This window comes from Pelecanus crispus, chromosome 5 (assembly GCF_030463565.1).
Source record: "Pelecanus crispus isolate bPelCri1 chromosome 5, bPelCri1.pri, whole genome shotgun sequence".
Taxonomy (NCBI): domain Eukaryota; kingdom Metazoa; phylum Chordata; class Aves; order Pelecaniformes; family Pelecanidae; genus Pelecanus; species Pelecanus crispus.
Window position 1 is genome coordinate 21487649 of NC_134647.1, and position 144179 is coordinate 21631827.

At 36.3% G+C, this 144179-nt stretch overlaps 1 protein-coding gene across 10 annotated transcripts; it reads right to left on the reverse strand.

The window, feature by feature from the left end:
* Positions 1 to 43443: 43443 nt before the first annotated feature.
* On the reverse strand, positions 43444 to 104169 carry LOC104029146 (sodium channel protein type 2 subunit alpha). Of its 10 annotated transcripts, none has more exons than XM_075710730.1 (26): positions 103903 to 104169; positions 100149 to 100267; positions 99162 to 99251; positions 97526 to 97654; positions 96735 to 96826; positions 95610 to 95882; positions 95227 to 95290; positions 94219 to 94360; positions 93867 to 94067; positions 90593 to 90892; positions 86007 to 86354; positions 84037 to 84169; positions 81432 to 81670; positions 78337 to 78510; positions 76693 to 77049; positions 74165 to 74650; positions 63865 to 63985; positions 63125 to 63279; positions 61939 to 62112; positions 55651 to 55773; positions 53413 to 53694; positions 50158 to 50211; positions 48754 to 48891; positions 46925 to 47029; positions 45538 to 45808; positions 43444 to 44636 (listed from the first exon to the last, which is right to left on the reverse strand). In XM_075710730.1, exons 1-26 carry the CDS (start codon positions 104167 to 104169, stop codon positions 43444 to 43446), a joined length of 6030 nt encoding a protein of 2009 aa, XP_075566845.1. The 10 variants fall into 10 exon arrangements, with proteins under 10 accessions (XP_075566845.1, XP_075566849.1, XP_075566842.1 ...); XM_075710734.1 differs by having other exon boundaries at positions 48754 to 48887; positions 50154 to 50211; positions 86139 to 86354; positions 93861 to 94067; XM_075710727.1 differs by having other exon boundaries at positions 93861 to 94067.
* Positions 104170 to 144179: the final 40010 nt, after the last annotated feature.

A 144179-nucleotide genomic window follows, 5' to 3' on the forward strand; every position in this document is an offset into this window, starting at 1 on the left:
CCAGGTGCGGGGAGGAGTGGCGGGGCCGCGGGCGGGAGGGCGCCGCCTCGGGGCTGTGAGGCGGCGGCTTGGGGGGCCCTGGCGGGGGCCCCTCCTCCGCTCGGTCCTTCCCTTGAAACCTGCCAGAAAGTAAGCGCTTCTGCCTTGTATTTATGGGACCCCCAGTTTACAAAATACTTGCTTATCCTGAATGCACGAGGAAGGCTCTCTCTGTAGGGTGTTTAGCCTGGAGAAGAGGAGGCTGAGGGGAGACCTTATGGCTCTCTACAACTACCTGAAAGGAGGTTGTAGTGAGGTGGGTGTTGGGCTCTTCTCCCATGTAGTTAGCGATAGGAGGAGAGAGAATGGGCTTAAGCTGCGCCAGGGGAGGTTTAGGTTGGAAATTAGGAAAAATGTCTTTACGGAAAGGGTGGTCAAGCATTGGAACAGGCTGCCCAGAGAGGTGGTGGAGTCACCATCCCTGGAAGCGTTCAAAAAACGGGTAGATGTGGCACTTGGGGACATGGTTTAGTCTAGTCTACCCTTGATTGGTTTAGAGTAGACTTGGTGGTGTAGGTTAATGGTTGGACTGGATGATCTTAAAGGTCTTTTCCAACCTAAACGATTCTATGATTCTATGAAAACCAGCTTCAATGTCATAGTTACTTATTTATTGTTGCTTTTCAATATCGATGTTATTTATGAGTCCTTGCTACCACAGTCATTGTTTGCTCTCCTCAGGGAGGGCAAGCTACTGTAGAGAGTGCTAAGTCAGCAAAACGGGAATAAGTCAGGTAAAGAACATACTGGGGTTACAGTGAAAGTATAGGAAGAGGCTGACCTAAATGAAAGATGCAAAATTACAGTGCTGAAAGTTTAGAGTCTGTAGATACCTCTCATATCTTGAGTTGAGACCAGGCAGTCTCCAGCAGAAACATGCTTTGTGAACATAGAACAAGCCACACAAAGAAACATACATATTAAACAAATACATGTAGGAAGTAGTAAGCAATAATAAAAAATTGGAGACAGTCATTAATTTTGTGAAGTATTACTGGATGTAAAATTTAGGGCCTGCAAGAGTCAAAAAATAACTTTGGGAACTTATTCCAATTACTGGAGGACCCTGTCAATAGAATGTGGACCCCAAATTTTCAACAAGATTAAATCTCTATGGGGAAAAAACCCTGAGAGACGACAACTAAATAGCAGAAGAAAATAGAGCATGCTAATTTCTTTTCTATAGTCTTAAGAACTCTTACATTTGATAATACTTTGCTAGGGTAAACTGCAGTGGTTAAAGGAGTGCGTATGCTGTGCCTCAGTAATTTTGTCCTGAAAGATCTATGATGCATATGATTTAATATGGAGAACAAAGTGCACATAAAGAGCATATATGACATTTTTGTTCAATAGCTTAAGCACATTAGTTTCAGCTCTTTTCAAAAAAAAAAATCTCTAATCAACTCCATGACAAGCTACAAGCTGACATGTATTCTTGTGTGACCAGTCAGATGACATGACTCAACTAATTTTAGAGACCTAAGGTGCAGAGAAAGTTCCTGTGAATTAGTAGCAACTTTTTTTTCCCTTGGACTGTACAAAGAATTCTATGTAAAAACAGGGAATGAAGCTGTTTTAAAGGAGAGCGTAATAAAGCATATAGTAGGTTTTCATAGCAGTATTTTACCAGACTCTGTATGTTTGAGTACTGTAGCAACTTCCTCACAAAGCCTTTTTATCAAACGCCCACATGCTTCACAATAGCCCCTCTGAGTTCTGCAATTTTGTTTTAATTCCAGTTTGGAGTGTGCATTTGTTACCTCAGAAAATAATTTCTGTTTTGTGCAAATCCTTTCTCCTGTATGTCCTTGTTATTAATCAGATACATTCTTCAGGCATTTATTTGACGCAAATTAAGTCAAGCTCCCGCTATGCAGCTCTTAATATGAGGGGGCCGGTGCCTGAATGTGACACCCACTTAAATGGGAGTCCTAGAATTTTACTTGTATCAGTCATACTGGCACGATGTCCGAGCAGTGTTTGTAAACTTAACACCCTTAATTCAGTATACTAGCAGTGAATTAGGGAAGGGAACTGGCACTTCCCAAAAGATTGTGTACAGGGTCTTTTTCCTGTGCTACGAGAGTAGTCTTTGATCACTTGGATTGCTCTGTGCTCCTTGCTGTGCTTTGGGATGTGGTTACTGTATGAAAAGCTTAATACTGGTTTTATTCTTAGCAATGAGACTAGTAGTACATTGTGAATAAAATTACAGGGTGCACTGAAAGTCCATAATCCAGTGTTTGCATTATGTTCTTTGGGAGCTTGCTGCAGGACAGCTTGTACAATTGTTTACTCCTATGGTTGTGGTGGAGGGCCAAGCTCTGAAGGATGCCAACATAGTTAAACCACAGGGGTATTATAAACCACAGGGCAATTATAAAAGAATTATATAAAAGAATTGTAAAAGAAGGCATCTCCCAAAAAGAAGGACACAAAGGAAGTTGTGTCCAAAAAGGAAACAGAAAGGATCATAAATCTTCGTGAAATGTGGAAACACATTAAGGCAGGCTAAAACGAGTTAGAGCAGCAACCAACAAAAAGGAATCAGTATTAGTAACTTCAGTGTTTATGAGCAGAAATCCTGCAAGAGAATCCTGGGGATCCACAGAGAATCAAGGTTGGGTGGGAAGAGCAGTCATGATAAAACCAGAACAGAGAAAGTAAGGAACTTTTTTTGTTCACTCGAGAGTATCTTGGGAAGAATTCTACAGGAGAACTCTTCCTATATGGAGGACCAGACAGAGAATATGCCTTAAACTGAATTGTCAATAGAGTGAACAGAAAAGATAAGCAATAATGATTTGGGATGATCACATGTATTAATCTTGGAATCCTAAATTAATTTGTAGCTGGGGAAAGGGGAGTGCTAAGTTTTTGGTTAATATCGGTGGTACTAAGTGGTATCAGAAAATGGCAAATGTGACATAAATATGACTGCCTAAAAGGACTCCAGGAATGATCCAGGAAACGACATGCCAATGTGCCTGACATCTCCACTGGGCAAAGTAGTAGAACTATAATATATAATAATCCTATACTATATATATAAACTCCTATAATAAAGAGTAGGATGAGATGACACTGAGCTGTTGTTGGCAGAGCTTTGTGGAGAAGCCTGCAGTGTTAAAGCTTTCGCTTTGCTAATATTACTGCTTGAGAACTAAATTTCTAAATGCCAATAAAAACACTGTCTTTCACAGGCATTAAATATATTAAAGCAAACAAGGCATTAAAAACACAGGCAAGCTCTTTGTTTACTCCAAGGATGTGGTCTAGATCATCTGGAAGCATATGAAATAAAAGATGTAAGGAAGATTACTCACAAAGCAGGCCTAGAAAAAGAAAAGCCATGTGATGCAAATTGACAGACATAAGAAAGATTTCATTTCCTTTTACCTCTTTCTTTAAGTGAATGAATAAAATGGGAAAAAATGACCATTTTTTTGTTTGGTATGATTGTTATAATCACATGACACTTTAATGTCAGACTTGTTAGTCCTTCCTGAAAAGGCCAGTAACCTTTTACTTTTTAATAGTGTCTTTGTCCATGAGGCAAACATATTAAAAAAGAACTACTGTTTTCAACAGTAAATTAATTTAGCTGTAAGATACCAAATAGTCTGTCAGTAAGAGTGATTATGGACCACTTTTTAAAAAGATTTTGCTGAGAAATGAGCCTTTATGATGTTACAGAGCAAGATGGAATGAAAACTGCCCAGCTTAATCAGGCACCCCTGCAAGAATAGTCAGGACTGGAGGGGAATGCAAGCTCCTAATGTTACAGCTGGAAGCAGTCTGCTTGTGTTGCTTAGTTGATGAGCTTAATAAACACCAAGCACCTGGTCTCCACAAGGAGTATATACAGAGTTAGAGAAACTACTTAAAAGAATGATGGTTTGAGGAAAATGTTTGTTTACACTCTAGATGACAAATATACTATTTATTTAATACACTATTTAATATTCTATTTATTTAATTTAAATCTCACACAGACCCAGCTAAATAGGAGAATTTGAAGCTTTACATATAACTTTTTCTTATGGTACGTTTGAAATGTAAACTTATAATTTCTCTCCAACTCATTAATTCATGGGATCTGTATCTGGGAAAATCAAAACCAAAATTCTTCTGGTTCAAAATAGCCCCAATGAAGTGCAGAGGGCAGGCATGCTGGTGTGGGAGAGCTGTACTAAGAACTCCTGACTGTGAACTGGAAGTGCCTTGCTGTGTTACACCCTGTAACTTTACAGCTAAACTGTATGAGCCCAAAAAGAAATAGTTATCTGCTTTCCTAGATGTTTCATTCACCTTTCTTGGAACTTGAACTTCTTTTTCCCCTTTGTGTACTTTTGACTCCTAGTAGTTCTACTGTTGATTATTTACTATAATTGAGAAGGTAAATAAGAGAATAAATGGCTGCTTCATATTCAGATGACTCTAAGTGAACAGCACTGTGCTTGTACTTAGCTAAGGGTTTAGGATTGAAGTTAGTATCACACTTTCCCCTGCTGGACCACCTACTCTGGGGAAAAAGAGAAGCTGAAAACAGAAGCCAGTTATGTCTGATTGTTTACCTGGGTATGAGTTAGAATTTGAGTAAGGAGAAGCTATAAGAATTAGTATTTCCTTGAAGTGTTGCTGTAGCAGGTCTGGAGATTTCCTTTTGTGCTGCTTGACCAGATTTGAAAGGGTAGGAGAAAGCAGGTCAAATGTGGCCCATCACCACTTGAAAAAAATCTTTCATCCTCAGTCTGAATAGATCTGACTTTCTTACAAATCATAACAATAGTAGTGAATTGTTATGTGTCTCATATTGCACATTCAGTAAGCAACCTATGATACACACTGTACATTATAATTCCTGTGAATATTATCAGGACAGCAATCTCTACCATCTAGGAAAAAAATAATTCTGAGATTAACGGCTTACAGTAACATAAACGTGTATGAAGAAGAACAGAGATTGTTATAAAATAAAACGGTAAGATCCAGAATAAGAGGAAGAAGATAGTAGATACTAAAAGCCAAAGCTGCTAATGGAGAAGCAGGGTAAGCCAGCCTACTTAACCAAAGGCTGTAGCCAAATACCATTGTCTCCATTTAGGCAACACTGAAGAGGCACGGATTGACATAACTGAGTAAGCTGGTTTTATTATGGTGACAGCTTCAGGCAGCTACCTAAATTGGTTCTTACATGTCTTCATGAATTAACGTTGCTTTAATATTTTTTCCTGACAACTAGTCAACTTTCCCCACCAGCTACCAGCATAAAAATTTATCTGCTGAATATGAGGCATATTGAGATAGTTTGTTTATACTTTTTTGTAGACCTTGATGAAGACACTGAAAAGTCTTGCCTTGGCTTTTGAGAGACCAAAACCTTTGCAGAAGAAACTGCAGAAGTCTTCTCAAGATCATTCCTTTCCTACAAACCTGGCTGGTTTGTGGAAAACAATGCCTGTTTCCATTTGCTTCCAGCTCCAGATAAAGCTGATAGTTTTGATGTTAAATAGCAAGTAAAATGGAAGGAAAAAAATCTAAACTGATTGACACTTTGCCTCACCAGTTTGTCTTTGCAGAATGTAACTCATCAATCTCAAGACTCTTCCAAATGGTTCCCAACGTCATCCCAATTTATCAAGTCCTCAGGGATACAGACAGACCCTGTTTCTCTCTTATGCCTTGCTTACTGCTACCCAACTATACAGTTTGTTCTTCCACATTCCTGGCACCAGGCTCACTGAAAGCTGGCACACTTACTCTGGGGGATAGGAGGAGAGGGGAAGATTTTTTTCATGCTTTCTCTTCCTCCAGATATTTTCTGCATTCCTGTAAGCAAAATGTGATAGGTTTTAGGCATTTTTTGAGAACTTCTGTTTGTGAAAATTTCACAATCAGTTCACAGTTCAAAGTACCCTTTTTTAAGGTGTTTTTTTTTTCCCCCCACTTGCAGATTTTATATGAAGTTCTATATTAGAACTGTAGATATATATCAAACTTTCCTATAACCCAACAGCCCTAGTAAATAAAGTTTGCAAACTTTGTACTGCTAAATCAGTGCCCTCAACGCCCTCCTTCACATGTTCAGGATCATAGCGTAGGAATATGGAAAACAAGTTTCTTGTAGACTAGGCAATATTTTTAATCTTTCTCACAATTTACAGATATCTATGTACCCAACACTCAGACGGAGAGGTAATTAGCTAGGTGCAACGATTGCTGAAAAAGAATTAAAACTACATTAGTAACATTATTTTATCTTTACGTAGGCACATAACAATGTTTGAGACACATAACAATTGCATAACAATTGCTTCTCCATTAGCAGCTTTGGCTTTTAGTATCTACTATCTTCTTCCTCTTATTCTGGATCTTACCATTTTACCATTACCAATAGCAGCTAAATGGGTGTTGTCATGAGGAGTTGAACTCTGGGATCTTCAGACTTTTTATTTAAATTTCTCTTCTGACTACTGGATGGTAGACATAAAAAAAAAATACTACAGAATAATTTTAGATTAAAGAATATAGACATAATAAAGACAAGTAGGAGACCTGGAGGCAAGAGAGTAAGGTGCAAGTGACTGATAACATGCTAGCCCGCAGCCAGCCTGAAGGCATTCAGTGTTCAGAGAATGAAAGGTAAGGGCAGAGAGACGTTTGGTGGGCTTATCTTTATGTATAAAGCGTGTTTTTGTGAAGCGTGCTAAATTTCTTCGCTATGTGCATAGTTTTGATTTATGCTGAGTGTAATGGCATTGTGGTTACCAGTTGGTTAGCTTAATTGCTTCAAATTCTCTTTTGGAACTGTAGCGGAAGCTGGTGATACTGCAAGTGCTGGTATTCTGCTGGATGTTAGTGTTTCGCTGATGACATGAAGCCATGTGCAATCCTAGAGCTTTTACTATCATATTTCTCCAGTGCCTTAACAGATCCTATACAGAAATAAAACCAGTTGCTTTGATTACTTACTTGCTTTTGTTTTCAAATTCTCAAAATTGGTGTTACTGTATTAATTTCTGTTACTAGTGCTTGCTGTTTTGGCCCTGCTTTTCTGTACTTTAATCCTTGAATGTTTTCAGAACGAATACTAATCAATGGCATGATTCCCTTGCTTTTTAGGGAGTACCTCTTCTGTGTTTTCTGAGGTGGATGGGGAACTAAATGTATACTTGTAGTAGCTTAAAAAATGCTACCTTTAATATGATAAGCTATTTAGAAAACTAAGGTCAATTTACTCAGTATTTTTCTTCTAGTTAAGAACAGAATATACTCTGAGTATAAAAAGATCCTTTTTCCTCATATTTTGATATGCATATCCCTTGTATCCCTAATACACAATATTAATTCTTTCCTGAAGTTCTTTGCCAATGTTTTTAATTCTTTGCAGAACTGCATGGTTCTTGCTGAGGTATATGCTCACACAGGTCACGGCTGAGCAATATGGTGATGAACTCGCCCAGCACGGGTTAAGGAGCGCAGCTTTTTGCTGGGCCTTGGCGTTATGCATCACCGCAATCCTCCAGGCTTCCGCGGCGAATTCCCATTGAAAGGCGCTGCGTTGTTAAGATGCAGTGTTAAAAGCCAGTTGTTCGGAAACTACGTGCTTTGTCCTGTAGGCACTAGGGGGCAATATTGGACTTCTTTTAGTTGTGTACTGCAAAGCGCTGAAGAACCCCTATAGGCTGTCGACCTGCGTAGCTTAATGTAGGTGGTACCTGATAAGCACTGAAATCAGTGTCACGATTCTCACTTCAGTTACTGCTTATACAGGCCCTAGGGGAAAAGTTTTCTACAAACACATTGGCAATTGAAAACAAATGGTGAAAACAGCGCCCGAACTCAGAATCTATCGTGGGCATTTTGACATGCTCGAAAAGATTTGTCAGGGATGGAAAATAAAATCAACTGATACTGTTCCAATTCTTTTTCTCAAAAGAGAGTGTCATATTATAAAAACATGACAGAAATTAAGTACAGTAAGTGATAATTGTGTCAGAGATTAGTCAAGCTCCTTCTGTCTTTTGTTGGCTTGTTCATAACAATCTTAGTAACTTGGCATTCCTTATAACTGTTTGTCCGTTTATGATCATTTTCAAACTCATGTTTCTCTTCGTTTCTATGCAGAGGGTGAGGAGATAAGATGTTGCAAATCTGATGAAGGTTGGTGCTCAAATCAAGCTACGTAAGTATTTAAGATGTTTACAGTGTAAAATATTACAGGCAATAAACAGATTATAGTTTATTTATGATGTACCAAGTGACTGAACATTTTTGCTATGTACCAAGTGACTGAACATTTTTGCTATGCTTTTGGAAAGTGTGAACTCCCCATAGGTTTGTGCTTGTTTGTTATTTTAAAATCTGATTTATGGATAGAATATTAATGATGAAAACTTGGACAAAGTGAAGTCAATGGTGTAACTCCTAAGTTCTGTATGGTATTGTATGAATATAGCGTAAGAGCTAATGAATTACATATACCTGTAGGATGTAATGGATTATTTTATTACGCTTCGTGTGTGGTTTTGTTACTTGTATGTCTGACGGAATTGTTTGTATGTGTAAAGTCCTGTAGTAGGTTCTACAGTAATGCAGGTGTGGAGAGGGGGTTAGTAAGTGAAAGACTGTTGTGTTTTGAGAAGGAGTAGAAGAACAGGTAGTTTTTGTTTTGCCAAAAGGGCTCGCAAGGGGAAGGAGGAAAGAGGGAGAAAACTAGAAATGAAGAGTGGGAAGTGATTATTTTAAAATGGTAGGACAAAAATAAGTAGGAGGCAATTGGGCTTGTCAAATGCTGTTTTGCTAATGACTTCCCTGCCATTTAGTTTCTCTTTTGATTGTGTTTGCAGCCTCTCAGGTTTTTCTTTCAGAAGTATTTTCTGATTTGCCACTCATAACGGTTTATGTTAGTTAGGTGATTAAGTGCTTCCCAATCACCATTCAATTTGTAATCATATCTGATTGCTCATTTTAACCCTAAATGAATACATTTCATTGTGAAAGGCAGCCAAGAAGTTTTTGGCAACAGTTCTTGATTTTATTTTAGAGTGAGGTTGAAGAGCTACATGCAAATATGGTTTCCTTATTTTTTCATTATTATAAAGAAAGAGAAGTGAAGAAAGAGGAAGGGTCTCAAGAGGAAAGGAAAAAAAAAGTCTAGCAGATTTCCAATGTGTTGTCAGTATGTCCATTTAAAGTTCAGTGAAACAGTAAATCTTTTTTAAAGTATCTACTTGATATGATCCAAGGGATTTGGTTAACATACAGAGAGCAATATTTAGTCAGATATACCCCTACTGCTGTGTAGGGGCTCCATATAATCAAATACAGAGATTTTCCATTAGCAGTATGATGTGGATGTGCCTTACAAATATTTTTTCTGTGTCAAAGCATAAATGACAGATGGTATCAGTGACACCTTAGTTCTGTCTCCTGCTTCAAAATAGACTTGCTGTCAATTAATTCAGACTAGGAGTGAATTAAATTTGGTTATCCATTTTTTTTTGGTTAGTTAATACTTAGTGTTTTCAGCATTTCTAACTTGTTAGTTTGTTAACATTTGGCAGAATGAATCCTGACCCATGACTGGGACTCCCATTAAGGTAGTATGATGAATAACATCAAATCAAAAAGTTGCGTTCAGCATTCCATTTAATTAGCATCATGGAACAGCAGTAAGAATATATAGCAATATTTTCCAAAACACTGAAAGAATTAGGAATGAGAAAGATTATATTTTCAGAAAGGTATCCCTGATTTCGGCATAATCTTCTCTTACGATGTTGAACATATGCAGTATGCTTTCTCTGTGCATATTGCTAAAATGAGGATAATTAAATTTTCCATTTTACAGAACTATTGTGAAGAAAATTCCATTAATATTTTCCTCAGATATTAATGTGATAGATACTATAGAAAATGCTTCAAGAAAACAACCACCACAGAAAAGTCTTAGTTTTATTTTAATTTGAAAAAAAGAAGTGTATTTTCAGTAAGAAGTTAAAGAATAAATTCCCTTATAGCAGTGAGCTGAATTTATTTTGCTTTTGATCCATTTGGAGAGTGACTTATGTAGGAAGAAATCTGAGAGAAGTTAGAAGTTGCTAATGTGGAGCCTGCATGAAGTTGCTAAAAAGGAAAGCTATGTAGGAAGAGCCTATAATTTTCATTCCTATCTTTGGACTTGGATTAATGCCCAGAATAGTGACAAATACAACGTCACTGGGGAAAGACTAAGAATCATCTCCATTGGCAATAACAACCAACTAAAGGAATGGATAACTGCATACAATTATAACAATAAAGTATTTGCTAACAAAACCAATCTTTTTCTATTTTCAGTACAGATAACTGACAAGAGAGACTTTTTTTAACACTCAAAGTAGTATTTTCAATGGGGGGAAGAAAAGGAAATGTTGATAACTGTGTGTGCAACGGTGTGAATAAGTGCATGATATATATACACATACCTATTTTCAACAGACAAATTCAGCTGAAGGTATTACAAAATATCGTCTCCGTCCCAAGGCCAAAACCATACTTCCTCTAGGCGAGTTATTGAAGAGGCACCTTTTTGAAGAGCTTGGCATACAAGGTGCATAATTTAGCTGAGAACACCTCTTTGATAGAAGTGGGGGTGGCATGTAATGTGGTAGTTGTATTTATTTAATGTCCCCTCTGTCATTTAATCTTTTTTGTTTTAAAAAAAAAAAAGTGCATACAGACACACTCTGGTTTACGTGTTGGGTACTTCCCCACACATTTTAGTCCCATATTGCTGTTATTGTTATCCCTTCAGAAGCCTGAATTTACCCTCTTCTCCTCAAGAAACACTGCCTTACCTGCTCCCCCATTGCTGCCTTCCTTCAGAAGACCTACAGAAAACCTCCTTGTGCTGTCTGAGTTGATAATATCCTTGGAGAAAATGGTTAATGGACTTTTCTGGCTGTCTTTGGAGCCTGAGGGGATAACAGTGGTCCCTGTAGTTCTCACCTCCCTTATGCAAAATTCAAATCGTTCTATCTGGTTTGGGGGTAAAGTATTTGTGACTGTAAGATGCAGTGGCTCTGACTGTCTTTTGCAAGTGTTTAGGAAAGTGAGTCTCTGGCAGAAGAATAACAAAAAGAGGGCCAAATGGAGTGAAATGGTAGTATTTTGTAATGAATAACTGCATAAATGATTTTTAAAGTTTTGAGGGTTGGTTTTGGTTTTTTTTTTTTTTAACATGGTTGTATATATGGAAAGGGGTCATACCAGCTAGAGCTGTGTATGGAACAAGTTGTTGCTATAGTACGGCATGAACAAAAGTTCCCCTTGTGTACTGAGATATTAGTTGTATAAAGTTTGGGGTTTCTGGCTTCCTTGTACTGCTTTGGAAGCATGGTTGGTCTAAAAGTAATGTAGACTTGTAAGAAGCCTGCTGCTAATACTGGCCAAAAAACATCCAGAAACAAGACGTGCGGTTTCAACAGTAGACACATTTTCCTTATCAAATGGAGAATTTACTTAGAAATGTCAGCTTCTAAGTATTCCTGCCACTGTAGTATTCTTTATGACTTTCCTCATTTCTGAACATTGTTACTGTCTTAGGAAAGGGATAAATTTATAGATGATAGAGGGTCTGTTCAGGTTGGGTCTATGTTGAAAGACCAGCTGACTTCAGTGAATCCAGTTCATGCTTAGTATAACAAAGGTAGTCTTCCAGTACCCCTTCCTTTATTATATGAAAGTATGATAATGCAAACATGTATCTAAAGTTAGACACATTATTTTTTTAAAGTCCTTGTGTATCCTGCACTTTTTTCCTAGTGAATACATGTGGTGGGTTGACCCTGGCTGGATGCCAAGTGCCCACCAAAGCCGCTCCTATCATTCCCCTTCTCAGCTGGACAGGGGAGAGACAATACAACAAAAAAGCTTGTGGGTTGAGATGAGGACAGGGAGATCACTCAGCAATTACTGTCACAGGCAAAACAGACTCGACTTAGGGAAAACCAGTTTAATTTATTACCAATCAAAACTGAGCAGCGTAATGAGAAATAAAACCAAATCTTAAAACACCATCCCCCCACCCCTCCCTTCTTCCTGGGCTCAGCTTCACTCCTGATTTTCTCTACCTCCTCCCCCCGAGCAGTGCAGGGGGACGAGGAATGGGGCTTGCAGTCAGTTCATCACACGTTGTCTCTGCTGCTCCTTCCTTCTCAGGGGAGGACTTCTCACACTCTTCCCCTGCTCCACCATGGGGTCCCACCCACGGGAGACAGTCCTCCACAAACTTCTCCAACGTGGGTCCTTTCCATGGGCTACAGTTCTTCACGAACTGCTCCAGCGTGGGTCCCCCGCTGGGTCACAAGTCCTGCCAGAAAACCTGCTCCAGCGTGGGCTCCTCTCTCCACAGGTCCTGCCAGGAGCCTGTTCCAACGCAGGCTTCCCATGGGGTCACAGCCTCCTTTGGGCATCCACCTGCTCTGGCATGGGGTCCTCCACAGTCTGCAGGTGGATATCTGCTCCACTGTAGACCTCCATGGGCTACAGGGGCACAGCCTGCCTCACCATGGTCTTCACCACGGGCTGCAGGGGAATCTCTACTCCAGTGCCTGGAGCACCTCTTCCCCCACCTTCTTCACTGACCTTGGTGTCTGCAGAGTCGTTCCTCTCACATATTCTCACTTCTCACTCCAGCTGCAGTTTGTGTCCCATCAGTTTTGGTTTTTTTTTTTCTTTTCCCCTTCTTAAATATGTTATCCCAGAGATGCTACCACCATTGCTGGTTGACTTGGCCTTGGCCAGTGGCAGGTCTGTCTTGGAGCCAGCTGGCATTGGCTCTGTCAGGCATAGGGGAAGCTTCTAGCAGCTGCTAACAGAAGCCACCCCTGTAGCCGCCCCCCCAATACCAAAACCTTGCCATGCAAATCCAATACAATATAAAATTTGATTGTGACTATTGAAACAATTTCATTTTCTATAAAGAATTTCACAATCTCACCTCTTCTATTTGGGGCACTCCCAACTGTGCGCATGGAGTAAAATTGAGGAAAATATAGTAAATAATTTGAGTAAAATAAGTAAATATGAAGTGTTAAAATAAAAAGCAGCATTTATGTTTACAGGAATAATTTTCACTATGTGATTATATATTTGAGGCAATTTAACATATCTGCCAGGCTTTTACATATAAAAAGGCAGTATTCTTTAAGGCAAAACCAGAGATATATATGTATATGTATGTTTTTATACTAGAACCAAGGCTTAATAGGTACCTGGCTTAGTACTAGCTGGCAGAGAGATCTACTTTTGGGCTGGAAGACTGCAGCAGCTCAAACTAGTGACATTGCTGGGGAGGTAAAGACATGTTTTAAATATTAACTGGTATGAAATATCTTGTTGAAGCCTGTTGTTGACACACATCCTTCAACAACAACAAGAGTCTGTTTGCAAGCAGAAATAGGAACATGTGATGATAGAGCTGAGCAAAATACAGTTCTCCATATTATATGCGGTTGCTAAGGATATAGACCTATCAGTGATATCTCATTTTAGGAGTTCAGAGAATGAATAATAGGTCTATGACTAACTATTAATGATATGGAGTGAAAAAGAAGCACTGTTGGGTAACAGAAGGTAGAATCATTTTACTATATGCAGCGATGAACATTACCTTGCACAAACAGTACAGCCTTGAAGTAGGGTGGGTGGAGGTGCAGCTGGGTGGGAAGCAGAAAAGAGGATTGAGAGCATATGATTTATGGGTGAGAAATACAATCCTGTAAATAAATTTTAATGTTAGAAATTTAACACTAGAGATGCTGCAGACTGGGCTTTGAGTTTCCAGATGCTCCCTGCTTTCAGTTTTGGATTAATAACATTGTTATTTCCACAGCAACCATTAGTGACATTGCAGAAAGGACTGCAGCTAGAGTTTCCATTGTTAGATATAGTTATGGATTACTGCTGTCATAGTTCTAACTATTTAAGATGATCCTCCATCAATTACTTTCTTGTCCTCACTACATGTTTTTACTAACATAACATATGCAAATAAACATGTACTCTGTATAACTGAAAACTAGCTAAACAACCTTGCCCAGGCTTTCCAAATGTTGATTTCCTGGCATAGCAGTAGAGATATCATATTATTTAAGTGCTTTTAAAGATTATTTTAAGATTACTGGTGCTACCTTAAAAACATAAGCAGAACTGATTATAAAATTGGAAATGTCCGCATGATCCAGGTAATGGCTGGCAGGTTATTGGTACAGTTCACTGGATTTGGTTCAGAAGTGCACTAATGTGGTCACAGTCATTATAGACAGGATAAGTACAGATCACACACATTGCTATGAAGGAGTTGAATATCTTGATTCCTGTTACAGCCAAGCGATGGAATTGCATAATGAGTTAGAGCAGGTTATTTCCACTTAAAATCAAAATTTTTTTTCATTATTATTCTAGGAATAATTATTACTGCACCATAATATGATATTAAAAGCTTGTCTGACTGCTTTCTCTTCTGTCAGTTATTTGCAAAGTAAATATTTAGTAGTCCTGATATACAGTGCCAGTTTAGAAAAGAATACTTGCAGGTGTGTTAAATCCATTTTTCTTGCTGAATCCTCCAGCAGCAGCAAATTAAGGCCAAGGAGTTCCTTCCCATACATGCAACTGCTATGTCTCTCCTTTCCCATTGCGCATCTCTGTATTGATGAAACCGCATACTATTGAAACAAGTCTTCTTGAGCTATTGCATTACCACACTAGCTCACAAGAGTGCAGTATAGGGGCAGGCTGGAAGGATGTTGCAGCCAAGAATTGAAACCATAACTGATATAGTAAGTCTAATTTTAGGTGGAAGAGCCTCAACAGTTTCTTTACAAATAATGAGAAACAGACTTAAAACTATCTCAGTAGGTATTATACATGAGGAATGTTCTTTTCAGTGTTAGTTTTTTATCTGTCTCTAATATGTATTTGTATACATCTTTTTAAAAAAAAAAAAAAAGTTACTTAATTCCTTTTATCTTCTCAAATTGTAAGACATTTCAGTCACAATTTCCATAGATATTTTCCAGCTATCTGGGTGTTTTAATACATTCCACTGCATTACATTATTTTTTTTAATTGATGTTTAGTAATGTAAGTGAATATTTATTTTACTGAAGATGAACATAATCTACAAAGCAAATATCTAACATGATACATTGTAAAGACACTTTCTTGTGGGCTTTGTTTGGAATACCTGTTTTTGAGAATTTTATTTCCTTTAAAATAACAGCAGCTTTTGTATGTACAGCATTTTAAGGTGTTAAGTCATTTAATGCAGTACTGCAACACGTCTAGTACATTCATAGATATAAATACTTCGAGTGGGCAGAGAATAACACCCAGCTAGATATATGTACAAAATGCATGCTACAGTATCGATCACATCACTTAACATCTATAAATAGCAAGGAATAAATTTAAACAATATGAACCTAGTTATTGGGCGACCTTGACTCCAGAAATACAGCTCACACACTACTTTTCTCCTGCTGATTGCATACGTTGGACTCACCTAAATGAAATCCTCCATGCATTGAGCTAGATGAAGGACCTTTTGAGTAGTATTGATAGCAGAACTTGATAGCAGGACTCTGCTTACTATTGTAGAAGCTCACCTAGTGTAATTCAGTTTCTGAGTTTGGTCCTTCCTGAGCCACTTGACAGCACTTACGGCATGGAGGATTTAAAAAATACATATTTTTACAAGGATATTTCTTGGCTTGTTACTTTTTCTCCCTCACATCCCCAACCTGAAGGACCAGTGAGTGGTGTTGGTAATTGTTTTTTGGTTGGTTTGGGTTTTTTGGTTGTTTGTTTGGGGGGGGTTGGGGTTTTTTTTGGTTTCGGGGTTTTTTTTCAAACTGAGCTTACCTTCAGATCTGTTTGGTCTAAAGGGCACTCGATGGAGTTAAAACTCTAGTGACATAGACCTTGATGGTGTTGGAGCACCTGAGCTTACCTGCAGAAAATCCTGATACCAGAAATGTGCTATCAATAACTTCAAGTATTCCTATGGATAATGGTCTTTTTAAAATATATCAGTGACTGTGCATGAACTAAATGAACTAAAATGTGGGATTACAAATAGTAAGACTCTTTGGTGTCATGGCAAGGGTCCCGTTGCCTATAGAGTTGGAATTCAAGCATGCTTTACTAGCAGTTTTAAGTGGAAAAAGTGGTTCGTGACAGAATTTAACAGGATCTTTGCTTTCAGAAGAAAAGTGTCCTACAATATTGGCTTCCTGTTGTGATACTAATATCAAAAAGAAAATCCAGGATAACCTCCTTATATAATACAAGGCCAATAATGGTAAGAAGAGTTATAATGTTTTAGCTTTTATATGCTGCCCAACATTTGAGATGTTTGTTTTCAAACACTTTTACTCCGCTTCCAGATCTGTACGTGTTTATGGAGACCTAGTTCTGTCAAAAGGAAAATGGTGATAAAATATGCATAGTATTGTTAATAGCACAAAAATAACACAGTATGGAAACATCTTTAGAAATTAGTGCCGCAGATTGAGGACACAGTGACTTAAACCTGTCCTTAGATAGTCTCTATTTTAAATCCATGTGCTCTTAGGTTTTGTAGTACTCATTTCTGCTCCATTTTTCTGCAGAAAGTTCTTTTGGCTGCAGATGGTCAAATAGAAAAACTGTACTCACAAGTTATTTAACTCACAAGTTATTTAATTGATAGCATGTGTATTATTATTTATGGAATTTGTTGAACCCAGAAAAAAATATAAGTAAGTAATTTGAAGCAAATAAACCAAAGTTCTTATGTTAGTTGCTGAGGAATAACTTAGAGCACAAAGTTCAGTTGGAGGCAAGTCACTAATTGGTGCGTACCCAAGGGACTGATACTGTGACCAGTACTGTTCAGCCTCTTTGTTAATAACCTGGTGATGGGGCAGGGTGCATCCTCAGCAAATTTGCAGACAATACAGAAATGATGAGGAGTTACTACACAGTACTATACACCAAGTGATTGTGCTGCCATTCGGATTGGCCTGGACAGGCTGGAGAACTGGGCAGAGAGGAATCTCATGATTTTTACAAAGGACAGTGCCAAGTCCTGCCAATACATGCTGGGGGCCAAGTGGCTAAAAGCAGCTCTGCAGAGTGGGGTTTTGGGGTCCTGGCGGAAAACAAGTTGAACATGAGCCAGCAAAGTGCCCTCACAGCAAAGAAAGCCAACAGCATTCTGGGCTGCATTAGGAAGAGCACTGCCAGCAGGTTGAGGCAGGTGATCCTTTTCCTCTGTATTCAGCATTGGTGAGGTTATATCTGGAGTACCATGTGCACTTCTGGGCTCCCCAGTATGAGAAATATGTGGACTTCCTGGAGTGAGTCCATAGAGGGACCACAAAGATCATCAAGGGATTGGAGCATCTGTCATATGGAGAGAGGCTGAGAGAACTGGGGCTTTCAGTCTGAAGAAGAGAAGGCTCAGCAGGGATCTTGTTATGTGTATAAGTACCTGCTGGGAGAGAATGAAGGAGAATGAGCTAGATTCTTGTCAGCAGTGCCTACTGATGGGAGAAGTGGTGACGGGCACAAATTAAAACACTTGAAATTCCCTGTGAACAAAAGAAAAACTTTTTTACTGTGAGGGTAGTCACTGGAATGGGTTGCCTGGAGAGGTTTTGGAGTCTCCATCTGCGGAGATACTCAAAAGCTGTCTTGACATGGTCCTGCACAACCTGGTCTGGGTGACCCTGCTTGTGCAAGGGGGTTGGACTAGATGATCTCAAGAGGTCCCTTCGAACCTAAACAATCCGTACAGATCCATGAAAGAAATTTTCCAGTTTCAGCTTTCATAGGTCCAGTCTGTCAGCAGTTGATAGAAATATTCATCTGGCACTGAGGTGTGACAGGAAAGACAAAGAATGGCCTAATGAAATGTTTGCACAACACGATTTTCACTTAATATAAGTAGCTTTGATGGAAACATTTACAGACCGTCTGAGATATTCAATGCACTGAGAAATTAAAAACTGAGAATTATACTAGTCATAACAGCTAGGTGGCTTCTGTAACATGGTTTCTTTGCTTTCAAGCCTATAGGTCTCAGGTTGTCTCTTTTTCAGATTTTAAAGGCCAATTCTTAGAGATAGGTAAAAACATACAGTAAACGTAATTTTGTTAAATGTTTTTGTTCATCAGCACCAACTTAGTGAGATAAGTTTTTATGGTGTATGAAAATTTTTATCTAAAACCTGATTTTTACCATTATATTTATTAAAAATGCTTTTATTCTTTTTGCTAGGCTTTTCTGCCTAATTGTAAATATGTACAAAGTGTCAGTTTTCTGCTATAGTAGATAGAAATTTTCTGCCCTTGTAATCTACTGCCAGTGGTGCAGCTACTGGCAGTAGATAATGTTTTAAGCGTTTGCATCAGTGAGCACATTTTACAGGCACTTTGAGCTATCCTATCATGCATTTGAAGGAAACATTGTGTCTCTTTTGACCACAAATTGAATTTACTTGCAGGTCTCCGTTTTATAAAATATAAAAAGATGTTTGGTTTCTGCCAAATTCAGTTTTGTGTTTTAAAGTCTCTCTTCTTAAGATAAACTGAAAGGCATTTTGAATCAGGAAAATCCCTCTTGCTTTCCTGTCAAAAAATGAGGAGAAATACGGGAGATGAAATGGGGGGGGGGCGGGAGAACAGGGAGGGAGCTGGAGGATAGTTTTTACAGCATATTATGGTTTTTACTTAAAAACAAAGACGTCAACTTAGTTTATGCAAGCATCTGAAAACAATAATTTATATGCCGCGGAACGTCCACCTCTGCAGACACAGAGAAGGTCCTACATGTATCAAGTTCTCTGCGTACGTTGGTGTAGCCAGGTCTTTAGTCTACTGGGATCAACGTTCTTGTTGATTCTAGTTTCTAAATTTGCCAGCAGTGATTAGCAAGACTTTCAGAAACTAGAAACTTAGTGGACTGCTGAGCAATAAATTCATGTTCAGAATTTTGATCAATATGGAATTCAACTAGACTCAAATCTTTAAACTATTCTATAATCTTAGTAAGATTTCACTCATCTAGTTTACTCTTCAATAGTTGTGTCCCACTGCAGTACTGTTAATTCTGAAATGTGTAGTGAATGAATCTTTCAGTTTCACCAGGAATAGTCTGTGTTCACAAACAGGTAGAATTCAAATCTGGAAGTTGGTGGGAATCAAACACTGCTTTTGTTTCACAAGATAATTTTGTCTTCCCCCACCCCCTTTTTTTTCTCATTAAATTATTCAAACCAACTGTTTTCTACTGTCCCATTAGGTGCTGCATCATGAATAGTGTTCTGGCAGGTCCAGTGCTGAGTGCCATTCACCTTCTTCTCCCATTAAAACTGACAAGGAACAGATATATTGAGAAAGGAGGGGTTTAAGGATATATAGAAGTGATGCAGCTCAAGGTGTGCTTCAGCAGAGTAAGTTAATTTTGTTTTATTTTCAGAGGCTATCACTAATGACTTCTGTTTTTACAGAGACTTTTTTAACTGTGCAAGCAGCACTTGTTCAGGTCTAAGAAACAGAAAAAAGGGAATGTTAGCCTGGAGAGGAGGAAGTGGGCACGTTGGAATTCTGTGAATTCCGGGAATATGTTAAAATTTAGGCACTGATTTTTGTCTTGTGTTAGGATGCTGCAGAATATTTTGGGTTTTTACCTATCCTTGTCAGACAAATCTGTATGCAAAATGGTGGGGTTTGTTTATGAAGATTTATTCTTTGAAAAAACCCAATGTATTGTTTTGAGCATTGATTCATTTTTCACTGTAAAAAGGCCTAGCTGCCCTTTCAGTAGGCCACCAGACAGAGCATGCTTCCTGTGGGTACTGATATGTATGTAAAATCTTAAAATGGCTGGCTGTATATTCATGTAAAAAAAAAAAAAAACAACCCAAACAGAGGGAAAAGGCACTTACCCTGGAGGAGGTCAAGTATATAAGCAGTCAAAAAATTTCATGAAGAAACTGTTGCCCTTTTTACTATTGAGTTCATTTAAATGCATTCAGTGAATAGATCTTGTGAACCTATTTACAGTGGGTAAGCATCCTTCTTTTAGGAAACAGAATTTAGATATAACAGATATAACACTGGTGTCAGTGTAGCTTTGTTCTATTTGCTGCACTAGAATAACTAACTAGAAAGTTAAGGGCATACCAGGACATTACAAATTGTAAGGACTTTTCAACATTTAATTGTATTAATTTCTTTCCTTGTTAGTTCAATTATTTTGTAGATGATGTCATATGAAAACATTTCAGATAGGTTATTGTTTAAGTATGTAATTTAACTAAATGTTTTCTTGCTATAAATTACTATATTTTTTTTCCTGATACATACTAAGGTATTCTATAACACCAAGTCAGTCAGACTCTTCGCATATTTTCCCTGTAGTGCTAAACCATGGATGATTAGATGGAGAAATCCTTCAAATTTTCTTTGTAGTTCTCCATCTCAGCATAGAGTATTATTTATTCCAGCTCCTTCATGATAGCAAAGGAGAATATACTTCTAATAAGGTTATAATACTATTACAGCTCACTTAGGAGCTTTTACTCAGATCTTGCAAAACTTGAATCTTTTTGTAAATGTTTTCCGCGGGTCCATTTTCCCATACACCATATTTACAACAGTCTGCATCTAACGCAGCTGAGGTTCAGATATATCACTGTGACTCAAGGACATACCTTGACAAATGTATTGCATCATGTGTGTATCTAAAGTGGTTTTCAAGGGAAACTTATAAAAAATACTCTTTTCTGCTGAATGAAAATCAATAAACGATAAGACCAAAAGCCCTGGACAGATAAACAAGTCTTCCTTTCAAGACTTCTCTCTTTTGGGAGCAGTAGAGGTAATTTTTAGCTGTATCCTCCATCTGTTCGTTTAGTTGATACCCTTTCAGAAATGTTCTGTAGATCATTAAAAATAAATATATACCCAGTGTTTTACCGCTCTGATGCTGGTGTTATCTATATTGTGCACTCTGTTTTACTGTTATTTTTTTAATCCCTTTACCAGTGTGCTTTGCCTAACACTAATTTCTGTGTTTATAAATCTGAGGCATCCTTCCTATTTTGAATAATTCCTGTCCTACAGACTTCAAAAAGAAATGCTTAATCACTTTCCTTTTTAAATGTTCCCTATCTATTTACTGATTTCTACATTGTTGTCCAGGAAACTGGGTGAGAGGCAGGCAAGTTTTCAGCATCACTCTTATTATCACTGAAAATATGCTGATAAGACTTATTTCCATTCTCTATTATAATTATCTGAAGAAATTTTTTTCTTCTCTCTCAGAAATTTTGGAAGCTAGTAGGTGATTTAAATCCTTAATAGTGAATAGCAGAAGGGTATTTGAAATGGGTCATATTTGAATTGCTTCTTTTGCAACTTCTGGTTCTTGAATTAGGGAAAAAAAAATTCTGTTTGAAGTATCATTTAAAGGCACAAGAAATGTTTGATCAATGTTGATACAATAAAGAATTATTTGTATAGTCTAATTTCTCATTTATATGGTAAAAATAAATTACTTGGAGATTTGGACTCCAGTGAAATAATATTTTGTTTCTGCTTCTTAGGGTATTTTTCTTCTTTATCAGGTTGATTACAGGTACCAGTCAAATCTAAAATACTGGCATTAGAATTAGTTCCTATGTACTTTGAAATTATTCAGCAAAAATATTACAGTACGAAGCACCCTGGAGGCTAGGGAACATGACCACATAGTTATGCAGCCTTACAGGTACTTAGTGTTTACTTCTACATATAAATTTCCCAGCTTAGCATTTTTAAAGAAGTACATGACATCAACATGGAAAAAAAAAGTGTGAGCTGTTTCTGAAAGAGAGGCAACAGCAAAAAAGCAGTGGACAGAGCTCAAAGATAAAAGTATAGCTGGTAGTGGTAGAGGGCAAAGAAGGGAGAACACAGACCTAAATATCCTGTCAGCTTTTACCTTTATAATGTGTCCTAATAATTTAGAAAAAATACAATCATGATGCAAAACTTAGGTTTTTTTCTTCAATATTAAAACACAATCACAATTTAGTGAGTTTTTAGTAAGCAGCAACTAAACAAATGGTTTTCCATGTTTTTGTGTGCCACGTAATGTAGTCTAGTGGTGTCAGAAGTTTATGGGTCTATGTCTTAGAGCGGTTAGTGATTGCTTTCCCCCCTTCTTAGAGCAGTAGTGGTCTGTTTTTATTCTGCTAACCTTCTAAGCCTGTCCTCTCTCTCTCTCCATATCCTGTAGGGCTTGTAAGGTTCCAGTCCTAGGAAGATTTATTTGTGTAATGCTATATAAAAGCAAGTTTTTTGTGTGTTGTACAGTTGAGCAACCTCAAGATTAACTTGCTTAAAATTTATGGATCTGCCAAGCATCATTAAAATTTATAACATATGCTTTTTTTATAGCTAGATAGAACTTTTGGATCTGACACACTCCTTAAGTTACTTAAGTCAGTTTGCTTTAAAAAGGTGCATTTCCTTTTGGAAATTCTGTGTTTAAAATTCTTTAGCTTACAGAATTTAACTGCTTGTCACTTAAATAAAATTAGACCTCTTTTTTAGCTTTTTTATGGAGCAAGATCTGTTCACCTCCGTATAAGTGTTTTTTCAGTACCTGAAGAAATCTTTGCAAAATCTTTTGCTTTCCTTGATAAGTAGCGTCTGTATGTGAAATTAATATGTATTGTACAATTTGTGATGCCTTTTTTTCTCAGGACCTTCTAATTTTTTGTCAAACTGAGTTTTGCAATGTATATTTTTAATACACGTGCTTAACTTTTATACTCTGAAAATGAAACTACTAGTAGTGTTGACTCCATGTGGTGTCTCCAGACTGTAGCAGAAAGTGAGTGTTCACCTGCTAAAATTCCCAGCTCTAACGTAAAGAGAATAAGGAGAAAATAAAAGGATCATGTCAGCAATCTGTCAGCTAACCCAGTAAACAGGGATGGAAATGTCAGCAGCTTCTCTGCCAGGAGGGATGAATCACTAGTCTGTCTGTCTGGGGAGAATCAGGATGGAGCGAACTGGCTTGCCAGACCATCTGCCCAGAGGTGCTGCCCTACAAGGGAAGCAGTCTGCTGGCTAATAGCCAGGATGCTAACCTGTAATTTTTTCTCAGATGGTGCCATAAGCAAATGAATTATGTAAGAGAATGGGGGAATGGTAGAAAGAAGAAATCCAAACATGCCACACTGAAGCAATTCTTCAGTAACAAGAAGTATGTGATTTAAAGAAATATCTTTTAAGATATAAAGCTGTACTATTGGTGAAAAGGACATTGGAATCAGGCAGCTTGAATTCCAATGTATGTAATTTCAGGTGGTGATAATACAGGGAATCCAAGGGGAAGTCTGTATGATTTTTTTAAAACTTCTAATTCTTGTTATTTCCTATTTCTTGAAGGGGTTTTGATTGTAGTCTTTTACCTAGTATTCTAGTAACAATTCTGATAATTCCTCCTCATGAGATTAAAAGAAGGTATATAAAATCATACTTAAATAAAAGAGGTGATTTTAGAGAGCTGTAGCTCGAACTTTTTGTATGCAAGTATTATACAAGAATTCCAAGATTCTGTATTAGGCTTTGCATCTATTACTAGATTGTGATATTGAAGAGAATAGTGTGCAAACCGTATTATCTCCTAACACTTTACATCTTAAAAATGTAAAATGCCTCTCTTTTGCATGTAAGAATATGCAGATGATAATCACATTGCTCCAGTATTCAGTTGGATAAAGTAGTTAACGCGTGAAATACTGTTGTCACTGTTCATTATTTAAGATCTAAAATTGTTCCTTGACTCTTCTTTTTTTTTTTTTTTCTGATAACTTTCAGTTTGTCAACTTTTTTCCTTTTCTGTTCTTCTCAAGTGAGTATGCCAGAATGTGATGCAAGACCATGTTCCAGTCTGTGATAAAGATGCCTATGTTACTGTTGGCGAAAACCAGCCACATAGGATCTGAATGGGAATGCTCCCTTGTATTAATAGCATCTCATTTATATTTACCTTTGGATACCTGTAATTTACATAGATATAATAAATTTCAGACCCTATACAGATTTTTTTTTATAGTACTGATATTTTTTTTTGTCTCAATGTCATATAAGCCTATTAAAAGGCTTCTGCAAGGCATTTGATGTCTACACAGTTACTTTGATCAAATAAACCTGTATTCAGAAAAAAGTGGTGTTTGACAAGCCTTAGTTCTCCTAAATCTGTTCTGATGCTCATCAGTTAGTCTAGCATCTCTAATTCTAAACTGATTGCAGTCTTTACCTTCCGTTCTATGATTTTACCCAGGATCAGTGTTGAAGTAAGCAGCATATATTTACATGACTGTTCTCTTTCATCCTTTCAAAAACACTTTATATTAGTACGAGAAAAAGGTCAAAGGAGGTTTCAATTAAAAATAAAGAAGTCAGGACAATTCAAGAGTGAGTTTAAGAGAAATATAAGGATCAGAAAGTACATAAATCTACAGTGAAGAAATACCACTACTGACTTTTCTGCACTAATGGCAGCCTCAGCCTCTATTCTTACATGTTCTTTTAATGCACCCGTGATCAGATATTTATATAGTCAGATAATTTATTTGTATATCAAATAATCTTTGAGCTTTTAAATGTAAATTCACAAAGAATGGCAACATATACTTAATTTTAGAGGAGATTTAATTTCCTGTGACCACTCTATTTCCAATCCTTCATCTTTAATTTATCAGTTATTTCCTTTATGAATGCCATAGTCTATGGAAGCAGAAATCTTAAGCGTTCATAGTATCGTACACTTGTCTATAGGATGCCAGATTTTGTCATCAGGATAGTTTGTATGCCTTACATAAAAAAGTAGTTTCATGGGAAAACTCTAAAACACTTGTTTATGTAGATGTTAAAGTGCATTTGTGTAAGTGGTGACATTTGGACTCTTAATGCAGAATGAAGTAAAGAAAATATGTAAGTCTTGGCCAAAGGTCTGAAGTTCTGCAGAGGAGCTGGTAACAGAATATAGTCCTTTTGATTTCAGCATTTGTGCTTTAACTAAAAAGCCATACGTTGAAGCAGTGACAGGGATGGAGCTGAATTTATTCATAATACTTTGTTAGTATAGCATACAGTAAGTTCTGGGACCTTTGTCTTCCAGAACATTTTTCAGGACACTGAGAGGTATAAATTACTTGGGCTCTTTAGCTTCCATGAAAAATGGGTGCTGTAATGCCCCTTGGTCCTTTGACAGTTTTTCCTGTGTTTCCCTATGTTTGCCTGGTTTACAAGCTCTTTGGAACAGAAATTATTTTGGTTTGTGTATCACTTTTCAGCTTGTAATAACTAACACGTTCAATAAATAACAGTAAATCAATCCTGAAATGCATAGTTAAATAATAACAGATGCAAATGCAAGGAAAAAAAAATTTACAAATAGAAGAAAACAGGAGTAAGTTTGCCTGTGTAAATACTTACTGATGTTTAAGAGTCACCTTTCATGTGAAGTGTTTCTCTGTTGCAAGTTGAGTGCCTGGATTTTTAATTAATTGCATACAAAAATACACAGGTCGCTTTGTTCATCAGCTCAGAGCTTATTTCTTACTTGAAGAATGTTCGGTGGGTTTTCACTTCCTTTACATGGTTTGTGATTTGAACGGAATTACCCATCTAAGTCTCCTGAAATGTTTACCCCTACTGTTCTTGTGTATTTCTGCATATGTTTTAGTATCTGTCTGTGATTTGGTTTATTCTCAAAGAATATCACTGTTAATTATCCTCTGTTATTTTGAATTATGATGTGACTTTGTATTGAATATTAGTTAATACATAACTGTTTTTTCACAGAAATTCAAGGAAAATAAGAGTTTGTTCTTTCACACTTGTTTAAATTTTAATTGCCTTTTCAAGTAACAAACAAGCTTCAAGCTAAGACTTGCAGATGTTGAAAACTAGGTCATCTTGTTTATGCACAAACTCTGCTTGCTGTACTGCAGAGTGATGGTCTATAAAAACAAATTAGAAGGATTTTCCTAGGATCAGGCAAATCAATAAGAATGTTAGAGTATCCCTGTTGCATCCTGCCATGATCTAACCATTGTTTTTTTATTAGTTATTCGCCTATTATAAGTTCATTTTTTACTTACTTTGATTTACTTTAACTGTCAGACTCTGGATGAGTAATTTTTAAGGAGATTCTTCACTGAAAATGTAATCCATGGAATCAAAATAAGACTGGTATTTAACCAGGACTGATCCAGTGCTTTCCATAATTTGCTCTCCTTTCTAGGGAAACTTTACACAGGACTGGTCACGTGAAGAGAACAGGATCATGCCTGATTACATAGTCATACCATCTTTTTAACCATGAGTTTTCATTTGAAATGTGGTGACATAAAGCTGTTTCCTTCCTTCACCTCATGTTAGTCATATCATATCCCCTGTAAGCCATTCAGTTTGCTGAATTGATGCATAAACAGGCCAATAGTTCTTGTCTTTACTGCAAAACCTTATTATTTAACCGTTAGTCAGAAGTATGAGGGTAAGTGGCAAAATACTGACATAGCTACTGGTTGTATGGAGACTAAACATGAAAATGATGTTTAGTGTCATGGTGGCAGTTTATACTTAGCTTGTACTGGTTTTTAGACTTGAGCTGTCATTTGTTGAGAGTAAAAATTTCAGGATCACTTGTGGTAAACTAGGGTAAACACTCAAAAGGCATGTGGAGATTTTTGAGAATTTTGCTCCCCCCATCTATGCTGCCTGTTCACAGCCAGTATCATCAGTGACTTGATTCTAGTGAGTTAAAATGCAACCTGGTTTCCTAATGAAGACCTACTTGCCGTTCAGTTTTATTTTCTTTTTCTGAATCTGTTGCCTCTTTATGGCAGTAATAAGCAAGATATTAAGAAAACTTTATCAGATTCCAGTGCTTTTTACGTCAGCTTGGTAAATAGCACAAGAATAGTGCTTCATTTACCCCTGCTAGTTTCCAGTCTTGTTCAGAATAAAAATGCAAAGTTTCATGAGAACTGGAAGAGAGAAAATAGTTACTGTTTTGTTAGTCTTAAGTTTTCCATATTATTTATTTCATACTGTGTAAATGAGTGGAGTGCTCATGCTAAAATCTATATCAGTGCCAACCTAAGAGACTGTTTCTCTGTGACACATCTTTCTTTTGCATTTGTCACTTTTTATTACTAAGAAATAGTTTAGAAATAGATATATTAGAATTTTACTGCAGTGCTTGGTAGGTTGAGCGTATTGTCCACATGAAAGGCTTATTATCTCTTTCCGTTTCCCTGCCTCCTCCAGTTCTGCCCACTATGTTCCCATCTGCTTCTATATTAGAAACACATGAATATATGTAAATAGATGATCTTGTACAATTTGTGATTTATTTAGTGATTCCTTCACTTTCGGATAGTGGTGGGGGGTACTCAAAACATTAGCACTTTAAACTCAGTGGGGTGATAAAACAGAAATGGAGGAAGTTGGCTTTGTTATTTAGAAAATTGCTTTGCTTGGAAAATTTATTTTATTATTTAAGATTAAATTTGCAAAAATGACTAGGCTAGGCTGATAGTGTTCTGTTTTTCACTGGATAACTGGGTTTTTAACAGAACCTTTTGTTTATGGCAAATGGCTAGCTCCTTGAAAACTAAATAACTAAAAACTGAAAAAGGTCCTGTTTTCATCTGAAACTTTCAGTGTTTCAATGTGAGCAATATTGTAGTAAGTAAATAATTAGCATTTTTTTATGCCACTGCTTTCACTTTTCTTTGTACACTGGGTTCTTCAACTTCACTACACAGTCTGCTATGCATACTGAATCTTATTCTCCCTTCTTTCCCCCACTTCACCATGAGGGAAGAAATATTTCCTAGTTATTTTATTCATCACTCCTTTACGGATCAAGACATATTACAAAGAAAAGCTTAAAGCTTGAGGCAAAGAGCACGTTCAATAGCAGCCATGTGACTCAACTGTCCAAGGATTAAAACAGAATTTAACCCTTGCTAGCATTTTATCAAAGTTTTAACCTGTGATGTCTTTTATTCATTTATGCACAAATCTCCGTTGCATCACTTGAGTAACTATGCAATGCAGTCTGTACAAATGCCATAAAGTAATTGGATAGGATGTGTAAAGTGGGGCAATAATCTCTTCATCTCATTGTCTCATTCTGAAGTATTGAAACAGCTACACAGAATTTGTTGATAATACTGACTGCATATGTCTTACCTACCAGATGCTAGATTGGACTTGTAGGTACAGGTAATATCTTTTCTTGGAACAATTAGTACAGTTGGCAAAGTGGCATTTGGTCACAGAAGCGCCTTTTCTGGATCTGAAATAGAAACAACACACTTCAAAATTAAATACCATTGAGAATAACTGGTCTCTGGTTATATGAGAAAGGAGATAGCTGGTTCCTATGTAGTGTGCAGTGGGGAGGGAGGGTATAAGCAGGGAAGAGAGGTGCCAAGGTGATCATTTACTTGGGGAGAATGATAGGTAAATTATAGCCCGTGGGACAAGAACATGTTTCAATCAGAGTCAGTAGAGAAGCCAGAAATAACTTAGCTTGACCTTCAAATTCTGTTTCTGGAATTTGAATTTGGAAGGCAAGGGAAACAAACAGAACAACACAACTTAGTGGATGATTTACCTAAGTTCACTTGATTTGCAGTCTCAGTAAATGTAATATATGTGAGCAGCACTGAGGCAACAATACTACTTTAGTGCAATTTTAAAGGCATTTTCCTCAGAGGAGGTTTGCAGTTGTTCAAGTTGATCTGAAACATCTTTTCATGTACTGTGTGTTAATTTTTTGCAATTTTTTTTTGTTTTTTTACTGTTCCAGCAGAAATATTCGTGATGGTATTTGTCCTCTTATAATACAGTTGACTTGCTCTAAAGACTATGAATCCTGAGTATGTGTATCACACACCCCCTGAAGTCCTTTGAAATCAAAGTAGTTAATAGTTAATGACACTGTTCATGCATTGTACTGTAATTCTTACCGATTATTCTATTTGCAGAATAGCTGGTTTTGGGACTAAAACTAGCTAACTGCATGAACTGCCTTGGTTTTTCCTTTCCAGCTGTAGTGGTGGTATTTAGTCTTTTTCTCAGATATTCATGACGTATTGTAAAAGGCATTAAATTAGAAAAGTCATTTACAGTGTTCTGTTTTGATACTACTGTTCAGATTTTACTAGTGTTGTTACACTGGCTTGTTCATGGCTGATTTTGTTTCAAAATTTTTTTGGCATCAGTTTCAAAACTTTTCTCCTATTAAAAAAAATTTTTTTTTTTTTTTTTATAAATAGTTTGCCGATTCTGTGTGCCAGATGTTGTCAAGCACATTGTCTCTAGAATATGTCTACAATATTTAAGAAAAGTGTTTGGGAGGAGGATCTGGGGTTTTTTGTTTGTTTGTTTGTTTTTTATAGCTCGTCAGTATTGGAACTTACTGAAACTGCAGTATCTCTTGATCAGAATGCATCTATGAGGTACACGGTATGACTCCGTGATTTGTATAGCACTGGCTCAATAACATTTGCAGAAGAAAAACACGTAGTGTACTGAAGATAGTGCCTAGCTATTTTGGAGGTTATTTCTCTTCTTTTGATTCATACAAAACTGAACTCCCTACCTGTTTGCCATGGCAACTATCTCTTGATAAACCTGTTGCCTTATCTGTATGAGTCACTCTTGACAGGTGTGATCTGACTTGTCCTAAATGGTGTAGAAACATCCTTACGCTCTCTGATGGGTATGAGGCGTGCTCACATGTAGGTGGCAAGGAGAACAGAATCCCTACATTCAGGTTACAGATTCAGATATAATGTCTGTTTTGACCATGGGAAGACATATATAATCTCTAGTACCCATAAATGAGACATTGTTGTCACCTTTGTCTGTGTAACACTGGTGAATCCTTGGATATGAAATTCTCTGAAGTGCATTTTGTATATGTATATATAATACATGCACATAATAAGGAAATACAAAGTTATAGATAACTGAAGAGATTGATTTCATTTGATATTCAGTGTCATTGTGTGAAGCATTTTTAGACTATATTTATATTCAGATATCACACCAAAATCAGTGTAGGATGCCATGACTGGTACAGAGATATCGTAAGAATTTTTATTCAAAATCACATCCCATATCTAGAATTTGGATTTGCAAACAATACTTCATTTTAAAGTGAACTGAACCAAAGTCTTGGCAATAATTACCCTGAAAGATTAGTAGCTCAAAATCCAAGTCTTCGTTTTGTGGCAGACTTCCATTTCTGATGATAATTAACTGAAATTAAGCAGTGCCCCGTGATGTAACTGATATAACACTCATAAGGTGTAGCAGAAACAATCCAGGTGGATTGTACAAACAAATTACAAAATTGCGCATTTTTTTGCTGTATCTATGCCATATCTGAATTTGTGTATCTCTTACATAACTTTATTTTTAAAAGTGGAAAAAGACACATTCGTCATTGACCTGATGGGTATCATAATTTTTTGCAGGGGTAAGGCAGAATTTTGACTCAATGGGCTACCACGCTAGTCTGCCATGAAAATATTTGATGTCATCATTAAATCAAGCATATTATTATATTGGCCTATCCTGCCCCCTCCTCCAAATCAGCTACACTGGAGGTGAGAGGTGACCCAGAAGAGAGGTCTTTTGATCTTCTTTTCCCTGTGACATAGTTTTTGCACCCAACCAGATTCGTTCAAGGGCTCAAAAACAGCAGCATATGTGCAATCTCTTCTTGTCTGTCTACTGCTAGGATTGTTATCATTGTCTGGGTAAACAGCCAAAAGCTCTGTAGACCTTTTTTCTCAAACTGAAAACGCATCCCAAATGTTCATTACAAAATTTTTCTTTTTTAATAGTTTTTTTTTGTTTGGAGGCATGTAATAAACTATTGAGCCATGCTTTCTGTTGCTGTTTCTTCAACCTTTTTCTCACTTTCTTGAGGAAGCTGGCTATTTTGCTTTAGATAGCCCATGAAGATTCCAGGTTTCTAACCCAAGAATGAAGCTAATTCCTCAATGCTGCTTAAGAAAAAGGTGAATCTTTTCCATAGTACTTATACAAGTGACATACATCATGGCTCTAACAGTGGCAGTTTAAAATGCTATTCGCCTGTATTTTGAGTCCATTTTATTGTTTTTATTAAAACACCCTAGCTACTTTTTGCTAAGACATACCCATAGTTTTGACCTAATTGTTCAAAAAGTGAAATGTATTCTACACATGACATCTCCATACTAGATAGAGTATTACTCCTATATGGTAGAAATACTCCTTTGAAAGCACCACAGAAGACATAGCTTTGCAAATAGTCATTATGATCAGAGATGAGGAAAAGTGTCTTAATGAAGGATTATACTGAAATAAATTTTCTGTATGTAAAGTAGAATCAATGTTTTACTGTTAATTTTATAAAGAGTTTCTACAAGTCATGACTAGAGAGAGTTTTTCAGTAGAATGAAAACAAATAATAATGCATGTGAAGTGTGATAGCAGTTTGGGACTTCCTGCCAGGGACCAAGATTTCATGACACTATTGAAATCAGTCACCAATTAAACTACCATTTCAGTGCCATTAAAAAATAATCCAGTCACCAAGCCAGGAAACATGAAATTATTACTCTACCCTTAATTGGTTTAGTGGTGGACTTGGTAGTGTTAGGTTAATGGTTGGACTGGATGATCTTAAAGGTCTTTTCCAACCTAAGCAATTCTATGATAATGTCATTTCATCACATTGTTTTGTACCAATGTAACAACATTCCACAGAGGAAGAAAAGAAGGGCTGTTTGCATTTTAGAGCAATATTTAAGCACATTTGAGAATTTATTTTTTAATTGGATGGTCATAATTTGCTGACAGTTATATATATGGGCAAAGCCTTTTGATGGATGCCATTTGGACTTTACCTTTGATGCTTGCCCTATGCCACATCCAATTTAACTGGCAACCAAAGCAGTAACGAAGTTGTTACTCAGCAACTCACAAAAGTGTACTTTACAACTTGTGTTAAGATCAAATGCAGTAGTAGTTCCAGGTGGATTTAATTTATTAATAGATAAGTTTATCAGCCAAAAACAAAGCCCAAGTTTTGTTGTACAGCTAGATAAAATTCACTGCTAGGTTTTGATTCCATTTCACATTGAAGAGATGGCAAGTTTTCTTGACTGATCTTTCTTCCTGTGTTTGGAAGAAGGAGTCTGACTGATTTTTTTTTTTTCTCTCTTTTTTGAATTACACTAATTTATGATGTTGTTAAGTCATCATTTATAACTCTTGTGTTGATTTTTCAGAGTGACCAAGAGTCTAGCCTAGAGTGTCTGCCCAACTGGAATTAGTACTGTTTCTTGGGCAATACTGCTCTGTGGTTACTTCTTTAGGACATACAATACTCATAGTATATGTCTTACCTACCAGATGGTAGATTGTATTTGTATCTCCAATTTTTCATTCAGAAATCTTTTACTGTCTTATGCAGTTAATGCACAAATACAAGATCCTAATTTGTAATAAATTGTATAGTAGATATTAAAAAACAGTGTATTGTGGTATATACCCACAAGATGGCAGATTAACTTTAGCATATGTGACCTTCAGCATTTGCTGAAGTTTGGTTTTAGACATGAAGCCTTAATGTTTTATTGATGCCAGAAAGCCTCTGCCTGCCTGTTAAATGGGTATATGTTGGAAAGAGAGTGACTACAGGCAGAGTGCAAAGCACGTCCCCTTTGTGCAGTGGTAAGGATTAGTTAAAATTGAACCAGTAACATATCTGAGACCACTGAACCACTCTTTTCATTCTTCCTAACTTCATCAAAACTCTGTCTTCTCGGCTAATCATTTGAAAGATAAAATGTTCACTGTTTACAAATGATGTAGTAAAGGATGGAAGAATGTCTTGCGCCCTGTCTTCCACACTGAAAGAAGTCATCCACAGTGATGGGAAAGCCAGCACATGTGAATGGATCCATAGGAGCTCTAGGTGTCCAGTAGCTCCTGCCCATTTACAAAAATAGAGGTCCAACCCAATTCAGCAGCACAACCTCTGGAAAATCTACGTATGGTCTCTGATGGTAAATCTAAACCACAAGACACAGAATTCTGCAGCTTGCCTTTTAGTTCTTGCCCTCCAGTCACCCATTTCAGGGAACCTGTTGAACACTGAAAATCCCTATCAGCCTGCATTTCTTTCCGGTGGAAACCCAGTGCACTGGGACAAGAGAGGACACTCACTGTGTCTTGCCCAGTGTAAGGTCAAGCTAAGGTAGGGGCATGCACCCACATCAGAGAGCTGTGAGGTGCTGCCTAATTCCACAATGTACACATAACCTATGGGATAAAAAGTAGTTCCCATTCTGTTTAGTCTGTCTACTGTCTGTGCCAGGATGCATTTCGCCTGCTTATTTCATTATTTATGCTGTTTACTTCTTCCCTTCACTGAGTAGTACCACAACAGTAGTTTAGCCAGTTTATGTGTGATTTTTGGCCAGCTGATGCTTAAAGTCTCATAAACTGGCAAAATGCTGGACACTGTTAACTGCAGGCAAACAGTATATAGTAATCCGCGTGTGTTTCCCCTGGAATAAAAGCAATGTGTAGTAACAATTGCAGCCCATTGTAAAATCCATTTCTGTAACATCTGCAGTTTAGACTTTTGGACATAAAGCATCCCTTTTATGATTTTATGCTCAGAATTGCATTTTGAAGAATGTGAAATGTCCATTTGTGTAAATTTTCAAGCCACTGCTTGTTTTATTGATTCATTTTCATAAGCCTTTATTAATAAATCTGGAACTTTCTTCAGATTTTATACTTTGAAAACTATTTTCGTTTTCTTTGGTTTCTGTTAGGATCAGGTTATTTGGAAATGTGCTGTATGCATTCAGCAGCAGCAAAACAAAGCTTTGTATTCTGGCTCATCGCCTCGGTTGCAGGGGCAGACAGGTGGTGATGTCCTGTCACCATGACTACATACAGCCCTTAGGGAAGGCTCCTGTAAGATGATAGGAATTCCTGAATGGGGGAAGGGCATCAAGATATACTCCTTCTAGCTGTGGGTTCTTTTGTATGGGTTGCACTTGATTATATGCCTACCCTGTCACACGCTGGTGTGGTCCCTGAAATGCAGGTATCTGAAAGAAAACATCACTGCAGACAGTACGACAGGGGCAGCTCACATTTACCATTTAAAGTCTTTACATGGATTAGAAAGGCAAAAGGTCGAGTACAGTCAGACTGCCTGAGCTTCTGCATTGTATTGACTGTAGGTTTTCCCAGAGTTAGGCACTTCAGAATGAAAGGTATACCTGTGCTGAGGTGAAAGCAGGTTGATATGGCAGCTGTTTAGGGCATTGGTCTGAATGGGAAGGGAGGGCTCTGTGTTTGTGACCACATCTAGTGACAGAAAATCGACAAGCCATGGTGGGAAATGTTAATGAGAGTAAATGGAAAAAGTCCTTCAGCTTTGTCTTCCCTCAATATGTCTCAGCAATTTGGGTAAGAGGAATTAAGAAGCTGGACTGTGCCTAGCACACCCAGACCACCAGCTTTCGCTTGTGAAAGAGGTTTAATAGCATTTTCAGTGATTAAATGTGGTTTAACCTTGTTGATGTCGTAGCTGAAAAATGGGATTGCATCATCTTTGGCTTCGGATTCGAGTGGCTCAAAAAGTGCCACCTAGTGAATTGCCAGTATTTTCCCTCTACATGCTTTTTTGTGGCCTGACCTGGCGCAGCCTTGTTTAAACTTCTGAGATCTGCCAAGACCACAGCTGGAGTTGGTGTTCCTGCAGGATACTTGTTTTTCAGTTCCACTCCTCCTTTGCAGCAATGCAGGTAAACATCTCTGCTACTGGAGGAGGCAATGTGTTTTACTGAGGAGAAAAACTTGAGAGGGGTGTGAGAGAGTTAAATAACATAAACGGAAAAACACTAAAGGACAGTCAGACTTGAAGGGACAGAACAAGCTAAATGAAAGCTGGCCTTGTAGTTCAGAAGGGATTTTTTTGTTCTTTACATGAGTGAAATTTTACTTTAAGGACCACACAGCTGTCATTCTGTATGTCTGCATGTAATACCTGGTGAAGAGAAATTGTGGAAAAGAGTTTGTAATCTGCAATGTTACTAATATTATTCAGTGTTGGAGGTTTACACAGACAACAGAAAGGTCTCCCTGATTCAAATTTAACGTGGCCTGACAAAAAGAAGTAAAGTATAGTGCAAGAGGACAGCAAAGATGGGGAAGAAACCCTGCCTCTTGAATGGGGAATTAATTAGAGAGAACTGGCTAAGTGGAAGAAAAGACTCCAGCTAGTACTTCCTTGAAGTGTGAGTGAATGAGAGTTACCACTTGGATCTTAGTTTGCCAAGGGAAGAGGCTCTGTGTATGTTTTCAGTGCTGTGGAGGTGTGCGGGAGCAGTGGTGAGCTGCAGAGAACGATTGTTGTCCTTTGTACTCCATCTTCAGGTGCAGCAGTTCCTTCAGTCTGCTGTTTGCTTCTAATAATTTGGGAACAGAAAGCAGCAGTGACCTAGAAAATACAGAAATGTCATTTTATTGTAAAATATTTACGATCTCTAGCTTCAGCTAGACAAATTCTGCAGAATGATGAATTGGGAGAAGCCATGCTGGTAAACTGCATTGTCTTCCAAAATTATCAGTTATATATTTTAATCTGAAGTGCAAGCAGGAGCATTCTTGTATATACATATAATCTGTAAAATAGAAGTAGAATGGTTAGAACAAGAAATACAGGCTTGCAAAATCGCTTTGAAAATTTACTAGCCCAGCCATCAAATTGTCGTGTCTGCTCCATTGACAATTAAATAGCATAATTCACCTAGCTAAAAAACATAACTTGTTCTGGGCAAGTATTCTGAGACTAATAAAACAATGGGGGGCTTTGTATTTTAGTTACCTACTAAGTTTTAGGACTTGTGCTTGCATGTCAATCATGAAGACATACAAGGGGTCAACACCAGAGTTCTGATGAACTCAGATCACGGTATGCAAAAGGCTATAATCATGCTGGGTCCGGGAACTGAGAATTCCCCTATAAGGCTGTCCACTGGATGCTAAGTACCCCTTAAGGTTTTTTTGCACCCAGTATATATATCCATGTATATGGCCAGCAAGTGGGGTGTTGCTTCATGTCCCCATTTAGAACTCTTGAAATTCTCTTCCTGTGCATCAGAAACCCAGAGGACATAGGATGCACGTAATTTCAATACCACTGCTGCCTTTCCACATTTCCTATTGCACAACTTGGATGAACCAGATAATTTGTTCTCATTCTTAGGACGAAAAGGAAAAAAATGAAAAAAAAAAAAAAGTGTGCTCAATGGAGCAGTTACAGGTTTTTATGTCTAAAACATAGAATTGCAAATGCACATGTAAAATAAGCATTTAAAAATATAGACTGGGTTAAAATACTGCTTTATGAAACTAAGACAACAGTAAAATAAAAATCATTGCTTGTCCTCATTTCTGCACAAACTCTGCAACACATGAATTAAGGATGTGCCTGGTGCAGATGGGAGATGTTAGTAACATCCTTTCTACACAGCGCACATTCATGGAGAAGCATATGCTCTGCCAGTTTTGTCCCTTGTCGCTTTCAGAGTTTGAAAAGAATGTGCTGTTCCCTGGTGCCTCGAGTTGCAGTAGCAAAATCCCGTCCAAAGAATAAATGATACCTATGATATGTATCCCACATGTTAGGATCCAACTATGCCAATTAAAGCTGCCATCCCTTTTTTCTTCTCTATCTTTTTGTGCTTATGTATTTCATGTAATGTTTCTTCGTTGAGAGAGAATTTATGCAGCTTTCCTGTTGCATACTTTCACATGCTTCTCAGATCTTTCTCTGCTTATTTGCATGAAGAGGTAGGATAAGGCCTTTGGTATTCAGCAGAGACAAAAAGCTGTTATTTTTTCTGGGTCAATCAATTCCCTTCCTTAGATCAGAGCTGGGATCTCTGAAGTATATACCAGAACTGAGCTTCCTGCAGAGTCGTAAAATTAGACCCATCACTGTCATCCCCCTGTAATAGCAACAAGAGAAAAAATGTGAAGAAGTGTAAATTTTAGTGACTGTTGAACTCAAGTCAATCAGTTCCAGTTCCCTGGGAAAGAAACTCATAATACTTACATACATAACACTTACAGTGTTTGTATGACAATTAAAAAAACCTGTGCATGTTATCTTTGAATATAGCTGTTATTATATTGCATGTTATTAAACTGCTTCTTTGGATTTGCTGGATTTGATACCACTACATTAGACTGAGGGAAAAAACAGCATGACCCACTTTGATTTAGGATGGCCGATTTCACTCATTAAGACTGTACTTTGCTTGTACTTTGCTGTAAGCACATACCTGGGGCTATGCCTTCTGAAAGCAAACCCAACATTTCTACATTAAGAGACTGGTGGGGCAGAGAGTTTGTGATCGATGTACAGGCTGTAAGGGTTTTAGAATAAAGAGTAAATAACCCTCTGATACTGAAATTCTCATGAGAGGCTTATAGGTTTATAAAAAAACAGGAATGCTATGTAAGGTCTGGTAAATGCTTTCTGTATTTTTTATATATGTTTCCTATAAGAATGAAGAATACCTTTTAGGGCTGATACCATTTTCCCCCTTACCCCGTAACGTAGGTTATGAGAAAAAACATTAAGTGGCTTTTATTATACAGGAAATGTACTTGAAGTGTAGAATGTGTGGGAACGGATGCCTGCTTTACTGCTATAAATTGTTCATGATATGTCTTTTCTTATATGCATCAAGCATAGCACTTGCTGCAGAGGTGCATGTGATTTGTCTTCTCTCCTGAGAGATGGTAATTGGCTTCAGTTTACTTAGGCTACTGCAGTACAATTTATTTTCTTAGCTTAGCTGAGGCTCTTGTTGCAGCATGTTTTCTTCTATGAGGGTGAAGTATTTAATTTGTAAAGTGGTGGAGCATGCGTTGCATTACAAAGACAAAGCACATCCCTGCCCTGTGGTGTTTAGTGGAAACAGATCACAGCACTCCACCATCCCCCCCTTACCATATCCTGTCTTGTTATTAAATTGTACATTAACTAATCGTGATCTTTTAGAAAACACCCATTGTAACTAGCTCACTAATTTGAACACATGACTAATGAACTGTTGTCGCTATTTGCTTTGTCTATTTATAATGAATTATTTCTGTGGTTTTCAGCCTCAATCACATGGTGTTATTTCTCTTTTCTGAGTCTTACCTCTGTCTGGATAACCATATGTTCTTCAAACAGGCAAGAAATAGAAAATAATGAAAACTTATTTTAAGTATAAGGTTTTGTTGTTAGTTCAGTGATCTTTCTTCCTGCTCAGATTTCTTTATGGTTTTTCAAATGTACCTATCTAGATGAAGAACTAAAGAGAAGAACATAAAAATCACAACAAATGGCACTTCAAGAGATTCAACCTCTTCAATGTAAAAAATACTCACACAATTGTAACAATTCATGTAGCAATAACAAAGATGTAACATGTAAGTGGTATACTGGAGACGAACCTTCTTGAGGGCTTCCTTGATTTTATTAATTACCATCATAATTTTACCTTCTAAATGATTTTTTTCCCCCCCAGTAAAGTACAGTATGCAATTCATAATGGACTAAGAAGTGCTGAGTGCTCACAGTTTCCTTTAATGGATTAATAAATTTCACAGTAAATATGTTTGACTACTGGGGATCCTAACTTGGCATAATGGCAGTCCCGATTATTATTATTGTGGCCAGTCTGCTCCTTCTTGGAGGAAATGGGGTTTTTTTGCCACCACACACTGAGCTTTCCTCCTTTAGTAATATTACTTCAGTGCTGAATTAGCTTCAGTTAATTCTGCAAGCTCATTACTCTTTTATGACTGTGCACGTTAGTATTGCTGCATTAGCTCATGTGAAGCACTAGGACTTCTGGGAACGCTTGGGAACAGCATTAAACTGTGCTGCCCTATGAATTAATTTGCAATGTACTGAATAAGAATATGTCTCCTTTCTGAGCATCCATGTGGAAATTTTTTAATCTAAAAACTCATTAAATAAAAGCAGTGAGTAATGAACGTATACTATGAGAGTGACCTAGCTTTACTTGTCAGCATTACTAATACTCTTGTTTCGGCAATATGTGACAGGTAAGAGGTTTAATACATAGTGGAAGGCATTTTGTCTGTGGTTGTGTACATTGAAAATTCACCTGTTCGTGGACATGGATCAGTATAGTCATAAAACGAGGATTTTAGTAGCCAATAAAGGATCCTCCTTTGCTGACTGGAAGCTATGGAGAGGGACTACAAGCACAATGTGGTAGGAATATAAAACCATGCTTGACTGGGATAACCATCACTACTGTTTTGCCTAGTAGCATGTAGGGAGTTCTTTCAAGTGGCATTTCTGTTCAAATGCTCTGGAAGCATAGGACAGGAGTGTGTAACGTGTGATTTAAGTTGCACAAACTCTGTGGAAAAAGGACTAAGTAGAAGGGAAGAGGAAGTTCACAGAAGCAGAAAAGGGTAATCCGGAGGACATACGTGCCCTCAAAGCAGTGAGCCTATTTCCAGTCCAGGTTAAACCACGGCCCTCAGCCATTCCTGCTGGTCCAGGCCAAAAGCATTGTCAATGTTTTTCCACATACAGTGCTTGGTAATGAAGATGGGTACAGTAATCTTACTTTTACAGAGTACTGTGAGAGACTCCAGGTTCCTGAAAATGAATGATGGGCTCTCATTCCTCATCAGAACACTTGTCAACCTGTTCACAGAGCAGAAGTTCTGCAGATTTTAGGTGCTGTTTTGAACAGGTAATGTGAATAGGTATGAGTAAAACACAATTGTTAGATGTGGTCAGGGACCAAAGAAGCAGAAGAGCTCCAAAACACTCTGGAAGTAAACTGAATCATTTATGAGGTTAGATAAGGTAGTCAGAGGAGTGGTGGAATAAAATAATGTACAAAACTTTGACTTCAAGGATTTACATGTTGACATTAACACAATGTGATTAGAGGATTCTCTGATTCAGGCCTGGGGGCCAGGTACTTGTAAGGATGCCCAGACAACTGTGGAAGGCCATGTCTTGAGCTTTAACCCCATATTCTAAGAGGGCTGGGGGCCAGCTCCAAGCACTAATGGTATGAGCAGGCTAGACAATTTTGTGTGCTCTTGGTAAGGCCTTTTTTCTGGTGTTAAGTAAAGCCATTCCTGTAAGCAAATATGGCTTCCCTATTGCATGGTATACTGGCTCAGAGACTCTGCTGCAGTGATTGCTGATGCTCATCATATTAGAGATCTTAACAGACTGTAGTGTTAGAATATTCCATCAGTTATTTCACGGCTATCCAAGCAACTTAATATTTGGCCAAAATATGGCTAGTATGGCATAATATCCACAGATGAAGAAAACACTGAAAACATGCCAGTGAGCAAACTCCATGAATATTCTACTTACTGTCAATTTTGGAATATAATATTTTAAATTAAAGAAGATGATACTGTGTTTCAATGTACTATATCTTTCTGCCCTTGAACAGCATGAAGATATCCATTAGAAGTTACTGTGTAACATCCGGATATTATGACTATGAACACTACTTAACACATCTGAATTTTAGTGCAGTCCCTCTCTTGTGAGATCAGGTGAAATGGTATTTATTACCTTTGAGAATTACTGGAATAAAAAGAATCACTGTACAATTAAAAACAGCATCTATCTGTTTGCGATGAGCCCTTTGGCTGAATGTTATACAGGACGAAACAGAGGAACTTGGAGAGTTTGTTTGCATATTTAAGACTCGTAAAGCATGGTCAGCTTTGGTAGCAGCAATGTGATAAACTAAAACAATACCTTAGATACTGAGCAGTGCCTTTATGGTTCGGAAGGGCTCTTGAGGGTTGACAGAAAGGCTGTTGGGGCAGAATGTGTAGATGTCCTGTGTTATCCCAGACAGTATGCTAGTGACAAAGAAGTAGAAATCAATGGGGTGTGGTCAAAGTTCTCAGATTTTTTCTTTAAATTGTTTTACATTTAAAAAAGTTAAAATGTGAAGAATAAGGTATTTAGCTCTAGTGATAAAGAAAGCATTCTTTATTTGTAGCAAAGCCAGTTTTTATCTTGCTTTAACCAAGAGAAGGACAGACAAAGAAAAATAAATACAATAAAAAATGAAATCTTTATTTTTTGGCTCATTTGTAATATTGTTTACGTTGTTTATGATAATAACAATTTCCTGCATGCATTTCACCAACACATTACAAGTCAAAAGCATTTGTAAAAGAAAGATTCTACATTTAATGTTAGCTTGTGTATGAAACACAAAATGTCCTGATGTCCTTGATTATACAAATGTGCCATTTTGTTCTTGGGAAATATTGTGGATCCTATTTGTACAAGTCTAGTGCAGCGTGATTCAAAAAGAATAAGAACAGGCTATGTAAACAGACACTGCAAGATAGCAAGGATTTCATGAACAGTGAGACTATCTTGGAACTTCTGATGCAAACAGCGCTAGAAATTCGCACATTCCCCTAACACTTTCCTTGCTATGCCCTGTTACCAGATATAACTATTTGGAAACAAGCTGAGTTCCAGATTTACACAATTTACTTCACATTGAAATATATGCAAATATAATATTAAAACAAGATAGTCTACAAATACTCACTTTTTTTCTCATAGTGTGATGATGCCAGTTTGAAATTACTGTGGTTAGAAAGTCAGCCAAGTGAATGAGGAAAGAAAGATAAGAAACAGTGATCTAAACTTGAAGACACTTTTCTTATATACAAAACTGTTGCCAAATGGTGTTTCTTTACATTATTTATATATGCTAACCACATTTCCAACAGGTTAAACAGTTTGCAATATGGCCTGTACAGTCTGATTCTATACCATATAGTAGCCACTTCAAATTTAAAATGCAAAACTAAAGAAGCTCATAAACAGCTGCAAACTATTGCTTAATGATTTGAAAGAATGAGGTCTGGTTGGACAATTTGATTCACTTCACCACTGACACATGGCTTCCTATAGTGGAGACTGTGGACAGTGGAAGGAGCAAGGTACAGCAGCAAAACATTGACATGCATCAGTGATACTCTCCAAACTATCTATAATGACACAGAATACAGCATGTCCTGTTGAGCTCTTGCAAATTACCCATACTGTGGTACATATCTGATGCAATTCAATATGGCAAAGCCATTTAATTCTATGCTCAAATATACACAACAGTATACCGTTAATATTTACATGGAAAAGGGCATTTTATTGATTCATTGATGTTGGCCATAATGAGGGAAGACAGTAACTAAAGAACAGTCTAGGAAAAAATTTGAGCTGTTTGAAAAAAAAAAAGAAAACAAAAGAACTCCCTGGTATATTTTGGTGAAGCTATTTTTCCAGTGCAGAAACTGCACAGTATTTTTTAAGCTGTGAATATTTTAACAAAAGCAAGAACTTGTTCATGTTTAGTGATTTGCATAAAAATAAGTCATTGCAGATTCCTGTAAATTAGAGGGGATTTTCCAGGCACGTTGATCTGGATGCAGCCATACAAGTAGTTAGAATGCCTCAAATTTAAGAGCAACCCTGAAACACGGAAGTTCTTAAAATGTTTAGCTTTGTGCAATGTCGTATTTTCATTTACGCATGATTGACAAGCGCAGCATGCCTAGTCAAATCACTTCTATCTGTACATTATAGAGAATCTGAGAGTAGAACACCTGGTCCTCATACATCTTTCCCCAACATAAAACCTATTACAAAAATAGTCACATATAATAGTAAACAACCTGTGAATTAAAAAATGATAAATACACTAATACTGATTTTGTAAAAATATGACAAATGTAGCAGTTGCATTACAAACAGTGAAGAGGATTACTGTTCTACGTGTTTTGCAGTATGTGAAACACAAAAAAGTATCACTTTGCACTCATTTCATGCTCCGTGTTCTCTGTGGAGCCACTTTTTCCCCCATTCTTAGCAGTGTCAGCTGTAGTGAAAACAGTAACCTCTTGTCAAGTTTGTTACCCTGATTCACAGAGTCACAGTTTGATGATGAAGGTTCACTGTTTTGTTATAGGCACTGACATTAAGTATATATATAAGGAATATATACGCACACACACGCGCGCGCACACACACACACGCATATATATGTGTAAAAACTGTCGGTTTGGCATAAACCTCCTGCAGGAGTCCAGTTGATGCTTCATTCTCAAAGACTGTAAACAAGTTGTTCCACAAGCAGAATTCTTAGATCTTTATTTTTTATTTTCCCTGACATCTTTACCTTTGTAGTTCTTTTCTGCTTTATCTTTTTCATATTTTTCTTTGTCTGGCTTTGTTACACTGTCATAAGAAGGTGGGGAAGTTGTAGAGGAACTCTCATCTGTTTTTTCTGGAGTGGAGTTCCCATTTAGTTTATCAATAATTATCTCTTTTATAACTGGTCCATCTCCTTCTTTGTTTTTATTTTTGTTATATATACTAGACACCTTTTTAACTTTTTGCCTTAAAAGGTAATGCCTGTAAGCACGCTGAATAATGACAGCAGATACTTCCTCCTGTTTTCGTTTTAATGTGGTTGTAATTGGTTCATAGGAGACTTTAGAAGGATTGGCTGCCATAAACCGATCTTCCATCTGTATTCTGAGGGCGTCCATCTCCCCACTTTCCCCCAAAACACGCTTTGTGAAAGCAAACAAGATGTCAAGGCAGTGAATTCGGTCACCGCTTACCATGGGCAGATCCATTGCAATAAGCTGGACTTTGTTTGGTTTTGCTATAAGAAGAGGAGGATCTAATGAAGCTGCAAAATCTGATAGCTTACTGTATTCTATGAATTGTGTTGCATCGGGATCAAACTTCTCCCAGACTTCATAGAACATCTCAAAGTCATCCTCACTCAAGGGTTCAGCGCTTTCTTCAGTAGCAACACTGAAGTTCTCCAAAATCACAGCAATGTACATGTTCACCACTACCAGAAATGATATGATAATGTAGCTGACAAAGAAGAAAATCCCAACGGAAGGGTTGCCGCAGTCGCCTTTCACGGAGCTCCCCGGATGATCTTTGTTGGGGTCACAGTCTGGCTCCCCACTGTTAAGAATCGGGGCCAGCAAACCATCCCAGCCAGCAGATGTGGTAATTTGAAATAGGCAGATCATGCTGTTGCCAAACGTTTCAAAGTTGAACATGTCATCGATCCCAACTTCCCTCTTAACATAGGCAAAGTTGGACATGCCAAATATCGCATAGATAAACATGACCAGGAACAGCAGCAGACCAATGTTGAACAAAGCAGGAAGAGACATCATCAAAGCAAAAAGCAGAGTGCGGATTCCCTTAGCGCCTTTAATGAGACGCAGGATTCGACCGATTCTGGCAAGTCGGATGACTCGAAACAGTGTGGGGGACACAAAATATTTCTCAATCATCTCAGCTAAGAACATACCTGTTGAAAAGAAAGTGAATATTTAAAATACAATTTTATTAATTCATTACCTATAGAAACATTTATTTATTGCTGTTTCCAAAACAATCAGTATAGGGTGTCTATGTTATAACAAAACATCATACAAGTTATTACACTTTACTGAAATCTGTTATTAAGGTGGAAGCACCTTCCTTATGTTGAAATGTTATCTAGGAGAAGCGAAATAAGTAAAAGAAAGAAGACTGCTTGTGTCAAGGTAGCTAGTGTCTGTCTAAGCTTTCAGTTATTCCTAAGGCAGCCTGGAAAGAGAAGTTTCTGTCTTAGATCTAATTAGTTCTTGAAGCTGCCTATTACCACTGTCTTTTATAAGAACTATATTGGCTTAATTTCTGCAAATTAGTGATTTTTTTTACCTGAGGATCTACACTGTATCAGCACAGCTTCTCTCAGGTGTATCACTCTGTAAGACTTAAGTTTTGTCACACAATTAATTTGCACCTTGGAGAGTCATTAGCTTTGATTTGACAGAAATTTAAATATTCACCAAGACCTTAGTTAGCAAAAGCAATTAAAAATCTCATCCCCTTCACATACTTTCCCTTTTTAGTCCTGAAAACAAATTTGTGGTTAGTTCGCATATACCACTAGACATTCCTTTTTATATTTGTACATGTTAATCTAATGTGCCAAATAGTTCCTTTACATCTTTTGATGTGGAAGATGACAGTGAATGTAATGGGAGAAATAAAAATCTTACATGCAACATTTCATAAATTGTATGCTATAAAGTATGAAGATCTGAATCAACATCTAAGTCATATAGGAAACAGAAAATTTCATATTCAGTATCACAACATTCTTGAAACAAATGTTCTCTTTTCCTTCCACTAGTTCTTTCTTGAAAGGGAATTGCTCTTACCTACTATGGAGAGAATCACAACCACAAAATCAAAAATATTCCAGCCTATAGTGAAGTAGTAATGGCGAAGTGAAATCAATTTCAGGACACATTCTCCAGTGAAAAGGATAATGAACACCAGGTTAATCCGGGATAAAATTGTTTCCATTTCTTTACTCTGGTCATCTGTTTCTACCATCATTGTGACCATGTTAAGGCAGATAAGTATCATGATGCTGATGTCAAATACTTGTTTGGTTACAAAATCAAAGACCATGCCTTGGAATTTGTTCTGCAAAAACCAAAATGGAATACAGTTTATACTCTGAAAACATTCGTCTTTACAAATGCCAAATGGGAAAGCAAGTCTTTCCAAGATTGAGGAGTGCTGAGCAAGATCCATTGACAATACATCTGTTAATACACACCAAACCCATGCTGGTTTGTGTCTCATCCTGTTAGAGCAGATCAAGAAGTGTACCACTGTTGGCTGAAGGGACGGGAAGGGAAACAATGCAGTAACAATAGTAATAACATTGACAATTGGTATTATTGGTGTAAAAAAGGTGGTATACCTTGATACCCAGCAAGAGTACTAGCCAAATAGAAATTAATTTTCTTATCTTTATTCTTAGCTGGTTTCAGAATGCTAACACCCAGAGATGTCTCTCTCTTCCTTAAACTAACTGTGCATAGTGAGGTCGTTGGACCGCTGAAGTTGCATGTCTCAAACACACCATGACTGCAATATCCTAGTTTTCCTTTAGTACCTAGCTAAATGTTTATTGCCATATGTCTCTCCTTAGAAAGACTATTTTTAACCACTCGGTGCATAAGGTGCAACAGGTATTTTATTTTTTCCAAACACTGTAGGAGTTCAGTAAATAACAGAGTAGTTTCTTATCTTAGAGACAAATTTATCCTAGTTTATGCTTTACTCTCTAGGTCATTCTTTTATCCTGTAAGGTTATCTGCATCTGTCTTTCTCTTTCACATCAGGTGACCACTGCCCCCTTCTGTCTTCAGCAGCAAGGGCCAGTGCATCCCCATTTCCTACAAATTCTCTGGGAGGAGAAAAAACAGAAAATGAAGTTTATCCGTGGGTAACAAGAACCAATAAATGATCCAATCAACTGTACTTTTCTAGGACTTAGGGAATTATGAAATTTATCGTATTAACCTTATTAAAATCCTACAGTTCATACTTCAGCGTGTATGTTTTTAAGTGAAGCATGAACGATCTAGTCAGCTGAATTAAAACAAAAAAGGGGGGACAAATTCTACCTTTACAAGAAAATAAATGGAAAAAATATTTTCTTTCCAGACATATAACCTTCTCTTGTTGGCTAAAATCATATTCCCAAATGAGTGTTTAATATTAGGGGTATTAAAATCAAATCACTCTTACCACTGGCCTTGGTATAGGTTTCTGTGGCTTTTTGGATCCCAGTTTTTTCATTGCATTGTAATATTTCTTCTGTTCTTCTGTCATAAATATATCCTGACCTCCAAAGTAAAGAAATAATATCAAAACTAATTACTATCACGTCCACACATACAACACACTACAGTATGTCTCTCTGTAATATAATATTACATTTATATTTGATTTATATAACAAAAGTTATTTTTTTCGGTATTTATAGTGTGGATGCTCATATGCATTCCTAACACACAAAAGTCCCCCTTACTGGTGCCTTGTCAGGCTGATGGTTGATTTTTTCCAATGTCTGCATGCTCACTTTTGCTGGTATGGCTAAAATGGGTCTTACTATACTGATGCTGTTAAATACCTTGCTGATTAAGATATGTTTAGTGCATAGGAGCCTGGCTGGTGCCTTACATGTCCTAAGTTCTAGATAGACTTTTAGGATTACAGCTAGTCAGGTCTAAAAGTGGGGTAACTTTGAGGGACAAGTTGTGTCAAGGGTGAGTGTTTGGGTCTAATCTGAGGGTTTTAATGACAGCAAAAAAAAATCACCTTTGAGATAAACTTAAGAAAAGTAATCCAAATCATGCCATAGCAAATTATTAATTAAAACACCACTGGAACCTTGACTAACTCAGATTAGCCTTTGTTTGCAGATGCAAATGCTGCCAGTCAGATGTGCAACTGGCTGACTGAATTTCAGTATAAAGTAAATTGTGCTTATTGATGAGTCTGAACTACATCAGATGGAAACACAATGTCAAAATCACTGTCCACTAAACTGGATATTGAAGCCCAAAGCATGGCGTAAGTGATAGAAACCCTGAGGAAGTAGCCCTGGACATGTTTGTGGCTCTTTTAAGAAGCTAAAGAATATTTTCACAAGGAAAAATTTCTGTAGTACACAATTGACTTTTACCATAGATTCTTTTGGTACTGCTGCTTTTTATTTGGTGATCGGATAAAACCAAATCATATGAAACTGCTTTTTCATAGCATACAAAGATTTAGAATGATCCTGAGGTTCTAGTTCTTTTTGGAAGTTGAAGGCTAAGAATTGTGAGGCTTGAAAATATTTTAAATGTGATTATTTGTATTTTTAAAGTTATTTTAAATAAAACCGTATGCATTATCAATATAATTATTTTACACTTACTTCTATGTCAAATGTATACAGAAGAAAAATCCTTCTTTTTATACCTTTATTATTGCTAATAGATAATAGATTGTATTTGTGTCTAACAAGTTCATCTCATTTCTCACAAAAGTGTTAGAAAAATAGAGCTCTCTTGTACACATTTTTACTTGTATCTTTAAGCCTGTTCATGTGAGGTCTGTTGGACTTACTGTTAACCCACTGTTTAACTAGTTTGCAGAACTATTATCTACTGTATGAACACAGTGCTATATTGTATCTTCATTAAGTGTCAACAGTTTATAAAATTAATTAAAATTAATTTATCTTAATTCTTTAAAGTCTATTTAAAAGGAAACTCTTCCATGGCAGACAATATTACATCTAATCAAAAGAATAATGCACATTCCCTTTTTGCATCTTCATTTTGGCTCTTACACAATTTGCAAATTATTATGAACCGACTCATCATTTCTCCCTCTTTGCTTATCAAAATGCTGAAATGCAAAGGTCATATCACATCCACAGATTTAACACAGATTATGTTAAAAAGAGAGACATTTTTATTCAAGCACTTGAAATAACTTTTGATTTTTATTAGCTTACATAAATAAGTTATTAGTTCATTATAGCTAATAATATATAGCATTGTGGAAACATTTTAAATACTTATCTTCTTTTTTTGTTGGTTGAAGTTGTCTATAATGACACCAATGAAAAGGTTCAAGGTAAAGAATGATCCAAATATGATAAAGATGACAAAATAAAGATACATATACAAGTTGTCCTCATACTTAGGTTGATCTTCTACCTAAAAAATATTACAAATTTTATTAGCCATGAGAATACTAGGTGTAAAAACCAATGAATACAATTTATGAATAGGTATATGCTATCTCAGCTAGAAAAGCTATAAATTGCACTCAGTTATTAAAAAGACCCAACATGTCCGTTCCAATCAGTATTTGGAGAACTAGAAGCTGACTGAAGGATTACTCATGGAATTTTAAAGTAAATGTGCACACAGATATGTTTAGGTATGTACATATACACAAAGTTCCTCGTATAGAAGGAAGAAGCAATGTGGGACTGAGAGCAGTCATTAGTACTTAAACTTTTAACAGCAGAAATTTAAATATTTTATATTGTGTTCAGTATATTTTCGTACAACAAAATCGATCAATTTTACTATCGCCCATATCTCCCTGGAACTCTTTTGGTCTTACATGAGTGTTCTTACATCCAGCTAAGAACAGATGCTTTCAATAAACTTCTACTGAGTATGTGTTTTGTGAAACCCATTTAATTGAGGCACATTTCTAAGGAGGATTTTGTTAATGTCTCAATTCTTCCAGATTCCACATCTCAATGCCTGCACCTCTACTGCACAATGTGCTAGAGTGTAGAAATGCTGAAGTTCATGAAACAGGATATATTACTCTGGGAGACAAATATCACTGTGTGGTGATGGATATCACTAATGTGACTATAACCTAGGTTGTATAGAACTAGTTCAGGCATCTGTATTGCACTTTTTTGTGTAATGTAAACATAGTTTTAGGTTTGTAGCCAAGATAAAATTCTAATCCCTAGAAAACTTAACAGATGATCTTCAACCTTAAAATCTAATTTCACTTAAATAACTAGATAACATAAGTGCTCAACCCAAAGAAACAACGAAATGCAGTTACAAATTATAAAACAAAATTAATATATTCAATAAGTTATAATTACCTTACATAATCTTAAATTAATTCATACTCATGATTACCAAAGGAAGTGGTTAAAAATCCTCTCTTCGTTTTTTTCATTAATATTAGCTTTTCCAAAAAAAGTCCAGTTAAGTTAATTTAACTTATTTGGCTAAACGGAAGAAAGTGGAATTAATTCTTTCCAATACAAATTCTAAGATTCATGAAGTTACATAAAAATTCCTTTCTAAACTAAATGTATCTGGAAAAAACATGTATTTGGTGCTGATTATAATTCTTAATATTATTGTATGTGTAGCTGTTTAAATTCTATACTCTATATCAGAAAATAACCAGTAGATGGTCTTTGAAAGTCTTACACTTACATCTCGTGAATCAACAGCAGCATACATAATATCCATCCATCCTTTGAAAGTAGCCTAGAAATAAAATACAGTTGTTTATCTTCCCTATAAAAATTAATAATGTGGAAAATAACTAGGTCACAGCATTTGGACCTTAACTTTTAATAAAATCATATCTAAATTTATAAACCACATCTAATAACACAGGCATAATAAAATATTTTTCATAGTAATACTAGTTTTTTTGAGAAATTCTTTTTTAGGTATTTGAAAAAGTAAAAATCAGGCTCTGAAGGTCTCAGCAAGGGCACAGTGTGTTTGGAGCTGCAGATGCTTACTCTGCACATGAAGGAATGGTAGACTCAGATAGACATTAATGATGGACATGTTCAGGTAGAATCTACTAGAATCACTCGTGGTGACAGCCATTTTATCAAGTTTACAGCATGAATTGATGGAGTCAGCAATACAACTTCCAGACAGATACCAACATGCATCTGAATGTTTTTGCTATGGCTAAACCGTCATTGTATTTTTAGAAATGTTTTAATCCCACATAACTAAAAGGAATAGACTGTCTTCATAATCAAAATATACATTGGTTCTTGAGGGATAAGATTTACAGAAGACCAAGAAATGAACAGTTGAAAGAGCTGTGATTAATTTTTATAAAACTTTGGGCTGAGTTCCTATAGAGACTTTATTCTAGGTAGAATAAAGAGTAAAAAAGATCTGCCATCATTGCTCTAAGGAGGTGATTTTCCTGGACATGGAGTGTCAGCTTTCTGAGGAACACCAAAGGGTTGCTGTGACATGATAGCTGAAGGTGCCAGAGCCTGCTCACTAGCCAGATTTTCCAAGCTTATTCACAATAAAGAAAAAAACAAAGAGCTAAAAAGCCTGTGAAATGAACAGCTGAAGAGCATGTCTCCTGAGGAGATCCAGGAGAGGAACCATCCCAAGGAGGATATTTGCATCTGTGCTTGTCAAAAGTGAGCTTTGGTACTTTGGTCCAGCTGCTAGTTTTCACAGCAGAAAACTTGCACTCTGGGAGTGTTCATAGCCTCTTGAATCTTGCAGTGCAATACAGATTTACTAAGAAGGTATGCTTGGAGCCAGGCTTCATAGATCTTTCTGGCTTAGTTGACAATTGACAGTTATTTGGTGCACTTTGCATAGCACCATTAGAAGAGAAGCAGAGTTTGATAAGAGCAATAAATACAGAAGAGTGGAGGGATAATGTTAATGGAGACAATCAGCTGAAGAGGTGACATGATACATGCTCAAGGATCCCTTAATCTCTGCAGGAAAAGTAAAGGGCGAAAGGGAATATTTGAAAAGAAAAATAATGAAAAATCAGAACAAAAATAAATAGAGAAGAACGAAAGGTCCACAGTAGTGATGTAGTAATTAAAGAATGACACTGCCTGGATGGGTGACACGGATGACATTCAGACACAGCTTCAAGGGACTAGAAGTTTTCCCTATACATCTTCAGAGGCAAGTGTTGGTAATAAGATCATTCACTTTAATCTCTAGTACAAGGATAGCAATGAGATCTGAAGTCAGAGAATGAGAATCATCATTCAGTACTACTCCTCAGCACATGAGAGTCACATTGCCTTTAGAGACAATTTTAAGCCAGGTGGTTAATTTAGGAATCAAGGTCAGCTAGGGATACTGACCTGCTCCAGGACAGAAGGGACAAGCGTATCATTCTTAGATAACTTGGTGATACCAGAGCAGTAACAATCCCATGACATTTCTGACATCTTTTCATACAGTGAAGCTGTATGTCAAGTTATAGACAAGTGATTCTACAGAGCTCAATCATCTAAGCATAATTGCTTGCTTTCTTGCTTGTGTTTTGGGTCAGATATCAGCTATCAGAAGCTCCATTCTAAGCCAAGGAGCCTGTAAAGAGCTAAGGTCTTTACTTCTCTTGTCATAAGTAAAAAGTACACTCAGTACCTAGAACAAAGATGTTTCTGTATCACAGTGCATAGGAAAAGGACTTGAAGGGGAAATACAATTTACAGACGTTGTATAGGTAGCAGGAATTAATAGAATGAATATGCCATGTAATACAATAACATCTAATACTTCACAAGTATAATACTGCAAGTAACATAATATTTATTTAGTATATTATAATGACTCTTTAACAAGCATTAATGGAATATGATAGTTATAAATCATGAGTATTTTTTTGTGATAAAAGTATTTTATATTTTCCTATTTTACCCATAGTTTAATGTCTTTGTAGTTTCATGTACTTAATGAAATATATTTGTTTTAGTAGCAAGTGCTGTTTATCTGCAAACATCAACAGAAAGCGTTATATGATTAATCAGACCTAATACTCAATTAGGATCTGTCTATCAGTAACTATCCATATTCTTCCCAATGGGCAGCTCCTACTTCTCTCAGAGGATTTCAGAACTCTTACACAAGTATTATGATAATAAAGAATTGGCTCCAGGCTACATGAAACGCTGGGTGCCCCAATCTCAGATCTTGCATTATTTATGATTCCTTTCCCTAAACCCACTTCCAGGTCTGGAAAATCAAGCCCCTGTTAAACAAATATCTGCACTGGAGACACCAGGTTGACATATTTTTATTTTCACCATTTAACTTACAAACTGATTCCATAAATGAGTATAGACATGAAGAAAAATCCACTCTACCTTGACCAGGCTGTTGACAAAGATTATTTCACAGTGCCAAAAGTGCCTCGATTAATGGATTTTGACTGTGAAAGATGTTGCTGTGTATGTATAATGATACCTAGGAACAGATTACGTGGTAGGTATTGGCAGTAGTTGCTCACTTCAGACCAGACAGTCAGTTAGGATGTCTGCCCTCTTTTAAGCTGCTGTCTGCCCTCCTGTCTTACAAGATAACTGAGCTCATAAAGGAGAGGAGAGACCTTTTTAATAATTAGAGGGACCTCTGAGCCTTGTCCACCATGGCAAGACTCATGAAATGCATTCCTGAAGCTTATACTGTGCACCACTAAAAAGATTCTTGTACCTTTTTCACTTATTATTTTCACATTATTATCATCATCATGAGACTGTATTCCCTAGCCTTGGAATGGAAAGTTACTCTACTATCATTAATACAAAAATTACAGGTAACAGTGCAATAGAGTTGTGTAAGCTGTATATCATTGCTATGAAGAAATTATTCCACTACTCAACAGTCTTAACTTGCCCATTTTTCCTAGACTAATTTAAAAAAAGCAATAAGAAAATATATAAATTTACTTACTACTTGAAGCAGAGCAAGATATCCAGCTCCTACATTATCAAAGTTTACTTTCACATTTTTCCATCGGGCACTTTGATTGTTTTTTATGAGTTCCTCACACTGAGTATAATTGTTGACATCACTGACATCAAACATCTCACCAGTTGTGGTGTTGACACAGTGATAGAATTTGCCAGCAAACAGATTTACTCCCATGATGCTGAAGATGAGCCAGAATATAAGACAAACCAGCAATACATTCATGATAGATGGAATTGCTCCTACAAGGGCATTTACAACCACCTAGTGTACAAATTAGACAAAATAGCCACTTAGTTTATGAACAGAAAAATAAAAATACTTTAAAAATGTTAAAACAGTATTAGTATGGAATGGACAGTTAAAATATCACATTAAAAATTTAAGGGGGAAACATTATTTGAGGTTCAATAAAAACACTAATGAGATTGCAAAAAGCAAGAAATAAAATTATGTGGAAACCAAGACAATGCAAAAGTATGAAAAAAACTCCAAAAGCAAAAGAAAACCTGTTAGTAGCAAGATGGATTCTTAGAATTTGTGTGCTCTAGAGAAAAAGAGAGAAATAAATGTTAAATTCCAACAATATAAATCAAAACCTATAAATAGAAAATAAACCAGAAAAGATCAAAGAATGATGATGTGGAAGACTGAATAAAAATGTCTGCACATAAAACTATCATCACTAATGATTTTATTCTCAGAAACTTTATGTATATATTGGCACCAGTGTATTTTAGCATCTACATACAACATAACATAATTAAGCACATCTTATTTAGTTTTTATCAACAGCATCTGCTATAAGTCTTGGTTTTAAATTGCCTGGCTCACTACGGTTTCTCTTACACTTATCTGTTAGGGTTTTTTTAATTGGCTGCATTTAATACGATTGAGCTATTCTATCTAGGCAAGTGACAGTAAAAGATCAGATGAAATCCCTTGACAAAAATTTTCTTTCACTTATTGTGATTGAACTAAAAGAAAGCTACAGATATGCAGACGATAATTTTCTACCAAATCAGTAGAGACTGCAGTAGTTTTTTGTGTATGGTTTCGAAAATAGTAGTATTTTTCAATTCACTAATTTGACTGAAAGGAGTCTGAGATCAATGGAGATTTTGCCCATTTAGTAGATAGGGACTTGCAGTGCAAACCATGTAAAACATAGTGGTGATGATGATGTGCCACAGGACACTCTCCCCTACACTGGTTAGTGCAGCCACCTGTAGAATATCAGCAGCTTCAACCCAGACAGGAACCACACTATTTATTTGGAAGCTTAAGACCCAAGACCAAACTATAAATATGTATTGCAGCATCTGGCTTTTTTGAGGTGAAAGGTTAAGAGGAGTTTTCTCAGTAACGTTACCTTGTTAATTTTTTATGCATCGTTTTTTCCAGGAAACAGCATAGTCTGCATTTTCAGCAGACAGCTCATAATAGTTTGGTTTGGGGGTTTTGTTTGTCAGATTGGCAGAACATGAAAATAATAATTTACTCAAAAGGAAGGATTTAGCTGTGGAGGAGGAGAGGTAAGATGGCAGTAGATGCATTCACATGAAGTAAAGGACACTAGCTGAGAATATGATTTCTCGTCGCTCCCCTTCTATACTTCCAACCCCATCCTTATTTCACTATCTGTTCAGAGACCTTTTCCCTAATCCTACAGCATTTATTGTGGGATTTTTTTCTCCAGGCAGGTAGAGAGGGAGCCACAGGGAGCCTTTAGTTTCTCGTGTGTCACTGTTGTCAGCTTCTTTACCTTGTTTTGTTTTGTTTTGTTTTCTGGCTAATCCTGTTCCATCCTGAACCACTGGCAAACTAACAGAGAATAGAAGTTAGCTACAGAAATTTATAAAATGAAGTCCCTAGCTAAACTGGAGAAAAAACCCCCAACCCTCTGCTCTAAAATGTCTCATGTCCTTTTACTTTTCTATATAGGTCCACAATTCAATGGAAATTTTAACAGTCAGGGGGCTGGAATAACACAACTATGCAGCAGTGAGCAGGCAAATTTAATGAGCTCAAGGTGTAATATCAAGGTGTAATATCCAAGCTGTACACGCCTTGTGTATAAGGACATGCTGGAAGGCCTTTTTTCCACACATTTTTGCACACATTCCCATTCTAGAGTTCTTTGCAGAAGGCATGGGTGTCACACTTCTACATTAATTTTTGTACGCATACATTCATTCAGACTCATTCATTTTATCTCACCCTCATTCCTTCAAATCGTGACAAGGCTCTTAAAGGTCTTAAAGCTCTTAATGTCCGAAGCGATTTAATGGCACCAAGTTCAGAATAGCCCAAAGCATTGGCTATTAAACTAACCAATGAGACCTATAAATATACAGAAAAAATATTATTATAAAATTGTTCTACACTTTATTTAAAAAGAATACAGATTCAATCAACAGAAAGATCAACAGTGACAAATGGAAGAACACCATTCTTGCCTATAGTGACATTGGAGGCCCAATCCTACAATTTTCACAATTTGCCTCAAAAGGCAAAAGGTCATATGAATGCATGTTTGAAAAAGGAATATATGCTATTAAATGTCTGTTATGGCTGGGTAGGGTTTAACAGTTGGATGGAAGCACACTGTTGGTGAAGGGTAAGATTTTCAGAAATATTTAAAGACTAAATAGCCATATTTTCAGTAACTTCATTAAGGTTCAACCTTCCAAGCAATTTAAAATTCTGAATACATTAGGACAGTTTACTAACTATTGACAATATTATTAATATGTATAATCACTAATAATTTGCTAAATAATGTAGTGGTTAATTAGGTTTTGTTATAAATATTACTTCTAAGTCAAACACTCAATTCATAGCAACAATAGCCAGGGTATCTATGAAATATATATTGACAGAGGTGGTACTTTCTCACTTGCCTGACAACTGTCTCAATAGTCTTTTTTCTCTTCTAAGTTAAGATAGGATAGCTATTAACAGATGCTAGCATTATAACAGTAAGTGCTTTATTATCTACAATAGTAGTGAGCTCCTGACTCATGTTACCGCCATTTTATTATAAGCCAATCCACTCCCAGAAGGAGCAATTAATTTGCTTCTCAAATGGAACTGAATTTTAAACAGTGTTAATGTGAAATAATTTAATTTACTTACTTTGAGCAGTTTTGGAGAAAGGAGTGGGGAAATATCATACCTTACTCATATCTTATTCAGTTCTACCACCAAAAGCATAGAAGACACATAAATGAACATAGACATATTTCAGTCCTTGAAAAAAACCCTCAAATGTTCATTTCTGTACCTCAGTCTAGAGAGTTCTTCAAATAACTGGCTGTACAGAAATAGGCATTCACTGATAATGGTGGTAAGATTTTGCCCATTATATGAAAAAGTAGTTTCCTGTTAGTTGTATCCATAAAGAACAATTAGATGAATCACAAACACAAAAGTTACAAGATCATGTCTCAGAAGGACAATCTGAGAGCAGATAGAAATCAATTATTCATTACTCTGTTGCTATGTAAATGAATCTGACAGAAAATAGTATTTTAGTGAATTCATATCACTGTACCTTTCAACTGGATCACATGTCAGGATGTAATTCTTTTTATCAAAGGAAGGCTTATTTTGTTGCTGTAATGGCTAAGTTTGTAAAGGAACTTGCTGTGATTTATAAGCATATTTAGAAGAATGTCTTACTGATTTTCTGTAGTCTGTAACTGAAATCTGTTCACTTACCAGAGATAACATTAATGTTTCTGCCTTTACATTAATTATTGTCATTAACTGTTATTAATAATTGTCATTAATACAATTTATTTGTCCTTTGATTCTACAGTGAGAGAGTTCTTTTTTATCCTTAGCCACTCTTAATATATTACAGAGATAACAGGACATGGAATTCTCTCTATTTTTAATAAAATATTCATTGATTCACTCACATCAACAAGATACCCAGACATGACAATAAACTTTAGTGTAAAGACAGCATATTTTACAGATTAAAAATAAACTATGAAATGTGTATTAAAAAAAAAAAAGTCTCTCCCTGGGAGAGCAAGACATCTCTCTTAAAATTGAACTCACATTAATGGCTCCTTCATTTTATACTTTTCTTCCCAAACTAGCAGTATGCCTTAGCCATCTTTCACAAACAAGACTCCATACAAGCCAGTTACGTAGCTGTAGCTCCTGTAACTTCAGTGGCATTGTGTATATTGGCAGGTTTTAGGTTCTGATTGTAAATCATTCTCCGGCCTAGTTTTCACTTTCCATTTCAACCTATTTGCAGTTTTCTTACCATGGTGCTAGTGCTTTTACATCATAAACCTGAAGTTGTTTCAGAGAAATACTTCATCTGTTGTAAACAACATAACACAAACACAATTTCCTCTGAAGGACAGTTCAAATGAGAGACAAAGATCTGCTTGGAATTCTATGATACTAATTCTATTCTATGTACAAGGTAAGTACAGACAGCCGTTCTGCACTGCTTTGGTTTTCTCAGTCTTCTTAGCTTGGTCTTCTGTCATCTGTTCCACCTGTTTTGATGCTAGTAGGTGAGAAAATAAATGTCTCTGTACACTGATAAATAGATAAATTTCTTTCTTTTGGTACAGAAATGCATGCAGATGCAGTAATTTTAAGAAATGAAAGTGAGCTCAAAATGGTGGAAAGAATTTTTACATTCGTGTCCTAAAACTGGAGGGTTGTGTGTCCACATTTTTGTGTATGGATCTTCTAATGTAAACTATCTGTTGCAAAAAATGTTTTGAAACTTAGCAGTCACAATTAGCCCTACTCAAGATCTTCAGTCAGGGTTGTCATCCGAGCCAGACTGTTGGTCATACACCTCCACATTGACTTTATTTCTATTTAGGCCTGGATTTTTAGTCCATATGAATTCTGGGTTACTTGCTGAGGTGGCTAATTTATGTGATTTCATTCCAGGTCCTCAGTGGCATATGGCCCTCCTCACTTCCAACGCTGCTTATCCTATCTTTCATGTAGTTTAAGTGTTCAGGTATTACACTTAACTAGGAAAAAAAATAAACTGCAGGATTTGGAAAAAAAAAAAATCCAAAGATTTTTCTTTCTATTGAAAAGTTAATGACTTTTCTTAAATTTTGAAAAATAGATACTATATTATCAGTTTTCTAGACAGGTATTTTTGACACTCTCGGAGACAGGACATTGGACCCAATGTAGCCTTTCTCATGCCTTATGTAGCCTTTCTTACGTTATGGTCCTATACTAAGATAATATCACTTTTTCTATAGGTACTTGGTGAATAACTTAATTTATGGTATTTTACTGGCAAGTATTCAAAATTCATTTTGTTTAGATGCATAATTGCAAGCTGTGATTCTGTTCCCTAACTAGCTGAACAAGAGCCTTAGGTTTCATGCATATATCATCTGAATATCCCTTTGAATGAATTAATTAAATTCATTAATTTCTGGATTATCCAATGTTATCATAGTGTACCATGTTAGGATACACATAAAGACATATGAGACTGTCTAGGAAGACAAAGTGACATCTCTTTCTGTATCTGGTTTCCCAATACATCAATATGCTCATCATCTTATTTCTTCTTATTTTTATTATGAAGTTGTCAAGGCAGCAGTTGCCTCTTAAGTCTGTGCATACAGCATTTAGTATATTAGTATAATGTGACCCTGATCTTTTCCAGAATGTTGCTGCTGAGTTAATTGTTCTGAAAAGCTAATAAAAAGGTTGAGAGAGCACAGTTTAATTAAATTACTTTAACTGTTTTAACAAATAAGCATGAAACATTTTTAACCATATGAATAAATATTATATGAGCCATCAATATGACCAACTTTTAATGTACTATACAACAAGCCCAAATGGAGGGTTGTTTTGCTACATTTAATTGTTCAAAAACTGTACCCCATAGAATTTTATCAGGCATAAGCAATTTCAGGAAGGTCAAAGATTTCATTCCACTTACAGATTCATTACTGCCCCACAGTATTTGGCAAATACATGATTTGTTTTAAATGTTATGTATTTCCATTTCATTCAAGTACAATTTATTAACAAAATAATTTAGAAATAAAGTGTCTACACCAAATTATAGGACTACCTTATAAAGTTTAAAAATATACAGCATAAACCAGTATCCACTTATGTAAGATTACACATCATAGCAGAAAACTATACAAATTTAATAACTGACAAAATCATTGGGTATTCCCAGATTCCCTATGGCCTTCCCTGATGTCCCATCTCCTGCTTTGTATGTGGCAAAGAGAACTTAGAGTCATTACAGCTGTACATCAAAACCTCGACATAATAAACTCATGACAGATGGCTTCTGGAAAAAGGGGTAAGATCAAAAACCAAGGTACAGGATGACATAATCTATAGCATCTATTTGTATTGGGTTAAGATATTACTGTCTCAAGCCTTTACTGGATACTTCTGCCAGAATTAGTCTCCCCCCAAAAAGCAACTATGTCCCTGCTTCTCAGCTACCTGCATCCAAAATTCAGTCTCTTAGATTAAACCACCGATAAATGAGTTTGAACTAATTTACCAGACAGTGATTTGGGGTAGATAAGGAACTCCACCCAAATATCTGCTCCTTGCTACAGATATTGTTGCATCCAGCAGAAGAGTGGGGCAGAGAGATGGCATGATAAGGTCCTCAACTGAGGTAGCCAGATGTCATGGCTGTAAACTGACAGAGGCAAAAATTGCCATTTCTTTGTGCAATTATTAAAATCTAATTTGGTCACAATCACTGAGAGCAACTATGGCTATTTCTTACAGTGAGAGACTCACGTATGTAAGGTATTAAAGGTCAAAGCCCTAAAGAACTGTCAGTGTTTACTCTTGAATAATTTTAGATGGAATTAAACAATTTTATTAACTTTAGTCACTTCTAATGAAGAAGTGCTCACTGGTGTTCTCACTGGGAGAATGCCACTGAATCACACCTGTTTAATCTGCCTGTTAAAGCTAGATTCTCTGCTTTTCTATAGGAAGATAACATGAGTTCATATGTTTCTTTCAAGTGCTGCCTGGTAGTGCTAAAGGAATTGCTGAATTTACCTTCAGCACAGTAAGACATTTTTTACCACTTTCTGGAACACTGAATATAATTCTTCAAAAGTAGAAGTTCCAAACCCATTTAGTCATGCTTTTGTTTATAAAATCAAAAATGATTGGTAAAAATTTGGCAAAATAAGCTGCTTTATTTATGATGATGTTCTTTATAGTTCTGAGAGCCTGCTCAGATAACAGCATCTCTGAGGCTAAACTATTATTAAGAAAACATGGAGTGTGGCTTAGAATAATCTGTTTAGGTTTATGTTACAAAAAGAATAATTAAAACATGAGTTGTAGTTTATCTAAAAAAAATCCATTCTTAACATAATCCGGGAAGGGAGCATCTGTCTTCTGCATTAACATCCTCTTAAGAAAACCATTCACACTGCTCCATTCTAGTGTAGATTTTCAGGACAGAGCTAGAGATTAACAGTATAACAAAACTAACTTGGGCAGGTTAAACAAAAAACAAAGAGAAGGTCTTCCATTTTGTGTTATGGGCCAATCTAGCTAGGTTTTTTTCCTCTGGGAGTCACAAATCCGATACATTTCTATTATATATTCATAAGGAATAAGTATTTATGGGACCAAGATTTATGCAAACTTTTCAAGAAATACGGTAGCTTGCGCAGAAATTGCTATAAATGCACATTTGCCCTGAGATGCCGTCTCTCAGTTCCACACATGTATATACATGTATATACAGGACATGTATAGCCAATGAACTGGGTCAGATAATGTGTGAAGGCAAGAGAGCAAAATATTCTGGGAGTAAAACCAGCTTTGATCCCTTCTGACAACATAAGCAAGGCCTTAGCAAAGTATATCACAGCCAGGAAGGCAGCCAAAAAAACTTGTATTCTCTTCTATCACAAACCCAGGCAAGTCATAGCTGATTTAACTATTGCAGATTGTCAGTCCATTAAAACTAATTAATTTTTAGACCAAATAGCCACTGTCTTTCTGTTTTACTAAAAATGGTAACAGGATAGTTTTGGGGGACGAAGTTCTGAGAACTCAGATGAAATCTGGAGCAAATGTATTGTTTCACTTGCAAAGCTGCAATGTTTGTAGAAGAAACTTGCACTATGTAGTGTATTATTTGCTAAGGAATAAGGTAGTATGATCAAAGCCCATTAAAAATAGCATGTTTCAAAATTAGGTCATTTCCTCACAGAATCTCAAGTTTGATACATGCTGGTAATGAAGTTGTTATCCATGAAGAATGAACAAACTGATGGCCAGCCATCCTTTTCCTTCTGGCATATAAATGTACTTTAAATAACACATTCAGGTCACTGCAGGCTATTACTAATGCAGTATAACAATACAACGTGAATTATTTTTGCATGTTTATAAGAAGATTACTTAGTAGTAATGAGTTTTACAACATAATGGACTTTACTATAGTGAATTGTACAATATTAAAGACTGTGTACTTACATCAACAATCAGGAAGTCCAACCAGCACCAGGCATTAGTAAAATATATTTGAAAACCATATGCTACCCATTTTAAAAGCATTTCCAAAATGAAAATATATGTAAAAACTTTGTCAGCATATTCCAGCATGGTCTTGATAGTTTTGCGCTGTTCAATATATATGTCTTCAAAAGCCTATGAAAAAAATATATTCAGGTATTACGAATTTCACAGAATAGTAGGTCAGAGCTAATCTTTCCCTTTGTTCTTCTGCATCCTCTTATTTTACATATTTCCCATCTTTAACCATACTACAAATTGGAGCAACTTTATGTATTCTGCCCTGTCTGGGGTTAATATATATATATATATATATATATATATATATATATATATATATAATTTTCCTAATGAGTGAAGAAATAAACTCAAAGCATGAATTTTTGTCCACTGTGGTGTTAAAAAACTTTCACATACACACAAAAAAAACCCCTTTCTTATACACAGTCTGTTCCAGATATGTATATTCCATTCTAGAAATCAGTTAGGGAGATTACATTTCTATGCTCCATCAATCAAACTTATGTCTAAAAGTCAAATTAAAGAGCAATGTATTTGCTAGAATGTACACTATGCACATTGATACTGTAGCAAATGCTCAACTTGAGTAAAGCCGGGAAGGTGGGTAATGCAATCTTGTTGGAAAGCGGTTGTTAGGTTAATTTGCTGTCACACTCTTCCCTAACTCGTGCCTCCAGAAAAGGAACGGAATGAAGTAGTTATTCAATTTTTTTGTATGGTCTTTTGTAAGCAGAATCCAAGATGTGGCTGAGCCTAGAAGGAATTAAGGACTTAAAATCATACATTTAGCTATATGTTCACAGTTAACAATGGTCCGTTGTACTCAGATCTCTTGACAAACATGCTGAAAATTGACAAGCAATTTAAATCTTGAGTAGCTATGCTGGCTTGAATAAAATTGCATCAGCTTTACAGTGGTAAACCAAAAGTATCACTAAAAAAGTGCATGTAAAATTTAACAAACTTTTTCAAGTTTGGGCCAAGTTTCATTCCATCCTGAAAAAATGGAATGCAGGTAGTTTTATACAGCTCCAAGCAAAAGTCTTTCTGAAGCAAATTTGAATTTTGCTGTTGCTTCTAAGGAGGTATCTAAATATTTCAGCATCTGCAATTTTTTTCTACTTACTAGTGCTCCACTGCTGAGGAGAATCATGAAGACAATGAAAGTCTCAAACCAGTTGTGCTCAACTATGCTGTAGCAGGTTTTTCTAAGATTCCACCAAATTTTTCCTTTGCCATCCTCTATACTTACTTGACAACATGGAAATTTCTGCACACAACCTGCATTAGATTAAGAGATATTAGGATCCAAAAGCAAATTATTTCAAAGTCAGTATTTACTGTGGTATCAACATTGTTAGAAGCTTTAACAAATTTTATAATAATTTTTGAAATTAAAATCCTCTTTTATAGGATGCTGAATATCTGAATTTAGATAAGTAATTTGGAAAGCAACCAGACACTAGTAGAAAAATTGTAAGTAAACTCAACCCAAAAGACATTGATATTTTTGACGGTTGCTGTGTAAATGTTCCATTTGTTGATGGAGTCTCACAAAAATTAATTTGTTCCAAATTTTAAGGGCCCTTTCAAATAAGAAATAAGAATAAGAAAAGAATAGAAAAGTTAATGAAGTTCTTTAGTTACAAGATGTATGCAGTGGCCAGGTGGATAAAGTTACTCAAAGCCTAGGGAAACCTTGTTCTGGCATCTGATTTCCAGCATTCTAGGCTAAGAGTATTTTCTTTCTTTCGATTGTTGAGGTCATGAAGGTCCACCAGATTTGAAAGTCTCAAGAACTTAAATATGCCTAGTAATAACACCATTTTACTAATGTATCTCTTAAGTCAACAGTTATTCTACAACCTTCTGTAAAACAGGCTTCTGGTTCAAGAGCTTCTTCACTTTCAATTTCTGCTTGCTCGCCCTCTCCAGGAGGAGCAATATCAACTGTGCTTCCTTCTGATGAACTGGATGCATTTAGTTTCTGCAAGTAAAGTTCCACACAACAATTTTTTTCTCATTAGATACATATTCTGTAAAAAATTATACTGAATCAAATCATGCCAGTCTCTGACTTTTGAAGAACGCTAAATTTATACTGATAAATATGCATCACCATAAGTAAAAAAATCGTAATGACATGTACATTGTATAGTTCTGTTTCCCAGTTTATCTTCTCATAGGGAACACTTAAATATAATTTAGTTACTAACCTGATCCATGTATAAGACTCCTGAAGTATTCTCAGTAGTATTAAAACTGGAGAGCTTGCATGTACACACTCTAGAGTTATTTAATTTTCTTTACTATACTGGATTACACTGAAAATGTGTCTTAGTTTTCCCAGTGAAATGAACTAACAGAAAGCTCCGCTTATATCTTCATGTCCACTACAGATGGTGTTTTCACAAACATACACCATATCTAGATTAAAAAGTTGTAAATTTAATGGCATTTAATGGCAAATTTCTGCACAATTTGATTTTTGCAGAAAGCACAGATTACCAGATCCAAAATATCTTCTTTGCGTTCCAGTCTCCTGTGCATATTGAAAGACCTCCTGAGGTCCTTTCTCCGTCCCAAGTTTTTCTATCATTCTGCTACTTTTGTGTACAGTGAAATACTATAGCCCTTACTATGGTAAAAGCACTTACAGATCTGAAAACTGCAAGGACTGGAGAGTGATATAAAGCAACTGAAATTAAGTAACTGTTTACCAAGTACATTGGAATTTGGATCAGGTCAAGCTGTTTATCAGTCATGCAAGACTGCCAGTAATTTTATCCTTTTAAGAAAGGATATTTTGAAAGGACAAACCTTCTAAAGATGCACACAACTAATGCAATAATTGGACACAGAGTTTGTAACTTGTTTCCAATTGTCAATACTGTTTGCATCTTTAATTGCTTTCATCCAAAATACATTGTCTTTTACTGTGAAATAAGACTTGTAATCAGAAAGCAACATTAAAAAAAGCATGGCAGTCAAATTCTTCTGGTTTATACCATGTAGCAGTAATACACAGGAATTTCGAGGGGGATCTAGAATGCACCTCTAACTTTAATACTTTAAATCGTACAGGCACTGATGTAAAAAAGGGGCATTTGGTCACAGCCTAGAATTGTGGTTTCAGCTAAGCAGATCTGGTCATGCCCTTTGACCAATATGAAGACCATTCTATACAATTTTTTTGAGAGAATGCTTAATACCAATTACTTTTCACATTTAGTTTTCAAGATAGTAACATTTTTAGAATAGAAAAAAAATACTGTTCAGATTATTTGAATGATTTTGCAACAAATAATAAATAATACTTTTTAAAGAGGCATTTCCATGTATTCTCTTCTTCAGAGACACTGCTGCAAATTTAAACTACTTAACTCTTCAGTTAAAACCCAGTGCCTTCAGGAAAATGCATTGGGAGCTAAGGGCTTTTTTCTGCCAGAAATGAAGTAAATGGTACATATATTTTTATATAGTTTGGTAAGCAATTCTTTCCTCATATTCAACTCTTACATGAGATGAATGAAGTTTAAAAAAAAAAATTCATGTTGGGTGATGGATAATTTCAGGGTTAAGTTTCAAGAAGCTGCCCTTCACACACATGTGCAAATGTAGTCAACATAGGGTCACTCAGACCTCAGGTTGCATGGCTGTTACTGGATTGTGACCAAAAATAAAGGATTTGTTGCATAATAGAAAAGTTTTCCGACAAGGACACAGGTATGAGTTTGAAAACCATTCTTTCCCTTTTTAAATATCATCATCTGTCATACATGGAAAATTATGCTGACAAATGTGAAAAGAGTTGGATAAATACATTGAGATTTGGATGTTTCCAATGGTTAATTTTTGCTTAGTAAACATGCTAAAATATAATGTTTCCTTTTTCATACTGCACTTCCTCCATGATTTCCAGAATTTATATATGTAAAATAGTTATAGCCGTATAGCCTCTAAATGGAATCATTTTGTTACTGGTCATGTAGATCAGTAAGTCCGAAATAAAATATTGTGCACCTCATATAGTGAGAATATTTTAAACTTTGCTTTCTGTATTACATTTACAGACCAATATGCACACCGATGTACACTATATTAAGCATTATTAGCACACCACCTTATTATCCACATGTAAGGCTTTCTTTTAAAAAGGAAATAAGATTTGTGAATTAACTCTCTTATTCTATATCACTGTAATACAAAGTAATAAGAAGTCTGAAACCTGTCACTGAAATTATAGGCAGTTCGTTCATTAAATAAAAACCAAATATCGTTAAAGTAATAATCTGTCACATTCAAGTTAGGAAAATTAAAACTAATTCATGGCCCAATCCATCATCATTAAATAAATTACTGACTTAATAGTTGCAAGATAAAGGTTCATAGTAAGTGTCAATTATTAATCTATATGAGTGCCAATTAAAAGGCAGTCAGTTTTTTAACTGCATCTTTCCATGTAAACTCTGTTGCAGATAGTCCTGTCAGCATAGTTGCTAAAAACCAAGTGACAGAAGTGCAATTTATAATCAGTACAAACAAAACCTACTATAATTGTCTTCATTATTTTTCACATAAAGCATTCTCTTCATTATTTTTCAAATAATCTCAAACAATTGCATTATGAAAAAACCTTATTAAGTTAATAGAACTCCTCTTCTTTGCTTCAAGACCCTAAATTAGGAAAGAACCATTGCATTTCAAATAAGGTGACATTAATGATCTTTTTTTTCTAGCAATAAAACTAATAGGAAACTCAAGATACATGACGGATTAACACAGTCTTCTTTTCACCTCATAAATGTGATTATCAGCCTCTAGAACACGCCATTCCCTGTAAATACTTATTTGCATCTTCAGTGATATCACATTTTCCTTTACAAGGATACTTTTGAAAGCAATTGCTTATGATGCAGCATTCTCAAGGCCTGAATCAGCAAAACAACATGCTTGACTAGAGCAGAAGCCTGAGCAATACTGTGGAAATCACACACAAAAATAAAATAAAAAATAAGACTACCTCAATGGGATCATATTTTTCTGAAAATAGTATTATAAATATTATTGTATAAGATATAACATTAAAAAATGCTTCATCACCAACCCAAATACTTGGTTAATATATTTATAGTCAGCCTCCATACTGTCCTTTCAGAGCAATGGACCTTTTTTCAACAGCTTAGATCATTAAAACAAGCTTTGACCAACAGCATGTTAATGTGCCCATTTACAAGAAAATGCATTCACTTAAGACCTGGTCTTGCTCTCATTTGATTTTAGTCTAGATTTCAATAAGAGCAAGAGCAGGCAACTAAAATTTTAAGCTTTACAAACGGCTTCATGATTCAAGTGACAATAAAATAAAAGGATTCAGCCATTACAAATTGCCTTCAGTAATTCAGCCAGGTTTTATCCTTTGAATCTTGAAAGCTGCACTGTAATTGAGTGACAAAATATAATGGGGATCAGTGATTCTAAGGTGATTCTAAACTGACTTTAAATCTCAGATCTTATGATATTTGACTTTTATATAATATTAAGAAAACCACTTTAAAAAATCTCTTACCTTAGAGTTTTTTTTGATGTTTGAAGCATATCTTGGTTTAAAATGTAATCAGTAAAATCTAAGAATTTTCAGAATACACACCAATATGAATTTCTTTTGGCATCTCTGGACAATTGATACTATAACATAGGTAGATCATACTACACTATAATCAATGGTACAAAATGAGCCATTCAGTTATCCTTTTGAAGCCAGTGAGACTCTGCCTGAAGGAAACAGCTTTGAATCCTGCTATAGGACTGAAATCTCAATCCCAACAAAATTTTGATGCCTAGTTTTACTAAGATAAATTGACCTCCTCAGTTTCATGCAACTTTGGCTCCTGTGTGATATTTGCTGTCCCTATTCCTGAAGGCTCTGCCAATTATGTATCAATGGAGATTATACTTGCCTGTAATGAAAAAACCCTAGGGTAAATATACATGGAATTTTATAAAAATGATGCCAACTACTCCATAGTCTTTCTAGTTTACACTAAGTAAAGTCCCCCAACTCAGTCACTGACTGCTATGATGAAACACATTCCAAAATACCACTATTTATGAAAGGAGTTTAAAGTTTAAGAAAAGAGTATTTGTAAAATGCTTTGCTTTGAGAGTTTTTTAAGGTGGGTTATTTGCTAAGCATAATTTTAACAATTATGAAACTGTTTGCTCTGCTTACAGTTTATAAAACTCAAGATATGCACTGCCCAAATGAATACAGAATGTAGTTTGTAGCATCTTGAAGATTTGCATTACAGTGCATTGTGGATTTAAAAGTGTAAGTGTAATTTTTATGCAAGTAGCTACTGCAATAGTTTAAACGTTATTCATTAAGGAGCTGAAGTTGTGGCAGTAATCATGACTAAATCACTTAACACATTTCATTAAATGTTTACATTTATAAGGGCTGAATCAAAAAGGGTTGTTTTTATTTTTTAAAAACTATGCATGCTCCCTTTTTCTTTGGCCTTTTTAACGTATAACATTCCAGTACTTTTATGATCCATACTTCAAAACCTGTAGAGCATGCAGTTATTGCTAAAGACTGTATTAAAATATCCAGAAAAATCATTAGCAGAGTTAAAAAATGTATGTCGGGGTTGCCAATCCCGCCTGACCATGCTGTGATGTGAGTCCAATGACTCAGCAGAGAGCAGCTGTGCATGTTTCTACTGTCTTGCAATGGATAGGGAAGGTACATAGCTGAATAGCATGCAGGCCAGTCAAAATCCATTAAAAAGTGATTATATATATATATACATATATATGTATAACTTGCTTAGGTAACCTGTGTGAAAGTGGTGACACGTTGCTCTACCTGGTTAAAAAGCACCAGAGCTGCATTCTTGATTGCTCCAGCTTGGTTTTACCCCTGTGAGAAGTAAGAATGGTAGGTAGTGAAGTTCAAGACACAGGATCTCTAGTTTTCCTCTTTTTGGAATCTCTAATTCAAACATGGCTTTAACACAATTAAAACATAATTATTAAATATTTTATGATCAGTTGGCAAAAAGGGAAATACATACCACTGGAAATGTTCAACAAACTCTTCTACAGAACTTGTTAGATTATTTTAGAGAAATAAGAAATGCAGAAGCTAGACCTAATAATCCACACTCTCAAACTGTGATTCATAAATAAAAATACAATTAATTAATTAATAAAGACATGGTTAGCAGATCTGGAAAGTATTCCAGTATTTTTATAGTGCTTAATGCATATTAATGGAAATTTTAAGGGATTTTTTGGTTTAATGTTCATTTAACTGACTATGTGATTATCTCTTTTATTTGCAAAAAATGTACATACAGTAAGCAAAATACTTTGAAGATGTACATATGTCTTCCCATTCCTCCTTCATCCTTGAATAATGGTTGTAGAACTTACAGATCTCAATGAAAATAAACCTCCTTAATTTCTGCTCAAATTAAATGTGATGAATTATAATATTGTGTAAGTTTCTAGTTTAGATTTAGTATGCTATATAATTCTGACTCTATGGTATCTCTGCAATTGTTTCAAAAGAGGACTGGATTGGTGTCTGGACAGTGGCCCATCAGTGTATCCAGAGATATGGTTTCATTCATTAGTTATCCATAGCTAGTCCATAACTTAAAGAATCTGTGACTTTTGAAGATACTGTCCCAGAGTCGGTCAGTTTTAGAAAAGGGGAATGTAGATTGTTGGATATTTTAAAAGAAATGTGATAAAAAATCACCCAACAAAATGATCAAATCACTAGTGGGTATGTTTTGGCTAAGAAATTTATTGAAGCCCAATGGCAATGCTTAACTTTTGGGAATGCAATAACTGTGTTCCTGTCTTTTTACTTCACCTAGTCACAAAGGCACTAGTGAAGCCAATGAGAAAACTGAACTTATTCCTCTTTTTGAAAATTCAGTGGATTAGATGATGAAGGATATTTTTAATTTTATTAAAACCATCTGTTGTGATTCAGAAGTTAATTGAACAGCCTTACTTCTCCAATCTGAATTTGTACTTACTGTACATATACTGTAGATAGAAAGGCTTTTGCAATTCTGAATGATAGAGGTATATGTATTTCCTTAGCTGTGAAATAAGCTTTCCATAACTGATGAATACCTTTGAAATTACTTTTCTATGTTGAAATCCAAAACTTTATTCATCAACTTATAATGAACAGTTGTTAAGTGGTACAGAAATACAACAGTTAGGAGTCTTAAGCTTGGTAAGATTAACATAGTCCATTCATTTCACTGATTTGCAGGCATATTTTATAATAGGAACAGCATCCACAATGCTAACTTTCAAAACGACCAAATTATCCCCTTTTGTTACTTCTAATTTTCTTATTATCTTCAAAGTTAATTATCTCGAGTATCTTATTTTCAGAGCAGAAATCTGTTATTTCTGATGGTTATTTCATTGGGTATTGCACCTCTATTTTCTGATAGTAGATATTAAAAAAATCCTGCTTCAAAGTATCAATGAAATGTTCACTTTTTTCAGGTACTTTTGACCAACTATTACTCTAAGCAGTGAGTAACCTTAATATCTAATAAATGTTATTGTTCTGTTTCATCCAAATGGAGACTTCCCCAAATTTCTACTGATATGTGTTAGAAAGATCTTGTTTAGGTATGGAACTTGCAACCAGGATCCAGAACAGATTCTGGCAGATTTGGGAAGTTATTAACTAGCAAATTAATTGAAAGAAAGTGTTTTTATGAAGGAGGGGGGGTGGGGGATGGAGAGGAACCAGTCTTCCAAAAGAAACTTGGTGTCTACAATTATTTTGTACCATAGTATATCTGATAAATAAATATAGGAAAAATTACAACTGGTTCCTAACTCACCCACGGTTACAATTTCTATAGTAATTACCTGCTTTTGGCATATTCTTCAGGGGCACACAGCCCCTGCCCGACTTCTATCATGACCTGTTATTGCTGACAGACTTTAAATAATCACTCTGCTCTTAACATCCGTGACACTCAGTAAGACACCAGAAAAAATGGTTCATTTTACAGTTCCTGTGCAGACCTAGCTTCCCACAGCCCTGTTGTTGAATAAAAAGTTTTTAAAGAGGAAACCTCCTGAGGGTATTTTAAGTGCTAAGTACTGCCCCAGTTAAGGCAGGGAAAGTTCTGCCCCATCTCTTACCCCTCCTTTTGCAGACCAGGCCTTCTCCTAGCAGCAATGTTGTCTCAGTGGTATCCCTTGAGAGGCAAAATAAAGCAAATGATGGTGTACTGTCCTAGAAAGGTAACTTTAACACTGCGCCAATATACTCTTTCTCTTCCTCAAAAGACAATCAAAAGGCAGCAAAAGATTCAACAGTACTGTTGACTTGGTAGGAGAAGATTGGGAATCTTCACAAATTCCTGTCACACATCAGAACATCCGTTCATATATTACCAAAGCAGGTTGATTTTTTTACACACAATAAAAAAAAGCACTTTATCCTTTCCCTAAAAATCATCCAGAAGGAATGGAATAAGGAATCCAGAACAGTAACTGCAATTAATACAGAATTCACAATTTTCAGGGCACTGGTAAGAAATTCCTGTCTTATTAGATACCATTCACAATATGCACACTTGCACTGTATGAATACATGTCAAACAGTTAAACGCTAAACAGTTGTGTGTGAGCAGAACTTGAGGGAAGCATTATTGCCCCTGCTTTGCAATGGTAGTGATTATTACATTCTGTGGAAATCTTGAGGTTCCACAGAAATCCTAAACTTATCCTATCCCCATTGAAAATTTCTCCGCAAGTTCTTAATATAAACACCATCCATCATTTACTGGCGCATTTCCCACAGCCACCTGAAATTTTAACTTTCAAATTGCTTATACAGACTTTTGGATTGGATATCTGGATACATCTCAAGTCCATAAAAAAAAGGCAAAATCCCTTTTGATTTATTACAGTCCTGAAACTTCAGGATGGCCTTAGAAGAAAAAAGCATGATGCCTGAACCAAGCAAAGATGGGAATGAACACAGCAATTGACTTGTGAAAGTCACCTTGAAATTGGTATGATTCAGAACTTCTCAGCAGAACAAGGGCTTTTACTCCATTTTCTTGGGGTGTACTTACATCATATATTCACTTGCAAAGCAGAGGACTTTGCCTTTGCATTGCGTTTTGTTTTGTCCTCATCTGTTCTGATAGAATATGTGGTAGTACACTGTAAACTGAACCATTCAATCTATCTTAAAGAAATAGACAAATAATACCTATGGGATGATGATGTTTAACTTACATCACTCCAGTGACATGCCTTATAGTACAGGCCCACAAGCACTGTAGCAGAGAAAGTGGTAAAGACTGCCAGGGGATCAGGAGCCAGGTGTGGATGGGAACTTCCCAAGACACCTCTGCTGCAGAGGCTAACGTCACGTAACCACACATTTAGCAGCTGCACAGCTTATAAGCCTCCCAACTTCATAACGCATATTGCAAACTTTTTAAAAAGTAACATATTCAGGAAATTTATAGGCATGTAACTTCATAAGATGGAGTTACTAGGAATGCACTCATCAGTGTATTTATCAAAACTAACCACAAGGAAAGCAGAAAATTTATAGTATAATGTCATTTTAAAGAACACCAGAATATATGAATAGGCTTAGAAGACTTTGCTAAATGTTCATTGGAAAAGACAATTAACTTTTATTAGATCAGCTTACATGAAAAATACTTAACTCTCAGACCCAGAGTCACTCTGAAAGCTTTTTTTGATACTAGTTGATCTCATAAATTATATCACTTTACGCTTCCTGTATGTCTTATATTCTTAAATTGTCATGGATTAGCACTACTGTTATACTATCTTACACATCTGCATTGAAAATGTTTGTCTCATAACTGAGCAACTCAGATGATAGAACATCTTGCTTTTAATCTCACAATTGTTATGCAGAGTAACCTTCTTTGCGGTTGCAAATAAACACACACTCTTTATGTTTCTTTATGTTCTTTAGCACAAAACCCATACCGTGATTAACTGGATCATGGCTATTCATTAATGTTATGTGGTATAGTTTGGTATTGCTGAGGAATACATCATTATTTGCAAATATGGCATCTCTACACCTATGATACAGTCATGAATGCAAGATTTCTTTCTAGAAGAGCTTTCTTTATGGTAAACAAACCATTTTGTGTTACTGAGTTATCACACAACATTATAGTTTCTACTCTAACTGAAAACGTATTTATTCATGGTTCCTGATCCCTTAAGCCTCACAGTTCCTACATTTTTAATGGCATTGAATATAATTATACTCTGCTAATGCATTTATTAGCTTCTCATTGATCATTACTCCAACATACAAAGTTTTCCTTGAATACCATTATCACCTGTTCATGATCACTTCTGGTATTTGAGACACTTATATTTTGAGGCACATGGCTCCTGGTTTTTAGACGAACTTCTGTCCCTTTGCACAATAATAATAGCGTAAGGCTTTCAAGTAAACTGTTTCCACATGCATCTATATTACAAGATTATTCTGTTCCCCAGGATAACTGCTTTACCATGACATTGATTGGTATCTGGATTACTTCAGTTCAGCCAGCCATAGTCTCTGAGCCCAAAATCTGTACGAGTATTACAAAACTTTTTAGATAATCCAGAATACATCACTGATTTATGATGCCTCAGGGTTCATTTTTAGAACTACCCTAAGTATAGGAAAAAATATTTTTTCTCCACTTATATTTGATTGGGTATGCAAAGCTGTATACTCGTTTGTTCCTTAGCCTTCTACAATACTCTTATTCCATAGAACCTGATCACATTATAGGTACTACAGAAAGAATGCTTTATGAAATGTGTGCTAGTCCTCAAGCCTCATAAAATTGTGAAAGGAATAATCATATTTAAAATGATACATCTTCCAAATGCTAATAAACAGAGTATTAAAAATGTAAACTCTGAGGACCCCCTAGTATACCATCACATAGGGTAATTTTTTTCTTGAATTATAATTACATAAAATAATAAAATATAAAATATATTTACATGTGATAAGACAGTTTTAAAACAATTCTAAATATGTAATTAAGAAATATGTAAGTGCATTACTACAATTTAATTGTTAAGATACAAAAAATCCTACCTGTTTGCTTTCTTCCATATCAGATTCACTGCTAAATTCTTCTGTGTTTACATTTTCAAAATCTGATTCTCCAACTGCAATTGGCACTGTCACAGTGAGGCCTGGGTTGTTTATGAATGACATGTAATCGTTTTCATCGATTACGTATTTTTCCACACTGCTGCCTGTTCCTACACCACTGGTGGTTCCATTCCCATCTTTAAGATTATTCAGATCTTTGCTTATTTCAACAGCAGTATGATTGGAAATGCAGCTGTCTTTCTTGTTGTTTAGCTCTTCAAGTGCTTTGATTTCCTCTAAAGCTTTCTGCTTTCTAACGAAGGCTTTTTGGATGAACTCCTGTATCTTTTTTTTAACATAATCTATTCCCTTCTGAATCCTTGCCACAGCAATCTGGAGATTGTTCATTTCATTATCATCATCAGTAGCAGCAAGGTTGTCTGAACTAAATGAGCTCAGCAGCAAGGCCAGAAATAGGTTCAATACCTAAAAGATGAGAGAATACAGCTGCATAGTAAATACATACATATAGGAAGTGAGTATTTTTACAGGAAACTGTCAAATAGCACAATTGTTCTGAAAAACATTCACTGATTTTAGACAACCATATAGCACCTTAAATTACAAAATATCTCCTTGTTTTGATCAGTATTCACTCAGAAGATAAAAACAGATAAGCTAATACCTAAATATTTTAAACTTTTGATCTTTCTTTGAAGTAGCATGGTTGCTTAGACTCTAAAAAAAAAAAATTATAAAAATTCTAGCTATACACATTCATCAGAGGTTTGAAAGGCTTCTGTCTAAATCTCTTAAAATCACTTTGAATTTAAGTAGAGTTAAATAAACATGATTCATACAATTAGAAGGGTTTCTATGATGCAGATATTTTAGAAAATTGTATCAGTTAATGCTATAATAACTTACTCATACTTTCTAACTACTCTTTGGAAGATTATACCATGAGACTGTGATTTTCCCTTAATTCTGGGCTTTTCTCTTAAATTCTATAAAGCTTGTCATAAAAGGATAAAAGGAATATTTAAAAATTAATTTTACACTTTATTATTTACAATAATACTGTATTATTTGTAATTAGATTTTTTTCCTTTTTCACTTGGCAAAAAATTAAAATTTTGTTTTCTCTTATGTAGGAATTTAAAATTAAATGGACTTCTTTCATCAGAAGGTAACAATCTTAGCACCAGTATTGCATGAGAACTGTGGTTTATTGCCTCAGAATTCGAACATCACTATTGTTGTTTTAATATAATCTCCCAGAAACTGTAGCTATTTCACTAAAGCTTACAAGCAATTAATCATTTCATACTTTCAGTCTGATACACCACCAGGCATCAGAAGTTGTTATGATATGCAAAATGACATAAACAAACTTCCCCATTGTTAAATGTGTTAGGTCTCTCATTAGTACTATGAGATTTAATTCTGCAGACTTTCACAACTCCAGAAAAGAACCCAGAATGTAAAAAGACACTTGGAAGAAAGAAGGCAATATGAATCTGAAACAGTATTTCTATGCTGAAGCTAATGCTAAAAAGCAATAGAGCAGGTTACTGATCATAAATAACTTTCTGGGGCTCTGTACATTTCTGCTGATACAATGTCAAGATTGCAAGGTCATGTAAATGACTAGGATATGAACATTTTGAATTCTATTTTATAAAAATTTAAATCATGTTAAAATATATCACTAAAGGAAGAGAATTTTGACAGGTAATGAAATATAGTTTTTAGGTATATCACAATGAACTGCAAAGATGAACAGTAAAAGAAACTCAAAAATAAAATAAACGTGTAAATGCTGCATTCCAATTATAATCCTGATTTCTAAGAAGTTCTCACCAATTCAATATTTATCAATTGAACCTTTGGAACTTGAACTTGTCAGCTTGAATTAAGGTTTTTCTATAAACGTTTCTTCTATAATTTGGAGTTAGAAGCTTTCAAACACATTTTTAGGGTGGATGTCCAATCATTCTGTATTTTGTTTTTGTTTTTTACACCTAAACAGGCCAAAAAGTTCAGTACTTAAATTCAAGAGATTCTATATAAGAACAGCTACATTATACTTTATTTTTATTAAGTCAGAAGTATTAGTGCTGGAATTAGCTATAATGGGTGTAAGAAAGTCCGTTAGATTTTCTTCTCCGAAGAAGCAGCTGCCCAGGAACTGGCGCAGCATAAGCTTTATTACTTCAAGAGTAGTTAGGAAGACATTTGGATTTAAACAGCACCTCTAAATTAGCTGCAGCACTCCCATGATAGGGTGTTTGATTTGTCATTTTGGTATATTCCTCAATTCATGGATCCATAGCGAGAGTACTTCAGTGTATGGAAATGAGTGAAAAGGGGGAGAAGGGAATCATCATATGTTTTTACCCAAAATCTAGCACATTCAGAATTATTTTTTAATTCTAAACAGAAGTATGACAAACATTCTCATTGCCTAGCTGTAAGTTATGTACATTTTGCATCAGAGTTAATGTTCAAAAATGTTCGTCACGTACCACTAGGTTTCCAATCACCATGACCAGCATGAAAACAATAAGGCACATGGTTTGGCCTGCAACCTCCATGCAGTCCCACATCGTTTCTATCCATTCTCCACACAGCACTCGGAATACAATCAGGAAAGAGTGGAAAAAGTCATGCATGTGCCAGCGTGGAAGCACACAGTCACTGGAGATCTTGCAGACACACTCCTTGTAGCTTTTCCCAAACAGCTGCATCCCAACCACAGCGAAAATGAACACAATGATGGCCAGCACCAGGGTCAGGTTTCCCAAAGCCCCCACTGAGTTGCCAATAATCTTAATCAGCATATTTAGAGTTGGCCAAGATTTTGCTAATTTAAAAACTCGAAGCTGAAAAACAAAAATGCAGAGGAATCATTAGTGTTAGTTATGAAGTAGAAGCTAGGTCCAAGTTGTTTAGCAGAGCATATCAGTTTCTGTAGATTAATTTATTCTTCAGTAGGAACATATTATTATTTTAATGGAAAGCAGGAAGCATGGAGTATTTGCCTAAACTGCAATATTCAGCACTTCATCTTAGTGATGCACATAGAAAAAAAACCCAAATTTGCATTTGTATCCCATTTGATTTTAATATTTTTAAACATCCACTTACAGATGATTACTGAATAATTCTTAAAGACATTTTAGGAGTTTGTACTCTTTTCATCACCTTCACTACACCCTCTTTGCCAGCGGCTTGGTTCCACATTTCCCTCAGCACCACATTAGGTCTTCCAGGCTTAGTTAGAGGACAGTTTTTGAAGCAACAATTTGATACTGATATTGTCATGTCCATTCAAATTCTAAAGACTAACTTAAAAATAATATTCAGTAACCAAACTGTGGTATGTGAAGTTAGGTACCATTGCAACTGGTGCTAATAAACTAAGTCACTACTTCCTGCTCTGTATATTAGGAAATATCCTAGGTTTTCAAGTAATGTGATATCTATAAGTAATACAGACTTCTAAATCATTAATCTTGTGCCCCCAGTAAACATAACTATAAATTAGTTTGTGTACAATACTAATTGCTATAAAAAGACATTTCTAGTAGAAGTTCAGTGATATTTCAGCTTAAGTGTTATCCTGAAGTCAGATTGTTATGACTCTGTTATATGTAATGGAGTTACTAAATGTTTATTCTCAGTGCCCATTAAAATAAATGTTGTGAAGAGAGGATCTACTTAGGGGCTTTATGAGTAACACAAAGTAATGTTCACAATATAAAGACTAAAAATGTTACAATTCTTTATGCTGGTGGCAATATGTATGTTTTTACAGGTATTCAGCTTTGATGAATCTTAATGAAATCAGTATAACAAAGATTTGTAAAAGTCTCAAAAGGTAGCAGTTAGTCTTATGCTGGCAAAGGATATCAGTAGGATAGGGTATCAGTAGGATAGGGTATCAGTAGGATAATTTGATGCCAAAAGATATCAAAGGATATCAATTGGCAAACACCTTAAACTTGTACTTATCAAATATGGCTTGCAAATTAGGCATATATGAAAAATAGTGTGAGCGATTTAAATGTATAATATATCTTTACAATACTGGTAATTATTACAGACATTGGCACATTTTTTTCGAGTGAGAGAATTGCATGCAAATATTTAATTATCAAGGTATTTACCAATCTGAATGACCGAAGAACAGATAATCCTTCGACATTTGCAAGACCAAGCTCCATTAAACTAAGGCTAACGATAATACCATCAAAAATATTCCAGCCTTCTTGGAAATAATAATAAGGGTCCATGGCAATTATCTTTAGTACCATTTCTGCTGTGAATATCCCAGTGAATACCTAAAACAAAATGTAATTACTTAGTTGAGTTGTTATGAGCAATTTATATACCTGAGTAAATTTTTCTAATCCAGCTTGTGTTCTCATACCTGTTACTTGTACCTGTTACTATAAAAAACAGCTGATTGCTGTCTCCAAATGGCATCTAAGTATTTCTTGACACTGAAGAGTGATAATTAAAAACAAATCACTAAATCAGGACAGATATAGGAGGGCAGAGGTTTGATGAACCTATAAAAAGCTATTCACCAGTCAGCAGCTCAGCTCCAGTTCATATTTGACTGACAATGTGCTGGACTATCCATCCAGCAGATGATGTGATATGATCCGGTGTTTTCAGTCCTGTCTCTAGAGGATAGTCCCAGTAAAGCAAAAGAAGACTTGACAGCAATTTTTTTCCTTGCTCACAGTCTAAACAGAATTGTTAGAAGAAACTCTCTAAGGTCAGACTCTCTGAGGACAGACTCTAAGGTCTGTCTTTCAGGTCAGAGTTGATGAGTATGGTTGGAATAGACAGGAGAAGTTGGAATTTCTTGCACTGGGCTTTTTGTAAAAATATAGAGGTTTCACGCACAGCTACTATTCTGTGTGATAGCTATTCCCTTTGGGGAAAAAGAACATCATGATGATAATGTTCATTGAAATATCTGGAAGTGCCAAATGTGAGATTATCAACCCTCCTTAGCGTTTTAAAGTCCAGCATTTAACCCAACACTTTCTTGCAATGAGTAGTGATCAGTGGTTTGTGCAGCATAATAAAGTAGTTTTGGAGCATAATGCAAAACCACTAAAAACATATGAATATTCTGCACAACACTCAAAGGATATCCTAGATGATCCAAAAGTCTACTGAAGTGCACCAACATACTCTGCCATTGCTTTGTCATAATTCTTTACCCAGCTTGTTCTCAGTCATCCTACAGCAAGTTTTGTGGAAGCAAAGCTTTTTACACTATATAACTACACTCATGATTACCTTTTAATTTAAGAATATTAGGAGGTGGATATAATGCTGTGGAAACATTAACCATTGTCAAAGTGTAAATATTTTAAAGTGTATACTTTTGAGAAAGCAAAAATATAGCAAGAAGCACTATACTATTAAATTGATACATGAGAGATGTTACCATAAAATCAGAAGAATGTAACAGGTATTGCTATGTGCGGTAAAGAGAACGCAACAAAGAAGATTATTCTTGACAAAATTGTCATATTTGTCAAAATAATTGAAACAAAAGCAATGAAAACAATTTCATTTTAAAATATTTCCTTCACAAAATAACGCATTCCATTCACAAACTACTTTTGAGCATAACTGCATCCCCAAACACACAAAAATCCATTTTAACAGAAGTAAACTCAAGTTTTCTTATAATTACTTAGGACTTTTGAATACTGAATGAATTTTAGTATTATGAAAATGAATCATTGCATTTTAGTACTGTTTCTTCCTTCTTATTAAAATGCTAAAGAAAAGGCAGAGTCATATTTGTCATATTTAATTTATCCTCAAACAGACCGTGATGTCACAAGCAAGGACTAAATTAACATATTTTCAATGGAAATCACAAAATTAAGGTTAATAGATTAATACAGTGAGGAGCAGAGAATTTAATTGAAACCAGCATGAATAGTATTCATGGCATATATATAGTCCTAATTAAGGATACTGGATTGTTACAAAGGTAGTTAAAAATATGACTGTTGCTAGCTTAGAGTAAAAAAATAAAAATACAACATGGGAAAAGGCGGAAGACCTTGTAAGTATAAATGGTTGGAGAGAAATAATTCTAACAATATGACAGACCAACATTTTAAAATAAAATATTCTGTAATCTATGATGAATATAAGAATATGCCAGCAATTAGGTTTTTGTCCAGGAGAAAGGAAACTGGAATGCACACAAGAACATGTAGGTAGTAATTTCAATTTTAGTTCTAGTTTTTAAAAAAGTCATAGAAGGATTTATTACCAGTACATATAAGGAAAATGTTTAGACTTTAAAACATACTCTGAATGAGAAATCTATTACTGCTCCATTTAAATATTAGCAGACTTTTCAAAATTAATCTTTTTGAGTGATTACTTCAGAGCACTTGGTTTGTTTTGATTTTCAGGACTGCATGCTGTGTGAGTCAATCCAGACCTCTCCTGTGTAAACTATTGGTAGTTATGTGAGCTGGCAAAAAATTAAAAATGTATCAATCTTCTTCTGAAACGAACACTTGCAAGGTTCAGTCCTCTGCTTCCTGAGCATTAGAAGCAAATGGGGAGAAACAGAGAAGAACATTTAAGTGTATGCCACATTTAGGTATCTGCTCAGAAACGGATCAGGTTAAAATCAGGAAAGGCATCACTAATAAACTTACGGATACAAGGTGCTTTTTTGTTAGAGAATAAATAATAATATTCTAGTTTAATAAGTATTTTTTAGTTACCTAAAGTGGCAAGGACTTACTGGTAACAAGAAATATGCCTTTCTTGGAACTGTACTTTCACTGTAGTGTAACTGAAAAAAATTCAGAGAAATTCTGATATCTGAATATTTCATCAATTTCTTACAGAAGAAAAATATTTTCTGTGATGGAATATCAGTATCATGGTAAAAATTAGATACTCTACCATGACATTTTGAAGAAAAAACCCAAGGTAAACCTCAAGCAACCTGACAAACCAGTGAAGACTGCACTTCCACACATATTCAGTTATTTCATTATAGTAGTTACAAAATAGATTAATGAAAGTTAAAGGCTCCAGCAAAAATCACTTTATCTATGAAATCATATATACAGTTTCTAAACTGATTAAAACTGATAAAAACCAACCTGGAATAAATTTAAAACCAATGTAATGCCTTCATGCATTTCTTCTTTTAGAAACAGGTATTTTTACACCAAGTAGTGCATGACAAACCACTTACCAGGTTTCCCACAGAAAGGACACTGCTAAACTGTTCTGTCATTGGATAATGTTCCATGGCCATAAACAAGGTGTTTAAAACAATGCAAATAGTTATAGCAAGATCAACAAATGGATCCATCACAACTAAATTGACGACGTGTTTTACTTTTAACCATGGACTCCAGCAATCCCAGATCAAGAAAGTATTTGCAAATCTGTACCAGCATGGTGGGCATTTCTGTCTGGATTCTTCAAGTTCTGAAAAAAAATAGAAAAAATTAACAAATAATGAATATTCCAATTATATCCACTGGAAGTTCTTGTTTAAAATATGTAAAAAGATTAAATCATTCAAATAAACATCTCACACTAACATGGGATTTCCCTCACCTATGTTTAGCCATCTTAAAGTAAGGCATCTAATTTATTTAAGCTCCTCTACAACCAGTGGACAGTGAAGTTCTCTCTAAAGAGTCAATCATCTCAGATATCTATCTAAAGAGAGAAATGTGTTTGTCTCTTTCCCATGACAGTAGGGAGGGTCTAGACATTTAGTTTAGGCTAGTTGACTTGCTCGCAGCAGATGTCTTAATTTTGGATATTAAAAGTTAATGTGACTTCATAATCAGTGAGCTGATGTATATAATTTGTATAAGCTTCATAAAATATAAAATTTTTGTGTTAAGTATGTAACATGCGTACATATTCTGATTTGAGCTACTAAAACTATTATATTTGCTACTACACTGAACCACTACAATAGCATAACAGATAAATCACTCGGTGTTCATACCTATCATTGCTTATTTGAATCAATATTTTTAATACACAGAATGCCCATTTTCTTATGTTAAAAATTATCATTTGACTTCATCTTGTGCAGTTGCAGTCTATCAATTGAGAAGCAGAACAACGTTAGTATTAGCAGAGCAACTCTGCCCTCAATTATAACCTTTACAAACTACTTTTTCTCCATTTCACTGTCAATATTGTCAAAGTTACAGAAGAATACAAACTTCTACTTAGTTAATAATAGGAAGGATGAATGTCTAATGTGATGACATGTTTGAGGTCAGCCCAGAAGGAAGATTAGTATTTGCTTAAGTGAGAAATACTTAGACTACAAAATACGTAAGAAATGGCCACAACAGTTTCAATAAAATTTCTGCATAGTGACATCAACCCAAATCTGAAATTTGCCAGTTTTCAGACATCCTTTAGAGAAAAGAGAGGTCTCCATCATCATGCCACTTACGGGTGATTTTGCTAAAATAGCAAACATGCTGTTTTACAGTATTTGCTAATAAGGATTTAGCACTAAACTCTACACTTCGAGGACCAGTGGATTGATTTTTGCCTCCAATATTGTCCTATATGGGTGGAATTAAGGGAAGTTAAAAGGTCAGTTGCCACAGCTAGCTCATTGATGCTGAGTTGGCACAGAATACTCCATTGCTTGCACTTAGCAACTTCTGCAATAACAGAAAACAGTTGTGGGTAGGACGTAACTGTCAGGACAATATAGATTACATTGACATGGTTTTTTTCTGGCCAGAAGAATGGAAGGACAAACTAATCAGCTGGAGGAAGAGAGCAGCACCCTCTATAGACATATCCTCTCTACCTGGGAGAACTAAGAATTGCACACCAAGAATCAAGAGATACCAACATTTCATGCTTGTACTAAAGTAGGAAGATAGAAAGATACATGTCTGTGAGGAGGGTTCGTGAATACTTCTAGAAGAAACGAGGTGATATAAGCCTTATATTTCTGACTACAATTAGTCTGGGATCTATTTGTTCTTCTGAGAGGAAAGAGTATATTTCAATTCTGACTTACAGTAATCCTAAGAACACTGTAAATTTGCTTGGTAATTTTTTGTCCTTTTAGAATGTGTGTTGTATGACAGCTGCAGGGTTTGTCTGACTATAACAGCTGTCACACTGTACGAGTATCCAGTAGATAGATCCTTTAAGCTTATAAAAGTATTTTAATGGCATATGCATGAAGTGTGAGTGTACTCAGTTTCCATTAAATAAGCAAAACAATTCCAACAATGCATGCTTTTTCATGTAGTAAATATAATATTTTTTATCTTTGGTATACTTACCTAAGAAAGTTTAAGAAATGCTTAAGGAAGGCAGTTCATTTGCATTGGCATGGGTTGACTACAGTTGGTTGTTTTCTTTAAAACTACCTTTTTCATTCCAATTTCCTATTGTCTGTCCTTGGATTTAAAAGAAATTACTGTTCTAGCACATCACTGCCTTTATCACAGCAATTCCTGTGTAGGTTAATTGATTTTTCCTGTTGAGGTCTTATAGGAAGAAAATCCCTGTATTCTCTGTTCGGGGCTCTGGCACTTCCCTAGCTATGATTATTTTGTCTCTGTTAGTCCACTCAATAGAGTAATTATTTTGGAAGGTGTCATGAAAAATAAATGACTAAGCATTTAGAACATGTAAATGATCTTAGAAATGCTCAAAAGCCTTTTGTATCCGACGTGCAGAGATTTCACATGTCCAGTTTTACATTTACAAAGGAAATTATGTAAGTAATTGCTCTGTACATGTAGTTAGCAGAAATTCACTGAACTGCCTGTCAGATAAAATGCATCAAATACCTTCCATTGTGTTTGTAAGTATGCTGGCTATACTCATTGCTCTTTGTCTTGCAGCAGAATCTTCCAGCATTTCCATGGAAATTTGATAAGAACTCAGCCGCCTTTTTCTTATTTCTGTTTCTGTAGTGGTGCCCTGTAAATGAAATACTGAGGAATTAAACCATCCTTTTCAACAGCCAATTAACAATATTTACCATATAAATATTGTAGTGATGATCAAAATCAGCTTTGTGCAGCATACTAGACTTTTCTTATACACTGAAGGTTTCTGTTCCTGTAGGAATGTCTCTGTTCTTTATTGAGGAACTCAGCAGGAATTTTGTACAGTGCTACAAATAATCACCTGGGGGGACACAATACCAAGGCAATGTGGGACCAAAGGTTGTTCTCATTTAAATGACTGAGTGAACAAAACTTTTGCTAGGTATCTTTTTCCTAGTGATTATTATTATTCTTTCAAGGAAAAAAAAGATCAAAGTTGAAACCTGTCACCTTAATTTCCAGCAGCTAGTCATGTTAATTAATTAAAGTGCGAGTACAGAAATAAGTACTTATTTTAAAAAGTAACTTTGATAGAAACATGAGTATAATTCTAGGAATTAATTATCTCTCTAATACTATGTACTGCATTCTTAACCTGATAAATGTGGTTGGGAAATTTTATATGAGGAAAAAAATCACATCTTATTTAATATTTCTTCTACCTAATTCTCACCCACTGCAATGCTCATACAGAATTTGTGATATATTCTTGCAATGAATATGCAAGTCCTCTCTGTTTTGTATGGCTTCTAATTACCTTTTCAAAGCAATAATACCCAGCTCTGATTTAAATGTGCCTAACGTGTCACTACCCCAGCATGTAGGCGTCCTTACGGTTGCTTTGCTTTTCTTCTGGAGTGTGGCCTAGGGATCTAAACAGAGGAGTGGGATTAAAAAGTTCCCAAATCTTGGTTCCTGCTTTACCACCGATTCTGCGATTCATGGAAACCACTCACTCTTTTTCTCATTATTCTGTCCCCATCCAGAAAAAGAATAAAAAAGCCCACAGAACTCATGAGGGATTTCAAGGCTATCTTAGTGTGAAGATGAAAACCCATTTTTGAGCATTCACTAGTACTATTTCTTTAGAGAAGACTCTTGAGTTAAATGGCTATATCTTTTTCAAAGTGAATGTATTTCTGAAGTAGAACTATATCGCATAACCTCTGAGGTGATCTGATTGAATTTCTGGTATGAAGGTCTATATCAAGATAGGAGAGAAACAAAAATAAAAAGAAATGTGTTAATAGTAGTAATGAAATCTCAATACTTACTTATAATGAAAATATTTTTAAGGTTAAATACAGTGCTATCATAGCTGCCAAAATACCATACTGAATCCATATCAAAATACCATGTATGAAAAAGCTTGCTTTTATGAAAGTTTGAAAGAACATCTTAGCTTACACAAGTCTGAAACTGAGACTGAAATGTAATGTAATTGCCAAGGTACATAGGAATTTTATGTATTTTTCTCATGAAAGTTGTAAGAAGAATTTCTTCAAGATAAATTCAGTAAGGGGTATTTCTATTAACTATCGTGGCTAAACCACGACAGACTAGTAACTGCATTTTGCTTAATTTTGCAGGTGTTTTCCTATACTTATTTCCAAGTTATAGCCTTAGTTATATATCAAATGTCTACCTTTGTTGATGAGGTGAAACTATATACAATTTGTCAAATTAAATTTGTGTTTTTTTCTTTCTATGTGCAGATCTCTTGCTGGAGGCAAGGAGAATATAATACTTTACTGAGTCTCAGACATAGGAGGCTGAGGGCTTTTTCCCCCTTATGTTCTGTTATTTAGAAACTATTGCAAGTTATTTCTCACAGCTCTAAGAAATGATAAGGCATGCAGAGGTGAGCAGTAAGAAAAAATTCCATGCCTGAACCAAACTGTAATAATTACTGGTTTACTTATAATTACCTCTGGTATAAGCTGACCAGTAGGTGAAGTTAGAGTTGAAGGTCCTCCAACCAAGGAAACTACCCCATTGCAATCCACAGTGCTGTGCATCTTCCCATTTACTGGAAGGGCTGGTACCATTCTAGACGACACACTCGCCTGACTGATATTACTGTTGCGCCGTTCTCCATGTCGATTTGGAACAAAGAGAGAATCTCTTCTGCTTTCATTGTCTTCAAGAGTGCTGTGCTCATCATCAGCAAAGTCATTTTCAGATCCTATATCCTTTGCACGACCTCTGAAGCTGAAAATGCTTGTTTTGCTGTTGCGCCTTGGTGAGAACAGGGAACCACGAATGCTCAGCAAAGACTGTAAAAGATTTAAAACAAATGAAAACAAAACAGCATTAGAACTGAAGTTCTAAGTTCTTGGCTTTTCAAAGAATAGTTACAGTGCTGGAGGAAGGATAGCCACTTTTTTCTTCAATAGTATCAGTGTGTCCATTAGGGGACTGTGCTCATTAGGGGACCTGAAGTAGAGGGGGAAAACTCTTTTTAAGGTAATGTAGCAGGACTGAGGAAAAGTTGTGCAGAAGACATAAGTAACGTTGGACAGTTTTGAGGAAAGGTGGCAGGTTGAATTCATATAGACTCATGACTGTGCCGGAGACAGTTCTCAACATCACTATCAAGGTTTTGCAGGTATTTGTCTTTTATTCCTTCTTCTACTGGAGGACAGAGCTCAAAATCTTTTACTTTTCTTCCCTTCTTCATCCCCTGGATCCCTAGGGATAACGACTGATAAGATTCACCGATCATTGTTTTCTATTCTATTTGCTAGCGGCAGAAGTGGTCTTAAAGTTTGGTATTAAATTCAGTCTAAGTTGATGTAAAGAACTTGTCTGCCCTCTTCACCATAGGCTTGATGGTGTGGGAACAAAATACACAGTACTCTAAAACTAGCTTGGGGAAGGTCTGGAGGTATAGTGTGAATGTGACTAGTAGCACTCTTGGGCACAGCGATCCGGGAGCTATAGCAGGCTGAACACCTAACAGAAGGTACCACTTGGCCATCAGGCAGCTCAAAACAAGCATTCGCCAGGGACACAGTTACCTAAAGATATCCTCTTACAAATGAGAAAAATAAATCAGTGGTTGTTGGTAATTCATCTTTTAATTACAGTAGAAGCTGGTTAATGGAACGTTCTTCTCCCTTGCTACATATTTTATTAACAGCATTCATGAATAAATAAAATGAGTGCTAATTGTGGAAAAAAGGAACCTTGCATTAAGCTTTCTTCAATTCTGCATTTGTACAAATAGCATCTTGGTACATCAAAAACTTGGTTTGAGATGATTCTCAATTTTTCACTAGTTTTGCAGGTGGAAAGTGCTCATAAGTAATAGCAGTGGTTTTTATCCCAGGATAATTAAAGGGAAAGTGAAAACTGCACTATAATATATAAGCCTATATTAATACTGTGAAAACCTAACACTGAATATATACATATATCAATCCATATGTATCTCTGAATACACATACTCAGATTTATAGAAACACACACATAATGTGTGTGCTGAACTGGTAGTACTGCCTGTTATAAAGGCTGGCAGGTGTTTACCATTATGAGATGCATTTTTTCTGCTCTTACAACTATACCAAATTTTAATAATTTGGGCTGAAATTTTCTATGCTGGCTGTCAGCCTCAGGCTGAGTTACTTGACGAATATCAGCCAAATGGTTTTGCTAACCCATTTATGTAAACTTGGCTGGAGAAAAAGTGCTGTTTTGTGTATGCTGAAAGATAATTTTATCTAAAAAAAAAGCTCTGGCTGCTACAGAGCATGACACTGAATTCTGACAAAGTGGTAAACTAATTACTGCATCCTTTGTACATTTCTTTGTAAATGTATTCGGCCAACCTACAGTCCTTCAAAAAATCACACACACACATACCACTGCTACCCTTGTTCTTTTAGAGAATGTTTCCATGGCTGCTATGTTTTGTTTATATAGTCCAATCTTTCCAGTATGTGTTGTCGTATGCTCTGAGCACAGCTAAATGGATCAGGCCCCTCAAGGATTTGGGAGGAGTAATGCCTGCTCTGCAAGTCCCTGCTAGATTGAGACAAAAGATATAAGCCAAAATGGCTGCAATTCTAACACACGTAGAGGCAGAAATGTATGTGTCTACATGCTCCTGGAAAGTAAGGTCTGAAAGGAAAGCTTGGCTTTCCTTGCAGGCTGCATCATTTGTTTGCACATGGAATATTGTGTCAAAGGAGAAAACCTCTACAGGGGTCGACTGGGCAGATTCTCTCTCCTTACCATTCTACTGCATTGTTTCATGCTCTGCCACCCTGTTTCACCAGGGAGTTAACAGCATGGCTAACAAAACAAACCAGCTCTTCCTTTACGAGTTCGACTGCCCATAATCCTTCCACTCTTGTGGCAGCTCAGTTTTATATTTCAGTTATATGCAGGCAACCTTTGCCCCAAAGCATTTTTACAACTGCAAAAACAATTACCAAGACAGTCTTTAATTAATAAATTATCCTCAATTAGATTATTTGCTTGATACAAGTCTCTTTGTAGTTTAAAATTTTAAAATAATTTTTAAAAAATTTATTTTAGATGGTCACTTATTTTCTTCCTGCTGTGTAATTCATGACATCTCAAGATGAGCCATTTTCTGTCTATTGCACCATTTCCTTCTTTTCTTTCAAATCTAAGGCATATGCAATATTTGTTTTCACTTGATTTTAATGAATTTTAATTATTTATTCTGCATCATGAATTCACATTTAATGTTACCAAAAGTCATTTGAAATGCCTTGCTTTCCTAAGCCTCTTAAGTTTCTGTGGAAGTTTCACAGTTCTTCATGACAACTGACAGGATGAAAGCTTCCTGAGAGCTTCAGAGTATGAACAAATACATGCAACAATGTTACTGTGTGTTAATAAGGCTACAGAAAGTTTATTATCTATGGAATCTCTTTGTCTCAAATTCTCCTCCCCTTAGTATACATGCTTCTGTATTATTTTTTCTGTGCATCAAAAAATGTATTTAACATAAACATAATACATTCCATAATCAGTCTCTTCACCAGAAGTATATAAAAGAGCATCAGGGAATTTAGACTAGACAATGGAGAGGCCTATTATCAAGTAGTTAAAGCACAGGACTAGCAGTCAGAAATTCCTTTCTGTTCCGACTTTGTCAGTGACTCATCTTTAGCATAGTCAAGTCACTCACCATCTTCATCTATGAGGTATGGACACATCTCTCTCTCTCTCTAAGTGAGGCAGGACTGTGCACTCTAAGATGAGGTCTTTGGCTGTAGCTCCTTTGTATCAGCCTGACTCAAAGCCTATTCCAATTAATCAAAGATTTTTTGAAGCAGCTTTGGCCCAAAACTAACAGTACATGTTATTAGATTGGAAATACACTTTTACAATATTACTCAAAAGACTTGAGATAGATTTAGTAATTTGTTTTTCTTACATTATATTTATTTCTTATCCAGAGAACAACCTGGTCATTCTTCTTAATTATAATAAACGTTACTTCACTTCCTTAGAAATGCAAATATATCTTTTTCAGACCAGGCATTGTCCCTTATACTTGACTAATTACTGAGGCTTTGTCTCAAATTAAGCTTTTCTCCCCTCAGTGTATATATTTCAGTGAGAAGTATTTCTGCCACTGAATCTCTGAGTCTGTAAACTAACACACTTGATACGAACATTAAATAGGATAAACATTGGTAGTTAAACACGGCTAGTATTGGTAGGTAAATGTCATCTATTGGCTGAGACCAGACATGATCATTTTGAAGAGATGCATTTTGAGTGATTTTTCTACAAATACTGTAACTGTGTGTAGACTTTAAATAAGCAAAGGTATCCTTAAGCGATGGAAGAAATCCTTTGATTTAAGGGAGTAGACCTTTGAAGTTTGGACTAAATGATTTCCAGAGGTCCTTCCTAAACTACTTTTTTTTTATGATTGCAATGATTCTTCATCTTGTATAATGAATTTCTAATGAAAAAGAACAGTATGACTAAATTCTTATAAATATAAGCCCAAACGATCCCTATATAGTTTGTCTTTATTGTGGAGTACTAGACTACTCTTCTCATTATCTACCATTTAAAGCAGCTAATTAAGAAAACTAATAGAAACTAATGGTAGTGTGGTATTTCCTATGCAGGGTAGTTTGATGATGTGGACTGCTAAAAAAACCCCACATATTTGTATAGTTTTGAAATGGATGCAGAACAGAGAACCTATGGTTGATTAATGCAAATATGTGAGTACTATCAAAGAGTCTTTGATTCTTTCTCCAATCTACCAGATACATCTTCAGAAATACATTTCAGAAATGTTTTAATTAAGTTTACAATTATCCTTGGTATGTTCTTTTTATCCCTTTGCTAATAGAATGGGTCAAACCATATCAAACTGTAACACTGTTAGTAGTATTACCGCTGTTTTTTAACTTCACTCACATTTACATAACTTCCAAAACATAAAACTGCTGTAATGTCAGTCAAAACCAAATTAGAGTAGACATACATGATTTAATAAATAAGAGTGCTCTACCTGGTGAGGAGATGTGAACCTTTTTTCATATGTCAGTTGACTTCCTTCTGTGGAGAAGCGGAAACTTTTCCTTCTGATACTGTCTTCTGACTCAGACTTGGGGAACTTATCGATATCTCCTTTGTCCTCTGCTTCAGACATTTCTTTCTGTCTTCTTTTCTTCCTTCTGTTTCTTCTTTCTTTAGCACTCTTTGAGCTCAACTTTGATGCTTCTGAAGAACTTTCCAAGAGTTCTCCTAATCCCCCTACACCACTGAAATCTCTTGATGCAACTGATGCTGCTGCTACTGCTGCTGTTGCCTGTCAGGTTACAAAGCAAGGTATTCTTAGTAGGCCAAAAATGAACAATTTTATAGGCTTTTATCAACTGTTTTTATTATCACTGTGGTAATACTGCTGGTTGTACACTTTTGAGTATGCAAATATACACAAACTGAACTGAAGATAAACTATTGAGTTGTGTAGCTCATTGTTTAGTAGCATGATCTACTTCAGCATCACTAGCATCAACTTCAGCAGAACAATAGCACCACTATTCCTTAACGACTTGCTGCACAAGGCACTGGTCTAAAATTAAGGTAGTCGGAGAAGTATAAACATGGTGCTTTTCCACTTATTTCAGACCTGCTTCCCCATTTTCTTTCGAGAAAAGCCCCACATTATGCTCTAATTCAGCTGATCCTTTCTGAGTCCTTACAGAGAAAACAAATCCCTTACATCCACCATATGAGTTAATGTATCATAATCTAATTAGCAGCCTGCAAATAGTTGAATCCAGCCTTTCCTCACTGTCTTCACAGCAAGGACACTCCCCTCACTTTCCTTCTACCTTCACTGGCAACAACCACACCCTCTAGACATGTGTTCAAGCCCTACCTCCCTCTTCATGTTTCCCCTCCCACATTTCCCATTTTAACAGCACTCTAGGTCTTTGTTATAGACACACAAAGGTACATGTATTGCCTGTTGCTACTGTGGCCAGAGAGAAGAAAATGCCTAGGTCTCTTCCCTGATCGAAAGGGATGAGATGACTTACTGGAGCGAAGAGACATCCCAAAACTCAGGACCAGTATCTTCAACTATAGTGGTCAGCCTACCTGATTTGGTTCATTAGGCAAACTGGTTCATTTAGTCATCAAATAAAGGAGTAATTGAGAGTGTGTCCAGTACTCTTCCTAGAAAGCACTGTCTGGGAGATTGCTATGAAATTCTGCAGTGGAAAATATGTTTGGAAAGATGATAGGCTGCTGTGAGCTTACAAAAAAAGGGTGGTGTGATAAATGGCAAGAGACTAGGGTTATATAACAAAGATGACTAGTAATTATTTGGCAAAACAAGTTATATTCAATGCCAAGTATTTCAGGAATTATGAGATATCTCTCTACAGCAGGAAAGGATAGATTGAAAGCTCATAGTATGAATTAATGGCTTTCTGTGCCACAATATACAACCCATGCTATATAATTTGGACTTATATACTTATAAGTATATAAGTAATGGTTGGACTGGATGATCTTAAAGGTCTTTTCCAACCTAATGATTCTATGATTCTATAGGTTGACTTGATACAGTCTTTTTCTTGCTAAATGGCGTATTGAAAGGGTTCTGAAGTGTTTATCAATTAAAACAAGCGATACTCAAAATTTTGTCACACTGGTTTCAGAATATCATCTTTCAAATGTTCGAACAGAAACAAAGACAGCAGATGTCGAGTCATCACTCATCTACTTCATAATACTAACACCAAAGGTCAAACAAGTGGAGCAAGCCAAAGACCACTGTGATGGCTTAGGTTTGTGGATTAATAGGTTCAGTGTCAAGGGAGTGAAGAGGTGGGTCCCACACTCATTTCCATCTCAGCAACCAATTCAGCAGCTCAGTGATCCACCTTGTAATGCATACTTTCTGCTAATATTTTCACATACAAGAGGGATCTTGGCTGTAATACTGCTTTTCTTGTAACAAACTGAGTGGTCATTCATTTAAAAAAGTAGCGACTTTCCAGGGCCTTTATCCAACTTTCCTTGTAGTCTCCGTTTCATATGGTTCTATTCTTCTTCCTAATTCTGGATCAGCTTCACCTCTGTCCCCACTCTCAAACACACAAACACCTAGATAAGCCTCCTGATATCTTTTGATATAATGCGATTTAGTGCCTTTCATGGATGCAAATATCAGAATTTTTTTTTTTTTAAAAGTACTCTTTGCTGATATTTAACTGGTTTTTTAATTTGAAGTTTCCAGGATTCTGCTTTTTCTTTAGTGATTTGGAAGTGATAAGGTTTAATAACTAAAATAGAGATATACTGATTAGATTTCACAGGTCATGCGAGCTTTCTTTTCAAGAAAAAAATAGAGAGTTTCACTTTCTATTAGCACTTTATAGAGTCATTCTAACTTAGTGAAAGTAGCTGTAAAATACTACCAAAACTATAGTTTCATAGAAGATTCTAATTTTCTAGCATTTTATAAACATTGTCCTGTTGAAAATTACTACATACCAGATGAAAAGCAATAGAAAACCAGTCCAGAAATTAGACAGATGTCTGACTCATGGAGCTGAATTCCTGCATATGTTTTACTTTCAGATAAGAAAACCTCACACAAAAGGATCTATTAAAATGTCTTTTTCTCATAAAACTTTAAATAATTTTCTTCTCTTTTCAAAGAAAACAAAGATTACTTTAAAAGAATTCTGAAGTAATACCTTGTTATAAATATCGCCAGTCTGTTCTAAGGATATATAAACTTCTGATTGACTTCAGTGTGTTTGAATTAGGGATATGCTTAAATACCGTGCTGTATAGAAACCTAAAAGAACACTGATTACAATCCTTCTCTCTGTTTCCTGAATATTGGGGAAGAACTATTAAGTACATCAAGCCTGGGAATTCTCACTCAGACCGTAAACCAGAAGTAACATCACCAGACTTTTTTCATGCTGTTCATAAGACCTGTAAGATAAAAGCATCATGAACTATAACTACTTAAAGTCAGGTTTCTAGGACACACTTATCACAAATATTTTACTTTTACAGTCTTTTGGTGAACTTAGTAGCATTCTTTTCTGTACCATTAGCTTGCATTTTTGCTGTTTGGTTAGTTCCTGATTTTCCTTGGCTATTTCCACTTTTATAACTTGTGTGGTAAACAAGACTTTTTTCTTTCTGTAATTAATTGCACAACTTATACGTGTTCTAATTCACAAAAGATTATTATCCTTGCCTTAAGAATAAGGCCATTCAGAAAGTACAATTTACATCATTACCTGAGCTTCTTCTTGCTGCTTCTTCAGTTGTTCCAGCATCTGTTGAAATTCTGCCTCTTTCTGCTCCGCTTCTTCCATGGTTGCTTGATTCTGTTCTTCATAGGCCATGGCGACCACAGCCAGGATCAAGTTGATCAGATAGAAAGAGCCCAGAAAAATCACCAGAACAAAAAATATCATGTATGTTTTCCCAGCAGCACGTAGTGTCTAGGGAGTAGAAAGCATATCTATATATTATTCCACCACTTATCTTTGTTACCGCAACAGCATTATGTTTTCAGCCATGTACAAATAAGCCTATTTATATAATTTTGTATGTTGCCTACAGTTTAATTTTTATGTCATAAAAATTTCTTACCAGCTGATACAGGTTTTCCCAGAAGTCCTGAGTCATTAGCCGAAAGAGTGACAAAAAAGCCCAACTGAAGGTGTCAAAGCTTGTGTAACCATAGTTGGGGTTTCTACCAGCTTTCACACATATGTATCCCTCTGGGCACTGCCTATGTGAAAACCAAACAGGAGGTACTTAGTCATAACTTTTATTTCCTTCTGGAACGTATTTATAATCTTTTGGAAGAATATGCATTATTTTTCCACAGGAAATCCATGTATTACAATTAAATTAATTCAGAAAAAAAAGTCCTAAGAAATGAACTAAGAGAGTAAATGCAAGATACCCTTTCCATCCGTTCATTGGTTGAAATGACCTAAATATTTAAATTCTCCTCAGTCACATTTTGCAAATAGAATCTTTATTCCAGATGAATAATTTCCTGGCAGAAATAATTGCTAAAATGTTGTTAAGGGTACAGACAGATTAAACAATATTATTAGCTAAATCCAATTGTACTGTTAGAGATCTCCCACATAATGCTGAGATTTTTTTTTCTAATAAGCTGCTTCTCTGTTGCCTGTTAGGTATCGGAGTTCAGCTAACAGTTCTAGTCTCATAATTGGGCACATGTGTATGGCAGAATTTGCCACTAATGAAAAAGAGTTAGGCTTGAAAAAAAGATTCAGTCTTGAACTATGAAGTCACTAGTGTGCTTTCTTAATATTTTATGTATTCTCTTTCTCAGGTCTGACCTTTGGTTTCATCCTATTTTCTTCAATCAGTACATCTCCAAAATAGATTTTATCATGAACACCAACATCATTTTCCAGTCAAGCAGGAAGAAAGGCTGTTAATGAGTATTTTGTTTAGCGAGAGTAAAATATTTTGACTTCAGTAAGAAATCATTGTTTAGCAGCACAACTCTGTAAGTTCTGTAACACTGTTAAATATGGAGTTGCAACTGTTAGAGATAGGTTTCATGTTATTGCTTTTTCTACAGAACATAACAGAGGATTTTTGAAAGGGTCTTACCCTGCATCAGAGCTATTACCACAAAGTAGGGCATCTCTTTGTCCTTCCAAAATGTAAAAATGAGCTGTGTAGAAAGCATTAGAAATATTGTGAATAAATCAAATGAACCTGAAAGTACTATAAAGTAAAATAAAACCAAATTGTAATAAAACCAAAGTGGCTAGCTGCTGATCACTTTGTAGTTTGTTTAGGAACCCTTCTGGTTATTGTACTTGTTTATTGTATGGATTTAATCTCTGTCAGTCAGTGACTGTAGTTCTACATAAGATTGCAGTTCTACATAAGGTGGATATATAAACCATTCAATATTCTGTGTTTGATCACAAATAATTACATACTATAGCCACAAATATATTAAAAATAGTTATATCAGTCATTCTTACTTTCATCCTCAATGTAATCCTTCCAGTTAAACATGCTCACTGTCATATTAACAAATGTACCATTTTCATCCATTGTGCTATTAAAGTAGGAAATAACAGTTGTTTCAAAAGTAGAATTGTCTGGAGGCCACTGCAGGCATTTATTCCTCAAGTTGCCCATGAACAGCTGCAGCCCTATTAGTGCAAATACACTCAGACAAAACACAGTCAGGATCATTACGTCCGAGAGCTTCTTCACAGACTGAATTAGGGCTCCTACAATAGTCTTTAGGCCTGCAAAGAGAAAAGATCCATAGATTTATCAAAGAGTATCTTTGCCTTTCCCATATAATTAAGATGTCATGCAGATACTTAAAAGAAATTATTTTTTATTTCTCAAAAAGTAAAGCTTCATGAACAGCCTCAGAGCTTGTGAAGATGAATGAAAGAAAAAGATTCTTTTTTATGAATATGCAATGTACATATATTCCAATAAACTGAATATATAATGTTATTCTCAAGCAGGAAATGTTATCAAACATGCTTTCCTGTTATAGATTTGATTTGATTTCTTAATTTTTCTTGGCATTAAATATTCTTCAAATAATTCAGTTCCCAGTTAATATTAAATATGACTTCACAACAGTGTGAAGATAGTATGAGTTAGAATTGCAAGTAATTTTGAGGAAAAAAAATCATTTGCATTTGATAAAATTTCCTGTGCAATATTTATCTCCTTTTTGGTAGCTTTTTTGTTGGCACTTGGTTGTCTTTAAGACTAATAATTTTAAGTGATAAAATAAAGGAAAAAAATTCAAAATCAAGAAAGCCATAGCGCTAAAGCTTTTTTAATGTGAAAGAGACAACTTGTCATAATAAAATGCAGAAAAACAAAGCAAAATAACCCATAGGCCTCATATTTTATGTTTCATGCAAGAATCTGTTAAACTCAAAGGCTGATTTTGCAAAATAAAAGAAGCTAATGCTGAAAAGGCAAAGAACCATAATGCAGGCTTATGATCCATGCCTTTTTTTTTTTTTTTTTTTTGGCAGCACGAGCAGCAAACAGCAAGACTTATGCTCAAAAGAAGTGAATTCAACTTCAATGGAACGAAAGTCAGCCTCGGTGTTTAACCTCGCTCTCACCTGGAATGACTGATATTGTTTTCAAAGCTCGGAGAACTCTGAATGTTCTCAACGCTGAGACATTGCCCAGGTCCACAAACTCTGTCACATATCTGTAATAGGGGAGTTCACACACAAACACAATGACAGCACACAAATAACAATCGGAGTTACGAGGGGCCTAACACCTTACACCAGTTACTTCTTACCTGGGATTACAGAAATAGTTTTCAAAGCTCTCAATACTCTGAAAGTTCGAAGAGCTGAAACATTGCCTAGGTTTACAAATTCTGTTACATACCTGTAGGATTAAATCACAGTTATTCAGAATTGAGGCAGAGCTTATACTAATTATGTGGGTCTTCAAAACCTCTGTGGCAATACTAGCAATCATACTTCAGAATTTACCTGTCTCTTCAGCACACCTCCCTTTTGTAATTATTTATTTTCATCAATTTTGCTTAAATTTCATTGAAGTGAAACTCACTGATTTGTATTTGAACAGCCAGTTAAACTAATTAGCTTGTAATAGGATGGTGACATGAAGTCAAAGGGATGGCTTCCGTTCTGGTGAGCAGAAAAATGTCGGACATGAAATTAGTGTCCCTCAGCAGTAATTACACTATCGGCTGACACTCCATTCTGGCTCCTGCCATATTTTACTTTGATTTATGAGTACTAGAATGTGTGATACAGTGTCTAAACTTTATTGGTTGCAGAAATTAAATACTTTTAAATCGATACATTTATTATAATCATATTTGCCACTAATTTCATGCCCTAAAAGCTTAAAAAGTTCTTAAACCACTTACGCCATTAAAATGACACTGAAGTCAAGCCAGTTCCACGGGTCTCGCAGAAAAGTAAAACCTTCTAAGCAGAAGCCCCTTGCAAGAATTTTGATAAGTGATTCAAATGTATAAATTCCAGTGAAGGTGTACCTGAAAAGCATCAAAGTAGGAATAATGGAATTTTGCATACTTATGCTTATAGACAGTGCCATTCTGATGATGACTTAGAAGAAAAGAAACGAAAAAGTATTTGGAGGTGAAAGGAGGAAATCATTAATTTAACTTGCCCCAAACACTTAAGAATATAATCATTGTTCAGTAGATGAAATTTGAACCTGACACATATATACTATTCATTTTCTAAAAGGTTGATTTAAACTCAGATTTTGTGCTTGCAAATAATTTCAGACTCCAGTATTTATAGATACATTTCAGACTTTGATATTTATATGTACATTCTGTAGCACTTACAGGGCTGCCTCTTTGCTTGCATTCACAAATCAGGTAGATGTCTAAGTGTTACAAAAAATGAAGAATTTTTTTATTTCAAAATCAGAGAGTTTTGTGAAAGTCAATTCTGGATAATAACTATACTCATGCCTATAATACAGGTTTATTTCATAAATAACCATTAAATATAAGAAAGCATGCCCAGACTGTTATTCTTGAAGATGTGGAGCATGATTACTAATTTACCTGGTGTGGGAACAACCATTCATTTAAAAGCATAGAATAGTCAGTTATAACCAGTGTAATGCAGGGACTTCCTGAGACCCACATGGGTCTGTGCAGACCTCCAGAATAAAGTAAAATCTATGTACAGACCCTACTGGTGTCCTTTCAGACTCTCAGCAATCCTAACAAGCCATAGTCACTGTTGAGCATCCTGGGAATGGGTGAATACTAGTGCAGCTTCTAAATATAGCATTCAGAGTAAGATTCCTTAATGCAGTGAAATAAATAAACAGAAATTAAAAATGGCTATTGGAGAACATGAGGGAATGAAAGAAACCACAAGAGGTTAGAACTACATTTTTCATAAGTAGTATTATTTCAAAGAAAAACGTGTATCGATATTTTGTTAGAGAACAAACATGCGTGTATAACCATGAACAAGAAAGAGAAACAGAGATACTGTCATTTCCTTACTTCTGTGAGCTCTTTGTTACTCCTTCATAGGTAAGGCCCTTTCCTCAGTGGTCTGAGCTTCTTGTGGTTTGAGTGTTGTGTGTGCTTCCTGTGGCTGGCACTTGTGAGTTCACATCAGTGAGCCACAATGAACGTCCCACTGTGCTAAGATCAAGCAATATATGGCTGGCCTCACCAATGACATGCAACAATTTTACACGCACATGTGAACTTCTGGAGCTCCTTTTCCAATTTACAGCTCAGAACACCCAAGGACAAGAGCTCATGTTTGTACTTCACAGTAGAAGTTCAGATATTACTTGGACATAATTTTAAAGAACAAGGCATTACTCAAACCATTTAAATTATTCAGGAGGAAACCAGAAGGATGTTGATGATCTCATGAAATCTGATTCTTCATGACTCTGGAAAAGCCCATTCTGACATGTAACTTTCCAAAAATGCTTCTTGTTTGGAGCCACACGAAAACAAAGTAGTAAAAATGAAGAAGTAAAAATGTTTGACTTACTCTACATTCTTTGTCCAGTCTGGAGGGTTACTCATGGTCATAAATACACAGTTGGTCAAAATAGTGCACATGATAAGCATGCTGAATAATGTAGATTATAGTCAAGGGATATAACTGAGAAAAACAACAGTTTTATAACACTGAAATAATTAAAAATATTAAGTGTATAAAAATATGTACAAATGACATGACATTCTAAATATAATCTGAAAATAAAACTTTGCACATAATTTCATCTATTTTAAATGGTATGCCATCTGGCATGTTATGGTGCACTTACTGTGAAACAATGCATTACTTTTATAATTATGGCAGGTTTAGGATTTAAATGAAACTTAAACACATCCTTAAGGCTGTAAAGATATGAAATGAGTACCCAAACATAATTACTCATTGAAGCCAGGGGGGTCATTCTGAAAGATCTTTGGGCAGAGGTTGGTTGTTTACGCCCAAGTTGTTCTTTGGACATGATTGAAATATATTTGAAAATATTCTCCTTTATTGTGACCTGGATCTTTTATAGGACACCTACCCCAATGCTGAAAACACAACGCTGAAAAAGTATGCCTGAAAAAGCAGCTCTGTACTGGTGCTCTTTTGTCCTTGCTAAGTGAGTCTAGTTCATGAATAGTACTACTTGTCTTGGTAAAAGTGTGACCTTAGATATGTTCAAGTGCAATGGTTTGTTACTAATTTGGTCTTAGCTGCAGGGCTTAGTATGGGATCAGGTCTCCTTTTGTATATAAAGCCTGATATTTAAACTCTGACAGCTTTAGGTGGTTCAGTAGAGGATGCTCGTGGTAGGAATGAAGATCATACTGCAATTCACATGTGATATTGCTGCTTTTTAAGTGTGATCAGTAGATGTTTAGTTAGCATAGTACACCCACATGGACATAATTTGTATATCTGTATGAAAAGTATTATTTCAGTAATGAAACAGTTTTAAATGGCAACCCTTAAATCAACATTAAGAAAAAAGGATATGAATGTACCAAAATCTTGATAGCAATTTTTCTGATGGGATTAAAGGGAGTTAAAATGTACAAGGCAGATGTGGCACTGAATCGGAAGATTGCCTTTCCCTTATTCAATACTATGAAAGTCTGCAAAAAAGAAATACAAAATTAAAATACGGTGTTGACTACATAAATGTCTTTACTTCCTTCTAAAGGATTCCATTCTCCGCCTGGGAGGTTCAAGTTCCATTCTACTATTTCCTACTGTGGTAGGAAAATAACTGACTTCTATGAATACAGTGGATTGAGCCTTCCACAGCCAATTCTCCAACTTGCTAAATTTCCCAGCATGTGGGCTGAATTATGATATTATTAAAATTGGTGGGAATCATCAGTACAAATGTCAGTTTATCAATAGCAAAATGCGGCATTTCATCACCAAAATATTTTCAATTTTATTTCTAACCGTCTTTGATTAGAGTTTCAAATTAATCAAATACATTCTACCGTGTGAGCAAACACTAACAAAACCAAAACAGCAAAAGGGCAATTCTAAACGCCAGTTTGTATTTGGAACAAATAATTGACAGAATTATATACACATGTATATGGTGACAAGGACAAACACCCGTCACTAAACAATTAACCATAATTTTAAAATAATTTTCATTTCATTTTAGATTTTTAAATACTGCCAATATAAATTATACGTATCATGTAAAAATGTATCTGTGAAAAAATAAAAAGGATTAATAAATTGCCAGCTGACATCATTCTGAGCAGGCTGAGACAAATGTACACCAGAATTTGGCATCTTATAACAACAGATCTTTTCTTCAAAAAAACGCTGTTTTCATTTTTAACAATATGCTCTTATTTTCCCTATATGTGAGCACCAAATTTAGGTAGTTGTTATCATTTAAAATTTGACCTGATAAACCTATGGTTCGTGTTCACTTTCATTCTGTTCCTGTTGGCAGTCATTGCCTAAGTGTTTTCATTTTTATTCCAAGTGTATTTGTGTGTGAGGTTTACTTGCATCTTTGGTGCTGTTTGAAATTTCTTCAGGACATGACTATTCTTCATTCCTTTGCTCTTTGTCGATGGTAATGGCTCTGCTTTGTGCTACCATAATAGAGTCTTTGTTACGCTCTCAGCAGAGCTATATAGTATCGCTGTTCTCCACGTTGATTTCCATTCTCTGTAAAACCTTGGCTGCAGATCAGAAAAATGGTGCCCTCTCTGTGGCCTTTACTGCCTATCTGGTCAGCCGCTTCTGGGAGAGAAAGCAAACCGCTCTACAGTGGAAAAGATGACAGGTAAAGACGTGTTGCCGGTGCCTGTTCACAAATAACATCAAGTGTAGCACTGAGGATGACGAGAATGGACTCACATTCCTTGGCATTTCTCTCTGCCCTACAGTTCTTCACCCAGCTAGAAATGGTAGGAAGATGTTGCCTGTCCCAAGGTCACTGCTGCAGCAAGGCCTGAAGACAGACTCCAGTTCACGTATGATTTTCTCTGCATTGACAAGTCTTTAATTAAGAGTAGTTTCTGCTATAAACTGGAGGAGGGATGACTAATTCTAGTTCATCATTTAAGATGTCCATTTGTTTTCTGTTGAGCGCATTAGGCTGGTGCGTAACATAAATACAGATGTCACCTGTGACAAAAGATTCTGCAGTTTACTAATTACTCTCATAGACTAACAAGTCCATCAGTAGCCTGAGTTTTTACACTTCTTTTCAAAAAAATCTGACTACTTTTTCTGATCACTGGAGGTTAGAAAGTGTACTTTAGTACTTCTCAGATTTTCTGATACTTCATTTGTAGAAGACTTGCTTAGAAAACTTCAGTCCTGATCTTACTTATGCAACTTTATTCCTGAATTGTTTTGCAGATAGTCAAGAAAAGGGCTTAGTACACACAATGATATTGTAAGTAAGAATCTGCATGGAACTGTTGATATAACCAAAACTATATAAATGAAAATAACCCTTGGCAACGCTCATCTTTGAGCTTTCATTTCTTTAAATTTCCTTAATAGTGTTAATATTTGTATTATCTACAGCGCTGTTTATTTAACTTCTGCAACTGTTCGGTTATGCAATTGCATATGGATTATGCTTTATTTTTCAGTCCTGTTACTGAAGCCATAATTTTTAAAACAGTTTTGCCAACCAAAGGCAACCACAAATTTAGCAACAAAATGGAGAGCACTATTGGCGTGATTTGTTCCTAACAAACAAAATAACTTTCTTTACAGTTTAAAATATTTTAGGTCTTCCTTTTTTTATAGTTGCTCAATATCAAGTTTCTTCTCTGGATGGCAGCCTGGAATACCTCACGCCGTCATCAGAGCAACCGTGTCCATTTCCTTCTCTGTTTCAGAGAGACAAGGAAAGATAATCCGAAGCACTTGTCCATAAAACACCTTCTGCATTTTCGAATTTACAGTTATTATCCACAGCTTCATCTTCCTTCACTCTCCTTATCCACAACACCTCGCAGGTCTATCAGGAACTGGGAGAACACCTTGATGCTGCTAAAGGAGCATGCAGAAATAAGCACATAGAGAATGCAGAGGAGAACCTGCTCTTACTGTCAGCTATACCTTTTACTAACCTGTGCAGGACATAAGGTATTTTTAACTATTCCCAGGCTGGACTATTTCAGATCCTGGAGGAATATAACACCATCTACAACTAATCCCAGCTATGGAGATATACTTGTTTGTTCCTTGTCTTTCTCTTAAGTCATATAATGGTAGTCTGTTCCCAGATTGTACGTATCGTTGCTACAAGACCAAAACCCATATACCCTACTACAGATCCTGACTTTTAAAAAGGTCAAGGAGCAAAGTTTTTACTTGAATGGATCTGTTTGAACTAGCCTTTCTATCTCCAAGTCCCTGGCTTGTGGATCATGTGAAAATTAGGACTTTGTATGACTGCAAATCAAGAAGGGGAGGTACACCTCTTTTAGGAGTTTAAATTCTTCATGGAGCACAGCCGTGCTACTTAGGGTCCAATTGTGTTATAGCCTCACACATGTAACTCAGGCACATTACTTTTCTCTCACAACACGTAGCTCTTCGCTCTGCTTTCTGCATGAAAACTCTCAATTAATCTTCAGAACAACAAAACTGTCTTTTTCCAGTTCTTTGCTCAAAACCTAGCTTTTCCATGGTCTCTGCCACAGACTTCTAATTGACAGCTGTGCAGCAGAGAACTATCATAGCAATCCCAAGCACCTCAAGCAACAGTTTTCATTGTGGTAGTTTTATATGACCCAAGATTTACACAGAGTCTCTATATGCTACATATATATATAGATATATTTTATACATACATATATAGATATGTTTACATCTGCTATATAGTTATAACAGAAGCAAAGAGTACGGTTACCGTCCTTTATCTCACTAACTTGGATGGATGCTACCCACTTATCTACAACCATCTCCACTTCAAAATCATGCTTGAAACACCTTGTTTGTCATATCCACTCTTACTGCTACATTGAAATCAGGAAAATTCAGTCATGTTCTCAAGTTCAGGCAAGCTCAAGGAAGCTATATCTTCCTTGCACTGAGGTAAATAACAAGTAACTCAACAGAAGTTGAAGGATTTACAATATAGAAGAGCATAAATCAGTTATGTTAGATCAAAGGGTGTCTCTGTGTATTGAGTGGCTTGATGGCTCTAACCATCATGTTTGTTATTAAACTTTTCCAATGTAGCAAATTATATTCTATTTTGTGCAAAAGATTATTAACTCACTTTTTTATTGATATAATATGGGTCCAGGTCTTCCAAAGGTTCAGATACCATTCCTGGAGGTATGTCACCATAAATAAATGGCAGTGTCTTTCCTGCCTCCAAGTCACTGTTTGGTTTTGGACCATTTTCATCGTCATCATCTGTATGTTCTTGCTTGGGCTTTTTAGCTTTTTCTTCTGCAGAACGCTTTTCAATAGCTGCGAGAGAATCTCTAGTAAAATAGCGGAAGCTTTCAGGTCCTGGTGGTACCAGCAGTGCCTGTGCCATGTTTTCATCCTGCAAATTTAATAACTTTTAGCCTCTTGCATAAGAATGACCTATAAAAAAAAATAGATAATTTAGGAAAACTAGATTGTACCAACAGAAAAAACCCCAACATTTGCTCAGAAATGCTTTCCAGGCCTGGAAATAGAAGCAGCATGTTTCAAAGCTGAATAAAAGTTAAAAGCAACTGCTCAGAGTTTATTTAGATATTTTATAAATTATTTTTCAGCTTTTTCCTACTGGTCTAGAAAAAGACACTACTTCTGCCCACGAACACTGCTTTGTCTATGTCCTTAGACTCTCCCAGTTAGAGCAAAATACCGCTACAAGTTTTTTAACAGCATATCTTTTTTTAATGGCAAGTATAAATGCGTATTTTATGAAGTACTTTTGAAAATTGTGAACCTATATTTTACCAGTTAATACATTTTATCTTCCCATATTTTTTCAAGTATCAGTAATCCAACTTTATAAAAGTAAATACTTTCATTAAATGAAAAAGAAGTTTTTGTACAATTAAAGCTGTTTAAATGACAGCAACTGAATTATGGGAGGAACAAGCACTTTCTTACTGACAGTTTACTGTGCTGAAGGTTAATGTTAGATACCAAAGCAGGTTAGGTTGCATTTATTGACTGTCTGTGAGCTGTGAATCAAAACCACAAGCCCTTTAAGTAAAAGGAAACAGGATGTACAATCAAGACGATGTGGGAAAAGAATGCTGCTCCTGATTTTTTGCAAGGCAAGTGTCATAACATTATTTCAGACTAAAACTAGTTTGACATTTAAGACTCTGGTTCCCTATGAATGTCTTTGGTGCCAGTGCTGGCTGATGTAGTCCCTGCTGCTTTTTCCTGATATCTGCACCTAACTCTCCACTGTAGAACATGTCTCTTTATGAAGCCCTGCAGTGCTTCATAAAGAATGTTCTTTTCTTTCTTCCCAGTTCTTCTGCAGCAGGACCAGTTGCTTAAACTGATGCACTGTACAGCACAGTGGAGAGGTCTGAATGGCTGGAGGGAGGGAATGGCAGAAGGCAGGCAGGTCTGGTTAAGGAGCAGTGCCACCAAGTAAGAAATGATAGCCTTATTTGATGTCTACTTTGCAAAAGTTTGTAGCATAGTGTAGTAATAATTTTAATTATGAAAACCAATTTTTAAGAGTGAGTTTCACTAAAATGAGTTCTAATTATGTTTTCTGTATATGAAGCCAGGTAGCCTTCCCTACGTTACCTCATGAATGTGCAACACCTGTATTCTGGAGTTGCCACGTCTAGATTTGAGACATAATATTGTATTCATCTGCATTCATTCAATAGTCTTTCTCCTAAAGCTTTTTGCCTGTCTGGAGTAGTTTGCAGAAATCGTGTGTGCGCACACATACACAAAGTGCCATAGTAATGATCTTATGAAAAAATGGATTCCTTTTCAAATTACCCCCCAAAAAATAAAATCCTGTACAACGGTAGGGGGGGATTTTAAAAAGTGCTTGAAGAATCTACAATAGAAGACTGGAGGAAAGAAATAAGACTACATTTTCCTAAATCTGAATTACCAATCCAATGACATTGTGGGTAAACCTGTTCCTGTGCCACCTCAAGTCTTTATCTCCGGAGTGGGATCACAGCACAGCATCAGTATGTACAATCAGCACTGACATCACTGAAATAATTTAGTTGGTAGATTATAGCACCAAGCATCTAAGTAACACAAGACCAGAACCGAGGTACCTGACCATAAATTCACAAATAAAATATACTGTAATGTAGACATGGAGAAAGATTTTCTCAAGGACTATCCTGGAGAACTGTGAGTTAATGTAATGTGTAGAGTCACAGAGATCCTGGAGGGGATGGAGGTACTGATGCAGTATAAATTGAAAAATAAATTGTTAAGCCAGCCAGAGTCTCCAGTAGGCAACCTTATCACATGTTGCTATACTGAAACTTCTGCCACTAACTTTAGTTTGTGCAAGATGGAAGCCTTTGCTGATACTTGTTTTTTATTAATGTGAAGGGTCCTAAACTCAAAATTGTCCTTTATTTGAGAATTAAAAGCACACACATTCTCTGGATACAGTCCACACTCCTTTGATTATTGCTTTAGCCCACACAGATTAATAAACTAAGATGTTTGAGGTTTCCCTTTGGTCTTTCTGAATAATTGATTCCTTTTTTTACACATTTACAGGTCTGTGATTCAGGTTGTTGACCTAGGTGCCTTTTCTATGAAACTAGTCTTAAAAGATGTAACTTCCTAGAGTCATCAGTGGGTCCATCTTCTCTTTATAGTTCAGTGCATTTGGTTAGGCTGCTTTTCATCCTGTTAACAGTTATGGTTACGAATGCTGTAACAAAATAGATTGTCCTCACTAGAAATATATGTGTTTGTACTGCTAGAAGTCCACAAAGGATACAATGAATGACTGGGAAAAGTAATATTATCAGACTTGGGGTTTTGCTGTATTTCTCAGTCAGTCATAAAACATGCTTGAAAAAAGTTTTCTTGACAAGTTGGAAACATCACTTGAGTCCTGCCTCCACTACTGTCTAGTGCAGTTACATCTTTCCTGGCTGCTGCTATTACACAAAAAGGTTTTTTCCTATACTAAATATACCCCACGTTTTCATTCTGACTACAGAGCTTAATAGAACAACGTAGAAGAAATATGGGTTTGATTACTGTTGCTATACATGCAGTAGTTTAATAGAACAATGAAATAAAAGTAATTCTGTTCCCCACACTGAGCCCTAACAAGCTCTTAGCAACCCTTGAACTATGAACCATTTGGTTTTAGTGATAGCTTCCCTCTTCTTCCTTCACTGGCTTTAAAACTGCTTGTTATCCTGTGACTAAGCTGCCAGGATATGAATGATACTGGGCAGAATTCAGACAAACAAAGAATTTTGTCTATCTAATCATTTCAGAATAGCTTTCATTAAAAAAACTATCTTTAAAGGAATAGTCTCAAAAATACATGTAAGATCTGAGTGGTCCAGGCCCCTCAGTACCTGATGCTGCTCAGCAAAAAGAATTTCAAGTATTTGAAATACAATCTGGGCCTAGATACCATATGTATAATGGTCTACAATTCAATAGATTTCATTAGAAAAAATAAGCTCCAATTTATTAAAGACATGCTTTTGCTAAATAAATCCATTTAGTTGTATTTGAGCATTGCAATCCATAAATCCTTATCCAGTTTTCCTTCAGTCCCTTCTTTTAAAGAGTAAGACTGAAAAATAAACGGTATCCGTATGTTCTTAGTTTTATGCATATTTCAGTTAATTATATTGTGTCTATGGATAACTTGTTAAATTTTATTTTTGAATATAATTATCATTTACACAGAAGATGACTCAGAAAGTAAGTGAAATATCTGTGCTAACAATTCAAATTTGTCTCTGAAAAAGACAGAAGTAGTGGCCTGAAGTATCTATTCTTATGATATCTTAAATCAGGCAAATGGTAAAAGTGAAAGTATCACTGTAAGAACCAGGCAGATACTATGATTATTTATTAAAATCATCAAGTTGTCTAACAGGTTATTTGCATTCTGCATGAAACAATCAACATGCACCCTTCGAAATTTTCAAAGTGGAGAAATAACAAACCTTGCAGTGTTTCTTATGGACTAGGTTTGGGTTTGTTTTCTTTTTTTTTTTTTGCTTTTACCATACTGGCATCAGAATTATTTTCCTGCTAAAACCTTGAAAAAGCTGACTACCAAAATTTTCATTCCATTAAAAGTGAAACACTGGCACAGAAACATGCATTTGATTAGAGTTGGAGTAAGCGCGAGGCTAGCAAATGGAATTTGTAAAATAACCAAATATCATCATTTTCTTATGCTAATCTTTTATTTGAGAGGCTGTCATTTGGGACTAATAATACAGAGGGAGTGTATGCAGGAAGAGTCTACAGAAAGGAGTCATCTTAACTCCCTCTCCTAGTATTTGGGAAGTTGCTTTGCAAAATGCAGGTATTATTTTTCTGGAAGTGAAGTGAAGTTATGTTTAAGTTACTATGCTCTGATAGAATTCCAAATTGGGTAATGCTGCATTCAATTTATCCTAAAAATAAAAGGACAGATGAATATTAGTTTGTTGTGAAGATGATCTAAAATGAAATATTTTTATTGACATTTCTCATGGCATTTGTGCACAGAGGCTACTTTCACAAAGAGAAACCTATCCTCTTATCTGCTGAAATGCTTTGAAGTATTTTTTTACAGTTATAGATTATTATATTTTCATAACTGATATTTACCTTGGTTTTCCTGGCATCTTTACACAAATTTTAACTGCTTTAAAATATTTGAATAAGAAACAGAACTCCAAAAAGAAAAAAAAGAGCCCCAAAATGTCACTGCTGTAATTCAAATTGGGAAATGCAATGTAATGCAGAGTTAATTGAGATATCTAAAGAGATATCTGATGAAAACTATCCATGATTCCTAAGCCAAGGAATCCATGAATGTTGGTTCCACAAAAGTAGGTATTTTCAAGGAAAGGAGTGACTTCCTCAAAGCTGAAAACAGCCTCCAGCATTTAACACCTGCTCAGAACCTGCTCTTCTTTAAACTGTAATCTACTAATTTAAGCTTGATAATTTGTGTTTACAGGTCCCAATTGACTAATGTGTAAGATCTGTTTTCATTTTCTTCCATTCCTTCCAACATATATCATTCATCTATTGTGTCATTTTCCTTAGATTATAATTTATCTATAGCAATAACTATAATTTTTGTCTGGATTTGTATAGTCAGCCTCAGTAGCCTGTAGGCATTAGTGTTACTTAACTATTCAAAATAAAAATAATGAAATCACCACCAAGTATTTATTAATAAAATTAGTATCACAGAAGACAAAAATACTTACTTGTTATGAGAATACAAAATCAACTAATACAGGTATGTAACAGAAATACTACTTTCTTACTAAAACCTTACTTTAAAAAGATTTAGAATGGGATAGTGATAAGTGGCTGAATATGAATTGGCAGTTCACATTGCCTGAAACCTGACTGAAGAACAGTAAATACAGGAAATACTAATGAATTAATACTAATGTGGTACTTAAAGCATGTTACATGCAATTTTATTTAATGTCCTCAGTAATGACTTGCAATAAGGTGTGAAAGCACATTAACTAAATCTTAAGAACCCCAACCTCAACAAAAGAAAGTACTGTAAGAGTTTGGAAATCTGTGCAGAATATAATGCATGAGATTCATGGTAAAAGACTAGGCAGGTGGGAAAACACCCGAACCAGACTAGATTAGAGATGGAAAGCAATCTCAGACCTGTCTGAACGATCAGAAGCTGCTTCTTGGAATACCTTTGGATACTGCTCTCTCTCACCAAGACATTGCTATGGACAGTCCTTCCCCCAGCTTATTTGCCTGTTTGTGCCCATTGCCATTCCACACTCATCTCTTTTCTTCCCTCTCTACCTCACTACAACATTTGCTTTTGAATTAATTTGTTCCTATTTCTTCTCTCCTCTTGCCTAAGAGTGGAAATAGTGGCTTATGATTCTTACATCAAGGCTAACATATGCTGTATCTAGTAAACTGAGTAATCAAAAATAGGTAGGTTATGTAAAGAAATGAACCTGGATTCCTCAGATACGTACCTTCATGTTGTAGAACCCCCAAAATAAATCATTTGACCTATTTATTTATAAAATTTGACAAAAACCTCTAAGAATTCTTTAAATGCACGCCTGCCTTATATTTTCTTTAACACCATAAGTTGCCTCTGAGAAGGTGTGAAAAGGGATCAAGTGTGAATACTGGAAGCATTGGAGAAACCTGAAGAAGGCCAAATGAAAACCATATGCAATTTAAGAGGAAGAGGAAGGGTCTCTTTCTTAGCCCATCAACCTAGTTGGAATACAGTACTTAATTGATATTTTGCAGATACCTTCCAATGTTAAAGAGCCTTACATTCTAATGGAAAATAGCTACAATACATGTAACACAAATTTCTACAGCTAGACCTCATTAAAGTTGTTAGTTTGATTTTCCCACTGATATTTTAGTGAAGATATACAGCACTATATCAAATGGCCATCTTATGAAGTGAAACATTATTTCTGGCTGAAAAGACGGTCTTACCTTTATTTTTCTAAGAAATCCCAAATCTCAGAATATAGCCACTGTATCTTTTGCTATCATGAAAACAAAAAGGCCGCACTTCTAGCAGAAAATGGAATTGGTAAGAAAAGTTTCTCCTTGGGAGCTGAAGCTTCTTCAAGACTGAAGTTTCTTCAAGACTTTCTCATTCTTTGTTCCTGTGTCCAAAGCATCTCAAAATTAATTGCAGTAGACAAAGATAAGTACATATTCATATAGACACATTTTTCCAACCTAAGAGCAAAGAGATGTAGGAAAAGCACGATGGAACATGGGTTAGTCCGCAAAACCTAACACAGACCGAAAGTACGTTTAAGAATATCCGTTAAGTGATATGAGTTTCAAAAATTCCATTCATTCTTTTACCTGCATGCTTTAACTAAAAGGGAAAATTTGGTCTTGTTGAGATTAGTGCATGACTAGTACAGTCTTTAGTAGACACAGGATAACTGTTCCCAGGCTAACAGGAGTGTTCTCCTGTGTCACTTAGGGAACTGCACAGTGTATCATTACTCCACACTGGATTTACTGTCTTTAACCAGGAACAGAAGTTAATTCAGTCCATATTTGCATGAAAATACGGAGACTTCTGCATGCTATTTATCTTAGAGAATGCTGGTATAAGTGTTTTTCTTTGTGTAACAGAATTTTTCTTCCATCTCAAGAAATGTAATAGCAGAAAATGATAATTTCTTCTCCAGTTTCTTCAATTTAAAGATTGCATCATTACAAGAGCTGACCAAAGGTTGGCTATGGCTTCCTCAGTCTTTAAAAGTTTAATAATCTGAGTATCTAGTGCATTAAATGTAAATAGTCTACTTACAGCTTGCAAACTTTAGTCTTCAGCCACTGAGATTGAGATTAGATGTCTTTGAGGCATTTATTCTCATTTGAACTAGATATATTTCTGTCTCTTTTGTACTTTTTATGTTGTTACTTTGTTTTTATTCCTAGAAAAGAAAAGAAAAAGAAGGCATCCCTCTCTTTGGGATGTCTGGTCCTCCCAAAGCAGCCCTTAATAATACTTTTCTCCAAATGTAGTGAGAATGAGCAGCCACTGTAGAAACTCTGTAGATAAAATAAAGAAAATCTGTGTAGACACAGATTGGGTCAAAGAGAACACAGAAGGTGAGAAAACAGAAAGTGAAAGCTTTCTACTAGGCCACTGTTTCTCTTCTTTATAAAGACAGAAGACTTCCAAGTACTCCTACAGGAAATATATTTAAAATACTAACCTAGAATTTACCTAATACTAGTTACTATTAATCTGGAATTACATTTTCACAAAGATACAATAAGTGATACCACAGTTAGAGCTTCTAATTGTTTAATAACATAAAGTCATTCCGACGATTGCTAACCACAAACTCTTCCAATGTCCTGGTCCTTTTGAGTAAGGGACTGATTCAGCGCATCTTACTGTGGTGAGTCACTACTGGAGAGGCTCCACCGAAGGCATCTGAAAGCTGGGTCTCCAGTACTACTACCCTCAGGGGTTCATGACTCTCATACTGCCACCGATGATACTTATCCACCAATGCATATTTTCCACCGAATGCAGCTTTCCTTGGGGGCACATAGGGGACTTCCCCATCCTTTTGCCTATTGCGTGCATCTGGATTCTGCCTGTGAAGTAGCGGTGTGGCTGAAATCTGATCTCATGGTCAGATACACTGCAAATAAGCAAAATGTGTAAGCAAGCGCTGTTGCTTGCAGGCTTTAAAATAATATGAAAGGGGTACTATAGCTTCCTAATAAAAGACTAATCACTAATACTAAGCATTCATATGACATTTCTTTTCAAAAGAGGGGGTGTAGCTTCAATCCAGTTGTTAAAATATTTGCCCATTTACAAAATATTGAGGAAATCATCTTTAATGTGTGTTGAGGGATTAATCTTTAATGTGTGTTGAGGGATTAATCTTTAATGTGAAAATTGTTAATAACACTAGCATTGCAGGTAATTTCAATAAATCTGTATTTTGAATTAGAGGACAAGGCAGTCACAGAGAACCTTTTTTCACATGTAACCCTATCGCCTAGTATCCATCTCCCTGTTTGTTATATCCTCTGTATCTCCAATGGATAAGGGATGCAGCTTTGTATCTACTAATGCTATATATCAAGGTAGTATAGTAGTATCAGTGGTAGTCACAGCAAAAATTGAAGGAAGGATGTTGGCAGAATTGTGAGCCTTTTGTCCTGAATTTATAATAGGCCTAGGCCATGTCAGAGTAATTTAATTACAGAATTTCAATTAATAACTCATCTCATATAGTTTTAAGCATCTTTTTTTTCTGTATTATGCAGATATTTGCAACACACTGAAAAAAAGTTTTACTTTTTTTTTTTGATCTGTTGTCTTTGGCTCTCACCACAAGGCTAGAAATTTTCATAGGCAGGTCCAGATTCTACAGTTTTACTGTAGCTGAAGGTGATGATAGAGAATTATTTTGACTGATATCATGTTGACCAAAATAATTTTTATTTGGGGTACATTATCCTGATTCAGCTTCCAAGAGTGAATCATAGGTAAAGTATCAGGCCTAGTCAGAGGTGATTCCTGATGGACAGACTATACATATTCTTTCCTGTGGGACTCGTTCCTGAACTCTTCTGCCTACATGGCATCAGCATTTATTTTAAGACTGGTTGTAATATCCTTCAAATTCCAAGACATGATATTGCTTCAAAAAAAGTTTCAAACTATATCCTCATGCACTTAAGCTCCCTTTCAATGTAATAATGAGCTGGAAAAGATAGTTGCGTATTATTGTCACACTGTCCCATGGCAAAATGTGTTGATTCCATCTGAAATGTGATTTAGAAAAGAAGTGGGGCTATTCAAAATTAGACACTCTTATAAAGACCATTATAGGATGATACACCAGTCATGGCTTTGACTAAGTGAAATCTCATGTTAGAGAGAAATGCCAGACAATGAATGGAAATCTTGGGCAACTATAGGGATATTTGAAGCGTTAAGTTATTATAAAAATATCTTAACCCAATTTTAGATGAACAAGAAACAGCATTATTCACAAAACTACTTGTCCAGATTCAGTATTATTTGTTGTATGTTCCCCATACTCTAGATTCAACTAATTCCTAATCCTTTTTTTACTCAAAATTTAAATGTGCTGACAAGTAGAACGCTGGAATATATACCAGTATCCACTGTGGAGGTGTTAAAGAAGTCACAATAAAATATCAGTTAGCAGTATCTAAATACACTGCAGTATCTATTTCGCTTTGTTTAAAAAAAAAAAAGCAAGCTCTGTTTGTAAAGTAATGCTCTTTTCTAAATTTTTCTAGGGAAACTTATGAAAATGCATTTGCAACACAAAATATGGCTTATGAACCTAAAAGAAATGCCAAACTAAACTCAGAAAATTAACTGAATCATTAAGAACCATGCAGCTGGAACACACACTTTCGTAGCCTTACTAAGTCCCAGGAACTAATCAATACTAAATATGAAAGAATAAACTTTGTATAACACAAGATTAATGGATTGTATTTAGACTTCGACAGTTGTCTAGGAAACTGAAAGGAAAAAATTGGAACTTCTGGCTGAGAGGCTTACATACAATTCTCAGCTGAATGCGATCGTAACTACACAAGGAGGAAAATGCACAGAAAGTCAGCATGAAAATAGAGTGCTTTATCCCTGTGGTTTAACACAGCCTATGAAAAACGTACATGGATTTTTTCAAGGCGTTCATTCAGGCATCATGGAAGTGCCTAATAAAACTTAACCAAGCCCTAAGTTTGGAATGTTTTCTGAATGGATTATGGAAAGAATATTTTGATGTAGTCACTATATGTGTGTAATAAATCCAAAGGAGCAAAGCCTATGAGGTACAAGTTCTACCACCTCTTTAAAAGTTGTCTCTTGTAATGTGGAAATTAAAGCATATCAACTAAATATTGTACTAATTAGAGGCCTTTATCTTTAATTAATATACACTACAGAATAATAGCTAGTGTTACAGCAGCTACCAGAATTCTAGTATTCTTCCTATTATAACACAAACTAAAGCAACTTGATATGTAAGAATTACATGGCAAGTAACTTAGACTGGTGTTAGTAAAAACCTTTCAGGAAAACTCCTTTAATACTCTGTTACAGCTTCACTCAGTAGGAAGAAATTGCTTCCTAACACAGGTTGAATTTTTTTTTATATTGCTTTTGGTCTGAACTTTTGTCTCAGGTCAGACTTTTTCATATAAACATTATTGCCTTAAATATTAGTGACAGGCTTTTCTTCAGACATTTCACCTGAATGGAAGTAAACATTAGGATTGCCCTCTCTATTTTTTCAGTTCAATCTCACCTTGGATGCTTGGGCCCTTTTGAGATTAACTACTTATTTCTGCCATCAAGTTTATTTCACTTAGACCTAAAATAACATCATAAATAGATTGTCTCTCTTACTGTAAACCCTAGCACTTTTGCTTTTATCTGTCGTACACAAGTTTTACAGATGATTGGGCTTTAAGTTAAAATAAAGTGAAACAGAATTTTAAAAAAAAGATTCAAAGCTGTTTGTGATGAGTGGAATTTGCTTTGCTCCTTGTTAGGGTGCAAGAGTGCAAGTTAGGCATATGCCTTCACTCATTTAAAAGTGCTCTCTGTGTAACATAGAAGTTATCACAGGAAACATTAATTTTTGGACACAGTTTAGATTTAGGGAATTCTTTTCATCTAAAGAGTGCTTTTCAATGGAGAACACACTCAAATATCTGTTCAAATAAGAACAATTTATCTATGGTTAAAAGTCTCTTTGTGAAGTTAGGTTAACTTTTACAAAATGTATAAGGCTTCTTCAATCCTATGACATAATGTCCTAATTTTGTAGTCTACCAGCTTGACCCTTATTACTTAACCACTGCACAATCACATATCCATTCAAAAGTAAATGCTCTTAACACTGGTAACTGTAGAGAAATCTCGGTGCTCAAGGAAATCTAGTTGGCATCATGTTAACTGCATCTGAGAAAAAAAATCCCATGGTTTTAGGTGGGACAGAGGCGAATTCACCTTCAGGTTTCCAAGATCACCACACATGTATTTCAAATATTAATAAAAAGGGATAAAAATACTCTTGTATCAAAGTCTTGGTACAGTTACACAGTTGTACTGCATGACTGGCTTTTGAGAAGACAGTGAGTTGTTTGCGAAGAAAGTGCATTCATTTTAACATCTGAAAACTTTTTATTTGGACATATTTAAAATTAGACAAAGAGCTTTGGTTTTGTGAGAGTATATTTTTAACCAACATAAATTTGGAATTCCTCAGTGTGTCCAAATATTAAAAGATAGTACAATAGCACATAACAAAGGGCAGACTTTTCAGGAGACTCGAACCAATGTAGGCATGAATTTGGGACATGTGGGCCCAGATTCAGGCTACATGGCCTCAGAAAATCTCTGCTTTTATCCCAGGACTACCAGACAGTCAAAAGACATGATTTATGAGACATTATGGCAGTTTTTTTCTCAATGAACACAGTAGCCAGGCCACATAGTGCTGTGTAGACATATATAAAAGGAACTATTTTTCCTGTGAACAATTAATTTCCTTTTATTCCTTACTCATTTTAGTTCTTCACCTGCATTTCTGTAGTGATTTTGAGTACAAGCTTGTAACTTTTTAGAAACCTATATATAATCATACATAATAGTATTTTGTGGTTAAGCAGATCATGCAACTATTTGTGCTAGCCACAAATTTCACACACACATATAAAAGGAAGTTTTTCACTTCACATTGTTCTTAAAATAAATTATACTAAAAGACCAGAAACATTGCTCCCCTCTCATATGAAAAAGGAGGGCCTATTATTTAATTAGCAATCTCTAATTTAAGCATAAATCATCTATAAATGGAAATTGCCTGCTATGTATCTCTAGCCAAAGATCTTCCTGTTAAGTGGTTATACTGGGGTATAGTAAAGGGGATCACAGAGCCAACAGTACTGATACTCCTCCAAGACATTTTCCATATTGGCATCTGTGATATCCTTTCAGACTTACTAGTGTCCCTCATACTTTCATTCAGGAAATCCTGCAAAGAATATGAGGACGTGCTTGATGCAGTGCAGTTGTAGTGAGTCAGCTGTATGTGCTGTTCAGCTGATCTATACATATGTAGTAACTTCAACACATGTGAAACACATCAGTTTTGCTGAGCAGGTAGCTCAACAATACAGCATGTATGCAGTCAATATATCCGGGATGTGCCAGACTCACTGCATATGGACTACACAGTCAATGTATATATATTCAAAACGTGATCATTTGATAAGAATATATGACATCCAGCAAGTTGACGGATCAAGTCAGGAATCCAGAGAAGTAGCAGGAAAAACAATTCCAGGTTGAAAAAGGGGCCTGTGCACATGGTAGCTCTATGATTACACTTGCCTAAGTAAAACTACTCAGTAAGAAGAGATCAATAACAATAAAGAATGAATGACAAATAATTAATCTGAGCATAAATAACCTTTTCCTTAAGGTCTTTACATGTGGAAGAGCATCATAAAAGCTTAAGCTCTTCAATTAAATTTTAACTTTTTAGTTGCATTTTTAACTGTAAAATACATTTCATGATCTGTCTTAGTTGGTAGAGTAAGTGAACTGTAATTTTTTGTAGGAAGCCCTTACCAAGACTGGTGACCACTTTAAAGTTTAGCAACAATTTGAAATGGCAGTTTTGGGGTGGGTTGGCTGGTGGTTTTGGTTTGTTTGTTTGTATTGTAATGAAAAGAAATCCATTTGGGATGGGTAATGAACAAATGAGAGACCAGATACTTTCATGACCTAGAATTTAACTTGCTTACTCCTGTTTAGAATTACAGTGATAGTACACTTGCATTATGGTTACTCGAGCATATGGTGCTCCTACTCTGTATTTATATTTTGAAGTAATACAGTCCCTGTCTGAGCTGCTCTTATGCCTAGTCCCTCTGCTTTACCTCATCATAAGACAAGGAAAATCAAGCAATAACACTGTCACAATAATATACTAGGGTTTCCAGTTGTCCATAAAGAAAATTTTGATGAAAGCAGATGAACTGGTTTTAAGATACCAGCTCCGATATCAAGGTCCTATGGGAGGGCAGTCAGTACAAAACTTAGAGAGAGATGCCATTGGCAATGTGCTTCAGAGCTTTTAATCAGGAGTGGTAGCTGTAATGAGTAACAGCAGCTTTCCACTGAAGAGGGTGCAGTTTCCTATAGATGGATTTTATGGTGGTTGGCACTTGATTTGATGGGCTCACTGAAGCCATAGCTCCGAGTGTGTACATTTGTTCTGTAAGCAGTCTGAACTAGTGAGCATCAATTTTATTACGATACTTTAAACCTTTTATTTATTCAAGTGAGGGTGAAAAAACAATATTCCTTGCAAATGGCAGCAGTATATATTACTGATTAACAGCTATAAGGTAAAAAAATATCGAATAGTTACACTGAGTGGCAAATAAGCTAATTAGACTTCTGAAAGTTAAGTCTCTAACTTCTAACTAGAATTTTCTGATAAAGAATGGAGTAACTGTAACTTCCTGAAACTTACTTTCAATGACAATAGTAATTTTCAGAGTTTAACAAATAGATAATCTTAACAAATAAAGTACCAAATATCAGAAACTTGCATGTATTTCCCCTTAGGTTTAACTCAAGCAGGGTTCAAGCAATTTTTTCATTTGTCACCTTAGGGCAAGAACCGCATATGGGTAAAAAGGGTCAGGATTTGCACTTTAGAGAACAAGGTCACAAGTTGCTTGCGTTGTACAAAAAACTCTCTTAGTATCTGCTGTTCTCTGGTCCATCAAAAGTTGTGGGACTCCAGCAATGTAATTACTACATAGCATACATGTAGCAAATTATACAGGGCTGCGAACGTCAGCAGCAGCAGAAAATGGATACCATCAGTCAGAAAGTTCGATCTTACATCCCAGCATCCTTTTTGCTTCTAAAATCCTTAGTCTTCTGAGGGCAAATACATTTATCTCCATGCCTAATCTTGATAAGGTACAAGTTAACTCATCTAATGCTATCTGATGAAGAAAAAGAGGTGAAAATACAAAATGTGACATCACCATATTGATTAAGACCCCCATACTTTCTATACTTTCTACTTTCCCTTGATCCCTCCCCACTGCAAGTTACCTGATCATAAAGGGGAATGACCAAATTCCTACTCTGAGAGACTCTGAGAGGGCACAGGGGAATTGTTTCATGCTCTCTAATGAAAGCATGAAAGCCTCTACCTCTGCTAGCATCTAGTATTATTTAAACAGAACTTTACAACACTGAGCTTAACTGGGACAACTAAGAAAATCAGCATGGGTTCTTAACTTCTTCTCATTAGAGGGAAAAATCATGAGCTAACAAAAGAAGTGTAATTTCCATAAATATCAAGGCCTAATAAACAACATATCTGTTTAACAGATGCTTGAAGCTTCACATTACTGCAGCAGCTCACATTCTACTCTTTAACAATCTTTCCTCACAAAATGGAGATGTGTAAGAGAGCAAAAATTAAACTGTTATGAGTTAGTCGTCTTCTGAAACTGTTTTCTTGACAAATCCATTATGAAAGGACAAACATGATATGTTTTTAAAACAAAAATCATTATTACTATTTATTTATTTTGAAGTTACACAAGGACACCACGGGCATATTGATTTGGCACCATAAAAAATACAAATTAAAAACTTCATTCTTTCATATCACTACTTCAGGTACAGGCCTCACTTGCTACTCTGAGTACCACCTGAGACCCAATCCTGCTTTCTTTTTCTTATATGGATTGAGATGCTGATTTGTAAACAGTGGGCTCCTTATTCTGGTGTACGGGGTTTTTTGGCATTTTTTTATTTCTACTGTTTTCTCTTGGAAATAATTTCCAAATTAATACTATGATAACATATATAGTTTTAATGTGAACGTGTGTCTGTAGAACCACTACTGAAAAAAAGAATTCACATATCAAAGTGATCTTCAATAGATATTTTCCTTTTACCTTTAATAACTGACTGCTTTAATTATTACTGATAACAATGAATGAGACAATAGATAAATGGAGAATAACATGAAATATAATAATTCTTGTGCTGATTTCTTCAAACAGTCCTATTAAGAAGCATGTATTAAGCTAGACAGTAATGTCACAGACAAGATGTGAACTGCATCGTCGGTGTGGACCTCTGGTTAATTAACAGTTGGTGAGCCCATTCTCTCATGCACACAGACTCACAACCATGCAAAAAATGGCACCGAAAGAAAATACTTCCTTACATATGTTTTACAAAATCTAGCTAATAAGGGAATTTCTTTAAATACCGTATATATATATTGAAAATAGCAGTAACAAACCACATAGATTTTATTCCTGGATCATCAGAATCTGAGATGCTCAGAATCTTATGAGACCTGGTGTTCTGAGCCTGAATATCACCCGATTTTTCTTCTTAGAAAACAAGGTCACTTCTGTAAAATGCTAGGAATTAATTTAGTATACCTTGATTATAAAATGATCTGATTTTGCAAGTAAGACTACTGCATCGCAACATCACATTAAGAGTAAGAGGCCAGATATCAGATTTAACGAGGTTAAAGTGAAAAAATCACACCACCATCACAATCAGTCAGTACAAAATGGCTTTGAATTCCCCATTCCATCTTTGACTCTACCTTAACAGCAAACCAGAGGGTACAATCTGATTCTGAAACGTGGAAAAGATGATATTGCTAAGATTTATTATGGGTACAATTAAACGTTTTGCCAGCTTACCTGATTGAAAGAGAATGACAAATCACTGCAAAGCCCAGCATCCAAAAATCATATGGTAATATATGTCTCCTCCTGAAATAGTCCAGATTTCCATCCAAACAGCTTTACAAATTAATTATCATTTCTGTATTCTCAGTGGAAAAGAAAACACAGAGAGCTTTCCAGAATCCTCTCTGATTCTGCCTCCGCTTCCTGTTCTCAGTCTCACTCTATGGTACCCAACATATATCAGAAAACAGCTTATTAGGAGAAGGGGGGGCTGAAGGGTGGGGGAATGGAGGGGGAGAAGTGGTGAAAAAAATGCAGCACCTAACGTGGCAGCTCCACCTACTGGTAAAGATAATGAATACGTACAAAGCATCCGCTTACGAGACATCTTTATCCCAGTTTATTCTGACCTACTAAGTTCCTCCAGGCAAGAAGCAGAATAGACCAACAAAACCACACTGATTATTGATCTAACCCTTTTAAAGACTTTTACTTAAAAAAATTAAATTTAAAACCGGTTGTCTATATACATTCAGCAGAGTATTTAGTTCTAAATGTGCTGTTTCCTTTAAAAATCCATGGGAAGAGAGGAATGTGTAAATAAGAAAGCATAGACAGTGACTGCACCCCTAACTGGTGTACGCTGAACTTGCTGATTATCTTGATACTGTCTTATTCAATAAATACTACTGTGCATTTTTGTCATCATGTTAATTACTTTTCTGTGCCTAAAATGTACTATGCTTATGTAAAAACCATAGCTCCAAGTCTTTCCCTTAGACAGGATTCCTGGGCATGTGCAGATTCACATCTGGTTACCTAGGATTCCTCTGGCCATCCTGGGAAGAATTATTAGAGCAGTGGCTCCAACATCGCCTGGTCCATGGGCAACGCTATTGAGTGAATAATGTGCTTCAGGCAACATATTATTTTGTCCTGCGTGTCAGTTTGAGGAGTATTGTGGCTGTGGAAAGCAAGACATAGAAACACTGAGCAATGTCAGCAAGTGTGTGCAATATATTGACTCATAGCCTTGGGTTAGAGAACACTACAGTTCCCAACTGATTTAAAATCAAGCTCCCAGCTTTGTTCAGTCATGTGGGATTTAATAAACAAACATTACTCCACAAAAGAAAAAAAGAGTATAAGAGACAATGAATATTTTACTATCTGGTAGCTCCTGTATTTTCTTTAAGCACCTCTTCAGTAGTGGCTAGAGATAGCCCCATTCTCTGTCCCACTGGTCACACACTTTGTTTTGGAAGCGAGGACTTCAGGACAGCCAGAACGTATCCAGCCTGACAGCCGCTACCAAATCACAACTGCACAAAGCAGCAGTAGTGGTGACAACTGCCTACAACTGATGTCCCTTATCTCCAATATCATACAGATACCCCTAGTTAAATTAGCATACTTAAACCACAATCCTTAAGCATTTGTGTCAATTTGTGAGTAGTCCTGTTGATTTCAGTTAAGCCTGCTGTGCGCTTGACAGATATAAATACCAAATTCCTGAATTTGGCTAATAACAGCAAACAGAAATACATTTTCAGAGGATGTGTGTATTCTGTATGTAAAATGATCTGATTTTGCAAGTAAGACTACTTTACAGAGTACTACTTTACAGAGTAATCTCTGCATATTAAGTGAAAGAGATGTTCCCCCCACTTGCAAATGCAGCTGCATTACTTTCCTTGTTTGTTTTTGTAAAACAGGGGCTCACGGGGACACTCCTGATTACACTGTTCAAGCAAATCCCCCCTTTCATTTCAAAGAGACTTTGAGGGTGTGAACATATACCACAGTTTTATAAGAAAAAAAGAGATTTGTTCTCCCTTTGATTTTAATACTTACATTTTCAAACTTTCAGAAGTTAAAAAGGAATGTATTTCTAATAAAAACATTCATTGTCTCTAAAGCATTGGTTTTGCTATCATAAGATTATATTAATTTAGCAAACCCATGAATGAACAGAAGCTGGCGTCTTGGTTTTAAACTGCTTAGGAACACTGTTTTGCAACTGTATTGTGTTTTGAAAATCAAACCAGTCCTTGGATAGGACTTTCATTTGCTACATGCTGCATTTCTTTTATTTATTATTTTTAATCTTAAAATTTCCTCTTAGCGGTCTTTGGAAGTTTTCTTTAGCAAGTCTTTATGTCATAGTCCAAGTGCAATCATCTAGTAACATCCTAGTTAAGGGTGGGTTATACATGTTGCATCTGTTTCTCCTGGAAAAATACAGAAATTCTGATCTAAATAACAAACTATTTCAACCTCATTAAAAACTGGGAAACATAGTCATTAATACCAGCAGTGTATGCATAGAAAAGGGTGTATAAAAAGCAGTTCTGAACCTGAGCTGGTCCAGAGATTTGATTCTCTGATAAGTTTTACAACAGCATATTCTTAGAATAACTAATTTGTATGTGTTGATGTTCCAAAAGATGGTTAGATTAACATCATATTACTAGAGAACCAGTCCTGGTTTTTTTGTGGTAGTGGCCTTATATTGATGGCAATCTTCTGTGATGTACCGGTTGGCGCAATGACTAAACATAATGAATTCCTGTATACCAAGACAGTCTTCTCATAGGTGTAGGTCTGATATTAGAGAAATCTTGTGTCACTGATTTAAACAGTTCAATTATCAACCCTCATATTAAATAAAAAATCCAGAAAAGTTTTGTTTGTAGAAATCATCATACCACACAAAGTCATAGTAAATATTCATTTATTAATATGACTCACATATGGCTCCTGTTCTTCTTTAATCAATGTACAAGATTGCCTGTATAGCAATTCAAATTCATTGACACCAGAGTCTTTGATTTACTGAAACAGAGTTTGAATTATGTTCTTAAGTATTCCTTAGCACTTTTTAATCTATCAGTGGAACAACAGGGCAGAAACAAATAACTATGCAATATGCACAAATAGACATTTATACTACAAATACATCAAACCATCTATATGGAACAAGCCCCCCCACACACAGCCTGAATTTTTAAACATGAAAATTTCATTTTAAAAAATGAACTTTCACCACGAATCTATGCAAAATGCATAGATGTGATACATACTATGTATCTCAAATGTATGCACACTGTGTATACAAAATTTCTCTCCCTCCTTTCCTGCCTCACTAGATCCCACTGAACAATTGACTGCCAGATATGAAAATCAGAAGTGGTCATTTAAAAGACAACAACAAATAGACTGCTTTGACAAAAGTAATTTATAACAATGCCAGCCTGGCACTTGTTTCAATTTAAATTATTAGTATAACTTTTAATGAATTATCACTGGAAGTTCATTTCAGAAATTACATTTAAAAATATAACTTGAAAAGCCCTGACATTTCTAAATAATCTGTTTGCCTGGGAACCCTGCCCCAGGTGCAGTTATGCTCTCAGTAATGAGTGAATAAATGCAAAGCTATTCAGTCACTTTTAACTAAACAGCTGAAACAGAAAGGTTGAAGTATCTTAGTTGCAAAGAGAAAAATAATTCTGAAGTGTTAAATATGAATGAATACAGCCCCTATATGAGGTCTCATATAAGGGCAAGCCCTGTACATAGCTCACGTGTATCTTCTCAGCAATGCAGTCATCAGCATGTTTTAACATCAAATATTTTGGTTTTGATTAATACCATTATTTTTGGACAGTAATTCTTTTTAGGCATTCTCAGGCACTTTTGTGAACACTATACATTACTTATAATTTGTCAAATTAACACATACTTGAAAGCACCAAAATATAAGACATGCTTTCATATCTATTCCTTTGACTACTTACCTGTATTAGCCTTTGAAAGTGACCTAAACTGCAGTATTTAGCTAAGTGTGATGGATCTGACTTTAATTCAAGTTCAAGACTGGCTGATATAAATGTATAAATGTATTTTTCCAGCTTTGGTTTCTTTCTTTTTTTCTCCTTTTTGTCTCTAGACTGCAAAATCAAAAAAACTGCTTTTAATAAATTTTGTGCTTGTAATAAATTTTGTACCAGAGTTAGTAAAGCATATTTACAAGCCATGGACCTGCCATAGTGGCTTTCCAGCTAATAATCCGCACTTTTACTTGAGAATCTATTTTTATTTGACTCCCATTAGGGTGGTAAGCAAAATTTAGGGAAGGCAATACATTCAGATGCAGTGGAAGAATCCAGTCTAACATTTAAGGAAGATCAGTGGTAGGCTTGCAAAGGAGTTTCGACAGGTTTGGGTTTTTTTATTCAAAAACTTGTAGGATGCACATGTCGAATTTCAAAACTGGGAAAGAAAATACAAAATGTGGCAAGCAGTCAAATGATATAGAACAGAACTGCAGAACTTCCTGGGGTAAAGAGGAGCCTGAGGATACACCTCAACTCCACGTCTTTGCTGTATCATCACTAATAACATAATATTCTGTTTGTATTGGATCACTTAAAAGTATAAGCACTTCATCATAACTTAAGCCTTTGACTACTAAAATATTTTAATAGGCCATAGAGCATGCTATCTGAAAAATTATCTGCTTTAAGGTATTCATAATACTATTATAATAAAGACGTGATCAGCAATCTGTACTTCAATGGTTTCAATAATAATACAAAATTATTTGAACATTAATGTTACTAAATAATAGTTAGACTCCTCCTACTTTTGTAGAAAAACAATACAAAGGCTATACCCAAATGGCCTCAGACAATGCAGTCCCAGTAATTCCATTGTTTTAGTAGAAATGAATTAAAAATAAGTCTCAAAGCATAAACCACACCAATCACCTTCCATATGTGCCTAAGTGCTTTCAAAATATTGATCTCCACTTACAACTTTCCTGTCATTCCTGTCTTCTCCCAAGTAGTTAGCAATAGGACAAGAGGAAATGGGCTCAAGCTGCACCAGGGGAGGTTTAGATTGGATATTAGGAAAAATTTCTTCACAGAAAGGGTAGTCAAGCATTGGAACAGGCTGCCCAGAGAGGTGGTGGAGTCACCATCCCTGGAAGCGTTCAAAAAACGGGTAGATGTGGCACTTTGGGACATGGTTTAGTCTAGTCTACCCTTAATTGGTTTAGTGTGCACTTGGTAACGTTAGGTTAATGGTTGGACTGGATGATCTTAAAGGTCTTTTCCAACCTAAATGATTCTATGATTCTATGATAACTACAATCACAATTATAAAATTATTGTGAATTGAACAAAATGTACACAATAATCACTGTTTAGAGATGTCTTAAAATATTCAAATTATATATACCATATACACACACACACACACTTTGTCTATATATATAGAAAGAGTAGGGATCTTGTGTATCTACATTTTGAATAAATAAGATCATGTGAGATTGATATCTGTTTATTCCAGTGGTCTAACAGTGGCCAGTACCACAGGCTTCCAAGTTCAAGATAATTAGCAGCAGCCAATAGTAAAATAACTGGTCAATAAAAAGATTTTTTTCTTATACCAGTGATCCTCAAGCTAGAGGTGGGTCTAGCTGGCACACTACTCGGCTGCAGGAGCTTCACAGCCAACTTGGCATTGTTAATTACTTAGCGAGACAGTTGGTGAAAAGTCCCATAGGTTAACTGGAAAGATGTAGCTTTCCTACTATATATGTGCTAGGAGTTTCTATCCTCTAGCATGTAGCAGGCACTGCATCTGCTGCTACTACAGAAGTAGTTTAGGAATTTCTGGGTGCTAGGAGCAATATTCCTTCTAATTTTAATAATCTTGTGTGACTTTTTATTTTGTCTATTTTGGCATAAGACAGGAGAGTCATAGAAAGCAATTAATTCATAAGGAAATACTTCTTTGCATAACATATAATATGCCTTAAGAACTTACAGATACACAGGCCAACAGCCTAGGAGGATTCTGAAAAACACTAGATATTTATGTGAGTAATAGGAGTTAGAACAGGGAGCAGGCGCTGACTCAGATAATAAGGATTCAGTATCTAAGGCTTGCAAGCTTCTTGTGTAACTTTCAGAACATAATGTATGTTTGTATCTCTGTTCCTCATCTATGGAATGGGGATAATAATTCCTGACTTCAGAAGACGCTATAGGATAAATTAATTTTGTTAGCCAAATGTGCTGTAGAGAACAAGACTGAGGAGGTATTTTAATGTTCCCTGTAATGTCCAAAGAGGCCAGCCAGGCCTAGGAAGCTATTATTTTAGGCACTATATATTCACAGGACACAGACCATGTTCAAAAGAATCTGCTATATATATATGACATGACAAATAAACAAAGATGAAATGCAAGCAAGCAGTTTCAGAGTGAACAAATACAATTTCAGATAGACAGATTTTAAGAGGTGGACAAATGAATTAAATGATACCTCAGCAACGAGTGCAGTAGTGCTCTCAGAGCTAGTAACAAAATCTAATAATGTTCTCCCAGGACACCTATAAACACAGAGATTGCATTCATATGTTTTCATTCCATTTATTGCTACTGAGTCATGTGGTTTAATTGGTCAGATGAAAGGTAATCATCACTTGGAGAGAGGGGAGGTTTTGTTAAGCAAACCTCAAGTTATGATTTATTTATTTGCTAGTCTTTTAAAGCTGGAATGCCTAGAAGAATTGCTCTGTTTAATAACATATGCTTGCCAAGTTGATTTCGCATTAGAAAGTTTCTCTGCATCTCACAGTATGCCTAGCAGTTATCTGCACTGAAAATAGTACCTTATAATTAAACCACAAAAATAAACCACTGAGAGAGATGACACAAAATCTCAAACAATTGACTCTAATATGCAAAAGAAAAATAACTTTGCCTTGATCTGCTTTTGGCCAGGAATGATAAAGATACAGAACATGTAAACTGTTTGGAGAATTGACTCGTGAAGTAAGCACAAGTTAATGCCTTAATGGTTCTGACTATAGGCATACTAATGTCTCGCAGAGGAAAGATGGAAGTGATATGTACTTTGAAAAACTGTTGTACACATTCCTTTTCAAATGTTTCTTCACTGTTGGTCATTAAAAGTGACTTCAGTGTTAGCCCCAGGCAGGCAAGAAATGACTGGCTTTACATTTTGAAAATATTATGAATGTGATTTAAAATATTCCCTTCTTCAGATGTAATTATCAAGACCAAATAGTTTTCATAACATAGAAAAATGTTCAGAAATCTTTTAAATTCCAAAGCTATCTTCTTAGGAGGAGGCAAAAAACCTGGCAGCCTGCACTAATACACCTCAGATGCAAAGATTTTAGGCATGAAAGAAATGTAACAAAATTAAAAGATAGCTGATATTTAGTAGTCACCAGGGCAATTTCTGTTAAAGTAACTCTGGAACAGGGAAAAAAGTTTGCTTCATATTTACAATCATCTTAAAGTTCAGTTTCACTTCAATGTGTAATTTGCAAAGGTGACTCTCAGACTTTAAAGGTAAGAATGATAGCCTTTATGATTTCATCAGAACTAAATAACAAAGGCTGATAACTTTTGATTGAGATTAATTTATGTCTTTTAATAAGATGACACATCAAGGAACCATGAACCTGTTCACTCTGCAGATCTGCTTTTTGCCTTAGCAATTTATAGATTCAGGTCTAGCGTCTGAGAGTTAAGAGATTGTGGATAAAAAAGACAAAAAGGAAAAGTATGGGTTCTAAATATGTGAAATAGCTATTTCTTTGAGGCGTGTAAAGGACAGGTGTAGATAAGTCTCTGTTGGCCAGAACAGCTACGGGCATTGCTCCTTAGGCTTAACATCTCATGCGCTGTGGAAACTGGAGTTTGACCTTTTGCTCCATGTCTTCTGGGTAAATGTTTTTGCATGATTTAATAGAATGGTTATTTTTTATGCAGATGACTGTTAGCCATACTCTGAGAGGCAAAGAGAAATTTCTGGTAGAAACAAGCTCTATCAGCACGGTTGAATAAGCAGAAAGATTCTTCTAGCTATCCTAGTTTTAAGACACACAAAAAAAAATCAGAAAATGAGATTTGTTCAATAGATATTTGTTTTCATTCCTATATAGTTACTAGTAATATGCTTAATAAAACCATGAATAAACCATGTTTGTAGGTGTTGTTGGAGAGCTTTAATAGATTTAGAATCAGCCCTGAGAGATTTACTGGAATTTGTTGATTCTCACAGCGCTCTTCTGAATTTTTCACAGAAAAACTTATTTTCTCATGTACTTGTAACTGGGCAGGTTTGTGCCACTGACAAATGCAGTATTTATAAGAAAATGTAAATTTAGAAAATTCCTGTGAATTTCAGCAGTTAATTTTCTATTGTCTTTGACTTATTGTGGCATTTAATTGTGGTATATGTAAGATATTATTATATCTCATTTTATTGTACTCTTCACAGAGGATACAGAAAAGCAAATCTAGCTTTGCCAATGAGCTTTACCGTTAAAATGTAATTGTCATATACCTACAGATTAAAGAAGTGAGAGAGTGATAGACTGTGGAAGGGTAAAAATTACGTAATAAAAAAAGAATAAATGTTTCTCTGAGTTTGAGAGAGAAAAAATAGTGTTTATAATGGAGCCAAAATGCACGTTTCTTCCCAGTACTCCTTGAACTAAATGGTTACTCTACAGCTAAGAATTACATATTAGTATTAGTATAAGTAATAAAGGTTTATATAATCTCCAAATCTCTTGTAGTACTTTTATCTCACTTTAAATATTTCAAACTTTATTAATTCAAATGATCTTGGATTTTTTAGATAGCATAGACATCCTTGTTTGGTTTAGAAGTAGGTTAAATTAATACTCGAAATTTTAATGTTACATGTTCCCATGAAATTATTGTTTTGTGAAAAGTACGTTCAATACATGACTTAATTAAAGTAGGCTTGAGAATATCAGCTTCACCAGTTTAGGCCTATAGTAGCCCTATGTTCATCCACGGTGTATTTCCATATTTATACAAAGCTGTCGAAGTATATTCAAAAGTATTTTACGTTACATGCACTTTGGACTGGGCATTTTGAAGTGCAAGCTCTTCGTGGGACGCCCAGATGCGCGTCAGCACCACGGACAGCGCCCACCCCCTCTCCGTTTAAGCAGCTACGAAAGTTAGTAACAATTATCCATACGTTTTGGTGAAATCCTTTTTCAAGGTATAAATATTATTTTTTATGTAAAAGAGTATTTCACAGCAAAATTTTCTTAAAACAACGTCAAATGAGAGGCTTTGGGTTTTTTTTTTTTTTGGGGGGGGGGTGACAATAGGATTTCTAAAACGCTCAGTCCATGCTCTCACAGTTTTGACCTATTACTCATTACTTGAACTATTTTAGTACTTTGGAGTTCTGTCATGGTCCAGGATCCCACTGCAGGGACTGAACAAGCATAGAAATGGATCTTTTTCCTGAAGAACTGACACCAAGGGTTTGTGATAACCATGACGACTGGTTTAAGCTGATACAAATCTGAGTTGCTACTGAAAGGGACAGTCTCTCCAGCAACTTCCCTGTGTTGACATTAGTGATTTCTGTGATGAGTTAGAGCATGGATCCTAATTAAAACTTCCACGGTTTTCATCTAGATCCATTCCTAGTTGACCCTCGCACTTTTTCCTCCCCCAAACCCCATGTTTTTGTCCGATGAAATTTTCCTCCACATGAGAATTGTTGAGCCAGTCCTGCATGCAGGTGGCTGGTAGCCATTTGATGTGACAGAGCAGGTGTAAGTGATAGAAAACCTTTAAGGAAATAGAGGGATAAAAGTAGACACACTCAGCTATACAGCATTCCAGTATAAGGCATCAAATTAGTAACAGTAAATCCAACATTGCTAACATGGGGATCATGGCTAGAGACAACTGGGGTGAGGCAGTCAACTTGCATATTAGTCTTTTATAACTGTTGTGGTTTAACCTGGCAGGCAGCTAAATGCCACACAGCCGTTCACTCACTCGCCCTCTCCCCAGTGGGATGGGGGAGAGAATTGGAAAAAAAAAAAAAAGTAAAATTCGTGGGTCGAGATAAAGACAGTTTACTAGGACAGAAAAGGAAGGTAATAATAATAATAGTAATAATAATATACAAAATAAGTGATGCACAATGCAATTGCTCACCACCTGCTGGTCAATGCCCAGCCAGTTCCCGAGCAGTGATCACTGCCCCCCCGGCCAGTTCCCCCCAGTTTCTATACTGAGCATGACATCATATGGTATGGAATAGCCCTTTGGCCAGTTTGGGTCAGCTGTCCTGGCTGTGCCCCCTCCCAGCTTCTTGTGCACCTGGCAGAGCATGGGAAGCTGAAAAGTCCTTGACTAGCATAAACACTACTCAGCAACAACTAAACCATCAGTGTGTTATCAACATTCTTCTCAAACTAAATCCAAAACACAGCTCTATGCCAGCTACTAGGAAGAAAATTAACTCTATCCCAGCCAAAACCAGGACAATAACAAATAGTATTCAGAGTACTAAAGAGCAGTTTCAAGATGCTATAAAACACAGAAGAGAGCCTCAGATGAAAATAAGTAAAACAGATCACCATAAAAACTCTTTGTTGAGCAATAATTTAATAGTCCTGGCTAAATCCAAGCATCCATTCATTTTGTCTTACATAACAATTCTTTTTCCTCTGGCTTTCAATAAAGATATAAATGCAATTTTTATTTTGCAGAGTCAATAATCAAAGGGGGGAAAGGCAGGCACTCTTATTTTCCACAATTTTGTAGTGGTGGGTTCTGAATCAAGAATTACTTTATTTTTAAACATAACGTGGATTAGTACATAGTAAAATAAAGATATCTGGCAGAACCTTGAGTTTTCTGCAATTATTTGTATACAGATGTATCCAAATACTTCATTAATAAAAAAAAAAAAAAGAAAAAAAAAGTTGTGCAGTTTAAATCTCAAACCAATTTTTAAAAATATGTAAGCATTTATTGGTCCTAACCTACTTACTTGATTTTAAAGCCGTATAATCAAGGGCTAATATGCGATTTAAAACTAAAATACAGCTGTTTTGATAGGGTGTCAAGAATCCTGCTGAGCTCATGTCCTTGCCAGTAGGTGGAGCCAGCACGTAATATGCTGCCTCCTTGTTTCCTCCCCCTCATCTCTTCCCCCCCCCCCCCCCCCCTTTTTTTTTTCTCGGCACAACCAATTTTCTGATCGATGCTGGGATTCAGAGTGAATCTCAGAACAGGAAGCAGGCGAAGAGACTACAGAATACTGCAGAGGTTCCTTTGTTGCTTTGATGGGGAGGTTCTTTCTTCATTTCTTTCCCGTTTCATTTCAGTGACATTAAGAGTTTACAAGCTTCTTTGCCCAGGAACCTGAACCTGCAGTAGAAGGAGCCTTCATCATCTACAAGTGTATGGATATTTCTTATGCCATGATTTGTAATTCTCTTTTAATCAGGTAAGACAACATGATATTTAATTAAAATGCTTAGGCAACAATTTCCAGTTGTTTTGTACCAAGGTTCTTCTCCTGTGGTGCCACACCTAGTTTTCAATTAATATTAATAGAGCAAGAGGAGAGGAAATAATAGCCATCTTTGCCACTGCACGGATTTTTCATAGTATTTAACTAGGTCTTAGTATAATAATAATAAATGTTCTTTTGAGTTCTCTGGTCCTACGTTTTTTTAAGATTGTATGTTTATCACTAGAAGTAGTTTTGAGCTTGTATTTTTCATCCTAATTGTGGTAATTTGTTGCTGTTGTTTTGAAGTGGTCATCCACAAGTGTTTTCTTTTTCTACTGGAGGTTATATTGGTGCTGTATTCAGAATATAAATTGGAGTGTATTTTAAAGCATATTAATACATCCCTGGGATTGTCCAGTTTTAATGCAGAAATGTGCTGTTGCTTCTTTATACCATCTTCAGTCAGAAGCTTTCTTTACTTCCTAAATTCATCATTTTTTTTCTGTGAAGTATAGGAGATTTACAGGATTCTCCCCTCCCTCATCTCCCAAAACAGCTTCTCCTTGATGGAAGACAGAATGGAGGACTTGTCTGTGACTAAACATGGTTTTGCACTACTGCAAATATCATATGAAACACATGTGTTTTGTGAATCATTTTATATATACATAAAAGAATGAACTTTTATTGTAAAACCCTCATTCCATATTGCATGAGAAAGAAAAATATTCTTTTCATTATTTTTTTTTTAGATGCATGATACACACTGGGAGAGACAGCAGAATGACTCAGGAGGTGGGAAGCTCATGCAGCACCCCCTGACTCTTCTTTCAAATCTTCTGGGTTTTTTCTTACCTTCCCTTAATTACAGCAATAATTTATTTAGTCAGGAAAAACAACATAGAAATGCATTGACTTACACAGTCACAGATCAGAGAAAGGGCTTGGTAGCCAGTATGTGAGAAGAAAGAACGGGTGATTAATTGAAATGCATTTGCGTTCTATTATAAGATGGTAAGCAGGAAAGCACTGAATCAAAATTTTCACACACCTGTGTAAAGGTAAACTTTTTTTTTTAGCAGTGATTAGTGAAGCAACAGAAAATTGCCTGTTGGGATTTGAATGCTAGATGCTGCCTTGGCTTTAGATGATTCCTTAGATACATGTGAAACGTTGAAAAGGTTCACACGCATTCTTGCTACCTATGCATGTTGCCTGCTTAGTGGTATTTTTCTGATCAATGTTTACAATATGTATAGATGGGTATGGCTCAGCCATTGTAGTGCCTAAAGATATCTTCACTACATGGTAAAGGATCATCCATTCTTGAATAGATCTGGAAAAAAGATGAATAGTCGCATCCAAATGATGTGCAGTTTCCTCCAGTGACAAATGCATTAAATAAATGATGCTTTCTTATGTCTATAGGCCCCAATTCAACAACAAACAGGCATGTCAATGGGATGACTCACATTCTTAATATCAGGCAAGTGGATAAGTACCTGGCTCTGTTCTCTTGGTGTTTAAACTGCACCAATGTTCAGGGAGAGAGTAACTTTTTTTTAATCACAGAGATTTTGCAGTGTTCATAAAATGCAGCTAGTAGGCCAAACTAGCATATAGCTTCAAAGATAAGCTACAGATTTACTTTTACATTTAAAAAATAAAAAGAAAATCCATTGAGTTGTTACAAGCCTTAAAGGAAAATACTGAAGCTGAATTCTTACAGATTTTGAATATATTAATTGTGAACATTAGTCTTTGGGGAGTACAGACACATATCATATCAATGCATGATCCAGTTACCTTTCAGTAGCAATGGCTAAAGTCAGATGTTTCTGGAGGAGTTCAAGAGAAAGTTGACCCTAAGAGAAAACTGGCCCTGCCTACCTTTTGTGAAACTTAATTTTAGGGGATATTTAAGCCTTCTTGTTCATCTGAATTACTCCAATTGAAGTGTACTCCGTACACGTATAAGCATCAGATCTCTGCAGCAGAGACCAGCAGACCCGCTCCGCAGCCAGAGCAAGAGCCCAGCAGCAGTTACACTGCCAGTGCTGCTCGCTCAATTTCTTCATCACAGACCTTGATGAATGGATTTGCTGGGTCACTACCTGCGGCCCTGCTCTGTGCCCAAGTAGCCCCTAAACTCTCCCACTGAGGGTACAGAGAGGACACTGAAATCTACTATAGCCTGTCTGCTTGAATTGTACTGGGCACCAACAAATGCAACCGTAATCCCTCCTTACGCATGCACTTCTCGTCTGGAGCACAAAGATCACAAACAAGCTTTTTACTTGTGTTGCTTCCATTGTTTTAAGGGCATGCACACACTCACACCAACTTCTCCAGGGGACAACGTGGATCCTTTGCAGCGGCAGACCCTGGTCCTGGACTCCCCCAGAGAGAGGGCAGCCTCTTGTCCATCAGAGCCCCCCTGTTCCTCTCTTTGCCCTCAGCCCCAGCTTGCTGAGCAGGCGTCGGGGAGCCCGGAGGCCTCCTTTCTAGAGGCTTCCTGAAGCCACTTGAAAGAATCCATTTCTTGTCCCTCCTCTCCTCTCGCCGACACCTACCAGTCTGAGAAATGCTGGGTTGGGTTAAAAGACATTTCTGCCAATGGTAACCTGAATCCCCTGTTCTTCTCTTATTGTCTTTGAGAGACAAATAAGGTACCTGATTTCAAAAAGGTGTTAATGAGGGGAGGCAAATGATGTTGCGAATCACTAAATACCATAAGGATAAGAATCATTGGAAAAGCTAAGAAGGAAATCAATAATTCTGTAATCACTGCATGTCTGGGAAGATATGCAGTAAAGAAGGTTTGGGACCAAAATACTGAAAGAGGACAATTTAAAGAAACATTGAACTGAATAACATGAATATAGTTATTCAAATTCCTGTTGTTTCCCAGCTTGCAACTTTACCTCTCTTATTTCCGCTCCTGAACCTACTATTGTTCCTTCTTCTACCCTTAGCTCCAATTTAAGTGAGGCTGCTTCATCTTTCTGCCTCTTACTCATTTGGGACCAGCAGGAGGCTTTGCTTCTGCTCTTAGTTTCAGCATTTGATGCCTCAGCAGCTATTGTTATCAATTGCACTGAAGGGGCTGCTAATGCTAGGCAGAAACACAGTCAACATGTGTCAGCTCTGTAAGTATTGCAAGCTGCTAAGAAGCTTTTTCTGAGCATATTTAGAAATTATTTTAGAGAAGTGCTGAATGGTCAGATTTCAATAAATTTAAACAGGAGCAACAAAATGCAAACTCTTACATTGCCTAAGCAGCCTACTTGACAAAATTCAGAGTAAAGAGATTGTAGCAAAAGTTCTCAAAAAAATTGGCTGGAAATACATTTTAATGCTGCAGTATTATCATCATAGTCATTAAATAATCACAAAAATAGTTTTTAATCTTCCTATTAAGAAACTCAACAACATAGATTCATTGTTCTTTCCTTTTGGTTTTTAAACTTGTAGATTAGTGAAATAACACTTTTGAACTTTTCCCAATAAGCAGACTACAGTGTACCTTTTCTATTAAATGGGGATGTTTTTGTTTTTAATAAGCATTCAACTTGAAAGAAATACGAATTATCATGAGGACACATGGATCCGCATTGTCAAGTTAAGCTTTTCTTTCTAACTTCACTGCAAGGAGTATCTTGCCATTTATAGTGTCATTAAAGAAGGAAATCAGGATGAGGCCAACAGTATAAACCAATTCAGTCTCAACAATTAAGGTTTGGCAAAGCTGAAGGTATTGGAAGGAGATTCTCATGACGGAAACTATTAAGCAAACAAAACTCCGTCAGCTCCGTTCATACTATATAGAAAAAAGTTTAAAAAATACTAGAAAATCAGCAATAAGTTATTTTTTAGGTGTCTCTGTCTGAAGTTCACTGATTGTTTCTAGATGAAGTTTTCTTAGGTTTTGTGTAATTGCGATCGCAGTTGCTTCTTGATTCTTAGCTCAGCTTCCCCTAAATATGGGCAGAATCTGATTTTGGTCAGATGAATTCTTCTTTTGACCTGCTAATGCTAGCCAGTTCTCACTCATCTTCTTTCCAGAGATCCTCACGGGTACCTCCCATTATGTGGTGAAAATGCAGACTTTCCCCATCAAGAAAGAGGATCATGTTCAATAAGATAACAATTGGTCCATGCAGTGTGTAGTTACCTTACTTGGACAAACTGATAACATATAACATTAACAGACATGCATTTTAGGATGATGGATGTTCAGGTTTTGAACATACAGCAAGTGATCTTCTCGTGGTCTAGCATGGACCTGTCATATGACAGGAGATGCCTGATTTTTATGCCATATGGTGCTGCTTGTCTGGTCTTAAATGGAGTCGTAATCTACAGCTTTTGAGTACATTTAGATGTCAAATGACCCACTCCAGCTAAAAAATGGGATACTGTTCAGCCCTGCAGTAAAAAGCATGACTGCAGTAGGTTTAGCCAGCTCTCAGCTTAGTCCTTTGGTTTCAAAGGCAGTGTATGTGCTTTATGGAACTGTACAAACCCACCTGATTATTCTGGCGACTCGCTTGGCCTGCTAACCTATCACTCCATAGCTTTCCAGTCACTGGTACTGAGCTAACTAAATTAAAGTTACAATATTTCCACATCTACTGCTGTCATTCCTCTGACAGCAGTGCAAATTTTGCTTTAGTTAAATTATTACCAGCAGGCTTTCAGAGTGGGACAGAAACAGTCTTCCTGTTTGAATGGGTGTTATTTATACATTTTTTTTTCGTGTACCGTCCTTACCACGTCTCACCCTCCTCAGTGTAACTGCAAAATCCTCAGCAGAATTTGACCCCAGTGTAGTTTTGTTTGATGATAAATGTAAATGACTCACTCTGAAATTAGGAGTCTGACTCAAGTTCTCTAAAGCAATACACCGTGTTCTAGACTCACCCATTTGTCTCGGTAGGATCACAGATATATTAGGAGCCAGATTCCACATATGTATACAAAATGGAGTCAGATGCATGCAGAAAAATTTGACAGTCTCTGATCTCGAGAACAGTGGCTAGAGTTTAATGCATCATAAGCTGCATACAGATAGCGCAAGATCAGAAAGAAGTGTCCTTTCCCTAGACACTGTGATCAGAATTTGCTGTTTAAAGATGAGTTCCATACAAAAAGAATGTTGAAGTAGCACCTGAGTATCCAAACAGACCATGTGCTTATAAGGAAGTTTATGGCAAATGTCTATACAACCACAACTATTATGAAATGAGTACTCTGCCCAGGATATTTGAAATTTGACAGCCTATCTCTAAGTATACTCATTGTGTTTTGTTTATTAGTAAATATTGGTACCAAATGCAAACCAGTGCAAAATCCTACCTCTTGGGCCACAAGGCACGCTTTGTTACATCAGTTTTCCCCACTGGAAGTCTCTGGAGAGGTTATTCTAACTGGGACTCTGGCATGCAAGGTCATATCACAAGAGTATAACAGGTGTATTTGTAGAGTGTGTGAGCTCCATATGTTTTCTCTTTACTGAGAGTCAATAATGAAACCATGGAAACTAAAAGATACATACTGATACCAGGCAGAATGAAAAAATCTTCCATCTGTAGTTGTGTTAACCTGAAAGCGGACATGGGGCAAACACTGAATGATTGTTTCCAGATTGAGACTTGAGTGATGGCTGCACAAACATCCTGATGGCAACTGCATTCGCACAGGTTAAATTTTGCAGTGCAGGGGCAGGTTTCCATTTTGTAGAATGGGAAGTACCACAAAAGTGCTGACGGTAGACAGTCTCCTAGGTACCACAATAATACTACTGAAAAATTATCCTAGTGAAGCAATGAGAATACGCTTTGAAAATACTGGGGTGCAGGATGAGCTAACGTTTTATTTTAATTTGCCTTCTGGAAAATACTAATAGACAAAATGGAAAGCACCCACTTTTACTGTCAGTAGCAATGGTAAGATGCAAATCTTAAAGTTATCAAGGAAATCCATTTGATCAGGAAACAATAGACCGTAAGTGTTACTGGGCCACATTTATGACAGTCACTTTTCAATAGAATAACATTTTACATCTTGCAAACAGTTTGCTTTTGTAGTTTTGTTGGCTAAACATATGCAACAGTCAGAACATTTTCAAGAGTTATTGTTTCAAATGATTTTTTTTACAATGTTTTCAGTTAGTTAACATTTAAAGCGCTCCACAGCCTTTACAACATTTGTGACTGTAAAAAGATATTTGTGCTTTTGCCAGCTGTAGTTTTTATGAATTACATGATCTTTGATCTGAAAAAAAGCTTCGGCCCTCTAAGCCAAGCCAAAGGCAGGTTAGCCTTCATACAGAGAGAAATCTGTTACTCCACTCCACCAGTATCTTTCAGGAAAAAAAAAATTATTACATTTGAATGTAAGCCTCAGGGTATGAAGATGATGACCTTTAATATTATATAGGACACTTGGGTGCTATTACTCATGCTGCTATCTTGCTCTGTGGAGCAGCAGAGGCTAGGAACCCAGAAGCATTCTCCATTGCTGGGGAAGGGATTACATTGCTTTTCTCAGGATTGACCTCACTCCAAATTAGTTTAAGGATTCACACATTCTGAAAATAATCTGTCCTTAGTGAGAAAGATGATGGATATGATGCAGAAATTGAGTGAGCTGGTATACATGAAATTAATTATTACTCTCCCCTTAATTGGTTTAGTGGTGGACTTGGTAGTGTTAGGTTGATGGTTGGACTGGATGATCTTAAAGGTGTTTTCCAACCTAAATGATCCTATGATTCCTATGAAATATTGCGAAGATGGGCAAACAGCTCTGAAACTGCGACAAGGAAAGGAAACATCCCCTGGGAATCTAGAGAAGAGAGGTTGGTAGGGGGAAAGCAAGCAAATGGGGGGGGGGGGGGGGGAGAAATTTTAGGAGGGTACATAAATTCAGTTCATATGAGAAAAAAGCAGAATCCATTGTAAAGCAAATATTGAAATGTGCATCCGTGTTCCTGTATGGAGGTGAGCAGTGTGGTGTACATGGCTCCAGTGGGAAGATCTCCTGGCAGTGGTATAGCCCCAGGTCGCAGGTGATACTGTGAGCAAGGAACACTTGTGAGAACTCTTTGGGGAGCTCTTGTATTCCCTCTAATCAGAACCCGTTTTGCTGGCTCAAACATAGTGGGAAAGGAAAAACTCTCCTGAGGAGGTTTTCGACATCTGCTCCCTTGCTTTATTAACATGTACCAACAAATGCAAATGGTATATACTCAAAGAAAATTTAGTCAGGAAATGATTCTGGAGTAAATTGTCAAGCTCCACTGAACAAATCTCAGTTCCAAATCACCCAGCTATAATGGGCTGCAGTTGTATTTTAGCCTAGACTTTTGTAGATTATCCTGAGCAAACCTTCTTTCCACCGTACTTATAAAATGATACTATAATGAACAAGCCAAGCCTCCCCTCCTTTTTTTTTTTTTTAAGGTTGCCTTGAAACTGAATCTGCTTTTTCAAAGACAGTGACTGAACTTTACAGCTGTTGGTGCTCTGTGGTTTGTTTATGAGTTTTTCCCCTCTTATGAAAAGATTCAGGAGCTAAAATAGATTAGTTTGGGGAAGATATATGGTGTAACTGTTCAGCTTTCCATTTCTGGCACATGCCCATACTTAAGAAAACTTCTGTGCCATTTCTTCTTCTAACTTCACTATGCAGGAAAGTGATGTGTAAGTATAAAAAAAGGTACCCATTTTATTGCAATAATACTTTGCCATCAGGTAGCTTACTAAGGGATTCTCATTAATTTGGCATTCTAAAATGGTATGGTCCAGCTGAGGCTCATGTTAAATCAAGGAACTGTTATAAGCGATTGTTGTGGTTTAATCCCACCCGGCAACTAAGCACCACAGAGCTGCTTGCTCACTGCCCCCCGGGTGGGATGGGGGAGAGAATCAGAAAAGCAAAAGTGAGAAAACTCGTGGGTTGAGATAAAGATGGTTTAATAGGTAAAGCAAAAGCCGCACACACAAGCAAAGCAAAACAAGGAATTCACTCACTAATTCCCATCGGCAGGCAGGTGTTCAGCCATCTCCAGGAAAGCAGGGCTCCATCACACGTAATGGTTACTTGGGAACACAAACGCCATCACTCCAAACGTCCCTCCCTTCCTTCTTCTTCCCCCAGCTTTATCTGCTGAGCATGACGTCATACGGTATGGGATATCCCTGTGGTCAGCTGGGGTCAGCTGTCCTGGCTGTGTCCCCTCCCAGCTCCTTGTGCACCCCCAGCCTACTCGCTGGTGGGGTGGGATGAGAAGCAGAAAAGGCCTTGACTCTGCTCAGCAATAACAAAAACATCCCTGTATTATCAACACTGTTTCCAGCACAAATCCAAAACAGCCCCATACTTGCATATGTCTGCCATAGTGTTCAGAATATTCTCAATGTCTTGAGATGACAGGTTATCAGGACACTATAAAAGGCAAGCAGAAACTGGGCCTGGCAAGCTGTTTCAGGTTGTTTGTTTGTTTGTTTGTTTGTTTTTAATGGCATTTCTATTTAATTGTGGGCCAATTAACTACTCAGTTTCCTTTTGGATAAAAAAATCTTCCGAATTTAATAGAGGGTTGTTTAATGCTTCCTAATGTTGTATATCTGACTGAGCTTTTCATTACCCAGAGAAACAAACATGCTGGTCAGGTCACCAGGGAGTAGTGGTGATGTTTGCTGTCTTCCTTTGCATGGGAGGTGGGGAGGGGGGTGGGTGTGAAGCTGTAGCTCTGAAGTTTTCTAATGATTCCTGTATGATGGTCTGGGAAATGCTATGTAACCACTTGGCTGTGTTCTGCACAAGTCACCAACCATATTATTCATCATGAGATCTAATTTTGTGCTGTTTGGTTTAATTTTTCCTTTTTGGTTGCCAAATTTTGAATATACATCCAGCCTTATGTGCCTTACACAGGTGACATCTTCTTTTAAGAGACATACTTACTCAACTGTAGAGATGCCTATAGTGTGAAGTTTTGGACAGTTGGCGGAACTGTAATAAATCATAACTGTTAAAATTACAGTACTTAACATATATTCTAAGTACTGCAACAGGAATAGTCAGTTCTCACCCTACCTCTGTTAATGTGTATCGGTATGCAAACCACATATATTTTCATATGTCATTCTGTTTCTGAAACCGGACATGGTTCAGTTTCTCAAAATGTAAAGTGGGAATAATGTTAATAGGTGCAAAACAAGTGGCTGATATTTAATAAGGGGCATAGAAATACAAGGTTCCACTAAATATTCCACATTTAAAAAATTGCATTAAAAGTATGTTTTTAAGTGGCAGAGTCGAGCAGTCAGTTATGGGACACTGAATTAAGGCTGTCTTTACATTCTGGAAATCAGACATATGATTTGTAGCCACCTGTGAAAAGAGCGATTAGAGTGAATTGCCTGCCACCGTATCAGAGTACTGAGTAGGATTCATCTCATGTCTCTCCCTTTATAGTCAGCAGAGAGAAACGGGCACTTCTAGGGCACAACTTGCCTCATCTTAAGGTAGATATCTGAAATAGGTCAGAAGAATTGCCTTTTAAAGGACCCATTTTTCTCCAGTGAATATGAGAGGAGTTCACATTGGCTTAGATGCGGATGCCTACAGATACAGACATCTGACGCCAGGAAAGGTGAATCCTACTCGTGACACAGGCAGAGGTAACATCCAGTTCTCCAAGACAGCATACAGACCTTACACAAAGAACAGTACCTTTGGCCCATGTAGTTACCGTCCTTTTTCCGCTTCTTGCTAGTCACTTCTCCCAATCCACGTGCAGCACCAAAACAAATCTCACTGCTTTTAAGAGCTTGTCCAGATTGTGTACTACAGAAGACAGTGAATGTTGCATTATAGTATCTACTGACAAATGAACCAGAAGTAAGGCAGATCTCAATTGTAGCATGTGCTGTCATTTGAGTCCTTCTTCCTGCAGTAATAGGTGTTTTTTATTGAAGTGTTTGTACGCAATCTTAGGGAGACCATATTGATACCTGTATGAAAGATTAGGAGTTACTGAATGTATGTTTACACATACTTCACAGACCTCTGAACTTGTCATTTTTATAGTTGTCCATAAACCCATTTTCAGATCTTATTGTCCATCCTTCCAATTAATTCCAGTGCAGTTGTCTCAGCTTTTTATTCCCTCTCTTGTCCGTTCAGTCCAAGCTTTTTTGCTTTGTCCTATCTCGGCTTGCTCTGTAATACTGGCTCCCCCTTACCCCTTTCTCTTTTCCTTCACTTTTTCCTGGCTTGGTCTCCTGTGAGGTCAAACTGATCAACCTAGATGATTTTCTTGGTCATAATCTACAAGTCTTTGAGCTTTTCTTGTCTCTCCAACTAGCCTCCAGGACTACTACAACTAATTTTGAGTCGATCTCTTTATCCAGGCAGACAGTTCTTCCACATACCATTTCCCTGGATGTTTTTTCTGCTGCCAGTCTTCAATTCCAGATATGTCTCCCTTTCTTGCTACTTCCCTCCTTTTCCTTCAGTTTTTTTTGTTGTTTTTTTTTTTTTTTTTAAATAGCCAGTGTATAGGATCATTAAGAACACAAAGACAAAAGCATTCCCACTCTTAGGTCAGCACAGTCCATAGAGACACAGACTTCAGCTGCAGGAAAATTCCCTCAGCTGGACACTGAAACATTAGCAGAAATGGCATTATCTCTGGAATTCACACCTTTAAACCTCTGGGGTGCTCTTCCAAATATATCAAAACTGATTTTTCAAAATCTTTCAAGTCTGGGCAAGTATTATAGATATCACTCCAACAGAAAAGTCCAAAACTCAGAATGCTGTTCTGCAAAAAGTTCTGCAAGACTTCATATGCATGCTTTGAAAATTGGCAGCTATAAAATTTTAGAGAAATATATCTCCATAGCTTTTTCTTGGAAATAGTTGCATCATTTGAGTTGAAGCTTCCCTCCAAAAATCAGCCTGAGGCAAAAATGGAAAATTTCAGCCCCAGCACTTGAAGTTTGCCATAATCAAGCAAGGGAAAGGAGGGGGAAAAAAAAGAAAAAAACAGAACACAGGAGAGGTCAGGCATCTCAGTTCTAAACAGTACCGCCAGCCCCATCCGTAATTATCATGAAAAATGACAACCTGTAACTAGTAGCTGTCTTGGACCCATCTGCACTCTATCCCTAAGGATACAGTAACAACCGCTAACCTATAAGCCATCATAGGACTAAAAGAATATTTAAAAGTAAATATGGGACCTTGTCTATGACTTAATTTCCAGAATCACTGAAACCACTTTGCTTCTGGCTCATTTGAAGTGGCACTTCCCTGCAACAAAGCCAGCTCTTCCATTCCAGTGGCAAAGGGAATCTGGGGGAGACAACGCATGGGGAAGGGAGTAGTGCTTTTTTGTTGTGCTTTTTGCTGTTTCTATCCGTTTCAGAGACCTCGGTATGTTTCCAGGTGCAGCTCCATAGTAGGACATGCAGTTAGGGGCATGAGTAGTGCTGATGAGGAAACACTGTGGCATCCTGCCCTTGGGGGCCGATGGATATCCAGGGAGTTAATGCTTCCTTCAAGCTGCATTAACTCCTGCAGGATCCCCTCGGCAGCTGGTGCTGTGCAGCTGCAGGGAGCCTGTCAGCGGCAGCGCAGTTCCCACGGGAAAATTCTCATATGTTATCCATGGAGATGTTTGCTTCCCCCATGTGGGATGGTCCTCACGCTTTCCATGTCTATTGTGTTTTGGTTTTAGAAATAAGTTCCTCAAGAGGCAGTTGTGTTTGTTACTAATAAACTATCTTTGCAACTGCAGGCCTATTTAGAGACTACTCCATTTAGATTCAGATTCTGTTTATTTCGCAAAGTTACAAATTAGATACGTACCTCCTGATGCTCTCTCACATATACCAAACCTAAACTCGGGGTTATTTGGCATATGGTGGAGGAGGTTATTTTTTCTTAAAAACGTACCACCAGCTTGAAGTAAGGACAACATCTTTTAAAAGCGGAGGTGATGTAAAGACTGTCCCAGCACCCCACTCCCCATGTCCGTTTCTATGGTTTTACAGTCACCATTTCCTATTTAAAAAAAAAAAAAAAAACCCAACCAAACCAACACACCAAACACCCCCACATGAAGAAGGGGAATTGGCTGACTGCAGACAGTAAGCAACATGGCTATCTGTATCCAATACAGACGGTAAACAAACTTAACAGCAGGAGGGATGATGGTTCCCCGGTTCCTCCCGCCTTGGTGGTAAAGCCTGGATTTGGCACCATCCCTGCTCAGCCCGTGGGGCAGAGGGGACCTCGCTCGCCAGGGCTCCAGCCTCTGCCCGGGGGGGCTGGCCCAGGGCCTCAGCTGTTCCTCGCCGTTGACTCTGAAAGGCAGATTCACCTCACCCCGCGGCGTGAGCCCCCCTCCTTCTCCACAGCGAACCCCCTTCCATTTCTGCCTCCCTGTAACCCTGCCGTCATCTACCCTACGCTAAATGCCTGCTCCTTCCCCCCCTCTCCCCCAGCTCCTCCCTTTTGATTAGGCCCCGCTGAAGCAGGCAGGGGAAGCTTTCCTTCTGGAAAATGATAAGCTGCCCGGGGAAGGTTTTACCGGGGAGTCTCCGCAGCCCGCGGGCGGCGGCGGCGCTCCCCCTGCGCTGCGCCGGCTGCCAGGCCGCAGCGCGGGTGCCGCAGCCGCCGGGCCGGTTGCTAGGCAACCTCCCCTCG

Excerpts from the sequence above, each read along its gene's own strand:
- LOC104029146 (XM_075710726.1), bottom strand. The coding sequence starts at position 104,169 with ATGGCACAGGCACTGCTGGTACCACCAGGACCTGAAAGCTTCCGCTAT. Across the intron at positions 84,170-85,976 it reads GTAAACCAGTAATTATTACA|GGCACCACTACAGAAACAGA; the intron begins GTTTGGTTCAGG and ends TTTCATTTACAG. Across the intron at positions 81,671-84,036 it reads ACTTACAAACACAATGGAAG|AACTTGAAGAATCCAGACAG; the intron begins GTATTTGATGCA and ends ATTTTTTTTCAG.